This window comes from Urocitellus parryii, chromosome 6, assembly GCF_045843805.1.
Source record: "Urocitellus parryii isolate mUroPar1 chromosome 6, mUroPar1.hap1, whole genome shotgun sequence".
In the NCBI taxonomy this organism is placed as follows: Eukaryota; Metazoa; Chordata; class Mammalia; order Rodentia; family Sciuridae; genus Urocitellus; species Urocitellus parryii.
The window spans coordinates 112,848,518-112,992,696 of NC_135536.1; the positions used below are offsets into that span (position 1 = coordinate 112,848,518).

The 144,179-nt window shown below is 44.5% G+C and overlaps 2 protein-coding genes and 1 pseudogene across 2 annotated transcripts in view; all 3 read left to right on the top strand.

The window, feature by feature from the left end:
• Positions 1-9,920, top strand: part of Spesp1 (sperm equatorial segment protein 1) — a 16,057-nt gene extending 6,137 nt beyond the window's left edge. Inside the window, exon 2 of the mRNA XM_026387829.2 lies at positions 7,263-9,920. Within this exon, the coding sequence (XP_026243614.1) occupies positions 7,263-8,326 (1,064 nt within the window). The 3' untranslated portion in view covers positions 8,327-9,920. The remainder of the gene's footprint in view (positions 1-7,262) is intronic.
• Positions 9,921-41,563: 31,643 nt separating this feature from the next.
• Nox5 (NADPH oxidase 5) lies at positions 41,564-96,292 on the top strand. Its single transcript, XM_026387831.2, has 16 exons — positions 41,564-41,715; positions 44,804-44,924; positions 46,192-46,342; positions 50,967-51,177; positions 52,075-52,309; positions 53,497-53,650; positions 53,893-54,071; positions 55,217-55,399; positions 56,976-57,108; positions 67,853-67,995; positions 72,119-72,163; positions 72,708-72,832; positions 73,116-73,200; positions 73,832-73,931; positions 94,712-94,878; positions 96,161-96,292. The coding sequence occupies exons 1-16, from the start codon at positions 41,666-41,668 to the stop codon at positions 96,290-96,292; spliced, it is 2,214 nt and encodes a 737-aa protein (XP_026243616.2). The 5' UTR covers positions 41,564-41,665.
• On the top strand, positions 91,123-91,760 carry LOC113182073 (histone H1.0-like; annotated as a pseudogene).
• Positions 96,293-144,179: the final 47,887 nt, after the last annotated feature.

Consider the following 144,179-nt stretch of genomic DNA (forward strand, 5'->3'; position numbering starts at 1 on the left):
ATGTTTAGCCATTGTTTCTTTGAATATATTTTCAGGCCCACCCTTTTTTCCTCCTTTCCTCTAAGATTCCAATCACACCAATGTTAGATTTTTTTTTTTTGTTTGTTTGTTATACTTTCACAAGTTCTTGAGGCTGTGTTCATCATCCCCACCCTTCTTTTTCTCTGTTCTTTCTATCAGGTAATTGCCATTATTCTGTCTTCCACTTCACTCTTTCATCTGTGGAGCCTACCCACTGAGGTTTTTACTGAAATGGTTACTGTGTTTTTCTATTCTAAATTATCAGTGTGTTTCTTCTTTATTTCTTCTTTTTCTTCTGAGATTTTTTATTTTTCATTTGTTTCAAGCATGTATGTATTACTTGTTGATGCTTTTTTTTTCCTTTTTGTTTAGAGGGTTGAACTCAAGGGCAATTAACCACTGAGCCACATCCCCAACCCTTTTTTGTATTTTATTTAGAGACAGGGTCTTACTGAGTTGCTTAGGGCCTCACTAAGTTGCTGAGGCTGGCTTTTAACTCATGATTCTCCTGCCTCAGCTTCTAAAACTGCCGTGATCACAAACTATGACACTGCGCCCAACCTTTGTTGAGGCATTTTTATGATGGTTGCTTTAAAATCCAAGATGGATAATTCTAACTTCTGTGTTGCTTCAGTATTGGCATCTTTTTTTTTTTTAATCAAAATTAGATTTTCTTGGTTTTTGGTGTGAAATCAGATTTTTTATAAATTTAAGCTTGTATATTTAGTTATTATATTGTGTTGACTCTAGATCTTATTTAAATCTTTGGGTTTGATTTAAATAGGCCTCTTGCCCACTTTGGCAGGGGAAGAAGGGTTTTGCCTTATTTTCATAGGGTGAAGATGAAAATCTGAGCTCCTCATTTGGCCTTCTCTATTGAGAGAGAAGGTATTAACTTTTACTTGGCAGCAGTACTTATGGGATAAGGGCAATGGGTTGGAGCATCTTGTAACAGCCCCATGAAGGTGGAACCCCACCATTTACTAGCCTTTGCTGATGGGAGTAATGCTGCAGTTTTCTCTGTTACTTGACTGGAGCATTGCAGTTATGATCTAAAAGATGTTCTGTCTTGCTAGTCTGCCCCTTCCTGGGCATTTAGTTACAGAGAGAGCAGGATTATCTTCAACCACCTTCTTTCTCTTTTTAGTCTTTAACATCTGTGCACATTGCTATTTCTTGGTTGCTAAACTCTCTAGGCCCCAGTGTGGAATATATGTGGCAAACAGAAAACCCAGAGAAAAATGTGTCATTTTGGTTGTCCTGAAGACCCCGGTGGTTTGTTTTTCTCTTAGCAACTTTCATATGGTTGCTTTATGTTCAATAATCAGCATTTTTAACTATGTCAGCCGAAGCAAAGGGGAACAACTATATGTTCTCTATCCTCATGGATGCAGAAACCCAAATATGTTCTTTTAAACCGTTTCATTAGGGCCTTTTGGAAGAGGCAATGTGTTTTGAAAATGAACAAAATAACTAATAAGAGCATATAAGGGAATTATATGATGACCTGTTTTAATTTTGGTCAAGATATATTGGAATTTGATTTTTAATGCTTTGGTCTATATTATTTTGCAGTTTTGATATAAAGTGTATATCAAGTATATAAAGCCAGCCCTATTTTGTATTTTATTTAGAGATAGGAGTCTCACTGGGTTACTTAGCACCTTGCCTTTGCTGAGGCTGGCTTTGAATTTGCAATCCTCCTGTGTCCGCTTTCTGAGCTGCCGGCAAAACTAAGTTTTTGTAAACTTTAGTTCTTTAAAAAACAGGTGTCTTTGTTTTTAACTACAATGATGTAACTATAATGGAAAACAGAGTTACTGTAATGCAAACAAAATTATAGCATAACATTTTAAGTATGCAAGACACACAAAACTCAAGGTATAGCTTAATGAAACAATAGTTCACCCCTGTGTAACCAGTGTAACCAAAGAAAATATTACTAGCCTCAATTAGTTTACAAGCATGATATTTTAATGTGTACAAATGTTTGAAATCTAGCACAGAAATATGAAGGACAACAATTTTCTAAATTTATGATACTTACAAAACTGGGTTTATCTAAAAAAGAACTTATGTTCTTAGTTTCCTCAGAATAAATTCAAAAGTAATTAACTTGCCTTTTACCTTTGTATGAAGTGGATTTATTCTTTTTAAGTCATTGACTGTCCATTCTCACTCATATTTTGTAGTAAGAAAACATTATATTTGTATTATCTTCAATATTTCTAGATACATCTTGATGTATATAAAGAATGCATTTTTGACAATAGGGCAAAATTTTGAATTATTGATCTTAATATTCACATGTATTTTAAAATAGAGATGTATTCCTGAAGGATGATTTTTATTACCATAATCTTACTGCTTTGCCAGCATTCTTGTGGCATTTCTTTATGACAACATTGTCCAGATGTTATGTGTACCTGCTTTGGAGTGAGACAGCTTATATTGAAATCCCATCCTTACTGCTTACTTGTTGAATATAATCTTAGGCACATTATTTATCTTCCTTTTCCTCTTTATCAAAACACTCCTCACACTCAAAGTCCTTAATGTAGTGCTTGCACATACTAATTACTCAGTGAGAGCTATTATGATCTTTTTAATCACTGTCTTCCAATTTCCCCTTCAGAATTCCTGCTACATTTGTTTCTAAATTGTTAGTACAGTTTTGTTTACTGTCCTATTATTTCGGTTATGTGGCTAATTCTCCTTGTACTATTTGAAGAAGAGAAGTGCAGGCAACTTAAGCTCAGGTTGGCCCCACAAATGAAAATTCTGGCAAAAACCTTGAGTCTTCTTAGCAGTTGGCCATCTTGCTACAGAAGGCATTGGAGAGAGACATCCTGATGTCTGAAGCTGGAAGAGATTCTTACCTTAGCCACATTATGAGACATTGCTATTTGCTTAGCTCCCTAACTGGTAAAAATAGAAAAGGTATTATACCATTGTAGACTACAAATATTTGAGGTAAAATAACCCAACTTTATCAGGGTAGTCTGTTTTTTGTAAGAATTTGAATTTTGTTTAGCTTCCTAGCACTTCCTGACGTATGGAGAAAAGCAGGTTTTCACTGTGACCAGGTCTGTCTGTAAGGATATTTGAGGCTATCTTTTATACCTTTGCCTGCAGAAATTTTTATAAATATCAGATTGATTTCCAAGAACAGTTATGATTAGTATAACTGAGAAAGTCAATGTGACATATGTAGATGTTTTAGGGGGGACAAAAACAGGTGGGAAGTATGTGGAGATGAGTATGAGACAAAGGCATTACAAAGGGAAGAAAACCAAGGTAGGAGGAAGGGTTCTCTGTTGCTAGGTAGCCATGAACAGGCTTTTGGGTGTTGCCTGAGTAACAGTAGAAGGAGCTAATGAGTATGTCAGGTTTTTTTTTTTTTTTTTCTTTTTTAGGAATGAGCTAGTATTTCCTGTCCTTTGACACCCTAACTTGTCTAATGACTACCTGGGTATATTATTTACACTAAGAAACGAAAAGTTAAATTATTTGGAAATCTAGCTTTTAGTAGACTTATAATGGCAGTGTCTCCTTAATGGCAACTAAACTCTGCTGGTTGATATTCTAAATTTGCTTATGATTTGCTATTTGCTTTGGTTTTTCATAATTGAAATATTTCCCAAAAGATTTTAAAAACCACTGTAGTATAAAAAATTTAAATATACCCACAAATAGATGGAACAGTATAAAATCTCTATACATCTATAAACAGCTTCAACTATTTAGTCATGATTAATCTTATATCAATAGTATCTCCATCCACATTCTTTTCCTCTTTCCTTCCGTATTCTCTTCCCTAATTCCCCTTATAACACTTAACAAAACATAGAAACAATGCAATTTTGTATCTAAAAAGATACTGATTCCATAATATCAAATATCTGGTCAGAACTTTTCTTATTATCTTTCTCTTTATTTCCAGTTGATTTGACTGGAATGGTATTGGTATAAGAATCATGCATTTAATTTATTGATATCCCTGTTAATAATCCTCCACCTCCTTTCCTTTTGCAATTTAGTTGTTGAAAAAAATGGATCAAATGCTTTATAGTTTCCCACAGTCTAGATTTTGCAGATAATATCCCCATGGTGAGTTTAATATCTTCTTTTGTTGTTGTGTATATTTTTCATATATTGGTTAGATCTATCGAGGTCCATTGGAATCAGGTTTGACTTTACCTTTTTCTTTTGAAAAAATACCTCATAGATGATATTGTGTTCTTTCAGGAAGCACATAGTGTTTTGATTGTGTATCTTTATAATAATGGCAGTCATAGAAAATAACTACAAAGTGATCATGTTATAAATGATTTCTTCATTTACTAACTGGAATAATTTATAAATTGAAACCTTCCCTGACCTTGAGTTATTTTTAAATATGCATTTGGGTCTACTTCAGTATTTTCTTTTTTGTTCCATTTATTAATCTTGTTCATGTGCCAATGCTAATACTGTTTTTATAATAGAAGCTTTGTAATATTTTAATATCAGATTTTAATATCTGGCAAGGCCTGTTTTCCTGGTTATTATTTATTTTTCAAAATGAACTTTATAATTAATTTGTGTAACTCTAGAAAAAAATTCAGTGGTTTTTAAAATTAGAAGCATATAAAATATATAAATTATCAGATTATGTGATGTCTAAGCATCTTTATGATGTCGAGCCTTCTTACTAAAGGCATGATAGATATGTCTTTCATTTGTTGATGTTTATATTATATATTTCATAAGTTTAATATTTTCCTTTATTATATATATTGTTATGGCTAATGTAATAAATTACCACAAACTTGTTGCTTCCAAACAACAGAAATTTATTCTCTCATTCTGGAGGCCAGTAATCTGGCCTAAACCCAAAGCAAGGTATGTAGGTAGGGTCATCCTCCCTAGGGAAGCTCTAGGGAGCTTTTTTAAAAAAATATTTTTGTAGTTGCTGATAGATCTTTATTTTATTTATTCATACATGATGCTGAGAATCGAACCCAGTGCCTCACACATGCTAGGCAAGTGTGCTACCGCTGAGCCCCAACCCCAGCCCAGGAATATAATTCTTATCTCTTCCAATTTCTGGTGGCTGCCAGCATTCTTTCTTGTGGCCACATCACTTTTATTTCTACCTATTCCTCCACATTGCCATATCTTTTTCTCTCTCAAATCTGTGTGTCTCTCAGAAAGACATTTCTGATTGGATTTAAAGTCTACCCAGATAATCCAGGATAATCACTTCTGGAAAGACTCTTCTTTCAGATTCTAGGTATCAGTTCCTATTATCTTTAGATGTTCATGAATTTAGCTTCTTGCAATGCCACACTAGGTTTTGGGCATGTCTTTTAAAATTTAATGATTAGATGTTTTGTTTCTTTTTTTGTTATGTAAATGGAAACTTCTCTCTCATTTTATCTTCTAACTGGTTAACATTTGTATATTGGTTTTTATAACTTGCTACTTTACTGAATTCTCTTTATTGTAGTAATTTTTTCAATTGATTTTTATACTGTTAGATTTATGTCATCTGTGTATAAAGATAGTTTTACCTCTTTCTTCTGAATTCTTATGCCTCCAGACATTTTCCTTTGTCGAACTGCATTGACTAGTACCTCTAAATGATGTTAAATAATAATGGGATATTAGGTATCCTTACTGTGTACCTGTCTTTAACAGGAAAACTTCATGTTTCCTATTAAATAAGCTCCAAAGTATACTTTAGAATATCTTACTAGGGAACATTATATTTTCTAGGAACTTTGAAATTAATTTTTTTAAATAAGGAATATAAGCAATTACCATTATAAAAATAATATTATCTTCTATAGTACTCTATAGCTTTTGAAGTGTTTTAAAAAATCCAACTCATTTTTATCTGTGAGATAAAAATACATATATCTTTATTTTATATTTAAATAAATATTCAGAGAAATTAAGTAATTGCCTAAAGTCATGCTGCTATAACATGGTAGAACCAAGATAACAATCAAGGATTTTAATTTCACTGCACTAATCTACATATTTGGAGGGGGGAGCTGGGGTTATGGCTCAGTGGTAGAACACTCACCTCACATGTGCAAGGCCTTGGGTTCGATCCTCAGCACCACATAAAAATTAAATTTTTTTTTAAAAAACTACATATTCATTTTACTCAGTATTTTCCTTTATGAACACTCTACACTCAGGACATTATATTTTATAAACATGAGCATATATAAATAAGTTGTTTTCCTTTGTAAAATATGACTTTTATATATTTTTGTCAATTAAAAATAAAGGAGATAAAAGAAACTACTTGACCTGTTATCCCAGCAACTTAGGAGGCTGAGGCAGGAGGCTTGCAAGTTCAAGACCAACCTCAGAAACTTAGTAAGGCCTTAAGCAACTTAGACCAGTCTCAAAATTAAAAAAAAAAAAAAATGGGGCTGATGATGTGGCTCAGTAGTTAAGTGCCCCTGGGTTCAATCCTGGGCACCAATAACTACTTGAAACTTAAAACATAAAAAATAAATGTGACTTTTAATGGTTTATTATATTAAGTGATAGGTGCTTACTGAAATCATTATATTGCATGTACATCTTACTGATACTCTAGATGTAAATAATCCTAAGAGCATATATAATAGTAAAATGAAATAAAGAAATTAAGAAGTGATGAGTTTTTAATATTATTACCTTTGTTTTTAATATAATTTAATTTTTAATTATGCCTATGTTTTACATATGGCTCACAAAAATTCCTAAAAATTTAATATTTGGCTGTAGTAAGTCAATATTGAGCCCATTGGAACATACTACTTGGTTGAAGGATATAACCAAAATTTTTATTTAGTAAGTTGCCTGTTGAATCATAAGTTACATGAAAGAATAAATGTAAAAAGATATAAAGAATTTGGGCTGGGTTATGGCCCAGGGTACAGCACTTGCCTAGCATATGTGAGGTACTGGGTTCGATTCTCAGCACCTCATATAAATAAATGAATAAAACAAAGGTTAATCGACATTGAAAAAATATGTAAAAAAATATAAAGAATACTGTAATGTGATTTTTGCATTAATCTTGCCTATTCATTTTAATAAGAACCTGATAAAAATAATTTTAAGTTAGAGTAAGATGCTTTGTTTATTGGTTCTTTATTTCAAATTTAAGTGACAGCATAGGAGATAAACTGAGTTCAGTAGATTCTGTCATTGTATCATAATAAATTTTATTATTAATTTTTTTTTTCTTCAAGGCATTACTGTGTCTCGTGATGAAGAACAAAACTTGAATCACTACGTACAAGTTTTAGAGAACCTAATACTAAGTGTTCCCACTAGGGAACCAGGCCCTGAGAAAAAATCAAAGTCTCCAAAAAATCTTTATTCTATAGGATCAAAGAGGTCAAAATCTGAGGAGACAGTTACACCTTCAACTGAGAATAATGTTTTAATCAAGGATGTTAGTGCAGGAAGTACTCCTTTCTCTACTAGAGACTTCACATCACCTGGAGTAGGGAAGAAACTAATGACTGAAAATACACCATTCTGGTCAATCAGACCAAACAATATTTCTGTTGTTTTACATGCGGAAGAACCTTATATTGAAAAAGAAGAACCAGAGCCAGAGCCAGAGCCAGAGCCAGAGCCAGTGACAGTTACAAAACGCAGCCGGGCCTCAACGTTGTCACCACGTACTACACAATTATCTACTGCCACATCATCTACTGCCAAACTATCTCCATTTACAACTCTCAGTTCTACCAGCAGATCTCAAATGTACCTGTGGACAGATTCAGAAGATGTTCCCCAGCTCTCAGATGACTCTGCATCAAGCAGATTTAAATTCCCAATATATGAACAACACTCAGACAATATGCGTAATGATATCATTTTGAGAAAAATTTCAGAAATATATGCACAAATGCAACAGGCACCTCCTGGTGACAGCAATAATCCAGAATATAAAGAGTATATTAAAGCCTCTAAAGAGCTCCTGAAACGAAGCCTTGCTCTAGCAGAAGCAGCAGAATATAGATTAGAAAAAATGTATACATCCGGGGCATTGACAGAAGGACGAACCAGTAATCAAATTGTTGACATTGAAACTGTTATTAATACGCTGTATAATTCTAGATCTAAATTACCGGAATATTTAGATATTAAGTATGTTCCAGCTGAGATGAGAGAAAGGGCTAATACAGTATTCAGTACATTGAAAAATATATTATGTGCAGGTCAAGTAGAAACTCAAACTCTTATTAAGAAGTTATTAAGCAATAATATAAAAATGTTAAACTTACTTGATATTCCACGATAAAGTTGGTTTAAGCAAACTATTCTTTCACAGGAAAATAAGCATATTAGTGATTTCAAAGTTGTTTTAAAATATTTTTATTATAATTTAATGCACTAACATCTTTATATGACATGTTCTAAAATTTTTCATATGCACAGAAATCTAATAATTTAAAATAAAAATTTGGTTCAGGAGTTTGTAGTTTTTTTCTCATTAATTAAAAAAGCTATGAAGATCTAATTTTTAAAACATTGAAGTTGGGGATGTAGCTCAGTGGTGCAGCACTGCCTATCATATGTCTGAGGCCCTGGGTTCAATCCCCCAGCACTGCTGTAAAAAAAAAAGAATCATTGATTTTATTTGAATAGATTAGCTAAATTCACCCATTTTATGAGTTGTGACTACACTCCATATGTAGCTAGTTTGAAATAATTTTATGTATATGGTTTTTATTGCTGTTTCAGGGAGTAATTCAGAGAATCTCAGTTTTCTTTCTGGATAGCACAGTTGGGACTCATGTCAGAATTACTTTTATTTGGACATATATGTGCCTCCTTTGAAAAATGATATAAGACCCATCCCTATTTTTTTGTCGTCAAGTGCTTTTGGAGTATCAATGAGGGACTTGAAATTTGTAATGAAGTAATTTTGACTTATTTTCTCTATTGGCTTATTTGTGTACATACACATCAAAGCTTTGCAAATGTTTTGTCAGGAAGTATGATTGACATCGTTGAGGTCAACTGTTGAGGTCATAGTATTATTATGGTGCGGGTAATTGTTTCATTATTTGACCAGTATTAATTCAAATTCATATACTTCTTCCTTCATCTAGCTAGTCATTTGTGGTTTAATCAAAATTTATTGATTTTCTAATAGGATAAATTGCTAGACTTTGGAGATATAATAATGAAGACCTATTTCCTTCTCTCTTTGAGATTACATTATAGCAGGAAATATAAATATTAAGCAAATAATTTCAACAACTTGAAAATTTCAGTTGTGGCAAGTTATTATGAAGGTAAGATATTTGACCTCATCTAAACCAAGAATAATTGGAAAGTTACTCTGGGAAAAGAGGTATTTAAGGTAAGGTCGAAAGTAGAGGGTGTGTTTACCGGTTAGGTTAAGGGAGCATTCCAAGCCGTGGGATGAGTGCAGGTGAAAGCTCCGGTCTGAGAATGAGTGTGGTAGGTTCAAAAAGTACTTGGAGTATGGGGATGCATCTTGGGAGAGCATCCTGAAATGGAGTGGGATATACACAGGGTCAGAGTAGACCCTGCAGGGCCTTGTATGCATGTTAGGTATTTTAGCCTTTCTCCTATGATCAATGAGAATCTATTAGTGGATTTTAAGTGAAGAACGAGTATGATCAAATATTTTTGTTTATTTTTTAAAAACTGGCTAATTTTAGAAGTAGTCATAAATAGTCATGCTTTGTGCACAGGCCAAATTTAGCTGGAGTAGATGGAAAGAAGCAGCAATTAAAAGAAGAATCAAGGGGCTGGGGATATAGCTCAGTTGGTAGAGTGCTTGTGTCACATGCACAAGGCACTGAGTTCTATCCCCAGAACCACAAAAAAAAAAAAAAAAAAAAGAAATCAGTAGAATTTGGTGATTAAATGGACATGTGTGATTGAGGGAGTAGTGGGGTTCAAAAATAATTGCCACTAGCTGTATTATAAAAAGGAATATGTAGGTTTTATTTCACAAAACACTATTTACTGTTGTTTATTTTAAACATGATTTTACTATTAAAAATGTCAAACATTTGCAAAAGTAAATAATGATATAATGGACCCATATACCCATCATTCTGTTTCAATAATATGTACTATTGGCCAGTTTTCTGTCATCTATACCTCTGCTGCTTTGCTCTCTTCCTGTATGCTGAATTAATCCCAAATACTTTAATCATTTCATCTCTAAATATAATGATATGAATCTCTATAAGCTTTTTAGAATACATATAACAGTATAATCACATATAAAAATTATTTTTAATATCAAATATCTAGTCAATGTTTAAATTTTAAAAGTTAAATTGGAAATTTGGAGTTTCTTTGTATGACTCAAGAACAAATAAATTTCACACATTGAGATTTGTTGATTTGACTTGTAAATCTCTTTTAATCTACAAATATCCTTTCCCACTTCTTCCCCCGCCCTTGAAGTTTATTGTTGAAGAAACTGCTTTTTGGGGGGGCCTACATTTGTCCTGTTTCCTGGAGGATGGATTGTGCTGATTGCATAGTACTGTAGCAGATTCTCTAGTCCTCTCTATTTTCTGTAAATGGGTAGTTTGATCTAGAGAGCCTTCATCAAACTGAGAGAGGGTAGAATAATCGGGAAGGAGGAAGAAAAGATTCAGATAAGAATGGGCTTATAGGTTTGGTAAAAACAAGTGAGAAAATTCCAGATTGTAGCTACTATCATTTTTCCAATGATGTAGAAAAGGAGGATATCAGTTGAGAATGAGCTAAAAGGTTTGAAAGGGGTAACATATGAAGGGTCTAATATACAATTAGACACTTAAGTAGTAGCTTTATGTTACTTGCAGTTTTAGAGACTTTGTCTGATTACATAATACTAGTGCAATATGAAGTAATTGGAGAACATTCAAAGTATCTTTGGTCTGCTAGAGTGTTTAAAACTCTTTGAGAAAATGTTTACAATGTATTAAAGCATTGTAAAATACTCTTATATGTTCATGTTTTGGTGGGTTACAGTGTTTTGAGTTAAAGCCAACTTTTAATTGATTTCATGCAATAAGAAAAACTAATAGTTATTTAAAATCTCATAATATTAAACAATTGCTCATAATGAAACCTCTAATCCTTTACTTAGAGAAAGTTATTTCTGAATAAAAATCTTGCCTTCATCTGTATTAAAATATCTGACTCATGAAATCTAAGTTCTTTTTAAGTAACCTTCTAATATCTACTAAATAAAGACATATATTTTTTAAAAAGTATCTTGCTATGTTACTCAGGCTGGCCCTAAACTCTTGAGTTCAAGTGATCCTTCCATCTCAGCCTCCTATCTATCTATCTGGGATTACATGTACCAGCCACTGTGCCCAGCCTAAATGAAGATCTTTGAAAAACTGAACATGTTGATTAATTTTTTAATAGAATATGTATATGCTAATTTTCAACTTTATTTTTAAAGAACTGGAAGAATTAAAACATGTAGTTTTTGTCTAGTAGTCCTCTGACTACATATTATAGCATTTCTAGTTCTACATTGAAGTGAACAAGATTGAACATATAGGAAGGAACAAATACTAGATTCAACTCACAAAAATATACTGATGTAATCACAGATACAGTAATTCACATTGAAAATGCCAACATTTTCTATTTCTTCCTGAGTCAGTTTTGATAGCTTTTCTCTTTCTAGAAATTTGTCCTAGATTTCATGATATCCAATTTGTTGACATACGATGGTTCATATAATATTCTCACAATATAATTCTTTCTATTGCTGTAATGTATCCCATTTTTTAAATCTGATTTTAATTTCTTGAATCTTCTCTCAACTTTTGGTTTAATTCTACTTTTTTTCTATTTTTTTACCTTTAATCTTTATTATTTTCTTCTATTAATTTTGGGTTTCATTTGCTCATCTTTTTCTAGTTTCCTAAGGTATAAAGTTAGGTTATTTAAAGTCTTTCTTTTTTATTGTTTGCATTTTCTGCTTATATATTTCCCTCTGAGAACTGCCTTTGCTACATCCCATATAGTTGGTATATTGTCATTTTATTTTTATTTATGTGTAAGTATTTCTAATTTCTGCTATGATTGCTTTTTTGACCTATTGGTAGTTTAAAAATTTGTTGCTTAATTTCCACGTATTTGTGAATTTTCCAGTTTTGTTATTGATTTCTGTTTTATTTCTATTGTATTCAAAGAGAATATTTTAATTTCAGTCTTCTTAAATTTGTGAGATTTTTTTTGTGACCTACATATGATCTATTTTTTGGAGAATGTTTGTATGCACTTCAAAATAATATTTATTTTTCTGTTGTTGAGTAAAATTTCTTGCGAGTCTTTTAGGTCTAGATTGTTTATCGTGTTGTCTGCTTTCTTCTATTTCCTTATTGATCTTTTATTTAGATTCTCAATCCATTATTTAAACTGGGGTATTGAAGTCTCCAACTAATTTGTAGTATTGTCTTTCTCTCCCTAATATTTGTCAATATTTGCTTCATATATGATGTGTATATGTTTATAATTATTATATCTTCTTGATGAATTGACCCTTTATAAATACAGTGTTTGTGTCTCTTATAACAGTTTTTGACTTGAAGTCTATTGTCTGATGTTAGCATAGCTACCAGCTCTCTTTTGGTTACTCTTTGCACAGAATATCTTTATATAGTCTTTCTCCTTCAACATATTTGTGTCTTTGAATCTAAGTGAATCTCTTATAGATAGCATATCATTAGATCATTTTTGTTTCTATTCATTCTACAAATCTCTGCCTTTGGTTGGAAAATTTAATCCATTTACATGTATAATATTTACTGATAAGAAAGAACTTAACTTCTGTCATGTTTGTCTTATACCCACCCCACACCCCCACTTTCTGTATTATTCTTTCCTTTTGTGTTTACTTGACTTTTTGGTAGTGTACCATAGTAATTTCTATCTCATTTTCTTTTTTCTCCTTCATCTTGCCTTCCTTCTTTCTTCCCCTCCCTCCCTCCCTCCCTCCCTTCCTTCCTTCCTTCCCCTCCCTCCCTCCCTCCCTCCCTCCCTTCTTTCCTTCCTTCCTTCCTTCCTTCCTTCCTTCCTTCCTTCCTTCCTTCCTTCCTTCCTTCCTTTCCTTCTTTATTTTTTTCTTCATAGTACTGGGGATTGAACCCATGGGTACTCTATCACTGAGCTACATCCTGAGCCCTTTTTAAAATTTTTTGTTTTGAGATAGGGTCTTGCTAAGTTGCCCAGGCTAGTTTCAAATTTTCAATCCTCCTGCCTCAGTCTCCTGAGTATTTGGAACTACAGGTGTTGGTAAAGATGGCACCCAGAGCACTTCTCTTCCAGGAGCTCAGGTCCTTGAGGCACTGAATGGCTGGAAAACTGTCTTCCAATCCCTGTGAATGGCGCGAACTTTGAATGGCGCACCTCCAATCCCTGAAGTGGCGTGAACTCTCCGCCAGTGAAGAAGTAACAGCCCACTCGCCCTGCTCCTCTTCATCCCGAGTTGAGCCCATAAATATCAACACCCTTTTCGTGCTCTCTCTCTTACTCTTATTCTCTTACTCTCCCTCTGTCTCTTACTCTTCCCTTTCTTACTCTCCCTCTCCTCTCTCTCTCCCCCCTCTCCTCTCTCTCTCTTCCCTCTCTTCCTCTCTCTCTTTTCCCTCTTTTCCTCTCCTTTCCCTTCCCTCCCCTCCCTCTCCACCCCCTTCTCTTCTAATAAAATCTCAGACAGGTAAATGGTTCTTTTGGCTTGTTAAGTTTACGGAGCTTTCCTACCGTTCCTTACAACAGGCATGTGCCACATTACCTGGCTTATATTCTTTTATGTAACTTTTAAGATATTTTCTTAATGGTTACAAGAAAAATTACATTTAATATCTTGAATTTATAGCAGCCTAATTTGAACTGATATTAATTTCAAAAGCATACAAAATTTCTGCTCTTAAAAGAGTGTTGTTAAATTGCTTCTTATATTCTTATATTTTAAATATAAAAATTTTGGTTAGAGTAGTAATTCCAAAATTGGAATAGTAAGAGAATTCAAAACAATGTATAAATAGTAGAATATGTTAATTCATCTAAGCATATCTTGCTAAATTTATTTGGACATTCATGGTAAAACTAAAAAGTTATGCCTTATATGATAGGATGTTTTTAATTGTTTCCATAAAAATTTAATTTTCCAGATAACCGTTTTATAATTTAAGTACATTTAATGTGTTTTTCTTTTATTTTGGTATTTTAAAGACATGTAGCCCAAAGTATATTGAACACTCCTATATTTTAGTAAAAGTATTTATTCTTAAAAGAAAAAAGTTGATTTTTCCTTGACTTGGGCTCAATGAACAAGGGATTATGTGGGTTTATAGAACTAAGAGTATCTGGAGCTCGTCAGGTGTGACAGCTGTTCACTGGGTATTCCAGTATGCTTTCCTTTTGAGGGTGAATATTAGTGAATATTTTCATGTTTTCTCCCTCCATGTCATGTAATCCAACCACCACTCTGTTGGCTGTTTCAAAAATGGGTTGGGCAGGGTAAACCAGGTAACAAAATAGGAATTGCATGTGAAATTAGAGCAGAGGGTTTGGTTGTGTTCTATTAAAACACTTAAAAAAATCCCTATCCATGAGTCACTGCCCATGGTCAGGTATTAATCCACACCTCAGGCCATCTCTCTTCCTGCACAAAGTGCCCTCTGAGAGGACTTCTCAACACTGATTTTCAGGATCATCCTGGATATTTGTATAGGTCTGCTGGGGCTGCCATAATAAAATACCACAAAATAGGTGGTTTACACAACAGAAATTCCTAATCTCACAGTTCTAGAGGATCCAAGTCCAAAACTAAGGTTTGGAAGGTTTGGTTCTTTGTTAGGGCTGAGAGTAAAGCATATGCTCCAGGCCTTTCTCCTAGCTTCTGGTGTTGGCTGGCAATCCTTTGGAGCTCCTTGGCCTATAGAAACCTCACCCTGATCACTGCCTTCATCTTCACATGGGCTTCCCTTTGAGCATAGATCTGTGTCCAAATTTCCCTTCTGATAAGGACACCCACCTTTAGATCTAATTTTAATTGGATTAGCATCCACCTTAATGACCTCATTACCTTTGAAGATCCTACCTCCAAATAAGGTCTCATCCTATGGTACTGGGGTTTAGGAATCTACAGTATCTATTTTGTGGGACACAATTCAACCACAACAGGTTTGTGGCTGCCTACTTCTGACTGATGCCAGCACCTGTGGAACAGACCTGTTTTTATTCTTGCATTAGTGATGTTAGGGAACTCCCCACCATAGGCAGTTTGTTCATGTCAGGAGGTATTCTGATATGGTCACACTTACCTGTAATTTCAGCTCTATGGGAAGCTGAAGCAGGAGGATCACAAGTTCAAGGCTAGTTTTGACAATTTAGCAAGATCCTGTTTAAAAGTATTTTTTTGTAATAGGCAGGTGGGGTCTGAGGATGTAGCTCAATAGTAGAACACTTGCCTGGTATATGTGAAGAACTGGGTTTCATTCCCAGCACTTGGGGGGGGGGGAGCAGGTACATAGAGGAGTCTGGTGGAGTTTACTTGGGCATTTCAGACCTTGGACTGGGTCTAATGTAAACCATTATTATGCTATTGTGCTAACTATTATGCTTGTCTGATTTTATGACTTTAGGTCATGAACAGTTCATGATAGCGGTTCAGGTCTCATGTTCATTTGTTGTCCCATAGTTAGGCTTCTAGTTACCCCCCCAGGGCCTAGTGACAAGTCAGGTTCTGCTCTTCTCTATTGGCAGTGAAGGGTGTGGCTTCACTCCAAAACTTTTATGATTTGCTCTGTGCTTAATGGTTTTGCCAAAGTCTGTATATAGCATCTCTACCACCATAGACATGTCCAGTATCATTGGGTCTGCTGCGTTATAGATCCAAGCGCTAGGGGAACTTGTGCTGCACCCTGGTCCTGTTACAGAATCCTTGTTTTGTTTAGACCCCATTTGAAATGGGCAAGTTGAAAGGAAATGTACAGAAATGGTCTGTGCACCTTTAATCCAGACTCACCCAATATCAACATCTTGCATAACAGTAGAAAAAAAATGTAAGAAATTGACATTGGTACAATTTATAGAGCTCATTCACATTTAAGTGCACGCGCATGCGTGTGTGTGTGTGTGTGTGTGTGTGAAAAGCTCTGTAGTTCTATTACATGTAGCTTTGTGTAACACACAACCACAATCAACATGCTTAACTTCATCATTACCACAAGATTCCCTTATAATACCCCTTCATAACCATATCTGCCTCCTTACCCTGGCAACCACATACTGTTCTCCATCTCTATAATTCTATTATTTCATAAATGCTATATGAAAGGAAGCATTCAGCATGTATTCTTTTGAGGTTGATTGTTATGGTTTGGATGTGAAGTGTCCCCCAAAAGCTCATATGTGAGACAATGCAAGAAAATTCAGAGGAGAAATGATTGGTTTGTGAGAGTCTTAACTCATTCAGTGAATTGATTCCCTGGGTGGTAACTGAAGTGGTAGGGTATGGCTGGAGGAGGTGCGAATTGGGGGTGTGGCTATGGGGTATTATATCTTCAGAATGGAGTCTTTCTGCTTTCTGATCATCATGTGAGCTGCTTCCCTCTGCCTCACTCTTCCACCATGATATCCTCCCTCACCACGAGATCCAAGGAATGGAGAACTGCTGTCTATGGACTGAGGCCTCTGAAACTGTGAGCCCCAAATAAACTTTTCCTCCCCTAAAATTTTTCTGGTTGGGTCCTTTTAGTCACAGCAGCAATAAAGCTGACTAAAACAATTTGCTGATAATTCTTTTGAGATTTATTCAAAGGAGTTTTCTCCTTTTTATTGTTGAGTAATATTCCATGGTATGAATTTACTAGTTTGTTTAAACATTGACTATTGAAGAGAACTTTAGTTTACAGTTTTGAGTTGCTATTTAAGTAAAGCTGCTCTGAACATGTATGTATAGGATTTTTTTTTAAATCTTTATTTTATTTTTACGTGGTGCTGAGAATTGAACCCAGTGCCTCATGCATGCCAGGCAAGTGCGCTACCACTTGAGCCACATCTCCAGCCCATGTACAGGATTTTGTGTGAACATAAATGTGTTTTTATTTCTCAGAGATAAACACCTTAGACTGCAGTTGCTGGGTTGTATGGTAGTCGCATGTTTAGTTTCATAAGGAACTGCCAGACTCTTCTTAGAATGGCTACACCATTTTACAGTCCCACCAGCAATGGATAAGCAATCAAATTTCTCTGCATCCTTGCTAACATTTGGTAGTGTCACTATTTTGTCCTTTTTGATAGGTATGTAATGATAGCTTGTTGTGCTCTCAGTTTGCACTTTGTAATGCCTAGTGATGTCCAACATCTTTTCATGAGCTCATTTCCACATGCTTATTTGTTGATGTCCTCTTCAGTGAAATGTTTCTGCATGTCTTTTTCTCACTTTCCAATTGGATTATTTGTTATTGAGTTTTGAGGGTTCTTTACATTGTTTAGATATAAATCCTTTGTCAGATATGAGATTTTAAAATATTTTCCTGCAGTCCATAATGTCTTTTCATTATCCTCACAGGGCCTTTTGCAGAGCAAAACTTATAAATTTTGATGCAGTCCACTTGATCAATTTTTTTTCTTTTATGGATTGTACTTTTAGTGTTGAGTCTAATAATTCTTTGCCTTGTCCTAGGTGCTGAGGGTTTTCTCGCATATTTTTTTCTGAAAGTTTGGAGTTTTATGTTTGTATGTAAGTCTGTGGTCCATTTTGAGTTAAGTTTTGTAAGTGTGAGGCATTAGTCAATGTTCAGTTTTTTAAAATGTTCAATTGCTCCAGCACCATCTAGGGGTGGGAAACTATCCATCCTCAGTTGAAATATTGTGCTCCTTTGTAAAAAAATTAATTGGGCACATATAATTCTGGGTTCTCCATTGATCTGGGCAGGTGCTGTACCCTCTTGATTACTCTAGCTATATAGTCAGTCTTAAGACTAGGAAGAGTGATTCCTTACATTTTATTCCATTTCAAAATTGTTTTGCCTAATCTAGAGTTTTCCCCTTCTATGTAAATTTTAGAATTAGCTTGTCTTTATCTACAAAAAAAAAACCTTGCTGAAATTTTGATAGTAATTATGTTAAAAACATAGATCAATTTGGGGAAAATTGGCATCTTTACTATGTGAGTCTTCCAATTCATGAACACATTTATGTCTCTCCATGTATTTAGGTCTTCTCTGATATAGTTCATCAGTATTTTGTAACTTTCATCATACAGATCCTATACATGTGTTTGTTTGTTTGTTTGTTTGGGTACCAGGGTTGAACCCAGAGTTGCTTAACCACTGAGCCACATCCCCAGCCCTTTTTTATATTTTATTTAGAGACAGGATCTCACTGAGTTGCTAAATGCCTTGCTCTGTTGCTGAGGCTTTGAACTCATGATCCTCCTGCCTCAGCTTCCCAAGCTACTGGTTTTGGTTTCCTCTTGTCCATTGTCTGTGTGTAAAAATGAGATTGTTTTTAGCATGTTAATCTTATATCCTGTGACTTTACTGTGATCTCTTTTTAGTTCTAGGAGGTCTGTGGAGGTTCTTTGGGATTTTCTTCATAGACGGTCATGTCCTGTGGAGACCTTACCCACTAAATAGACTGCAGCAGCATGACTAGCAGTGACATAGGTTGCCTCCATAGTCCAAAAAGGCCACTGTGCTTGGTGCTTTGTCCTTTATGGTGACAATGCAACTGTGTCTCACTTTAAAGATGGTATTTTGATATGCGTTGGACCATTGAACTTCTAGAAACTTCACTTATATGACAGGCTACTGAACTATGAGGTTTATGTCCACCTGCTGGCACACATGTGTCACATATACTAAGGCACGCAGGATGCTTCCTACTTTCTACTCACAGGTCCACTTAGTATTGTGACACCAGAGTACTGGGCCAACATCCTGTCCTCTGGATGTCCAGATCCTTCTGGGCCATGGTATTACGATGTGCTATAGTCCCTACTATATGAAGGCAAATTGTTTCTAAGTTTTTGTTTAACTCAGAGAAAATAGGGGAAAATCCATTTTCTAGGAAGTGAGGGATTATGTTGATTTATTCCAACATTGTATAACTAGGATTTCAGCTGCCAGTGACACTGCCATCTTATGAAGTCTATGATAATCTTCATCCATCTTCCACATCCCATCTGGCTTTTTGCACTCATCAAATGAGGATGCATTAGGAATTACCAGCCCTGTGTGTCTCATGTCTTTGAGGATGGCATTGATCTCTGCAATTCCAGGGACATGGCATTGCTGTTGGTTTACTATCTCAGTGGGGTTGCAATTATAAGGGTTTTGCTTTGCTTTCCTAGCTGTACTCAAGGCCCCCCCTGGCAGGCATGCTAGGTGTCAGGATTAGCCTCACTCAGGTTCTGTCTCTAACAACCTTTAGAAGTTGTGGGTATTCTCTTTTTCATAGTACTCAGCTACCCTGTTAAATTACTACAGGTATCTCTGGAGAAGATGTGGAGGAGATTGAGAGAATACATCTATGACCACATTATAAGTCCTTCCTCTAAACCCTGTTTTTTAGCCAGGGATTTGTGGACTAGCTTAAGTATGGGACATGAATATGAGGCTATAAATCCCCAAACAGTGGCTCAAGACAGACTTTTGTCCCCCAAATCTAAGGTTTTCCTCCATGGACATATCCAATAGCCTTTTAGTAGAATGTACAGTCTAGTTCACATTTTGGGATCCAGTGATTACCTAGCCATTGGCAGAGATCCACGAGGCCCCAACCCTTTGTGTGCCACTCCATTCCTGTGCAGTAACTGTGCCCACCTCGTCTCTGCTATTTCCCAATCCCACTGGCCCGCTATAAACAGAGGACCTAATCTCATGATCTCCCTCTGCTGTCATCACCCTTGGAAGTACGACCAAGGATGCTGGTCCCTCCCACCTCAAGGTGAAGGAGTCTTCCAGGCTGTCCTGGGAAATATGATTGATAAAGAGGGGATACTAAGCAGGTTGCACATACTAGATCCATTCTGACCTTCAGACCCTTTATGTATGCCAGGGGTTTCCCATATCCCTGAATCTTTACATATTCCAGGAGACTTGTCATTAAACCACGCTTATGCATTCTCCTAATATTTGTGGAAACCAGGAAAAGTGTACAAACGGAGGACTGTAACCATTAATTCCAAATACTTGAAATGTAAAATGTTTATATCAAGATAAAAGCCAGTTAAAATGAGTTCTGTCCTCCTACCTTAAAAATATGACACTCTTGGGCTGGGGCTATAGCTCAGTTGGTAGAGTGTTAGTCTAGGGTTCAATCCCCAGCACCCTCCTCCCCACCCCTCGCAAAAAAAAAATATATATGTATATATCAATCTAGAAGGTTCATATTATTTAGGATTCTCTGAAATTCCATTCTGGGGCATGGTGGCACTACTTATGAGGAGAGGACTGGGAAAAGAACAAGTCTAAGAACAGCATGGTTGTGACTGAGTTAGTCTTCATTTAGACAACCTAGCAGACTGTCCAAGCCACTCTCCAGTGCTGAGGCCACTGCATTAGGTTCTGAAAAAAGCCAAAGAATTGAGTCACTTTGAAAGGTATGTTAGTCCCCAAAGATCCCAACACTGTGTGCCCATTGTTGTAACTCCTATACCAGAGAATAATTAACTTAGTCCAGAGTGATGTTACACAGGATCCCATGTTTGTTAAGCAGGCATTCTGATGGTAATGTTGGCAGAAGTACTGTGGGCAGGAGACAAAAGCCCAGATCCTGAAAAGGTGCCAGTCCCAGGAAGGATGAATCACTGTCCCCTGCAGATGAGGGAATTTGATTTAATTATCTGCCTGTTCTGTTCAAGAGATGGTATCCTGTTGACGGCAAAGATTCAGTCTGGGTTGTTCTATCATCAGACAGTTGGCAGCAATAACTAGATCAGCTTTGGTGAAAGGGAACTTGTAGTATTGAGCCTGCACACGGCCTCACCCCTGATACTATGTCTACTTCATTGATGAAACCATTTTCTAAGAACTGAGGTGACCAACCACAGATACTAGTGACTGTCCTCTTCATTGTTTTGTTCAGTATCTCCTCTGAAGTGGACACTCTCAGGTAGATATTGATGGAGAAACAAATTTCCTCACACTTATACCCATCTTTATAGAACAACTACACTTATTTTCCCAAGATGATCTAGTTTCATTTGTACCTTTGAGGTCACTTTTCACTTATGTTTCCAGCTGGTAAGGATCTAATCTGAGCTGTAGAGACTGATCCATACGAAATGGTAATGTCCTTCTCAAAACTCTCCCAGCTGAGAGGGTCCACAGCTACCCCCAGCATCCAACCTTGTACTTTAGGCTCACACCCCCTGGGGTTAGCTGCTGCAGCAGTACTTATCGGCTCAGACCAATGTCCATGCTGACCCAGCCCCAAATTAGACCCAGGTGCTTTCATCTGGTTGTAAGGGAACTTCTAGACGGTTTGAGCTGAAGCACTGACTAACAGCAGATGATGGAGTCTTGGAAGTTTTGATCACTGTTTATATAGTTTATTTGTGTCTTCTGTGCCTGCTTAGAACCAATCCCAAATGTGCCATTTCCACTATATGATGGGTTCCTGCTGTACCACCCAATCTTTTAACATGGTGAATTTGACAACATCCACCTCGCAATGGGTTGTTCGTTTCATGGTCACTTAATGTTCCATGACTAGGTGTTTAGGTTAAAGCTGTCCTTGTGTCTCTACTGCACAGGCAGGACTTTGCCCCAGAACCCTGCAGGTCTGAATTATCAGCTTCTTATTAGGGTTTGCCAGAGACTCTTTATAGAGTACTTATCTCCCTTGGGTTTATCTCTAGCACTGGGGATGGGCTGAGTCATCTGGTCTAATTCCAGCACTGCTCACAGCCTGGACCTGTAGTCCTCCCTTCCCCTGGGCTCACCCACACCATCCTCACCATCGTGGTGCAGAACAACCATGCCGCCTGTGTTCGTGCTTTCACCAAAAAGAGTTGGGCAGTCTTTGAAATTAGCAAGGATGAACTTGATTTATGCTGTGGCCCCTGTCATTCTCAGGGCTCTCTTCTTCACCTCTGTCTCTGACTGGTGTCATGTAAACTTTGAGGTACTTCTTGCTCATGCTGATACTAAGCCCAGTGCTTACTGTGCTTTAAGTACCTTCTCCCTCTGTCCCTTCAATGGAGGCACTGCTACCAATGAGCAAGTCATCAAATATTGGCCTCTGTTCTACTACCATCTTCCTCTTTTTCTCCTGGTCTGCAGTCTCCCAGATCTTGTAAACATGGCAGAATATTCTGGTAGACAGTCATGATGTACTGGAAGGAGATGTCAACCATACTAACTAACAGGAGCCTGGAGCTCAGAAGAGTGGCACTCTGGGGCAGGTAGGAGTCAGTGGAAACGCTTAGCTGAGGTTTTAACTTTCATCCTTCCCACAGAAACCAGAGTCTTCCTTGTATTCCAGATATTACTCTGACAGTGCCCTATATCCTCTGGTACATTTTACTTGGCAATCCTGAGGCAGGGATCATCACCAGAGCATGGAGGCTGTGTGATAATCTTATCAGTCATCTGGGAATGGGAGTCTATTCTTGTCTTCCTTATTAAAAACATACATGGTAGTTGGGCAGGTAGTGCAAGCCTAAAATTCCAGTAATTGAAGAGGCTGAGCAGGAGCTGAGGCTAGCCTGGGCAATTTAGCAAGACCCTGTCTCAAAAACTGAATGAATGAATGAATGAATAAATAAATAAGGCTGGGGATGTAGCTCAGTGGTAGAGCACCCTGGGTTCAAGCCCCAGTCTCTCTCTCTCTCTCTCTCTCTCTCTCTCTCTCTCTCTCTCTCTCTCACACACACACACACACACACACACACACACACACACACAAGTATGCCTGACCTTTTGGGGCTTGTGTCACATTTCTTTTTTCAGCCAAGATCCTGCCTTCAAAAGAAGTTCGTGATTTCCTCTCTGACCTCATATCATTCCATAAGCATGATTTTCTGGTCCCTTGGTGACTTTCTGAATGTTTCCAGCTGGTAAGGATCTAATCTGAGCTGTTGGTACTAAATTCTACTACTCAGGAAGCCACGTGTGGCACATGTGCCTGGGACCACCCTGGTAAGACCACTGATAAATCCTGCACTAGACCTCTGGTCCCTGCCATGTCACCCTCAGCAGCCCTTAGAAGGGGCTTGTGGCAGTGTCCAAATTGGGGGAACAACCACTGGTTTGCCTGAGACCAGGGGTCTCTCAAGATGGGATTTTTAGTGCCGAATGGGGAAAGGCCCAGGCAAATCTGGATGAGTTGTTTACCCTATGTCCAAAACAGATCATCTTCAAGGATGAAAGAGTCCTTCACTTCTTATTTGTCTTCAAGGGCCCTCACACGGACTTTGTTCAATGAATGCAGTATGAACAGTGGTGTTGCCTGAGCCCAGTGCTCTGTCCTGTCCCAGGTGAATGATGGCTGCCCTGTGATGAGAGGGAAAACAGAAAAGCAGCCATTTCTGTTTCAGCTAAGTTTCCATCAGGATAAACACTAGGGAGTGACCATGCAGCCTGTCATTAGATGATGATCATTATGGGGTCCTAGAGATGCTCCATAGTAGATCTTTCTTCTGGTGGACACAGTGAGGGGAATACTTAGAATTGTGTTCTAGACATTTTAATGCATCCACTGCAGGGTCTGGCTGCCCACTCGCCACCAGCTTTAATGCACACACACATGTTCACACACAAGCACACACACACACACACACACACACACACACATACAGAGTGACCCCAGCCACTCTGCCCTTCTCTCCTGCACATCCTCTTGGTTCCTTGAGTCTTGCTGCTCTGCATCCTGGACCACAAGCCCAACTGGGCTTGCAGATGGACAAATTAGAACTGAGACTCTTCGGTGAAAAGCTCTCAGTGCTAAGAGTCTCCCTGGGGTCACAGATCTGTTGATATGGGCCTTCAACCACTAAAGGGTTGCCACATCTCTGCCTAAAGAGCGTGGACTGAGGCGAGGTACAGTCCGAGGTACAGGCCAGGTCAGATGAAAGTGAAGAAAACCACTTTAAATAGTGAAGGCTGTTTTGATCATCCCTTTCATAGAAGAAGAGGTCAAGGTTCAGGGACATCAGCAAAAGCCACAATAAGAGCTCCCATCCTCACGCTTTCTCCTCTTTGCCCCTTGATCATCCTGGTGCTGCCCCATGGGGCCCCACATGGCATGCCATGTGTACAGCAAATCTTCACAACAGTTACTTCTGTGTCCTTCTGAATGATTAAGGCTAGCCTCAGGCACCATTAAGTCTGGCACAGACCCAAGCCTGTTCTCTCTGTGATTGACTCATCCAATCCTTAGCAAACTCTGTGATCCCTGTGCTATTATATTTCACAGGTGAGGAAACTGAGCCTGAGTATATGCAACTAGGCACGACAACACAGGATTCAGAATTCAGGACGCCCATCCATCAGCCTGCATGCCCAACCTCCACCATGATTACACAAGTGCCTCGTTATCACCATTACCTCAGCAGACAGGGCCAGGCCAATCTGGGTCATAGGGTGTGCCCCATGTGACAGCAGGGTCAGGCCAGAGGATGAGTGGATCTTTGTCCTGGGCCTTTGGAGTTCTCTGCTGAGGGTGTCAAAAGCTCACCGAGGAGGAGCTGGTGTGCTGTGCATGGTCCAAACAACAAAATGTAAGCAAAGGAAATTCCTCCAGAGGTTGCTTCTACCAGTGGTCTCTTGTACAGAGGGGAAAGCTGAGGCCCAGAAAGGAGAGACTGTTTCTTCAGCTCCTGTGTATCGAGTGCCTGTCTGGCCGTGCCATACATGAGAGGCTGGGAAAATAATACCAGGATGGAGAGGACTCCAAACTCTTTGCTCTTTCAACTTTATATGTCGAAATAATTATAGATTCACAGGAAGCTACAAACCTTGCATAGAGAGGTGCGGGAAGCCATTGGGGTACATGTGAGGACCTTCTCTGGCATGGAAGCCAGGGAGGGATGGGCCTGGCATTGGGAACTTCCCATGCCTCTCCCACGGTGACAGACACATGACCTTCTCCTCTGCTCTGCTAGAAAGGTTCCTCATAGTAGCACTGGAGATGGGCGTAACCCCTTAGGAACTGAACAGCCCACATTTAACCATTTTTGGAAAAGAACATTCTATAGAATCCCTTTGATGTCTCCCGACATAAATACAGCAGACCCTCGAGGGCTCCATTTTGTCAGAAGCGTGATCTGTCTGGTCAGTCCCCCATCCTGACCTTGCTTTGAAACTACTTTCTGTGTTCTGTGTTTTTTTTGCCGTTCTGTTTTTCTTAGCTTTATTTCTCAGCCCACTCCACTGAGGGGATCCCATTCCCACTGCCCACGCGAGACATGGGCGGGAGAGAGGTCTCTTGTACCCTCACCCAGATTCTCTCAGTGACTCTTAAAATACCTCTATTCCAGTATTCAACCCAGGAAATCACAGTGACAAGCCCACAGGCCTCACTCAGACTTCACGGGGGTAGATGTGCATCCCTGTGTGCAAGTGTCTGTGTGTGGTGTGGTTGGGCAGCTTGGCAATCATGTCACATATCTGTACATAAACAAAACTCTATGAACCCTCTTGGAAGGGGGGCCAGGGGAAGGAGAGAAGTTGTGTGTGTGTGTGTGTGTGTGTGTGTGTGACTATTTTATTTTTTTCTTTATTTATATGTGGTGCTGAGGATCAAACCTAGTGCCTCACACATGCCAGGCGAGCAAGCTACCATTTGAGCCCCAAGAAGTTGTTCTGCTGTAGGGCAGTTTTGGCACATAGAGGTGTACAGTTGGAGAACGTAAGAAAGAGATGAAAAAGAAGAGTTCCCAAAAGTGACTTCAACTGATTTGCAATGGGATGGAAAACACTTGTGCTTTGGCTCTAAGTATCTGCTCTGCATCCAGGGACCAGGACAAATGATAACTACGAGCAGGGGGTCCTGCCCTCAGAGGCCTCTGTGGGACAATGAGCTGTTAAGCAAGTGTTTCTAGTGGAGGTTGGAGACCTGGAGTGAGTGAGAAGAACTGGCCTCGAACCAGTCTGTACCCCACCCTGGCAGGTCACCGAGATTCTCTGAGCCTGAGTTCCTGTAGCCCATGCTACACACCTGGCCTGGCCTTCCAACCACATGGTTATGAGGATTAAGTGAAATAACACACGAGGAAGCACCTGGCCCACAACACGCTGTTCGTTTTTGCTCATTCAAAAGGTTATTGATTGCCCTTAACCACCTTCTTTCCCTCAAATTCCTGTGAAAAAAATCCTAATTATTTTCCCTGAAGCAGAAATAGCCAAGTGCATGTGACCCCAGCTGATACCAGGGGTCATTGTCCTGGTGTTCCTGCTCACACCACCTCCCACAGAATTGGCCCTTTGGGCCTTTCCCTTAATGCCCGAGGCCCACCTCTTTCCTTTCCCTGTTCCTCATTTTTCTTTCCTCTAAAAGGGGCTGCTGCTGGGCATGATGGCGCATATCTGTAATCTCAAGGGCTCAGGCAGAGGATCCAGAGTTCAAAAACAGCCTCAGCAACTTAATGAGGCTCTAGGCAACTTAGCAAGACCCTGTCTCAAAACAACAATAACAACAAAATAATAATTAAAGAGGGCTGGGGATGTGGTTCAGTGGTTAAGCACTCTTGGATTCATTCCCTGGTACCAAAATTTAAAAAATAAAAAAGAGCTGCTAAACCTGCCCCTGTGAGTTCACTGGGTTCCCCTGAGACACCACAAGTCCAGCCCCTCTCAGGCTGCACTGGTGTGTGGTTGTTCCTCTTCCTTCTCCTTCCTTCCTGGAGGGGTCCCATGGGACAGTGTTCTCCTGAGAGCGTGGGGCACAGCTCCAAGGCTGGGCAGAGCCTCTCCTCCTTGGCCACCTCTATACCATGCTCCGCTCGACCCTCTTTCCTGGCATCCTAGCTTGAGTTCCACTGTTCTGGTCATCAAAAACACCTGCAGTGAGGGCCAGTTGCCACGACACCACCATGCTGTGTGACGTCCAGGTGACATGTATAAGACATGATGGGAACTGGGGGATGGCTATGGGCACCCAGCTACAGAAAGAAGCCTCCATGCCCACCTTTGAGCTTAGAAGAGTCTAGAGATGCCTTAGACATTCCTTATTCCAATGACTTGCAAACACTTAAAAAGTCATTTTCACTCATGTAGGTAAATTTGAACTGACCTCTCAAATTTGTGTATGTAGATTTTTTTCTATGAATGATCTAGTGGTGTTTTTCATTTCTAGATGGGAAAGCTGAGGCCCAGGGAGTAGAGGTAGTTTCCTTGATGCAACCCAGGAGTAGGAGCTGGCACCAGAACCCTAAGTCCCCCACTGCCCAAGACAAGGCCCTTTCCACCACCCTCCACTTGAGGAGGTGGCTAGAGAGTGGAGACTCTGCAGAAGGGGAGGAGGAGGGGGTGGGTGTGGTGCCTCTTGGCTTAAGTGGGGAAGAAATCTCAGGTTGATCCAAAACTCTGTAAATTTATTCTGAATCCAACTTCCTAGGAATTGGTTCTTGGAATAAGATCAGTAACTACAAATATAGGCATTTTGTTGGAAGAAATAAAAATATTACTCTTGCTTTCTGTTTTTAAGAGGTGCCAAGATCTTGAAAATCCCAGAGGAAGGAAATATTAGACCCTGAAGACTGCCCCTCTCTAGTCTCTGGGTGGTGACCCGAAACTGTCTCCAAAGCAGACTTGAAGCGCTCTCCTTGCCTTTCCCCACCTTGCCTTCTTTTGTTTCCTCTCCCCCAACCCTTTCCTTTCCCTTTTCTTCCTCTTTCTCACACAGAGGGACCACAGTCTGAGCAAGGGGACTTCCTGGGGACAATAGTCCCTACCATTCCTGGATCACTGGGCCTAGGGCCAGAGTAGTGAGCATCTGGTGGCTCCTGCGCATGCGCACATCACAGGCTCCTCACTGAGCAAATGTCTCCTGGCAGGGGCACCACCTCACTCCAGGCTCTGCGTTCACCTGAACCTGCTCTTTAAATCCTGGAGATGCAGAGGGGTTGGGACCACGGCCACGTGGCAATCTCAGCGTAGAAATCTCTGGACCGCAGTTCTAGAGCCAAGTTTTTAATAGCTCTCCTCATTTCTTCACCTTGTGAAGAACTGCTCGACCTTCAGGGGCCACCAAGTGTCCCCTTTCCAGCCCACTCCTCCCCCAAAGCTGATTCATCGCTCTCCTTTATTTCTCACTGTAATTTCCTTTTACTCTATCAGAACATACCTGAATTAAAGGAGAAGAATTTATTGAAAGTTTAATGTAGCACATCAATTCACCAAGAAATTAATTTGCATCATTTATTGCTGCTTTTGATCTACCAGGAAGGAACAAAAGCTGTCAGAGCCCACCCCTCCCCCTCCCTGGAGGGGTAGCCTTTTGCTTCCTACAGTCAAATGAGGGTTCTCCAGTCCCCTAAGGAGCGGTGAACAAATTCTTCCTGTTTGGGCGGAACTGGGGAAGGAGAGACTTTTTCTTGCTTACTCTCTTGTACTGTCTCAGTTTTCACTATGTGCATGTCTTGCTCTTATTAAAAGAAAATTAAAGTCTTCTAGGGCCTTCCTTCAGCAAGCCTGAGCAGAAGTCTGGTGCTGTCATGTCCTTAAACTCTCTTTTCTTCCTGGACTTCTCTTTTCCCCCAAGGACTTGGCAGTCTGGACAGAGGGTCTTGTACCTTCTGGTGGCCATGGCAGCCATTGCTTCTGAGGACCCCAGGGCTCAGGCCTGGCCTCCCAGGCCTCCTGTGTGCAGTGTCCACACACCAGCTTGTGGCCCGAAGGTTTGGAAGGTGTCTCTAGCATGCCGTTGTGTGGGTGACTCCGTGTTGTGTTCTTTCAGCACTGTAATGTGTTCAGCACTGTGCGGCGATCACTGCAGTCACTAAACACATGTCCTTTATTTAAATACGTCTGAGCCCCCGTAAGCCCTCCTTTCTAAATAATCTAGCTTACCTGCCCTCACAGCCCACTCAGCTTCCTTGGAAATGGTGCTTTAGTGAGGTATGGGAAAAGAACACAGTGCTGGGAGTCCATATCCAGCCCAGCCACGAACTTCTGTGTGCCTCAGTTTCCCCATCTGTGCTACCAACATTCTTTTGGTGAGCATTAAGGCCACTTGAGGACTTACGGACTTGGGACCCTTTCATGTGTGGGGCTCCCAATGGGTCCTAGGAGCAGGCCCAGTGGGATTCCTTTCTGGGTTTGCCATTCAGAATCCACTTCACACACAAGTCTCTGTGGTCTTTCTTGCTTTTCTTTTTTTATATATATATTTATTTTTTAGTTGTAGTTGGACACAATATCTTTATTTATTTATTTTTATGTGGTGCTGGGGATCCAACCCAGGGCCTCGCCCATGCTAGGCGAGCTCTCTACCGTTGAGCCACAACCTCAGCCCTCTTTCTTGCTCTTCTATGTAAAAAAGTCCCTGATGGACTTTGATGAAATCAAAGAGACAGGCTAGAACTTGCTGGCCAGAGACTGTCACTATTAGGTCTTGTCCGCTGGGTTCAGGGAGGTTATACCTGCTGCTGTGGGGATATAAAGAATAAACAAGGATTAGAAGTTCTGTGAGGGCAGGAAGCCCGTTCCTCATGATTGTTGACGGAGCTCTGGGATGGCATGAAGTAATTCTTCCATGAATGCTCGAGTGAAGTAGTGAATGAGTGGAGGTGGACCTTCCTCCCTGGAGCTAACAGGCTAGTTGAGAAGACAAGAGATACACACAAAGTTAAGTGACAGCCCATGGCCCAATTACCTTAAAAAGCAACAGTACGAGATACAGCAGGACGGCACATCAGGCCAAATTTGTGAGCCAGTTAATAAAGGCTGCAGGAACGCAGGGTAACTCTGGGGCGGAGGCAATGCCAAAGATGTCCAGGAGGCCAACTTTGAGGGTTGACAGCTCCCAGAAGCATCCCAGTAGAAGAAGCAGCCCCTGCGAGGGTTCAGTGTGGGAAATGAGTGGGGCACCTTATACAGAGGAGGTGTCTCTGTGGCAGACAGAGGGGAGGGGCTGGGTGCTGGGTGCTGATCATTCTGGCTCAGGCTCTGAGCTAACTCACACACAGCATCTCTGCCCCGCAGCTTGTCTGACAACCTTCCTGACCTGCAGAAGTCCACCCCCTGCAGGTCTGGTTGGGATTTCATGAGATGACGTTTGCACAAGAATTTTGCAACTGAGAGACATCCCACACTTGCCTGCGCTCACCGTGAGCCCAAGGCTGCTTGTGGGACAGGTCTACTAAGTTTGCCTTCAAGTTGAAGGCCTAGGAAACCAACAAGCACCAAAGCAGCAACTCCTGGTGGAGCTGCCACTGCTGGCCACACCCTCGAGGGATGCGAGAGGAGGAGGAGTCCAGGCCTGCTAGGGCTCAAGTAGAAGATAAGAAAAAATGGGCGGATGTCGGAGACCATCCTCCCTCGTGACTGAGTTTCCTCCCCAGCTGGGTGATGAGGCATCCGGTCGCAGAGATGTGGCAGGACTTTCCCCACCCTTCTTGGGTTCGAGAACGTGTCCGTGTGGATGTGTGTCTCACCACTATCCTAAAGATCCAGTCACCTCACCTGAATCTTGCAACACTGCCCCCTTGACCTTCATGGGACGGGATTTTCCCAGAATGCTTAGTTCCCCAATAAAAGCCCTCTTCCTTGCTTGCTCTCCCTTGCTAGCCTCTTCTGTAAAACCTTGCTGCCCCCTGGGAGCTTGAGGCAGAGAGCATGAGGAGCTGTCCTGGAGCTTGGTTTAAAGGTAAAACTGTGTGTCTGTGTCTTTATTTCAAACTCCCTGAGAATTTTCCTACGTGACTGAACCGTTTACCGTCTGCGCTGGCCGCAGACTAAAAGGTGGAAATGCAGTATTCTCTGAAACCTTTTTGTATCAGTTCAAAATAATAATAGAACTCACCTAGAATGACGTTGGAGGAACTTACCTGCCCTATTTTCCATAAGAAGTTCATTTTAGCCCCATAGGGTGGGGCTGGGGAGGGGATAGGCCTCATTTCATCTCATTAGAATAAACCTTACCTATATCTGCAGAAAACCAGAAAATAGAACCTCTGCATTTTTTTTAACCCCAGGAGGGACAAACTGAGTGTCAGAACCCCATGGGGTGGGGGTAGGGTGTATCTTGAGAGCCTCATGAGTACGAAGCTCCTATTGCACCTCTGTCCCAGACATGGATTGCATAATGTGCAGGAACAACCCTTTGGGCTTTACACACACACACACACACACACACACACACACACACCGTGTCTGTTCTCACACTGTGTCCTTAGGCAGAGAGCACAGGAAAGCTATCTCCATGGAGCAAATGGGCCCCGTAGAGGGGAGGGGGTGGCTGGCCTAAGTCTCACAGCAAGGCTGCAGGCCAGGAGCAGAACCGGCCTCTGCTGATTTGTGCCTGTCCTTCAGGCAGCTGGCCTGGGGGGTGGGGCCGTTGATTGGAGTCGGGAGATACGCCATAGGACACTGCTGCAGCCAGCTCACTTGGTTCACATAATATTGTGTGACTCCAATAACTGTCCAGCAACTCTTCTTGTCTCTCCAGATTCATTTGAGAATAAAACAGATTCAGGACCATATCTTCATGGAGCTTCATAGAATGAACTAGTGGTGGGAGGCAGGCAAACCCAATAAACCCACTAAATAAGCACCTTCTAGAGCATGTTAGAAGATGGTATGTGCTGTGGGAAAAACAGTAGAGCCGGGGGACAGGGACAGTAGTTGGGGTGAGTGAGATCTAATTTTAAGCCAGGGTATCAGGGTAGAATTCATTGAGAAGGTGTGATATAAACAAAGCTTGAAGGCAGTGAGGGAGTGAGCCTTGTGGATCTCTGGGATAAGACTGTTCTAAGCAAAGGAATAATCAGTGCAAAGGCCCTGGGGTAGAAATGCGACCGGTGTGTTGGAGAAATACTGACAGCACTATAGCTGGGACCATGTGACCAAGGGAATAAGCAAGAGATGAGAGCAGACAGGCCATGAGGCTATGTCATGGAGGGGCTTTGGGAGTTCTGGGGATAATTCGAAGTGAGAAGCTGCCTGAAGGTTCGAAGAAGGGAAGTGACCTCATCCGACTTAACATTTAAACAGGATCTCCACAGCAGTTGAAGAAAGAAGAGACTTTGAGCAGTGAGGTTGGCATGAGGAGGCAGGTTAGGAGGCTTAGAGTAGTCTGGGTGTGGGTGGTGGTAGCTTTGTCAGAAAGGGTGAGAAGTGGGGAATGCTGGATGCATTTCTAATGTAGAAGTATTTGCCTGTGAGCCAGGTGCCAGGTCCATAAGAAAGAGGGAAATACAAGTGTTCTAGACAAATCAGGAGGGTGTCATCTGCTGAGAACCCTGGGATGACTCAGAGTTAGGGACACCTCAGGTCCAGTTCAAGACATGTGAAGATGCACATGGAGGGGGCTGGGGCTGGGGCTCAGTGCTGGAGCGCTTGCCTAGCACGTGGGAGGCGCTGGGTGCTCTCCTCAGCACCGCGTGTGAATACATAAATAAAGGTTTCATGTCCATCTACCACAACAACAAAATGATAATTTTTAAAAAGATGCATATTGACACCCAAATGGGAGTGTTAGGTAAGCAGCGGGGACCACGAGCCCAAGCTCTGGGCCAAGACTGGGGCTGGAGCCGGAATGGCAGACGTTCTCCTGCGGATGATCTTGAAAACCACGAAGTTAGATGAGCTCCACGGGGAAGTCAGGTTACACGGGAAAAGAGGTGCCAAGGCTGGGCCCAGCTTTTGAAGGTCAGGTGAGAACACAGCTTCCATCAGTAATGAGGACTCTGAGAAGGAGACGGGGCTGGGAGGGGACCTGTAGAGGATGGGTCCCAGGAGTCAAGGGAAGGAGCTGGTTCAAGAAGGAAAGAACACACGCCTCTGTGGAAGGCTTGAGGGCTGAGAGCCACCTCCACCTGGGTTTGGCCAGGAGAGGTTATGTTGAACCCGCGACACAAAGAAAAGACCACCGACTCCAATTTCAAACCAAATTAAAGTCAGCTTATATGGTATACACAAGAGGGCTGACCAGCGGCCACCCCACCCAGAGGACAGCAGCTGACACAAAAGTTACAAAGCAGGGTGTCTTGGGAACTTAGAGCTGACAGGGCTCAGGCAAGCGTAGTACAAGGCAGATGGCAGGTTAATGATCTACGTGGCTCAACCTCTCCAGGCAGGGAGCATCCAACATCAGAGTTAATGAGGAGCAGCTGGGATTTCAGGGAGGGTGGTTATCTGGTCAAGGAGAGCCGGGCATGGGTGAGTTCAAAGCTTGGGCAGGAATCCCAGGCAAGGTTTTAAAACATCAAAGTATGATCAGGCCAAATAGAAATATTAGTATTTTCCAGTAAAACAGAAATGAACTCTTCATGACTTTGTGACGAGATGGTTCCTAATCTTAAGATGGAATTAGGCTGGGTTCAAAAGTTACTGGTGATCTCATTAAGAGAGATTTCTTTGGGGGACAGAAGTCTTACTGGAGTGGATTCAAGACAACAGGAAAGAAAGAAAGAATAAGAAGTGGAGAACGAGTATAGGCAACTTTTCAAGAAGTTTTTTTCCTTCCTCCCTCCCTCCCTCCCTCCCTTCCTTCCTTCCTTCCTTCCTTCCTTCCTTCCTTCCTTCCTTCCTTCCTTCCTTCCTTCCTTCCTTCCTTCCTTCCTTCCCCAGTACTAGAGACTGAACCCAGGGCTCTGGGCTTGCTAAGCACTCTGAGCTATACTGAGCTCCAGCTCCAACCCTGAAGTCTTGCTATTAAGAAGAGAGAAAAATCTGGCAATGTCTGGAGAGAGAACGATCCAGCAGAGAAAGGAAAAGAGAGATGGAGGGCCAGGAGGGGTAACGGAGATCCTGGAGAGCTGAGGGGAGGCAGGCTCCAGGCGGGTCACTCCTGTGGCATCCTGGCAGATAGAAGTGGCCGAAGCTGTACCTCACCCCCATACCAAACAAGGAAACCCCTCAGGCTGCAGGCTCAGGACTGAAATTAGGCCTAAGATGGCGATCTACTGTAGGGGCAGGGGGAAAACATAACTTTTGGGGAAAATGTAGGGGAAAAAAAAGTACCTTATTATAGAAACCAAAACAACAGACCACAAACAAATTGTGAGCGTGGCAGGATTTTTAAGTCATTTTCCCTTACAGTGGAAGATGACTCACTTTACCTAAGAAATAAGGAAATGAGGACTTCACTATTTTTCCTCCTACAAAGATGTTTTACTTCCTTAATACTGACTAAAAGCAATAAAATAGTTTTTTGATTCGTTTTTTTGTTGTCTAACAGGACAAATATTTTAAAAACTCATCTCTAATATTACCAAGTATTGGCAAAACAGACTTGGGTGGGAATAAAAATTCGTTCAAGGTTTTTGGGAAGCTATTTTAGCTATATCAAGACTTTGGCCAGTTTAGCAATTCCCCTTTGGGAAATCCATTCTGGAGAAATCTTTGGGAACTCGGACAAAGAATTAATCTCAAGATTTCTCACAAACTTGTTCATGGTTGTGGTGTGGCGTAAGAAAATCAATGCCCCAACATAGAGTACTAGTGTATCACATTTTGACACATTCATATTTAATAGTATGGACAAATATTTAACATATGTTGGTGAGTGGAAAAAGTTACAGAATTATTCCTGGTAAATTCCTCAGTGCTGCCTCAGGAGTCCTACTTCCTCTCTTCCACTGTACTTCACCTAAAAATAAACTACTTATTAAATTCCTTTATAAATATTGAATGATGCTGGGCACACTGGCACATGCCTATAATTCCAGCAGCTCAGGAAGCTGAGGCAGGAGGATCACGAGTTCAAGGCCAGCCTCAGCAAAAGTGAGGTGCCAAGCAACTCAGTGAGACCCTGTCTCTAAATAAAATACAAAATAAGACTGGGGATGTGGCTCGGTGGTCCAGTGCCCCTGAATTCAATCCCCAGTACTAAATAAATAAATATATAGATATTGAATTATTATATTTATCAAAGTCTTTTAAATTTTTCCCCCACATTTTTAGTTGTAAGAAGACACAATACCTTAATTTTATGTATTTATCTACTTTTGGTACCAGATATTGAACCCAGGGGTGCTCAACCACTGAGCTACATCCTCAGCCCTTTTTTATATTTTATGTTGAGACAGGGTCTCACTGAGTTGCTTAGGGCCTCGCCTTTGCTGAGGCTGGCTTTGAACTCATGATCCTCCTCCTGCCTCAGGCTCCTGAACTGCTGGGATTACAGGCACCCAGTGCGAAATTCTACTATTTTCATTTATTAAAATATAAATTCTTCTCCCTGTGGTTGTTTTGATTGGCTGTCTTTCTTATCATTCTCTCCTCCCCCAACTTCGGTCTTTCTGGAATCCCAGTTTGCTGGGTGGTTTGGAATGGTAATGGGGTGTGTGTGTGTGTGCGCGCGTGTGTTTGTGTGCACATGCTCAGTCTTCATGTAGAGGTCCAGTGGTGGCTTCCACCCTGCTTCCTGAGCCACAGTTCTGTGGCCCTTTCCTTGATGGCTTGAGGCTTCTGTCCAGGGAGATCCTGAGGGTATCATGGTCTCGTTCATCAGGCAGCAACTGATCTTGTCCAGCACCTGGCTAGGCGAGGGCATCTTCTCCTTTCTTCCTGAGTACAAAATAGAAACCATCATCCCAGGCAAAAGCCAGTCCCAGGTTTTGTGAGCTCTTTGCCCTGATCCCTTCCCAGCGGTGGCTCCCAGCAGCCTCCACCTGCTCTGCCCCCAGAGCTGAGGAGGACCCAGGAAAGCTTCTGTCTTCCTTGTCATTGCCTCTTTCTTCCAATCTCGGGACAACAGAAACGTTTATCTTATTTTTGAGAGCAGCTGGTCTTTTAGATTTTTGAAAACAGCTTTCTCTGCTGTGGCCTTGTGCAAAGCACCGCGGAGGAGGCCTCAGTGCACTCAGTGCGTCTTGACCACGAGTCCCCAGCTGCTGCTCCTGACTTTTCTGACTCCAGCTTGAGGGTGGGAAGGAAGTGACATCAGCATTTATGCCCACCTTTTACTGACTGTAGGATCCCGATCTCCCTCAGTTCACTCCCAATTTACCCTAGTTGTTTATGGGGTGGCCAACGGGGTGTCCTACGAGTGCTCAGAAGCCAGCCTGCTCACATCCTGCCCTTGTGTTCCTGGGCTATCTACTTCCTGGCAGCTGTTTGAGGACATCTCTTTCTTCTTGTCCTGTAGCTGATCTCCTTTTGGAAAGCACCTCCCAGTGCAGCGGTGACCTCCTGGGCCTTCAAAAGTCCAGACCCTTGAGGGTCCAAACAGTACCAGTGACCATCCTGAGTTCCCTGAGTATCAGGGAGAGCATCCCCTTCTTTCTTCAGAGAGCAGAGCTGGGGAACAGACCCATGCTCTCCTCCCCTCTCCCCAGGTGAACCCCCAGCCCTCCATGCCAGCTCTCTCCTCAAATGTCCCCTTTCCCATAAGACAGCCCAGCTCACGCAAATGAGCTCATCAGCCACAGCACCACCCTGAACTCCAGGCTGAGCTGCCTCTGCACGTGCCTGGGAAGAAACACTCAACTTCAGGAATGAGTTTATCTGGGTGAGTGGATTATAGTGCTTAAAACACACACACTCTCTCTCTCTCTCTCTCTCTCTCTCTCTCTCTCACACACTTTTTTTTGTATTTCTAAGTATTTTTCTGATTTTCTGTAATTATTATTTTTAACTTTTGTTAACACATAAAAAAATTATGGGAAGGGTGTCTGCCCTTCCAATAGGATTTTTAGAAAGAAGATATTTGACCCAGCTATCCCACTCCTCAGCATATACTCAAAGGAGTTAAAATCAGCTTTCTACAGTGACACAGACACATCAATGTTTATAGCAGCACAATTCACAGTAGCTAAACTGTGGAACCAACCTAGGTTCCCTTCAACAGATGAATAGGCAAAGAAAATGTGGTTTATATACACAGTAGAATATTACTCAACCTTAAAGAAGAATGAAATTATGGCATTTGCTGGCAAATGGATGGAACTGGAGAGTATCATGCTAAGTGAAATAACCAATCCCCCAAACCAAAGGCCCAATGTTCTCTCTGATCTGTGGATGCTAACCCACAACAAGGGAGGGTATGGAGGGGAAGAATAGAAGTTCATTTGATTAGACAAAGGGGAATGAAGGGAAGGGAGGTGGGAGAGGAATAGGAAGGACAGTAGAATTAATCGGGCAAAACTTTCCTACACTCATTTATGAACACACGAACAGGGTAACTCCACATCACATACAACCGTAAGACTAGGGTCCTAATTATAATAAGTTATACTCCATGTATGTATAATATTCCAGAATACATTCTACTGCCGTGTATAACTAAAAAGAACAAATAAAAAAGGAAGATATGAGAAATGCATTTTCCTAGTGTTCATTGTTTTCCTTTTAAAAGCTTGTGTTTTACCCAGATGTAGGATATGAATTAGACTTCTGTTAGAACTGTGGCAAGCATCTGCTTGACCTTTTTCCCTGGCTTCCTGGCTCTCAGGGCAGCCCTAACTTTTAGCTTTCCTCATAACAGAGCCCACCTGCTCTGACTCCTGTCCCTGCTCCAGCTCTGCTTTCAAACTTGTCCCTCCTACGAGTAGCTACATAGGAGCTGTGTCTGGCTGTATGAACTCATCTTCCACCTTTGCTTATGATCTTCCTGCTGTCGGGACTGTTTCCTTTCCTACCTGGCAAACTTATTCATGCGCCTCCATCCGCCACAAATCGAGTCCTCCTGATGTTCCCTTCTTGATGCTCCCTGTTGACCCATTCCTCTACCTGAGTGTATACTGCGGGATTATTTTACTCACTCCTGGATACCCAGATAGCACCTGGCACATAGTAAGTATTTTGTTACTATTTGTTGAATGGAGTCACGTGTCTTCTTTCCACAGAGGTGCACAGAGTGCTCACAATGTGCAAAGTGCCAGGCTGGGTACACGTGACTTTCCTGGGATTCAAAGTCAGTGAGGCACAGACCTTGCGTGTAGGAGTTTACAGTCCAGTAGGACACAAGACACAGGTGAGGACAATGACAGTGGGGCCCAGGCAGCTGTTTCTCACCTTTTCTCCTTCTTGGTATCCCCCCTTAACTGAAGATAGCTTGAAAACGCACTTCAGATTTACTGCTTGCCTTACTTCCTCAAAAGAATCATTTCCTACACACAGTTTCTGAAATAATTTAATGGGATGATTTTCTATTTCTCTCTCCATCGCCGTATGAGAAGGACTATTTGAATAGTCCAAGTGGCCCCACAAACTGCTGTTTCCCAAGCAAGTGTGCACCCCATGACCAGAAGTGTACAAGTCACAGCTGGTGACCACCAGGTGCTCTGGGGACAGCCGAGAAGGGACTGAAGCTAGAGAAGGCTGGCTGAACTGGATGACCTTGAAGGTCTTTTCCACTCTGACTCTAAGAAAAATAAATCAAGCCTCAAGATCACAAAACTGGGACTTCTGAGATGCTGTCATCTCAGTCCAAAGCCTGGAACAGTGCCCCATTGAAGGGGGAATTTTCTGGAAACCCTGCTGATATTCTGTCTTAAACCATTTGGGCTCAGTGGATTTGCTCTCTGGCTAAGTCCAGAGAGCATTTCCAGAAGCATGTCCCTGATTTGCAGACCTTGTCTTGTCCTGGGACTGGCGCAAATGAGAACCTGCTGAGCCTGGGCACACAGAAATATGAGAGGCAAATAAGGGGTTTGAATGAGCACTGATGGCTCAGAGGTCCTGGTGTGGCAACTACCCCAGGAGCTCTTTAATATGGAGGAATTTGAGTTTACCACTCTTTAAAATGAAACAAAGCAGGGTACGGTGGTGCACACCTGTAATCCCAGTGGCTCCAGAGGCTGAAGCGGGAGAATCGGGAGTTCAAAGCCAGCCTCAGCAAAAAAGCAAGGCACTAAACAACTCAGTGAGGCCCTGTCTCTAAATAAAATACAAAATAGGGCTGGGGATGTGGCTCAGTGGTCGAGCGCCCCTGAGTTCAATCCCTGGCACCCTCCCAAAATAAGAAACAAAGAAAAGCAGTAATTATTCCCTAATTTTAGAAGTTAACCATCGAGTAGAAAAAGCAAACTTTAGTTTAGTTTCTCCTACGCTACACTCACAATTCAGATCACTTCTGCAATCCTAAAATGTGTGGCGACTTCTTCTCAGTAGTAATCAACAAGTAATTTCTGCAGTGTCTTCTGATTTAATTCTGCTCTGACACCATCTACCTGGAGACAGGATCAGATCTCACAGATCTAGGGCCCAGCTCCCAAGACTGGCCCCCAACTTCTGATGCCAACCTCAAGTTCCAGGGTGTTTTGTCTGTGCTTCTGACAGGCTGGCTATAAATTAGGGTTCCCACAACCCCCTCCTTGGGTTCAATTAATTTTCTAAGGTTGCTCACAGAACTCATTGTTAAGGTTTGGGTATGAGATGTCCCTCAAAAGCTCCCACGTTAATGCAGGAGGTGGATTGATCAGATCATGAGAGCTTGTAACCGAATTCGTGGATTAATCAATTTGATGGATCAATAGTTTGAAAAGACTTCTGTATGGGAGATCAGCAGGTGGGCCATGGCTGGAGGAGCTGGGTCACTGGGGGGGTGTGCCTTTGGGGTTTATATTTACCTGGCACCTGCTTGCTCTCTCTCTCTCTCTCTCTCTCTCTCTCTGATTCCTGGCTGCCATGATGTGAGAGCGCTCCTCCACCGAGCCCCTCTGCCACAGTGCTCTGGCTCACTCAGGCAAAGAGTAACGGAGCCGGCTGACCGTGGACTGAACCTCTGAAACCATGAGCCCCAAATAAACTTTCCCTCCTCTAAGTTGTTCTTGTTAGGTTATTTTGGTCAGAGTGATGAATAGGTGACTGACATACACGTGTACTGGTTTATTATAAAGGACATTACAAAAGTACAGATGAAGAGATGCACAGGGAAAGGCATAAGCAAAGGGCATGATGGCTTCAAGTAACTGCCACATGTCCAGATAGCTGGAAGCTCTCTGAACACTGGCCTTCAGGGCTTTCATGGAAGCCTTCTTGTGTAGGCACCATTGAAGCTTGAACAGTCATGTAAAAGTATGCTGGGACATGATCTGGTTATGGTCTGGTTTGGGAGTCTAGTTCAGTGGTTAGAGCATGTGCTTAGAATGTGTGAAGCTCTAGGTTCAACCCCAGCACACACACAGAAAGAGAGAGAGAGAGAGAGAGAGAGAGAGAGAGAGAGAGAGAGAGAAGTTATGATTTACACGTACTAGACTGAGTGGGAAACCCTGTGAGGCCCGTCTGTCCAGATTGGACTCAGCCTCCCTACGCAGCACTGCTTCTTGCTGAGTATGGAGTGGGACTCCTTCTGAGATATGGAGGTCTGATGATCTGACAAAGCAGATCAGAGAATTTCTTTATGACCTGCTCCATGACAGAAAGTTGAGGGAATAATAGTTTCTACAGCTTCCCTTGGGGAAGAGAAATTTTAGTTTCTCTGGCCCACTTTGAAAATAGAGTTATGAGCCAGGAATTGTGGGTGAAAATATGAAAATATGTTATCATCATAATATCACAACCAGAGACATCTAAAATCTCCACTAGGTGGTCCTAATCTGCACCAGATGGTCAGAGTTATCATTTGGAGCTCATCTCTTGCAAGGCAAGAGGAAAAATAAAAAGCACTTTGAATTCTAGTTGCACGGTGACCGTATCTGGGGAAGTAGACAATTTCTCTGGAGCTTTTTTAAAAAGAGCTTTCAGCACACAGGCTGCTGTCTGGACAGCAGCCTTTCTGGGACCTGTGGTCTGGAAGACAGAGAGAGGATGAGGCTGCCTGGAGAGCCAGCTGCGCCAGACCCTGAAGGCTACAGAGGATGGGTGGCTCATTTGTCCAGCTTCCCATGACAGGGACAGGGGAAAGGTGGGGTTCTTTTCCCGTGGGAGATCTTTACTCCAGGCTCATTGAGCTGGGAACCTCTGCACCTGATTATTCCAATATATCTTTATACATACGCTGGGGCAGAATTTAGCTCCATGCATAGGCACAGCAGTCTCCAGAATAAGCCCAGCACAGATTGAACTCATGCTGAGCCACCTGGACATGCTGCTTGGCCTCTCCACGCTTCCCTTTAGCATGATGCTAGAGATGCCCTCCAAGCCAGGCTGTGTGATGTATTAAAGTGAACAATACGTGGAAAGTTCTTAGCTCAGGACACAGCTCAGACTAAGTGCCCAAACATTTTTGTTGAGAATTGATACTATGGTTACAAAGTGGCACTAAGCAGAGCCGGACGTAAGTTTGTTGGTAAGTTTTCCATGACCCCCGACCCCTTCACTGCACAGCAGTCTCTTTGAGGAAGGAAAAGTGAAAGACCCTGGATTGGATGGAAGACAGCCAACATCCTTCCCTATAAAACCCTTGCTCCACCCCTGCTCCAGGCCTTCTGGTTGAAATTTCTCTGGACCAAGCAAGGCTTCAGCTAGCACATGGCTTGCTGAGGGCTGTGGCTGTGAGCAGGTCTTCAGGAAAGTCAGGGAGGAGGAGCTGGAGTGTGGCTGTGGCCTGTGGTCTGGAAGACAGGGAAAGAATGAGGCTGACTGAAGAACCAGCTGGGCCAGACCCTGAAAGCTGCAGAGGGTGAGTGGCTCATTTGTCCAGCTTTCCATGACAGGGACAGGGAGAGGTGGGGTTCTTTTCCTGTGGGATATCTAGAAAGGGTGGCTGGTCTGCTTTGGGCAAAAGTTAGGAGATGAGTTCTGCTCTTACCTTGTCACTCCCTGTCCTAGTCTCCTCTAATCCCCTCTCAGAGTTCTCTGTTCGTTCACATTCTGCTGGCTGGCCACACTGATCTCATCTCTGAGAAGTGAGAGGTGCAATCCAGTCCCTGCCTCCCTGGGCCAGCATTGACGCCCAGTCTGTGTTCCAGAGTTCTCGCAGCTCTGTGGAGTGACTCACTGAGGGGTCCTGAGAGGCAAAGTTCTGCTCCACTCTCAGGGCATTACTTTTCCAATTATGGGCCTCGACTACCCTGAATTAGTCACAAGCATCCAGAGTGCTGGTTAAATGTGCAGGTGCCCAGCTCCCACTGGAGTTGATGCGTCACACTGTTTATTTTCAAAAGCTCCCCTGCTTCTGGCAGGCAGGTTGTGCAATGTGGGAGCCACTGCTCTTCAGGAGGATGGTGTTTGGGGCTGTGGAGGGCTGTCTTGAAACTGCTGGAAGGTGACTGGATGTCAGAGGGAGATGTGATGGTCGTAGGACACATCACATGCGGGAAGTCATCACTTGTGAAACTCAGGGGCACAGGGGCACCTATGCTGACCTGGTGGCTACAGAAGTAGTGAGCTCCTATCAGGGAAAGTTTAGGCTGATTTTTTGCATAGGAGGGGGAGCCGGTGGAGCTGGGGCTGACATAGTGGTTCTCTGCGGCTGGCGTGGAACTATCTAGGAAGCTCAGAGAAGCCAAATCTTAAAATAGACTTATGTTGAGGCCCTGGGAGATGAGAAGCTCTGATTGGAAGTTCCCTTCCATTTTTACAAATTTGTTTCTGTGATGGCCCAACAGGTTTAATAATAACAATACCTACTGCATTTGGGTATCCCAAAGCTTTAAAGGGACAACGGGCTAGGGAACCATATGTGGAGGAATGAAGTGCCTGGCAATCTGGAGGCCTGCGTTCCTGCCTTGGAGGATGCAGAAGCTTCCCTGTCTCTGTGGGAGGCTGGCGTGGGCATTGACACAGCCCCTGCCACTTCTACTGCACTTTTCTGAAGTCCCCACTTCTCTTCCTGCTCCAGAGTGAGGTGGGCCCTAGGGGTTTTGAACTGGCCTTTGGAAGAGGCTGCCTGGAGAACCCTCTTCTTGGTGCACAGTCCCAGTGGCTCACTAGAACCATGTGTTTACAGATGAGGAGGCAGCAAGCACCTGGTTAGGTGGTCTGTACAGAGAACCTGAGGGGTCCAGAGCTTGGGACCTAGTCATAGCTCTGCCCTGAGTCACTTCAGGGTCCCTGGGAGGAAATCTCTCTGTGTCCACTCTGGGAAATAGGAATCTATACCAGACTTGCTAATTTGGAAGGTGGAGTTAGGCATACATTATTTATATACACACACATACATACATACACACACACACAATAAAATATACATTTATTGTATATACACACAAATATACACATGCATATATAAACACACATATAAATACACACACATAAACATACACAATAGACTAAAGCATATGTATGTGTGCACATATATATGCTTTAGTGTACTGTGTATGTATATGTGTGTATATACGTGTGTTTATATATAAACATATACTCATATACATACCACACATATATAACATATAATGCATTGTTTTAATTTTTTTTAGTTGTCAATGGACATTTATTTTATTTATTTGTAAGTGGTGCTGAGAATCAAACCCATTGCCTCACACATTCTAGGCAAGCACTCTAACACTGAGCCATAATCCCAGCCCTCCAACACATGTTTATAAAGAGATCAAATAGAGAGAAACAGAAAAGTCAGATAACTTGCACAGTTGCCAAGCAAGCAAGGGTAGCTCACAAGCCCTCTCTGAAGGTTTGGGAGTTCTCTCTGAGGGTTAAACCAGCAGCTCTGGTGTTATCATTGGAATGCACCCTTCTAAGCCCCAGTGCTCAGCACCTCTCAGGGTCTGCTGCTCAGGGGCTTGCCCTTCAGCTCCTGGGGGTTGGGCCTGACCTGGACACCTGCTCTTGGAGGTGCCTGAGTGCTCAGGAGCAGGAATGTCAGGGAAAGAGTGGTAAATAGAAGATAGGGGCAGAGGAAGCCAAGAAGGAGTGAAGCCCCAGGATGCTGAGGGTCACACGGAATGGGTAGGCAGAAGGGCTCCAGGGACCCTGGCACCACCTGGCAGGCAGCAGAGGAAGCTGGCAAGGGTGGAGTGAGCTGGAGAGTGTCGCTCCATTGGGGATTACAATTATGCTGGGACACATGCTAGGCAGAGGCTATAACTCTTCCCCTCCCCCTCCTAGCAATCCCCCCACCAGAACCCCACGGGACCTCTTGTATTGCTAAGAGCCCTGTGACTGTGTCATGGAAAGGGGTGTCCTGATTTCCTCACTAAACTCTGATCAGAGGGCATGAGGGGAGATGGTCAATGCTGTGTGGCCGCATAGACTGCACCCTGGGCCTGCAGTCCTGGCTGAGCCAGGCTCATTCTAGAAGTGTTGGAGCAGGACCAGAGGCTCTGGGGCATACCAGGATGAAAGAACAGACTTGAATTTGAGCTCTGTCTCTGTGTCTAACCTGCTGAATACATTTAACTAAGAACCTTAACTGCTCTGAGTCCATTTCCTCTCTGCAAAGTGCCATGGCCCACCAGAGATCCAATGAAGCAGGAGTGGTAGGAAGGATGGGAAAGCAGGGAAGGTGAGGTGGAAAAGCCATCATCATCTGGAGTGATCCCTATCATGGGGTCCGTCCTACGGGAGCCCTGTCTTTTCACAGCCTATAGAGATGCAAGCCTTGGCCAGCCCCCATAGTGGGGAGGCAGGGCTGGAGGCTTGGGGAGGAAAAGGCCTGGTTGCAGAGGTTCCGACCCACAGTCAAAGCTGAACGTACTGCAGGCGAGGCCCAGAGCCTGAGTTAGAGCGCAGCAGAGGTCCTGGCACCACCATGGGGCCTCTGGAGCCCAGGGCCACCCCAAACCCATAAGTTTATCTCCTTTGTCTCCCAGCACAAGTGCAGAGGAGGATGCTAAGTGGCTTCAGTGGGTGACACAGCAGTTCAAGAACATTGCCGGAAAAGACAGGGAGATCAACCTACAAGAATTCAAAAGAGCACTGAATGTGAAAGAGGCAAGTAACAACCCGAAGCAGGGGCCCTGCCTTTATATTTTATAGAGGAAGAGCAGCTGGTTCTCAAGACAGAGGCCTTACAGGAGAGCCAGGGAGTTCCCCAGGGTTCCTTTGGACTTGAGGCCCCACAGCTAAGAAGGGCTGGCAAGGGGTTGCTGGTGCCCTCCCATCCCTCTGAGTAGCCATGGCCTTCTGGGGTTTTCCTACAACACACGAGCTGGGTGCGGTGGTTCATGCCAGTAATCTCAGTGACTCAGGACGCTGAGGCAGGAGGATCACAAGCTCAAAGCCAGAGTCAGCAATTTAGTGAGACCCTGTCTCAAAATAAAAACCAAAAAGAATTGGGGATGCGCCCCAGGATTCAATCCCCAGTACAAAAAAGAAATCAAAGGAGGAAGAAGAAAAGAAATCCCACAAAGTAGAAGTCAGCAGAAATATTGAGAGATAGTACAGCCTCTCAGTTCCCTCTAGCCTTGAGGGTAAAGCTGATGCTCTAACTTTAGCCTCTTTCCAGGGAAAAGTTTTTGAACCGCAGCAGGCCTCCCTGCCAAGAAAACAATGCACTTATCAGCAGAAAAGAGAGCCAACTGTCCTCTGAGCTGACATGGGATGGTGGCCGTGTCCTTGGCAGGGGTTGGCCAGTGAGCATTTGAGTGTCCCAGGTGGATCAGAAAGCACTGCTTGGGAAACTAAAGTCGAAAGTCCCAACCCAGAAAACACAGGGAAGGAACAATTGGCCCACTCAGTCCAATGATTCAGTTCCTTCAAAACAGGAGGCTGTGAACACCTCAAGGTAAAGGTCACTCATGGTGATAGAAAGATAAAGGCCCTACCCTAGGAACCCAGGGGGAAAGGAAGGAAGCCCAGGCTGACAAGCTCCTCCCTCCCCCCAGGGAGGCATCTCAGGACTCCAAGCCCCACCCACCTTAATTCCTGTGTGTGTCTCCAGCATCTTCTGCCAGGCCTGGAAAACAGGGACTGCACAGTACGTGACTGTTGATAACTGAGTCAGCTCTTAAGAACAAGCCATAAGTGTAGGCTGCAGAGAGCCTTAAGAACCAGAAAAGCACTACTGTATAAGTCCCTGTCTTCAAGTTCACTTACCCCTTGTGGACACCCCAAAAGGGGAGGAGACAAATTCTGGAAGGAACCCGCCCTTTTCCCAGGTTGGGTAAGGGGCCACCCAGAGATCTGGACTGCAAGGCCGACAGGGGCTCTAGCATGCAGGTCTGCAGCCACACGGGTCTCCCCCGCTTCCCCTCCACAGTCCTTCTTTGCAGAGCGGTTCTTTACCCTGTTTGACTCGGACGGAAATGGCACCATCACCCTGGAGGAGCTGCAGGAGGCGCTCACCCTGCTCACCCGCGGCCACCCCATGGACAAACTCAAATTCCTCTTCCAGGTGTACGACGTGGATGGTGAGGGCTCTTCCTGGGCACGGGCTGGGTGGAGAGAACGGGCCCTTGGAAGACGCCAGCCGTCTCAATGCTAAGTTCCATGAGGCTCTACAGACCTAGCCTGGGCCTGAGCCTGGGTCCTCAGGAGAGGCTGGCTTCCTTGTCCCTCCTGAAGTCCCCCATCTCTGCCCCTCTGGGGCAGGAAACACATGCCTTTGATTCAACTTACCCAGAAGCTGGTGGTTTCCTTCTGTTCTTTGGTTGAAAAAAGAAATCACTTTGTTGCTTTTTTCTTATCATCACAATAATAGAAGCTCACCATGAACATGTCTGATAACTCAACATGGTGTAAAGAAAGCTAACACCTCCCATAACATTTTACCAAACTTCTTTCTATGGTCACACACACCCCACACACCTTTTTAAAAAATGGGACCATGCTAGTTTATTTTTCATTAAACAATATCCATATTTTTCATGTAAGAATACATTGCTTTACAACATCATTTTTATCATAGTGAAATATACATAACATAAAATTTACCATTATAACCATTTTAACGGTGAAGTTCACTGGCATTAAGTGCATTCAGAACTTCCCATCTTTCCAAATTGAAACTCTGTACTGTTAAACACTAATTCCCCATTCCCCTCCCCCCTCCTTCTACTTTCTGTCTCTGAGAATTTGACGGCTCTAGATATCTCATATAAGTGGGATTATACAATATTTGTCCTTTTGTGTCTTGCTTGTTTCATTTAATATGATGTCTTCAAGTTTCACCAATGTTGTATTATGTGACAGGATTTCATTCCTTTTTAAGTCTGAATAATATTACACACACACACACACACACACACACACACACACACTAACACACAAACACACCACATTTTTTGTTTATTCATACATCTGTCAACAGACCCTTATATTGTTTCTGTCATTTGGTAACTGTGAATAATGCTGCTATGGACATTAATATACAAATACGTTTGTGTCCCTCTTTTCAATTCTTTTGGGTACATACTCAGAAGTGGAATTGATAGATCACATCATAATCCTGTGTCTAATTTTTCAAGGAACTGCCTTGTTTTCTACAAAGGCTGCAGAGTTTTATGTTCCTTCAGCAATGGACAATTGTTCCAAGTTCTCCACTTCCTTTCTAATACTGTTACTTGTTACTTGTGGGAACTCACAGGGGTTCTTGCACTGTTTTTGAGTGCGGCTTCATGGTTCCCACATATGCTGTGTAGCCTAGCTTAGTAGTTAAGGGCTCAGACTCTGAAGCTGGGCTACCTAGGTTCCAATATCAGTTTCATCTCTGAATTTTAGCATGTTACTTATTGAGGTAATTTGTTTATCTCATTTTTTAAACTATTAAATGGGGATAATGATAATGATAATAGTATATACCCAGGTTGAGAGGAGGAATAAATTAGTTAATTTATGTAAACTCAGAACAGTGCTTAAACACAGGATAATTAAAGGAATCAGCTATTAAACTGTTATTGTCAGTTTAAGTTCTGTTTACTTAAATCCCTTTACCTAAATGGAGAATTACAGCCTACCGCCCTTCCTCTTTGGCATTAAAAACAAAATTTCAACGAATATCCTGATTTGTACATCTTTGGTGATTTATTTGATTATTTCCTTAATATAAATTCCTAGGAAGGCTTATATTATGTGTTCAGGCAGGAGATTTCAAAATTATTTTTAAATATTAAGAACAATGAAAGATAAATACAGGGAGCTAGGAAGCCCAGCCTAGCAGCTTCCTGGTAGGGGCATGGCCTCCGCTCACCCCGCCCAGGCTCTACTGCAAGGGAGGAAGACCAATCTTCTCAGCACAGGGGACAGCCAAAGCCCCTTCTTTGGTCGCTGGCACCCCTGTAAATAAATAAGCTCCCTGCTCTGCAACATGAACCTTTCCCAGCTTATACATCTAAACTTTCGGGGCCAGAGCCAGCCACTTGGAGTGCTAGCTTTTTCTGCAGAAGAGTGTGGACGCTGATTTATTCTGCTTTGATTTTTATGGCGAGTGGGTGGGGGAAGCAGTACCACCATTTGCTAAAGTGAAGAATGAAAGGAGGAGCTGGAAGACAGGAGGGGCTCTGGTAGAGGCTGGGAGAAGAGTGTTCTATTAAGTGCCTCTTCCCATTTTTGCCTTTAATAAGTGCAAAGGCCATGGTTTGGAGTCTCAGTTCAATGAGCAATGGGGAGCCATCAAAAAGTGTTGAGCAGGGGAATGACAGGACTGGATTTGCATTCCAAAAAATTTAAATGTCGATGCCGACTTGTTCCGGAAGCAGGCATGGTCAACAGCCCATGCAACTGGGGAGCAGGTTCCAGGAATGAGGTCTAGCTAGATGGGGTCAGGTGGGAATGGGAATTAGAGAAACCCCCAGAGTTGCTGACCATGCCTACTTCCTGAGCATCTTCCTCAGCCCCCTTCCCAGTCTCCCGGGGCCCCTCATCACTGGCTGTTCCTAAATACCAAATTTTGCTCACACCTGGGGGGGGTCATCAATGACCTGATAAGGAGGGGTCCGTCTGTAACTGGAGGAAGAAGAAATGTATACCTTGCCTTGGGGGACTGTTGTAGGGATAAACGAGGTAAGGCACTGAAGATAGCAGGAAACAGTTTTATTTGGCTGTAGCCAGGTTCAGAGGGCACAGCTTTTGCTGTAATCAATGAATCCCCTGAACCCCGAGTTCAGGGAGTTTCAGAGTTTTATACCCAGCATGTAAGGGGAGGGGCTCAGAAGTTCACAGTATGCAGAAGTTCACATAAAAGCAGCTTTTTCTTTCACTGTTTTGGGCAAGTTAACCCTTCAAGGACAACACCTAAGAAGGGGAGAGCTTCTTCTCCCCTTTCTATTCTCCCCCTGCCAGCTGTTACCATGGAGCCCAGTTGGTAACTTCTCTTATCTTAAAAATGTAGACATCTCTGTGAAGCCCAGCTCAAGGCCAGAACCTTGTTTGCACATTTCTTCAAAGTACTATTCTGGATATGTTTGTGAAAAACTAGTAAGGGGGTGTCGAGCACCTGGAGGGCTGGTATCTTCTCGGCCAGTGGCTAAGTAAACAGGGCGACATGAAAATAGGAAGTTTATCTACATTGGACTCTTTTACAGAGACTCTTTTGCTGACAGTCCTAAAATCAGTCTGGGTGAAGATTTCTGGAGAGGCCCAATTAAGACTTTTCAGTGGAGAAAGGGGGTGCCACTTCAGGACAAAGGTGGGAGAAAGAAAGCTGGTGGTTTTGTGGTCAGAAAGTGGTATGTTAGACTCTACATTGTAATGTGATTTTGGGCTTTGACTTGGGCCCAAATAATGATCACAATACCAATAAGAATTTCCATGTAAACTGAGCGACCAAGCATGGTGGCACACGCCTATAATCCCAGCAGATTGGGAGGCTGAGTTCAAAGCCAGTCTCAGAAAAAGTGAGGTGAGACCATGTCTCTAAATTACAAAATAGGGCTTGAAATGTGGCTCCGGGGTCAATCCCTGGTAACCCCTCCCCTCTGCAAAAAAAAATTCCCATGTATATGCAATTTCTTTCAGACACTGTATTAGATGTTTCACAATTGTCCATTATCCTTGAACCAAATCTGGAGGGAGAAATTATTATCCCCATTTGATAGATGGGCAAAGAGAGAGAGTCTATACTCTAAAGACTTAGAGCCACCATAACACAGCAAGGGGCAGAAGCAGGATGCTACTGTGGCTGTGTCTACATCTAAAGCAGTGCAAGCAAACATTCATTCCAGTCCTGTCCTGCTGCTTAGGAAGAATGAACATTTTTTTTTTTAAATGGAACATAATTACAGAAAAAATGTTCCAAATCTTATTTTAGGTGTTTTTGACTTCTTTTACCCATTACTATTTATTTATTTATTTATTTATTTATTTATTTAAAGTATTGGGGATTGAACCCAGGGCACTCTACCACTGAGCTATATCCCCAGCCCTTTTACTTTTTATTTGGAGACAGTATCTCACTAAATTGATCAGGCTTTGATCTTTCGAACTTCCTACCTCAGTTTCTAAAGTCACTGGAATTACAGGTGTGTGCCAGTGCACTGGGCTGTCCATCACACTTTTAACCACCCATGTCCACATAAGGCCACATGGCTGGGCTGGAGTGCCCAGCTGTGGACTCTCTGAGACAACATGATAAACATTCTGCTGTACGTTGGAGAGCAACAGGGCCCTTCTCCTCAACACCATCCCATATTCGGTTGGCCTCATGGATATTGAAGTCTGAGTGCACAGCTACTTACAGATTAAGCAAGTACTTTTTCTAGGCAGATCATCTTGGAAGTTGAAGGATACTTAGCGAGGATACCACTGATTCTGGAGAAAGCCATCCACTGAGGGCAAAGATTCTCCAGACTTGAGGAGGCCCTCATTTCTGTTGAGCTAGGCAGTAGGGAGCCATGGAAGGTTTCTGAGCTGCACGAAGGTGACATTTGGTCCTTTGCTTTGTCTTTGCGCCTAAAGGGAAATGGTTGGCAGAAAACTGAAGGTGGGTGACGAGAAAACACCCGCTACCCAATACAATGTGAGTGTAGGGCATCTGCAGGGCTTCTGCAGGGCTGCCACAGCTCCGCCCTCTCCCCCCTCCGTCCTCACCCGGGACAGGCAGCGGCTCCATCGACCCCGACGAGCTGCGCACTGTGCTGCGGTCGTGCCTGCGCGAGAGCGCCATCTCGCTGCCGGAGGAGAAGCTGGACCAGCTGACGCTGGCGCTCTTCCAGTCCGCGGACAAGGACGGCAGCGGTGCCATCACCTTCGATGAACTACGTGACGAACTGCAGCAGTTCCCCGGCGTCATGGAGAACCTGACCATCAGGTACGCTGCGGGGGCTCGGGCGCTGCCCGCGTCGGGGCTAGACCCAGGTCCCGAGCGGGTAGTCCCCACGTGCCCTTTTCCCAGGGAATAAAGATCTGTCCCTCGAGCAGCTATTGTTTTGCCTCCATTTTTTTCTGCACGGTCTCTTCAGAATCAATTCACAGTATTAAGCACCTACTACGTGCAGGGGGCACTTTCACATGCAATAATGCATTTTATAACAATGCCTATTTTTTCAAAAGTAAATTAAAATTACTTCTGAATAACTTGCCTAGGATCACACAAATAATTAGCAACAAATATTGGCTGAACAGCCACCACACATCAAGCTCCATTCAAAATAAGGGCAGTGCTTGGCAGGGACTGAGTTCTCAACTCTGCTGGGAGACATTTTGGAGACATGCAATTCATATCAATAAACAAGTAAAGTAGAAAAGTACACAATTAGTAAATCCTGGGGAGAAAATAAGAGTGGAGTCTGACCTCAGACCCAAGTTTGTCTGAAGAGTGCCAATCTTGCAATCCATTCTTTTTGTGTCTTAACTTTCTTGTGGGTTACTTACCAAAGTGTATCACAGATTCTTCTCTCCTTTTTGGTTGCCTTTTTTTTTAAATGGGAGAAGTAAACAGAGGTAATAATAATAATAAAAAAAATAGCTGTGGTTGTGACATCCAACACACCAGAGTTCCATTCCATTTCCACCTAACTGTGTGACAGTGACCAAGTCTTGACCTCTCTGTTTCCTAGTGTGGAAGGAAGCTGGCTTACTTGCACAGCTCCAAAGAGTTGGTGGGCCACAGCAGGTGGGGGCCTCTAGGTGACCCTCACAGCCCACACAGATTCTTCCCCTCTCCTGCCCCACTGCATCCCTCTGAGCAGAGTGCCCTGTCTTGCAGTGCTGCCTGCTGGCTGACACCACCTGCCAACCGTCGTCCTCTGCACAGGCCACGCCCACTGACAGCTGCCTACTGGCACAACCACCGCAACCAGCTGCTCTGCCTGGCCACCTACACTGGCCTCCAAGTGCTGCTCTTTGTGCTGGCAGCCAATGCACACCGGGCCCTTGGTGCCAGCATCATGGTGGCCAAAGGCTGTGGCCAATGCCTCAACTTCAACTGCAGCTTCATTGCGGTAGGGCCACACTGGCATGTTGCAGGGAAGCAGGTTGGGGGAGAATGTGGGTTCTCACATACAGACACCTAGAAATAGCAGGGCAGGATGGAATCTTAGAAATCACCTGGGCCAGCACCCAGAGATGGAAACTGAGGCCCAGAGAGGGACAGTGACTTGTCCACAGTTGCACAGCCAGTGAGGAATAACATAACTGGCAATTTAGTGCGCTTCCTATGTATCAGGCATGGTGATAAGTACATTTCATTTGGTCTCACAACAACCCTATGGTAAAGCCTCTGCAGGGCTCCATTCAGAGAGAAAAAAACTTCAGGTCACCTCTAATTTAAGTCCCAATGTGATCCTCTGCACCATGGAATTGGTCTCCAAGCATTTTGTATCTCACATGCCTGCAATTAAAACAAAACTAACAAAAACCCTTCATATGCTTTACTATATGCATGAACTAGTCTCTTAGCTAATACAGCTATGGCACAATATCACTGTAAGGCCAGACTTCCCCTTCACCATCAGGGATGCACATCTCTATTCTAAACATGCTTCCTGGAATTATCAGCTTCTTGCCAGAGTGGGCTTTGTTTCAACCCCATAACCAGTTGACAGACTTCATGCCAGGAATGTGCGGCACATGGCTCATTCTCTTGATCTCTCACTCTTGCTTTGTTATGCTACTTCCACTCTGCAGCTTCCCAGCAGTGAATCCTCTTAAGCTGCCTGCCCTTGGTGGGGGGCGTAGTTAGCTTCATTTAGTTAAAGCAGACACTGTAGTCTGTGGGTCCACATATCTAGGCACACATAAATCCACCAATCGCAATGATAAAGTGAGGAGCCTGCGCCAATTGCCCCCAGGACACCTTGAGAACTGCACGTGCCAAGTGTCCATCTGACATCTGCACTGAAGAGGTACCTTGTCAATGCACATGTTCAACGTTAGTGAAAGTTTCTACGTTTCTCATTTTGTTTCCATAGAAAACAACACATGCAGGCACTCTAGTGTTTTCTTCTCACCCTGATTCTGGAGACTCTCTTTTGGAGACCCAGCTGTGGACCTCAGAGAGCACCAAAGGCTGGGGAGCAGCGGGGGTCTGTTCAGGAAGTCCAGGCAGCTCAGGGGGACATAGGCATACCCTGCTGGGGAAAGGACAAGTGGGAGCTGCTGGGCAGGGCTCTTGCCACTCTACCCGCAGGTGCTGATGCTCAGGCGCTGCCTTACGTGGCTACGAGCCACGTGGCTGACTCAGGTCCTGCCCCTGGACTACGTTATCCAGTTCCACCAGCTCATGGGCTACATAGTGGTGGGACTATCTCTTGTGCACACTGTGGCCCACGTTGTAAACTTCGGTAAGTGGTCTAGGGAAGGGCTGGGGGGGGGGGGAACCTGGGCCTCACAAACCCCTGGATTACACAGCTCCCAGCTCTGAACATGGGTGCAGCCCCTGGGTGTCCTGCCTGCCTGCAGAGGGAAGCAGAGGGGCCCAAGGTGGGCCAGCACTCTGAGCCAAAGTCCCCGCCTGGGCCAGTATTTGATGCAGAGGGTCCCAGAGGCAAGGCAGGTGCAAGAGCGGTCTTGTGCTTGTCTGCAGCACTCCTGGCTCAGTCCGGGGCCAGCCCCTTCCAGTTCTGGGAACTGCTGCTCACCACGCGGCCTGGCATCGGCTGGGTGCACGGCTCAGCCTCCCCGACGGGCGTTGCACTGCTGCTGCTGCTGCTGCTCATGGTCATCTGCTCCAGCCCTTGCGTCCGCAGGAGCGGCCACTTCCAGGTGCCCCAGCCCTGACCCCTTTGCCTCTCCCCAAGCTGGGCTCCCACTTTCCTTTTTTTTAAAAAATTTAATTGATTTTATTTTTTAAATACATGACAGCAGAATGCATTACACTTCTTATTACACATATAGAGCACAATTTTTCATATCTTTGTATATAACCCACTTTCCTTTTTTGCTGTGTCCCTTCTGACTTGCTGCAGAGCTCAGGAAGCCCCAGGCTGGTCTGCATGCTATTTGTGTGCCATCTGGGCTCTGCCATCGGGCCCAGTTCACATGTGCCAGCTGAAGACGGCAGATTCTGCCTTTCTGTGACCTTACCCCTTTGCCCCAGTTGGTATAAGTCAGGCTCAGAGGGCACAGGGGGAAAGAAACTCAGGCTCGCCAGGATCCAAATCCCCACTCCACCACTTTCTGCTCACTCAGCCTCTCTGAGCCTCAGTTTCCTCATCAATAAAATGAAGGTCTAATCCTTCACCTTTGACATTATTCTAGGAAGTTCACGAGGTAGTATATGCGAAGCTTCTGGTCCCATACCTGGCACATAGTGCTCTGAAAATGTCAGTTCCTTCTTCACTTCCTGCCTCCAGTCTGCTCAGGATTTAGAAGGTGCAGCCAGCTTGGTTTGGAGACGGTAACTGTGTCCTGGACTGAACTGGCCACGTCAGGAACAGATGCCATGGATCCCCGCTGTGGCAGCAACAGGCTTTGAAGCAGGAACCCACATCCTTATTTGACAGATGAGGACTCTGATTTTCAGAAAAGTCAGGAACTTTCCCAAGGTCCCCTAGCTGGTGGAAGAGCAGGCATTAAGCTGTCTTCCTTCTTTTCCCCTCCCAGGAAACCACTGCTGTCTTTCCCCTCTCCCTGAGTAGGGGCCAGTGGACAGGGACCTTGGTGTCCACTCTGCTTTGCCCAGAACATGGCCAGGCACATTCAGATGTTTGCCTCTGTATCAGAATCTTCCCTTCCAGACTCCCTCCATCCTGGAACAAAGAAGCAATGTGCATCAGTCACCTCAGCCTCTTACCCATCCCCATCCCGAGAGAAAGTCAAGGCTCTGGGCTTTGGGGATGGCCCTGAGCCCTCGTTCTGTGCCACCCTCAGGCCTCAAGCTTGGCAGTGACCACCTCATACCCCCACAGGTGTTCTACTGGACCCACCTGTCCTACCTGCCCCTGTGGATCCTTCTCATCCTGCATGGGCCTAACTTCTGGAAGTGGCTTCTGGTCCCCGGCATCTTGTTCCTCCTAGAGAAGGCCATGGGGCTGATCAAGTCCCGCATGGCACCCCTGAGTATTGTGGAAGTCAACCTCCTCCCCTCCAAGGTGCAAGGGGGGGCTTTTTCCTCTAACCCTGAGTGGCGGGTGATAGGGCAGAGCGCTGGGCACCTTGTTAGACCCCAAAGAAGTACACATTGGTATAACTGCAGCCCAGGGTAGTGGAGGAAACCCACACCATGTGAGACCCGGCCCAGCCTTTCAGGTATGACCCTTTAGGAAGAAGAATGATGGGACAGACAGCAAAAGGCCAGGACAAGGGAGAAAATCCCAATTCAGCTCCATAAGAATATATTAAGTGGCTGCAAGGTTGCAGGCCCTGTGATAAGTCACACAGACACTGCCTGCTCTCTAGGGAGTCAGCCCTTTCACATAGAGCAGAGCTGTATTGGAGAGAGAAGCAGAGTGTAAGGAAGTATTAAACTCCTGTCTTTGGGAAGTCAGAGAAGCCTTCAATCAATCAATAGAGGAGGTGATGCCACCTCAGTGTTTTGAGGGTTGCATAAGAATTTTCTAGCTATGAAAGTTGGGAAAGCGTATTGGTAAGAGAAAGAATAGCTCAGAAAAGGCCCAGGGTAGTGAAGGGGCACGCTGTACTTAAGGGACCTCTAGGAATTTGACATGGCTGGAACCAAGGGAGAAGCTGGAGAAGTGGGCAGGGTGTGGCCAAGACCTCTGAGGCTTGGACCCTGCCCTGCAGGCCGCCAGAACCCCTGCACTTGTAGGAGGAGATGGTGGTGAAGTGGGGCAAACATGGACAATTCATACTCTAGCTAGATTTCTTTATTTGCTCTGTGGAAAGTGTCTCGGAGAAGACCCATTGGGAAGCGCTAGCAAATACGAAGCCCATAGCTTGTGAGGCCTTGACCCTGAGGCAGCAGCCATGGGAGGGCGGGGCACCTACCACAGAAAACTCAAGAGGTAGCACTGCATTTTGGGGTGAGTAAGGAAGGAGCCAAGGCCATCTCCCAGGTGTCAGAGTGGCACCATTGACAGAGAAAAAGGAGGCAGTGCTGGCGGGTCAGCTCTGGACAGCTTCCGTTTGAGGACTCAGGATGCAGAATGATGAGGTGCCCTGTGTGACCAGGCACTGGAGACAGACAGCCTCTGGTGGCGTTATATCCCACAGCCCCCTGCCTGGTGGCCTTGGGCAAGTTATTTAACCTCTCAGAGCCTCAGCTTCTTGTCCCTAAAGTGGGGAAGACCAGTATTTATATCAGAAGATTGCTGTGGGGCCTCGCACTCTTGCTCACTGTGCTCCTCACAGCTCTGGTACATAGTAAGTGCCCAATAAACTAGAGCTAGTGTCCAGGAGGATGCTGTCGCTCAAGGAGAGAAGCCCATGGCAGTGGGATGCCAGCCAGGTGCTGGCAGGAAGTGCTATGGAAGTCTCAAGCCCAGGAGGGAGAAGTGGGGTAAAAACCCTTTAGCGCAGCGCCACTGTCCTTCCCCTGAGTGTCACCCATCTCTAGGCCAGCAGGCTGGCTTCAGGGTGAGTCCTACTCCAAGGCAGAGACAGCGTCACCATTGGAGGAAGGGGTGGCCCAGGCTCTGCCCTCTCTCTCTGATGCCCCTGGCAGATCCAGGGCAGAGAGGATGACCTGGCCTCCCTCTTCTTTCTCAGGTCACTCATCTCATCCTCCAGCGGCCCCCTCTCTTCCACTATAGGCCTGGGGACTACTTGTACTTGAACATCCCCACCATCGCTCGCTATGAGTGGCACCCCTTCACCATCAGCAGTGCTCCAGAGCAGAAAGGTACGGCAGTGCCCACCACTCACCACACACTCGCCCAGTGCCTGCCGTGGGCCTGCTGCATGCAGCCTGGGGGCTTGGAACACGGTGCTGACCCACGTTGAGACAGAAAGTTGTCCTCAGCTCCCTCAAAAATGGGGAAGACATGAAAACTGCTCGAGTGGGGTGGCAAGGGCTATAGCAGCTGCCCCAGAAGGTTCTGCGGGGCCAGCTTGGTGGGATAAGTGGGGAGGCTTCTCAGACTCAAAAGATGAATAGGAGTTGACTAGAGAGGAGGGGTGGGAAGAGGCAGAGGGGCCAGAACAAGCAAAAAGAGGAAGACCAGGGAACATGGGCCCTGGAGGGGCAGGGAGTAGGGAGGCGATAACCCGGTTATTGGTGAGTCCTGCTCCCCACATGTTGAAGTATGGCATGAGAGAAGCACGCTGAGGCCAGCACATAAAGCAGGGCTTATTGTAAAAGGGGTAACATAGACTTCTCCCGGGAGGGAGAAGGGGGCACAGCTGGTATCCTGGTATCCCAAGAAGCGAGGTGTTCTGCCCTGTTTATGTCCCAGGCTTCCTTTGCTCTCCTGCCCTCTTCCCCTCATCTATCTCTCTCCTTCCTGCCTACTGTGGCCAGGCCCTGGAATGCTGGTGGCTGGCCAAAAGGTGGGAAACAGGTGGGCTGAAGGGGGAAGGGTGGAAGGAGCAGCCCAAGACACATTAATTAACAACCTTATGCTCCCTGAAGGAGGGGCAATTCCTGGGACAGGTTACCCTGGCAACAGGCTGGAGCAGGGGCAGGTTTTGATAAGGGCGGAGGAAGGGCTCTGAAGGAAGTAACATTTCAATCCCTCAGGGGACAGTCTGGCCTCCTTGATCAGACCTGACTCGATGTACCTATCTATACTGACTGCCTGTTTAATTCTGGTTTCAGAAGGAGAAATGGGTGGGGAGAGAAAGAGAGGCAATGTGGCCTGCAAAGCAAATTAGAGCCAAGATGGGACCAAGGAAAACGGTGAATGCAGAGTTGGAATTGGGATAGATGATTCAGGCAGTTGAGAGCCATAGATGATTCTTAAGCATGGGAATAGCTGGCTCAGAGGAGAACGAGGCATTTTCAAGGGGGGTGGGTTTCCACACTCCCACCTGGACATGAGCATTATAGAGACCTAAGGCAGCTGAAGCTCTTGCATTCTTCTTCCCTAGCCCTGAACTTCCATTTCTTTCTGGGTCCCCAGCACCCATAGGACTGCTCAGTTGTCCTCCTTTTACCCAGCTGTCCTCTGTCTCGCACCCATGCACATGCTTCCTTCAGGTCCTGGGCTGTTCTTGGGGCCAGCCCCTGACCCCTTCTCTCTTGGCCAGGCCAGCAATTAGCCTTCCCACCACAGGTGGTTCCTCCAGCAGGCAAGGGTAGCTTGCACGACGGCTCCTGCCAGGGAAGATCTTGGGTGACTCGTCACAGCAGAGCCTTGCTTGGCTAAGTGAGGGGTAAAGAGCACCAGGGCTTCTCTCACTCACACCACTAGAAGCTTGAGCTCCTAATGCCTCCCAGGATGCCTCCCAGCCCCGCCAGCAGAGCCTCTGGCCCAGTTGCTACAGCTCAGGTGCAGACCCAAGGCCAGGTTCCCCACGTGGAGCTGCACAGTCTCCACCCTGGAATCACCTGGGTTGTGACCACGGGACAAAGGCAGGCTCGGGGTTGGAGAGGACATGCCATTTTCTTCCCATATTTCTCTTTTTCTGCTTTGTTAAAAATAAATGTGTATACTCTCAGAAAATTCAGACAATAGAGAAATATGTAGAGAGGAAAATTAAAATCCCTCAACTAATTTTTTCCAAAGAAAGATCAGTGCCAGTCCTTTGGTGAACAGGCTTCCAGATCTCTTATTCCAACACAGATCATCAGATTCAAGACGGTTTTGCATACCTGGGGTCACACACCCATGGCTTTGCAGCCCACTTTCACTCAGTGGGCAGGATGTCCTGAAGGTCTTTGCATGTTGGGGAATGTAGAGCTTTTCCCTCTTGTGGCCACATGGTATTCTGGGGTTGGATACCAGGATGTTTATCTTATGGACATGTCAAGTATTTGACCAGTTCTTTTTTTTATTATTATTTTTTAGGTGTTAATGAATCTTTATTTTATTCATTTATTTATATGTGTTGCTGAGAATTGAACCCAGTGCCTCACACATACCAGGCAAGTGCTCTACCACTGAGCCACAACCCAGTCCTTTGACCAGTTTTTTTTTAATTGCTTTTTTTTTTTAAAAAAATACATGACAGCAGAATGTATCACAATTCTTATGACACATATAGAACACAATTTTTCATATCTCTGTATATATGATATGTTCACACCAATTCGTGTCTTCATACATGTACTTTGGATAATGATGTCCATCACATTCCACCATCATTGCTAACCCCCTCCCACTTCCCTTCCCCTCCCACCCCTCTGCCCTATCTAGAGTTTGTCTATTCCTCTCATGCTCCCTCTCCCTACCCCACTATGAGTCAGTCACCTTATATCAGAGAAAACATTCGCCATTTTTTTTTTTTTAATTGGCTAATTTCACTTAGCATTATCTTCTCCAACTGCATTCAAATGCCGTGATTTTATTCTCTTTTATTGCTGAATAATATTCCATTGTGTACTTATGCCACATTTTTTAATCCATTTTTTTAAAGAGAGAGAGAGAGAAAGAATTTTTTAATATTTATTTTTTACTTTTTGGTGGACACAACATCTTTATTTTATTTTTTATGTGGTGCTGAGGATCGAACCCAGCGTGCACGCATGCCAGGCGAGCGCGCTACTGCTTGAGCCACATCCCCAGCCCCAAATCCATTTTTTAAATCCCACATGATGAGGATTAGAGCTTACTTTTTCTTCTATTAGACAGAGAGTCTCTGATTTAATTCCTAGATCCTTGATCCTCTTTGAGTTGAGTTTTGTGCATGCTGAGAGATAGGGGTTTAATTTCATGTACTGAAGGGCATCTAGGTTGGTTCCACAGTTTAGCTATTGTGAATTGTGCTGCTATAAACATTGATGTGGCCGTGTCCCTGTAGTATGCTGTTTTTAAATCCTTTGGGTATAGACCGAGGAGAGGGATAGCTGGGTCAAATGGTGGTTCCATTCCAAGTTTTCCAAGGAATCTCCATACTGCTTTCCATATTGGCTGCACCAATTTGCAGTCCCACCAGAATGTATGAGTGTACCTTTTTCCCCACATCCTCGCCAATACTTATTGTTGTTTGTCTTCATAATAGATGCCATTCTGACTGGAGTGAAATGGTATCTTAGAGTAGTTTTGATTTGCATTTCTCTAATTGATAGAGATGATGAACATTTTTTTCTTATATTTATTGATTGATTGAATATCCTCTTCTGAGAAGTGTCTGTTCAGGTCCTTGGCCCATTTACTGATTGGGTTATTTGTTGTTGTTTTTTTTTTATTTTTTTTGGTGTTTATCTTTTTGAGTTCTTTATATACCCTAGAGATTAGAGGTCTATCTGATGTGTAAGGGGTAAAAATTTGCTCCCAAGATGTAAGCTCTCTATTCACCTCACAGATTGTGTCTTTTGCTGAGAAGAAACTTTTTAGTTTGAGTCCATCCCATTCATTGATTCTTGGTTTTAATTCTTGTGCTTTAGGAGTCTTATCAAGGAGGTTGGGGCCTAATCCCACATGATGAAGATTAGAGCCTACTTTTTCTTCTATTAGATGCAGAGTCTCTGGTTTAATTCCTAGGTCCTTGATCCACTTTGAGTTGAGTTTTGTGCATGGTGAGAGATAGGGGTTTAATTTCATCTTGTTGCATATGGATTTCCAGTTTTCCCAGCACCATTTGTTGAAGAGGCTATCTTTTCTCCAATTCATGTTTTTGGTGCCTTTGTCTGATATAAGATAATTGTAATTTTTTGGGTTAGTCTCTGTGTCCTCTGTTCTGTACTATTGATCTACCAGTCTGTTTGGTGCCAATACCATGCTGTTTTGCGTACTATTGCTCTGAAGTATAGTTTAAGGTCTGGTATAGTGATGTCACCTGCTTCACTCTTCCTGCTAAGGATTGTTTTAGCTATCCTGGGCCTCTTATTTTTCCAGATGAATTTCATGATTGCTTTTTCTATTTCTATGAGGAATGCCATTAGGATTTTGAGTGGAATTGCATTAAATCTGTATAGTGCTTTTGCTAATATGGTCATTTTGATAATATTAATTCTGCCTATCCAAGAGCAAGGTAGATCTTTCCATCTTCTAAGGTCTTCTTTGATTTCTTTCTTTAGGGTTCTGTAGTTTTCATTATATAGATCTTTCACCTCATTCATTAAGTTGATTCCCAACTTTTTTTTTTTTTGAGGCTATTGTAAATGGGGTAGTTTTCCTCATTTTCCTCTCAGAGGATTTGTCACTGATATACAGAAATGCCTTTGATTTATGGGTGTTGATTTTATAACCTGCTACTTTGCTGAATTCATTTACTAGTTCTAGAAGTTTTCTGGTGGAGCTTTTTGGGTCTTCTAGTTTTAGAATCATTGTCAGCAAATAATGCTAATTTCTTTTCCTATACATATCCCTTTAATTTCTTTCATCTGTCTAATTGCTCTGGCCAGTGTTTCAAGAACTATGTTAAATAGAAGTGGTGAAAGAGGGTATCCCTGTCTTGTTCCAGTTTTTAGAGGGAATGCCTTGGATTTTTCTCCATTTAGGATGATATTGGCCCAGGGCTTAGCGTAGATAGCCTTTACAATGTTGAGCTATATTCCTGTTATCCTTAATTTTTCTAGTGTTTTCAACATAAAGGAGTGCTGTATTTTTTCAAATGCTTTTTCTGCATTTATTAAGATGATCATATTATTCTTATTTTGAGTCTATTGATGTGATGAATTACGTTTATTGATTTCCTTATGTTGAACCAACCTTGCATACCTGGGATGAATCTCACTTGATCATGGTGCACAATTTTTTTGATATGTTTTTGTATTAAATTTGCCAGAATTTTATAGAGAATTTTTGCACATATGTTCATTAGATATTTTGGTCTAAAGTATTCTTTCTTTGATGTCTTTGCCTGGTTTTGGAATCAGGGTAATATTGGCCTCATAGAATGAGTTTGGAAGTGCTGCCTCTTTTTTCTAATTCCTGAAATAAATTGAAGAATATTGGCATTAGTTCTTCTTTAAAGGTCTTATAGAACTCAGCTGTGTATCCATCTGGTCCTGGGTTTTTCTTGGTTGGTAAGCTTCTGATGGTGTCTTCTATTTCATCACCTGATATTAAATTGTGTATTTCTTCCTGATTCGATCTGGGCAAGTTGTATGTCTTAAGAAATTTGTTGATGCCTTCAATACCTTCTTTTTATTGGAATATAAGTTTTCAGAAATAATTTCTAGTTATCCTCTGTATTTCTGTAGTATATGTTGTGATATTACCTTTTTCATCACGTATGCTGGTAATTTGATTTTCTCTCTCCTTCTCTTCATTAGTATGGCTAAGGGTCTGTCAATTTTATTTATTTTTTCAAAGAACTAACTTTTTGTTTTGTCAATTTTTTTCAATTGTTTCTTTTGTTTTGATTGCATTGATTTCAGCTCTAATTTTAATTATTTCTTGCCTTCTACTGCTTTTGCTATTGATTTGTTCTCTTTTTTCTAGGGCTTTGAGATATAAAGTGAGGTAATTTATTTATTGACTTTTTCTTCTTTTACGGAATGAACTCCATGCAATGAACTTTCCTCTTAGAACTGCTCTCAAAGTGTCCCAGAGATTTTGATATGTTGTGTCTATGTTCTCATTTACCTCTAAGAATTTTTAAAATCTCCTCTTTGATGTATTTTGTAGCCCATTGTTCACTCAGTAGCATATTGTTTAGTCTCCAGGTGTTGGAGTAATTTTAATTTTTATTGTCATTGATTTCCAATTTCACTCCATTATGATCTGATAAAAAACATGGTAGTATCTCTACTTTTTTTTTGTATTTGCTAAGAGTTGCTTTGTGGCATAGTATATGATCTATTTTAGAGAAGGATCCATGTGCTGCTGAGAAGAAAGTGTATCTGCTTGATGCAGGTTGAAATATTCTATATATGTCAGTAAAGTCTAAGTTATTGATTGTATCATTGAGTTTTATAGTTTCTTTATTCAACTTTTGTTTCAAAGATCTATCCAGTGGTGAGAGAGGTGTGTTAAAGTCACCCAAGATTATTGTGTGGTGATCAATTTGACTCTTGAACTTGAGAAGAATTTGTTTGATGAACATAGTTGAACCATTGTTTGGGGCATATATATTTATGATTATTATGTCTTATTGGTGTATAGTTCCCTTGAGCAGTATGTAATGTCTGTCTTTATCCCTTTTGATTAACTTTGTCTTGAAGTCTACTTTATTTGATACAAGGATAGAAACCCCTGCTTGCTTCTACAGTCCATGTGAGTGGTATGATTTTTCCCAATCTTTCACCTTCAGTCTATGAATGTCTTTTCTTAACAGATGAATCTCCTGGAGGCAAAATATTGTTGGGTCTTTTTTTTTTTTAATTCAACCTGCTAACCTATGTCTTTTGATTGGTGAGTTTAAGCCATTAACATTCAGGGTTACTATTGAGACATGGTTTGTATTCCCAGCCACATTTGTTTATTTTTGTTATTTAACTTAACTTGATTTTCTTCTTTGATTAGTTTTTCCTTTAGGGTACTACCTTCCTCTGCTGATTTTCATTGTTATTTTTTGTTTCCTCTTCATGGAATATTTTTCCAAGGATGTTTTGTAGTGTCAGTTTTCTAGCTATAAATTCTTCTAACTTTTGTTTATCATGGAAGCTTTTTATTTCATCTTCAAATCTAAAGCTTAATTTTTCTGGATACAAGATTTCTTTCAGAGCTTGATTTATGTTGTTCCAGGGTCTTCTAGCTTTCAGGGTCTGTGATGAAAAATCTGCCAATATCCTAATTGGTGTTCCCCTATACGTAATCTTATTCCTTTCTCTAGTGGCTTTTAAAATTCTCTCCTAATTCTGTATGTTGGGCATTTTCATTATAATGTGCCTTGGTGTGGATCTGTTGTGATTTTGTACATTTGGCATACTGTAGGCTTCTTGAATTTGGATTTCCAATTCATTCTTCATGTTTGGAAAGTTTTCTGATATTATGTCCTTGAATAGATTGTTCATTCCTTTGGTTTGGACCTCTATACCTTCCTCTATCCCAATAACTCTTAAATTTGGACTTTTTATGCTCTCCTATATTTCTTGAATGTTCTGTTCATGTGGTCTATGTTCTTTTCAAGATTATATATATTGTCTTCATTGTCTGATGTCCTGTCTTCCAAGTGGTCTACTTTGTTGGTGATGTTTTCATTTGAGCTTTTAATTTGGTTTATTATTTCTTTCATTTCAAGAATTTTTGTTTTTTTTAAATACATATTTAGTTGTAGTTAGACACAATACCTTTATTTTAGTTATTTATTTTCTTTATGTGGTGCTGAGGATCGAACTCAGTGCCTCGTACATGCTAGGCAAGTACTCTACCACTGAGCCACAACCCCAGCCCTGTTTTTTTTTTTTTTTTTTTTTTAAAGAACCTCTATCTCCCTGTTGAGGTGATCTTTTGCTTCTTGAATTTGTTTATGTAGCTCCTTGTTGAAATGATCTTTCACTGCTTGTATTTACTTTCTTATATCTTCCTTGAGTTTACAGAACATTTTAACCACATACATCCTAAACTCCTTTTCTGTCCTTTCTCCTGCTGTGGCTGCCAATGATTCTAATGATGTGGTGTCTTCATTTGTTTGAGGCACTTTCTTCCCTTGTCTTTTCATGTTGCTCCTGTGTCTTCCTTTCCAGCTCTGTGGGTCTTGATTGTTATTGTGTTTTACCCTATAGGTTTGAGGTGCTCTTGTAGGGTTCCAAGACCTCTCTTTTGTGGGGAAGGACAATATTAACAGATCCCAATATCAACAATATACCACCTTTGAACAATTTGTTGTTATTAAGACATTTACAGTTTAGTCTCAATGTACAGAAATGTTAGATTCAATTATTATCTAAAATACAATCAGTAGTTTTGTAAAAAGGTTTACAGTTTCTTACGGTGGACAATAAACTGGGGGTGGGGCGTAGGACGGTTTGTTGAGGAGGTAGGATGTGAGGATTTAGAGTTAATATGTTGTAGGAAGTGTGAAGGAGAAATCTAGTGAAGAGGGTTAGTAGCAAGAGAATAGACAGGAAGTAATTTAGGGTAGGAAAGTACATGGGATGACAGTAGAGTACATAAAACAAACACACATGTATTTAGAAATACAGATGTCAAAACAGTAAAATTTGGAGGGGGAAAGAAAAATGAAAGAATAAAAAGGAAAAGAAAAAAAGGGCATATACAACAGCTCTATATTATATTATTCAGATGACTCAGTCCTCAAAGACCTAGTTCATGCAAACTTCTTGGTTTCACATATGTTAAGGATGTAAGGGCTGCAGGGATAGAAGAGAAAAAACAAACAAACAAAACTCAAAGGAAGAAACCAGGGTTGTAGCTAGCTTTAGAGATCCATATCTTTCCCTGCTTCTCTCCCCATTCAGTAGGTGGGGTCGTCTGTTGTAAGGTGGTGTCTCTGCCCTCCAGGTGGTGGAGGTAACCAGGGTGGGAAGACTGGTCCTGGCGCAGGGTACCTGGATGTGGGGAGTGGCACCTGCCAGTCCCTGCAGGGAGACCGCACCTCACGGGTCTCTTTTGGGGACCGCTCATATGACTTGAGCAACCGGAACCATCTCCTTCTTTTAACTGGAGATTTCCCAGTTGCTGGTCTGTTAGGCTCCAGACTTTAGCCCTCTCTCCCTCTCCCCTAGCAGTTCCCAATTGAGGAAACTCTCACCCCAGGGCTTCCATGGGCAGCTCCCTGGTTGCACCGCACACCTGTGTTGGGCAGCTACTGTGTTGGGTTACCGCCACTGGAGAGGGGGAAGGTTGGAAACCTGGTACCTGGCCCCTGGAGATCGGATCTGGAAACTGCCCCCAGCTAATATGGCTAGAATGTTGAGCCAAGGTGGCGGCGGTCTGCTTTCAGCGCCCGGGTGTTGGTGAGGTGGGGGGAGCCCGGCGATGACCTTGTGCTTTGGTAGGCAGCAGCTGAGTGTCCTGTGTGGGAGCAGAGCTAAGTCTTGGCGATCTGCAGGTGTGTTGACAGGTGATTCTGCTAAGATGCTCACAGAGCCTTGTGTGGGCTAGAACTTCCAGCTTTGGGTCCTGCTCCAACCAGGCGTCCTACTGGAACGCTGAGGCCCGGAGCCCTGCGGGGTCACAGCGCTGGTGATTTCCGCGGAGAGCAGCTGGATAGGGGTCCTCTAACACTCTCAGAGATGGAGTATTCCGACTAGGTGAGATCTGCAGGTGCAGAGGCAAGGGGCACAGGGCGGCTCAATCCCTTCCCTCCGCCATGTTCCTACCAACCATGTCCCTTGACCAATTCTTGCAAGGGTTTTATCAGGGGCTCAGCCTGGAATCTGCCCATCTCCTGAGTCCTGAGATGGGACTTCCTGTCTATTCTCATCCTCCTGCAGGAGCCCAATGAGTCTGCTGGAACTAGTGCACAGGCCAGCTTTGATGCAGAGCTGGCTGACCTGCCTCAGGGGTGGGACAGTCAGGGAGGAAACGGCAGAGAGGGAAGGGAACAGGGCTACAGGACCTGGGCTGCGGGCCCAAAGTTCAGGGACTCCTCACCTCTCTCCACTTCTATAAAATACAGTCAAACCAGGTTACATGCTTATTCATGAACTCGGACTGGGAAAAAAGGAGATGTTTTTATTTTCACTAACCTTGAACTGAAATGGAGCATCTTCTGCAATTACATATGCAGTCACACTAATAATACTTGTATTTTATTTTTTCAAAATAAAAGCCAGATTTTTTTTTCTATCATATACAGTTGCTGCTACCTCAGGATGTCATTTACCTCCTCATTACTTCAGTGATCAGTAGTTCCTGGGGATTTCCTGTCATGTTTGATCTAAGAGCACATGCATTCTTAAATCACAATTGTTTTGATTTTGGTGACTATCTCGTTATACTTGTTTTCATCTGTAATTTCTATGCATGTTACTTTATGTATTTAAAAGCCTTATTCTGAGAAGGAGGCTATCCATTACCTTCACAGGACTGCTAAAAGAGTCTAGAGTTCAAAAAAGTAAAAAAATAAAAAGCAACAGGGCGAGATCAGAGTAGATCTCTCAGGTGCCATTGCTCTGAAGTGGTAGGTTCATTTTGGCACCCCCAGCAGAGGGGTTATGCCACCCCATACCACCTTAGCACCAGTCATTCATAGTCATTCACTAAACAGAGTACCTTAGTAAGCACCTGCTACCCCTCAGGCCCGGTTGCAGTGAAAGCAGTTGCTCCTACTATGAACTGAGCACCTACTTGTACAGTAACGGTGTGGGGAGAGCCCCATATTGGCGAGTCCCTGACCTGATGAATGAGGCAGAAGCCCTACCCTTAGGGAGTTGCTAGGGGCACTCTCACCCCTCCTCTGTTGGAGGGGACAGAGCCCCCATTGAGCTTGGGTTGACTGCATCAAGAAGGATCAAAGGCTGCACTAGAGAAGTCAAAGATCCAAGTCCAGTGCTATGGTTGCTACTTTGGTCCTGAGGAAGGACATTCAAACTGGGACTCAAACCACTGAGGCCCAGTGGCAATGCTTCCAGTGAGACAAGCCCTGCTCCCTTCTGGAGGCCAGCACAGACACCTCCCTCTCTCCCTCAGACACCATCGAGCTCCACATCCGGTCCCAAGGCCAGTGGACAAACAGGCTGTATGAGTCTTTCAAGGTGTCAGACCCCGTGGGCTGTGATTCCAAGAGGCTCTCAAGGAGCTTGAGGATGAGAAGGAGTCAGAGGAGACCCCAGGTAGGTGGCTGCAAGGGCCCTCTATGGAGGCAGACCCTGGGGACCAAGTCACTTTCTTCCTGGTCAGCAGGAGCAGCTGTTGTGCACACAGTCTGGACGGCAGCATCAGTGGGCTAGGCAATGGCTGACTGTGTGGTCCCAGAGCCTTTTCGAAGCCTGACCACCTCAGATCCTTCCATCCTGATTTCCTGCATTAGAAAGGGTGGGGAGCAGTGGAAGGAGTGGGGAAACTGAGACCAGAAACATTCTGACCTCCAAGTCTCTTGGACAGTACTTTCTAATTGCATGGTCCTTGTCTTGTCTGTCAACCTAACTGAGCCTGTTATTTTTCTTTGAAATGGAGATAATTTTCCTCCATGGCTCACCCTTCTCATCTTATCCCATCAAGCACTGACCCAAAGAATGCAGATGGAGTATTGAGGGAAATGGCAGCATGGTCCAGGTGGGCCCCTGGGTCATCGTCACCACCAGCAGTAACAGCACTGTTACCTCTGGAGCCTTGATGAAGCCCATAAAGCTGCCAGGTGGCTAGTGCCAGGGAGGGTTTGGAGAAACAGCGTCTGTGCACAGTGGCCCACATGCCTGTCATCCCAGGGACTTGGGAGCCTGAGGCAAGTTCAAGGCCAGCCAGGGCAACATAGTAAGACCCTGTCTCAAAATAAAAAATGAAATGACCTGGGGATGTTGCTCAACAATGGAGTCTCCTGGATTCAATCCCTAGTACTGGGGGTGGGGGGAGAGAGGAATGCAGATGGATCAGAGCAGCTCCCAGAGAAATAAGGATAGACCAGGAAGCTGAGGGTAGCTGAACATGAGACTCTGCCTCTTGGCCTGAAGACTAGTTAATATATCTGAAGGTCAAAGGAGGAGGACTCACTGGTCCCCGCAGGTCCCAGCCCTGCCTTCAACATGGGTGCTGGGGGAGTGAGGGCACCAGGGAGAATCCTGTCTGGCCAGAGGAAAGGATCATTCCAGAATGATGCCAAAAGCAAAACTGTGGGATGTGGAGGAAAATGTAGAAAAAAAGAAAAGTTCTCTTCCAGTAATCAGAGGAAACTTCCTGAAGGAAGAAGCTGACTTGCAAACTGGATGAGCCATGGCACACTGGGAACCAGCAGGTTGTTTCCGTGGGACCTCAGACCCTGCTGCCACAGAATAAATTGGCACAGTCTTTCTGGCAGGCAGTCTGGCCATATGTGTCAGCATTTTAAATATGCATACCCACTGGCCCAGCAATTCCATTTTTAGAGATTTATGCTAAAAAGCTAATTGGACAGGTGCACAAAAAGCCCTGTTCATTTCTTTAGCAAATATTTACTGAGCGCAGCACCTACTATTCTCCAGGTTCTGTTCTAGATGCTAGAGATATGTCGGTAGGCAAAAGAGACAGCACTGCTGACCTTCTGGTGCAGAGGTCTTCGATGAACAGATGAAATGCACATGTAACATGTCCGGCGACAACAAATGCTATGCAGAGAAGTAAACTAGGGTCTAGGGATAATGACAGGAAATGTGCTATTCCACATCGCATGGTCGCTCATGATAATGAGAAAATGAAGACAGTCAGAAGGCCCAGCAACAGAAGGCAGCCAGGGAAATTACTGATCACCCTCATAATGGAATAGTAAGTTGCCTAAGAAAGATTATGGAAATTTCAACTTGTTAGTATGGAAAGCTAGTCGGAGTGTAGAAGTGGGAAAGACAGGTTGCAAAGCAGGATGCTCCATTGGTATAAAATAAGTGTGTGTGTGCATGTGTGTGCAGGTGTGTGTCTGTGTGTGTGTGGGTATGGGTGCCCATACACATGTGTATGTTAGAAAAAAATGTCTAGGGGCTAGGGTTGTGGCTCAGCGATAGAGCACTTGCCTAGCACATGCAAGGCCCTGGGTTCGATCCTCAGCACCACATAAAAACAATAAATAAAATAAAGGTATTGTGTCCAACTACAACTAAAAAATATTTTTTTTTAAAGAAAAGAGTGTCTAAAGAGCAGAGAAAATGTTTATGGTAGCTGTCATCCTGTACTTTTTCATTTTATTGTTTAATTATTTCTGTAATATGTGATGTTTTTACAACTAACAGGAATTGACTCTGTAATATTAAAGCAATTTCTGTTTTGAAACAAAACAGGATTTGCAACCACAGCCCAGCCACTCCTGTACCTCAGCACAGGATGCTGAGTCCTCCAGCAAGAATGTCGCTATGGAGCTGATATCCTACGGGACTGAGGAACCACAGTGCCAGGGGGACAAAGACCAGGACCCCATAAAGGCTGAAGAAGGGACCCCAGCATGGTGGGGAGCCTCTTCTCAGGGCAGGGACCTGGTAAGGCCGGGGAAGTGGAGGCTGACATGTGTGCCCAGGGGTGCTGGGTCTTGGCCTGGCATCCTTGGCTTCAGGGCAAGCCCACTCTCAGGCAGAACCCACATGGAGTGGGGTTTCTGCAGCCAACCATCTGCCTCCACCCTTGTAACTGTTGCCACATTCACAGCTCATTAGCAATATTTTCTACTTAATATTCTCTTACATCACCACAGTACTCTAAATTGTATTTAAAAAGACTCCTTAGATTGCTATCTTTAATGGAAAATCAGTATTGTGTGCCATAAACATGCTAACTCTAAAGTAAAAACAGTGAAAACATGGTATTAAATTCTTCTCGATGTTTCTGCCTGTTGAAGCTCTGCCCACTGGCCTGCTCCCTGCAGGTACACACTCCCTCTCTCACTTTCACTTTTCCCTTCTCACTTTGTTAAAAGAAAACAGAGAGGGGTCCGGGAGAGGTCTATCAGCACTCTAAGAAATTAGTCTTAAGGAGCTGTTAAAGATGTGTTGGCCAGGATTGAAGTCTTTCTCTTTGCCATCAGAAGGATTAGAGAAAATTGAAAGGGGAGCAGCCCTCTCCCAGGTACCTCCTAAACCCCCACAAGCAGTTTATGTCCAACACTAAGCAGTCCCCACCCCAAGATGAAGAAGCAGCATGGTGTAATGTGACACAGGATGGGTCACAGGAGACCCAGACTCTACGTGGAACTCTGGGGAACTGGGCAGTCCTTTCCACGCCCTCAGCCTCAACTCCTCTGAGGGAGGTATCATAGGCTCCTGCAGCCTGTTCTGCATTCTGCTTCCTCCACCTTCTAGAAGCAAGGGTGTTGACCTGCATGTGTGTCTGGCCGTCTACCTGTGCTGGGTCTGGAGTAGTCAGGCACTGCAGGCAGAGCCCGACCCCACCCAGAGGGCCGGCACCAGCCCCAGGGCAGAGCCCCAGGCCCTCGGTGCCTTTCTTTCTTAAAGCATCAGGGCAAAGCCTCAAAGAGGAGATGTGGCTTCAAATGAGCTGGACAGGGACCAAGGCACAGGGATTTGACAGCCAGGGAAGAGCAAAGGGGCTCTAGGCAGAGGGAAAAGAACATTCCATCTCAGACATGAGAACATGCAGCTAAAGGTGTGATTGAGTCTTCCCCAGCCTTGCTCTGGAGCTGACTCACACTGAACCCTACAAGTTGATTGTTAAATGCTCCGTTTTGTGAGCTAGTTATTAAACATGGTCATATGTTGGGAGCTATGATGGCAGTGCAGTTGTCCCTCAGTGTCCAAGGGGGATGGGTTCCAGGACCCTCCTGGGTACTAAAATCTGCTGAAGCCCATAAATAAAATCATGTGGACTTTGCAACCTACGTACATCTTCCCATATACTTTAAATGGACATTTACATATGTTAATAGTTGTTATACTATATTGTTTAGGGAATAATAACAAGAAAAAATTCTATACATGTTTACTACAGGCACAATTTCCCCCAAAATATTATCAATCTACAGTGGGCTGAGTCTGTGTTCTGTAGACCCTACGGATACAGAGGGCCGATGGTATTTAGGCCACAGAAATGGACATATGCTAATCTCTTGGTGATTGAGATCCCCCTGCCCCCGGCCAGGAGCCAGTTTACCAGCACCCTGCTGATATTCCTTCTTAAAAAGGATCCAGGATCCTGAAATGGTTTGGACAGAAAAAGCAATTCCCTTTCAATACAGTTGCTCAGACTGGCAAGGGCTTGCAAGCTTCTAAGAAATGCCCAGCGCTGTCGGTTCCCAGACTCAGCTTTCTGCTCTACTCCCTGCAGGCTTCTGAGACGTCCTCTGAGAACCATCAATTCTGTAACATCAAGGTAAGAGGCTCCAGGAAGTGGCTGTGGTGGGGACCTCCTTCCCCCTCTGAGGAAATGCCGTCTTTGCCTTTGTGAGGAGGTTACTTTGGTTCTTGATCCCTCCGTTCCTCTAATCCCCGGGGCTTTGACTTCCAGGTATCCAGACTATTTAACCAAACCCTCCTCCTGTTCTTAAACCCAGGGGTGGCCTATCTTGCCTGTTTCTTCTCCAGGATCAGGGATGGTGGTGGTGGGGGGGCTCTGTGCACTCTCTCCCTGCCTCCCTGGCACCCACAACACACACCCTGGAAGTGACAGGGGCTCAGCAGGGATGCTGGTTGGTCACCAGCTCTGCATCCTAACATTCTAGGGCTTTCTCCAGAAGTGTGCTGCGAGCTCAGCCTCTGGAAAGAGGGCTGGAGTAGGAGCCGCTGAGACCTGGGCTCGAGCCTAGGAGATGATTGACTGCCTATGTATAAAGTGTGCTGAGGCCCTGGGGACCTTCCTCCAGACGGGGGAGTGCAGCTCTCCCCACAGTCCTCTTTCCTCTCACCCCCTGTGACAGTGCTACGTCGATGGCCCTTATGGAACCTCCACCCGCAGGATCTTTGCCTCGGAGCACGCTGTGCTCATTGGGGCAGGTATCGGCATCACCCCCTTTGCCTCCATCCTGCAGAGCATCATGCACAGGTGGGTGCACAGGGTATGGCCCTGCCCACACCCTGGGCCTGTCCTGACAGAGCCCCCCCTGGATGCTCCCACTTTCTAACCCCTCCTTTCACCTCTCCCCCTCCCCTCTTCTCTTCCCTCTCCTCCTTGTCCTCTGCCTTATTTTGTTTCTCATCTCCCCTTCCTCATCGGGTGGGCTCTACCTCCCCATCCTTACTTCCTACCTTCTACACTATTCTCCAGGGTCCTGAAAATTCTCAATTACCCCCCAAATTAAAAACCCCCTCCTCCTGCTTCCCCTCAGGCACCAAAAGAGAAAGCACGTTTGCCCCAGCTGCCAGCACTCCTGGATGGAGGGCCTCCAGGACCACGACATGAAGCTGCACAAGGTGGGTGCCACCTCCCGCAGGCAGACCTCCGGACCTTCTCCCCAACACCTCCCGGAGCAGGAGCCAGTGCTCCTGTGCAGAGGCAGGGAGGGATACCCTACCTCTCCTCTGCTGGGACCCCCTTGTTCCTTCCAAGTTGTTCTTTCTCTTTTTTTTCCCTCCAAAATGCCAGCTCTCCTGGTCCCTCCTAAATGTCCAGGCCTCTGCCATCAACATGCCTGTCACTTCTGAGAGCCTGCTGGGCCCTGAAAAGAAGCACCTTCAGGGACCCAGCTCCAAGCCTCATGCTTACCCTCCGTGACCCAGTGGTGGTTTTCAGAGATGAAAACATGTTTGACTTTTGGAAAGTCATTATTGTGCACAGGGAACGAAACAGTAATTTTGCACAGCTGTCTTTCCCAAGCTGATATCTCAGAACACTGCTTACAAAGACAAACTCTAGCTTTGGAGTCAGGAACCTGGGTCCTGGTCCTGCTGTTCTGGAAACTGGGCGAGTCTCTTTACTTCTGTGTGTCTGTCTTCCCTTCTGACCATGTGTAGACACTGGGGGTCCTCAGGGCCCGGGGACCACAGATGTGAGCATGCTGTGAATGAGGGAGACCCTCCTCTGAGCCAAAGACCCTCTCTCTAGGTGGATTTCATCTGGATCAACCGAGACCAGAGGTCTTTTGAGTGGTTCGTGAGCCTGCTGACCAAACTGGAGATGGACCAGGCCCAGGAGGCACAAGACGGTAGGAGAGGGACAGGTCCTGCAGCCTGTGGGGAGGGACTGGGGAGTCAAGGTCTCTTTTTAAAAAATAATCTATTGAGGTAAAGTTCACATACCATAAAATGAACCATTTTAATATGAACTCAGTGTCTTTTTAAAAAGTATTTGTTCCATTTCTATGAAAGATGGGGAAGGTCAACTATAGTTTAATATTTTGTAAAGTTTTTTTTTTAAGCAAAAAAAAAAAAAAAAAAAAAAAAGGAAAATGAGCCAGGCACAGTGGTGCACACCTGTAATCCCAATGGCTCAGAAGCCTGAGGCAGGAGAATCACAAGTTCAAAGCCAGCCTCGGAGACTTAGCGAGGCCCTAAACAACTCAGTGAGACCCTTCTCTAAATAAAATACAAAAAAGGGCTGGGGATGTGGCCCAGTGGTTTAGAGCCCCTGAGTTCAATCCCTGTACCAAAAAAAAGGGAGGGGAATCACTCATAATTCCATCCCGTGGTCCAGATTACTCTAAACATATTAAAGAATTTTTTCCAAGTTTTTCTTTTCTTTTTCACATTTTATAAAAATGTATATTCTTTATTTTCATAACAGCTCTTTTTTATGATGTCTTTTAATTTAGAATGGGCACTTTTTAAATTTTAGATCTCCAGGCCCCACCTTGACCTTCTAGTTCAGCTCCCCTGAGAGCAGAGCTCATGGATACACATTCCATCATGCTTCTAAGAAGAAGAATGATGGAATTGTTTTTTGGATTGTTTTTTTGAGGCATCATTTGCATACAATAAAATTAGAAAAATCTTTTGTACAATAAATACAATGACATTTTAACATAGGCATACGGTGTGTTACCACCATTACAACCAAATTATGGAACATTTTCATTACCCAAAAGGTTTTTCCCATCCCCATCCCATGTTGACAGTCAGCATCCTCCCCTGATCGTTAGCCCTGGCAATCCCCAATTTGCTTTCTATCCTGACAATCTGGCCTTTTCAGATTTCATATGCATGGAATCATATGAATGTCCACTTCTACTTATCATAGCACCTTGGGAATTATCCTCATTGTTGCAGGTATCCATAAACAGTTGAATTCGTTTTTATTGCTGAATAGTATTCCATTTTACAAATATGCTACAATTTGTCTTTCCTTTCACTTGTTGATGGACAGTAGAATTATTTCCATTTTTTGATTATTTTGACACAAGTTTTTGTTTGGATCTTTATCTACATGTCTGTCAGGTAAATATTTAGGAGTGGGTTTGTTGAGTATTGTGGTAAGTATTAAGCTCAATAGTGTAAATATCGATGAGCTACTTTTCCAAAGCAAGTATTCCATTCTACATTTTCATCAGAAGTGAATGAGAGTTCCCGGTGCTCCACATCGTCATCAGCATTTTTTTGTTTCAGCCTTTCTAGTGGATGTGAGTGATCTAATGTGCTCTTCTGCATTTCCCTAGTGACTAGTGATGCTGAACATCTTCTTGTGGGCTTGTTATTTCATGTTCTTTGTGGGTTTTTTATTGGTGTGTAATAATTACACATAAAAGTGGGATTCTTTGTGTCATATTTGTACACATACAGAAGTTTTTAGCTTATTTCATTTCCCAGTGCTCTCCTTTTTCTTTCCCTTCTTCCTCCCCTCGATTCCCTTCTACTTGACTGGTCTGCTTTCTATTTTTGTGAAATCCCCCCCCTTTTTTTTTAATCCCTCTTTTTTTCTCTAGCTGTTACATGTTCTTTGTGAGGTGTCTGTTCAAGTATTTTTCCCAGTTTTACATCCAGATGTTTGTCTTCTTTTTACTTAGTTGTCAGCACTCTTTATATATTCTGGAAACAAATCCATTATTCGATGGATGTTTTACAAAACATTGTCTTTTCATTGTCTTAAACTGTCTTTTGAAGAACAAATTTACTTTTTAATGATGCCCAATTTATCAATCTTTTCTTTTATTTCTCTTCTTTTTGTGTTATATTTAAAATCTTTAGGTCACTCGAAGACATGAGAATTTTCTCCAGTGTTTTCTTCTATATATTTTTGTAGTTCAGTTCTTCATTTAAGTTAGAATTTCTCAGTTTTGGCACTATTGACATTTTGGGCCAAATCATTTCTTATTATATGCATAATTCCTATACATCTTAGGATTTTAGCAACTTTTCAACCTCTGTTCACTAGAAGACAGTAGTACCCTATCCCTGTCATGATAATATAAAATACCTCCAGATATTATCAAATATCTGAGGGAGCAAAATTGCCTTCTTTTTAGAAGCACTTATTTAGATAATTATCCATTCAAAATCAATTTTGTATAGGATGAGAGTGAAAGGTAGAAGTTAATTTTTACATATGAATACTCAGTTAATTTTTTTCCAAGGATTTCTAGTCTCACTCCAAGAACCAGAGACAAAGGCCAAAGTCTTCATTGCACAACAGAGGTGGATACATAGTAAGGATCTTTATGACTTCTTGATGAATTGACCACCTTCTCATTATATAATATCCTTCATCTCTGATAATATACCTTGTTCTGAAGTCTATTTTTTTCTGAAATCAATGGAGCCATTCTAGTTTTTTTTAAAAAAATTTAGTTATACTATAATATTTCTTTTTCCATTATTTTAACCAGTCTGCATTATTACATTAAAGTGAGTTCCTTCTATACAACCTATAACTCTTTCTTTTTAAAAATGCAATTCGATAATATTTGCCTTTTAATTGGAGTTTCTAGCCCATTTATATTTAACATAATCATTGATATAATTTTGTTCAAATCTACCATCCTGGTTTTGTTTTCTGTTTGTCCCTCTCTTCTTTTTTCCTTTCCCCCTCTTTTTCTGTGTATTTTAGGATTAATTGTATGTTTTTGTAATATCATTTATCTCTGTAATTTAATTAGTAACCATATTGCTTGATTTTATTATTCCTGTGGTTGCTGGGCTTAAAATATACATCTTTAACACTACAGTCTATCTTTAAATACTATTACACTACTTATTGCATATCATTATCCTTACCATAATTTCTCCTTTATTGTCCTTTGTGCTTAGTCATACATTTTACTATTACATGTGTTATAAGTCCTACCTTGTTATTTATTTTGCTTTAAATAGTCAATTATCTTTCAAAAAGAAATTTAAGGGGCTGGGGTTGTGGCTCAGTGGTAGAGCACTCACCTAGCATGTGCAAGGTGCTGGGTTCGATCCTCAGTACCACATAAAAATAAATAAATACAAGAAAGGTATTATCTAAGGTTGTCTTTAATTTTTTTAAATTAAAATAAGCCTCTTTTATATTTATACACATACTTACCATTTCTGGTTCATTTCATTTTTTTGTGCATATTTACAGATTCCCATCTGGGATAACTTTCCTTCTGCTTTATCATTTCCTGTATCACAGATCTAAAATAATGCAGATGATAATTCCTTTAGCTTTTGATTTTCCTCCAGGAGTCTTTTTCCCACTTTTTTTTTTTTTTAGTTGTTGTTTGTTTGTTTGTTTTGGTACTAGAGGATTGCACCCAGGGGTGCTTTATCACTGAGCCACATTCCTAGCCCTTTTTATGTTTTATTTTGTGATAGAGTCTCACTATGCTGCTGAGGGTCTTGCTAAATTTCCGAGGGTAGCTTCAAACTCTTGATATTCTTGCCTCAGCCTCCCAAGCTGCTGGGATAACAGGTGTACTCCACTGTGCTCGACCTCACCTTGATTTTTTAACAATATTGTCATCAGTTAATTTTTTTTCCTTTGCTTCTTTAAAGATGCCCTCCATTGTTTTCTGGCTTGCATAGTTTCTAACAAGATAACTCTTGTACTTTATTCCTCTTTAGTAATTTTTCCTCTTTTTACCACTTAAGATTTTCTCCCCTTTTCACTGTTTTTCAGCAACTTTATTGATGACTCTTTGTATGTTTTTGTTTATATTTCTTGTTCTCTGAAGTCATGGAACTTCTAGTGCCTAGAGTTTTTATCAAATTTGGAAGTTTGTCAGCCATTTTTTCTTCACATTTTTTTTTCTTTTTTCCATTCTTGTCATTTTGATTACTCATATGTTAGACCATTTGATATTATCCTACAGGTCACTGAGAGAGTGTATTTCTTTCCCTGACCCCCACCCCACTTTCTTTTCATTTTGGATAGTTTTTATTGCTATGTCTTTATTTGCTAAGCCTCTAAGTTCAAAGATCTTTTCTTCTTCAGAGACTTTTCTGTTATTTCCATCCTAATCAAAATTTAAACATGTTTTTTTAAATTAGATGTTGACAAGCGGCTTCTAAAATTTATGTGGAAAATCAGAGGATTTAGAATAGCTGTTAATTCTATTCAATGTATTTTTCATTTCTGTTCTTGTATTTTTCTTCAGTAGAAGTTCCATTTTATGTCTCCTATTTCTCTCCTTGTCGTATTTGTTTTGTTTATTTTGCTTTGATGTTATTAAGCACATTTATAATATGGTTTCAACATCTTTGTGTACTAATTCCATCATCTCTGTTATCTCTGGACGTTTCTAGTTACTAATTTTCTCCAAGATAAATCCTTTTTTTTTCCTTCTTCTTCTTTGTATGTATGTTTATTTTTTGTTGGATACCAAGCACTTTGAGTTTTAAATTGTTTTGTTTTTTAGATTTTGTGACATTTTATTTTAATAGTACTGTACTTTGTTCTGGTGCACAGCTGAGTAATGTAGGACTCTGTGGATCCTTTTAAGACTCTCTTTTAGCTTTTGCTAGAGGGTGTCCAGAGCAGAATTTCACATATTTAGCCCTAGAACTAAGATGACACACTTCTGAGGAGTCTGCCTAGTGTCCATATATCCCACCATCTCTCCACTCTTTCTTGGTAGGAATACAAATTCCCAGCTCTTCTGGAACGCTAGGTATTCTTCTTCTTAGTGTTTTCTGGTAATTTTCCTTCACACGTGTACAGACTATCACTCAGCCAAAGACTAGAGGAAACTTTATGCAGAATTCCAGAGCTAGTGACTGTGCTGCCTTCTGCCTTCCTTTCTTCCAGGCTCCCTTCTCCTTCCCTTGTCTCCTCCTCCCCCATCTCCTCCTCCCTTCCAGAGTCTCTCCTTTCTTCCCTTCCCCTCTTCCTCTCTACCGTTCCCTTTTCCAGTATGGTCTCTAGCAAATTCTAGCTGACTTGGCCTCCCTGCACTCCAGTCTGTCTCCTCACTTCCGTGAGACTGGTGCCAGGCAATGTAGGGCCTGTTTCATTTGTTTCCTTGGCAGTGACAGACCTCTGTCCCCTGCTGGGAACCATGGCCTTATATGTTTGTACACACCTCCAGCCATTTAAGTTTGTAGGGTAAATACGGATCTTTTTACTCCCACACAAATTTTCATCATACATGATTCATTAGTTGAGGTCAACTTAAAGAAACATGTATGTTTCTCGGGGATGAGGGCTTAGCATCTTTCCTGGTGAGGTGGAGTCAGAGTGTAGAGAGTGTCTAAGGCAATGGTGGCACCCTTTATCACACAGGGGATCTCTAACAGTTTGGTCCCTTCTTTTATATTTTTATCAGAAATGAATGTTGGAATATCCTCCCCTATCCTCACCTTCCCCAGCCCCCAAGTGTGGTAGCCTACATTTTTTTTTTTTTTACTAAGGGTTTACTATCATCATTTCTAGCTATGAAAAAAATGTTTCTCTGGGTCACATCCCTGTCTCCATGGTGTTTCTTTGAGAAACACAGAGGTTTTGCACTGCGTTCTAAAATGAATCTTTTAAGATTCATTATTTGCTGTTTTGTTTTACTTGTGCAATAACATACAAAGAGGAATGTCTTTAGATATGTTTCTAACTTCAAGAGAATTGGTACAGGCTTTTAGACTGTTTGAGTTCCTGGGAACTAGATCTTATGTGGCTTTTTAATTATCACAAGTTGTCATGAGTGAATGCATATTCCTTTGATAAACACCGTTTAAAAGTTCATGTAAACAAACACAGTTTTCTACAAGGAACAGTCAAAGAGATGTAGTTTATTATGACAAACAGTCAAACCCTTGACGTTCACGTCAGCACTCTCTGGGAGATAACTGTTAAACCGTGGAATATTTCAGGAAAGCTCTCTGCCCTTTCTTGTAAATAACAATTATAGCAAATATTTATAGAGCATTGACTTCATCCTCAATGTTTTTACATACATTAATTCATTAGAAACTCAATTTTGTGATGACAAGCTAGAAGAAAGGTTTGGATTTAATATAAATCTTCTAGTTACTGGTACATAAATATTTTGCTATTTGCTTCTTCCTGATCTGTGTAAACAAAGGATAACAGCTAAACTGGAGTTTTGCATCCTCAGAACCACTTGAGTCAATGATTTTATTACATCAAATTTCTTTCAAGATTTCTCATTAATTGCAGCTGAAACTTGTGGCTTCTAATTTTTAGTTATACGTCAAAGTTTAAATGAATGAAATCATAGTTTATAATTTTGAACTTCTATAGCTTAAGCTTTATTCACTCAGTTTGAATCTTTTTCCTTAATGGTTTTAGAACCTTGGGCATATACTTAACTGCTTTGCCTCAGTTTCCTCATCTGGAAAATAAGGATACTACTAGTACCCAACTCATAGGATTGTCATGAGGATCAAATGACATGTCCCATATAGAGCCCTTAGAACAGTAACTGGAGCTTAATAGATACTCAGTAAATTTAGTAATAGTAGAAGCATTAATAATGTCTCTGAACAGGGATCTGAGGAGGTCTCTCCAAGGTAACAATGGGATCCCAGCTTGGCCTGGGTAGGTTCTTGACTTAAAATTTTGAAAAGAATTTCAGAATACATTCAAAGCAAGGGACAGCAATGATTTATTAAAAGACACACAAAAAAGCAAAGTATGCATACCCCAAAGGCAGAGGGTGAACGCCTCTCACCTCTCAGAGAAGTCAGTGCTTCACCCAGGGCCGAGTTTCTCTCTATAGGACTTTCCCGTAGCACAGCCAACGGAGCAGATTCACAGGCCAGCTTTTGTGAAAATCAAACCCCATGCTCATCATTTACTGTTGTGGTTCAGAATGTTTCTTCTTGGCTCAGCAGTCTGGCCATCAATCATTATAGGTCTTTGAATCTGATGGAATTTAAATAGATTATGTTTTCATTCTAGTTGATCAGATCTAAGCATATGCTTGAGGTTTTCTTCATCTAACTAAAGAGACCAGCATGGCTGGTTATGCTCATCGATCCGGGGCTCCTTCTAGTAAGGATTTCTTTCTTCCCCTGAGAACCCTTCTATCACATTCCCCATCTCCAACTTGGATCCCTTGATCCCTTGGGTCCCTTCCAGAAGGGGGAGATCCATCTTCTATAGCTTCTTTAAGCTGGAGGAGGCCTTTGTTTTCTACCTAACTGGGGGGTCAAAGGTCTCTCTGCCTGTCTGTTGTCGTGGGGACAAGGAGAGAGACCATGGTTTAGCAGAGGAGACAGACTGGAATCCACCAGAGTGTGCATCGTCTTTAAGTGAAGTTGAGCCATCCTATAAGATGTGAAATTTACAAGTAGGTTAAAAACACAAGGACCAAATAGGATATCATACGGTGCCTTTCACTAACAAGAGCGCTGTGAGGCTAGGAAGCAAGACATATTCTATACAAGAGATCTTATCTTGAGCAGCTCTTTTTCCACTTGAATAAGATTCAGAGATCTTCTAGTGGCTCACAAGTTAAGGAGACATCTTCTGAACGGGTCTGAAGGGCTGTTTTCAGATAAAGGCAAATCCTGTAGAGTCTCAAGAGGACGGGGTTTAATTCCGAAAAGTAAATCCATTAAGTGTGTCCCTGTAATTTAACTGCTATGAGGGTGCTTGAAAGAACCCGAAAAGGGTCCTTTCATTTAGGAAGGAGATGATCCAGTGAGGAATCTTTTTTTAGAATCAGAAAATCTTGAGTGAAAATTAAGCTTTTAAATTTTTAAGTCAAGCATTTTGTAAAATCATTTGACCTTTGGGGTTTCATCAACATCAGCCACAACACAAGTTTGATGAGAAAGAAGTCCAGAAGGTTTGAGAAAAGCAGAGAATTGAGCCCTTACCTCCAAAAGGAAGTTAATATCTGTCTGCCACGTCAAGAGTCACCCCAAGGCTCTTCTGAAATGATTGCCAGCTAATCAAAGGCGGCTTTGAGAGACCTCAGGCATCCTCAGTCCCCCAGGGCAGCCATATTGGGAGCAGATGGCCTCCCCTCCCTTCAGTGGTGAGGGCAATTTCCCTCTTTATAGAGGGGACATAGCTCAGGTATAGTGGACCTCACTGGGGGAAGTTCTGGCTAAAATGCCCAAGCTCTTTTGCAGCTGCTAGGTCTTGAGCTATTTCTCTTTCTTTTACATGGAGTTTTTGGGCATGTAGGGGGCAGCCTGTTGCCCAGTGCTAAGGCCAGTAATTGGGTTTGTTCTCTTGCCTGTCCCTTTCAAGACTTCATGGTCTCTTTTATTCTTTCCCTTGTTATTGAAAACCCCAAAGGCCAAATTTAGAAGTTGGTTGATAGGGTTCTGAGAGTCCTTAGTGTGTGTTTGAATTTTTTCCCCCATCATCTGGAGCAGACTGACTAATAAAGTAAGTCCTCAGGAGAACCTGTTCCTCGTGAGAATTTGGGTCGATATTGGTGTACTTCTTGAAAGTCTTAGCAAGCCTATTTAAGAGCAAGGCAGGATTCTTACCCTTTTCCAGGGTAACTTCCTGGATTTTATCACAATTTATTGGTTTACTCATAAGCTTTCTCGTGCCTTCTATTAAACAAGGGATCATATGGTGGTGTCTTTTAAGATCTGTGCTTTGGATCTGATAATGCTGATCATTAATATGTAACCCAAAGGTAAATTTACAGGGATAGATGTTGAATTAACCATATCTTAACAAGATGGAGTATTTTTTTTTAATACTTAAAATCTGCTGGTATAAATATAAAGGAAAAGAGAAACAAAGAAAAGGCTCCAGTATACTTAAAACACTTTGGAGTCCCTGCCCCCAGATTAGGCCATGTTAGTGTGTCTGCCGTTGCCACCTGCTTGGGTAGAGGGCACCCTGTCTCCTGAGGGAATCCTAAAGACCCATGAGCACACAGGAAATGCTGTTTCCTTACCAAGAGCACACAGGGAGAGCTGCCTGGCTTTATAATGACTGTGAAAGGCAAAGATAGATAACACAGCAATTGAGTCTTTAGATTTTTTATAAAGGTAACTAATTTCCCTAAAAATAGAAATGAGTGGGCTGGGGATGTGGCTCTGTGGTGGAGCACTTGCCTAGCATGAGTGGAGCTCTGGGTTCAACCCCCGCCCCTAACAGTACCAAAAAAAAAAAAAAAAAAAAAAAGGAGAGAAAAAAAGAATAGAAATGAAACAGAATCCTTGTAAATAATTTTTTCAGAGGATGTGGGTGTGATGAACAAAACAAAATATATCTTAGAAGAGCCATTGCTGATTTAAGAGGAAGAACAGTGACTCAGTCAATTAAATGATGCTAATAAGAATACTCTTTCCCAGAAATATCCGACACCAGGCCAAGGGGCCTTTCCCCTTTAGGGCTTTCTCTGTAAGGACTGAAAGTCTTCACAGCTTCATATCCCAGGTGCTGTTCCAAGAGAAAAGTGCGGAGACGGATCGGGGTGGGTGAGGAAAGTGACAAGCTGAGGAGGAGTCTCTGTGAAGACAGTAAGATTCATTGCAGAGACGTGGAAGGAGGGGTCAATATGAGTTCACCCTGCAAACAGAAGGAAGGGGAGGAAGGAAAAGGCAACAGGTCAAAAACAACTCTTCCATGTTACACGGGAAAGAATGTCAAAGAAAGTGAGCCAGAGGAGAAGCCATTGTGTGCTTGGAATGCAAAATGTGCAGCTTTATAGAGTCAGCTTTTCTGCCAAGTTGGGCCAGAATCTGCTCTGACAGGGCCTCAGGGATATTATTCTGTCTATGGAAACAAGGAAAATGGCTTAGAACATCAGTGGATCAGGCCTTATAATTGCTGTCCTTCCTGTCCCCCACAGCTTCCTTAGTCCCCTCTGACCCGGGATGGGACATGTCCTGAATAGTTCCCTGTGTGGCTGATGATACCCTTGGAATATTCCCCTGACACCTCTGTCCAATTTGGTTTTGTCCCATGTTTTTATTGGTGCATCACAGCTGTACCTAATGGTGGGATTCCTTGGTACACACTCCTGTGTGCACACAATATAACAATATGATTTGGCCAATATCACTCCCCAGTATTTCCCTGAGACCTCCCCTCCTCCTCCTCTTGGTCCCTTTCCTCTACTATCTACCTTTGACTTTCATGCAATTCCACCCCACCTTTGTTTCCCTTTTTCTTCTTAGATCCCTCGTGAGAGGAAACATACAACCCTTGACTTTCTAAATTTGGCTTATTTTGCTTAACTGAATGTTTTCGAATTTCATTCATTTTTCTGCAAGTAACATAACTTGATTCTTTATTGCTGAATAAAACTCCATTGTGTATATATCTCACACTTTCTTTATCCATTTATCTATTGATGGACACCTAGACTGCTTCCACAGTTTGGCTATTGTAAATTCTGCTGCTATAAACATGAATGTGCATATGTCATTATAGTATATTGACTTCAATGTTTTAGAATAATTACCAAGGAGTGATAGAGCTGAGTCATATGGTGGTTTTAGGACTAATCTTTTGAGGAATTTCATAGTGGTTGCACTAGTTTATAATCCATCATCAGTGTATAGGTGTTCCTTTCTCCCCATATCCTCTCCAGCATTTATTATTGTTTTTATTCTCCATTGCTGCCATTCTATCTGGAGTGAGATGAAATCTCAGTGTAGTTGTGATTTGCATTTCCCTAATTACTAAAGATGTTGATTTTTTTTTCACATATTTGTTAGCTGTTTGTGTTTCTTCTTTTGAGAAGTGTCTTGCTTGTTCATTTGTACATTATTAACTGGGGTATTTCTCTTTTTCTGGGTTATACGTTTTTTGAGTTCTTTATATATGCTGTATATTGATCCTGTGTCAAAAGAGTATCTAGAAAAGATTTTCTCCAGTCTTCAGGTTCTCTCTTCATATTCTTGTTTCTTTTACTGTGCAGAAGTTTTTAATTTGATGCCATCTCATATATTAACTCTTGGCATATTTACTGAACTGCAAAGGGCCTTTTGAGAAAATCACTTTCTGAACCTATATGATGGAGTATTAACCTTATATTTTCTTCTAAGAGTTGAATAGTTTCTGGTCTAATTCTAGGTCTTCTTTGATCCGTGTTGCGTTCACTTTGTGCAGGGTGAGATATAAGGATCTAGTCTCATTCTTCTGCATATGGATAACCAATTTTCTCAGCACCATTTGTCAAAAAACTGTCTTTGCTCCAGTGTGTTTTTTGGCCCCTTTATTAATTGTGGCCATTTGACAGTATTAATTCTGCCTATCCGTGAACATGGGAAAACTGTTTTCCATCATCTTGTGCCTTCTTCAATTTATTTTTTAAATGTTCTATTGTTTTCATTGTAGAGGACTTTCACCTCCTTGATTAGATTTATTTTTTGTTTTGTTTTAAGGCTACAGTGAATAGAATTTGTTTTCCTGATTTCTTTATCAGTATATTTGTTGTTAATACATAGGAAGGCTATTGATTTTTATATATTGATTCTATAACCTGCTACTTTGCTGAATTTGCTTATTAGCTCTATCAGTCTTTTGGTGGAGATTTTTGTGTCTTCTAAGTATAAAATTATATCATTTGCAGATGGTGATAATTTGACTTCTTTTCCTATATTTATCCTTTTTATTTCCTTCTCTTACCTAATGGATCTGGTTAGAAATTCTAGTACAACATTGAATAGGAGGGGTGGATTTTAAAGGTAATGTTTTCAGTTTTTCTCCATTCACTATAGTGTTGGCTTTTTTAAAAATAGCCTTTATTATGTTGAAGTAGGTTCCTTCTATTTCTAGTTTCTTTAATACTTTTATAATGAATTGGTGCTGAATTTTGTCAAAGACCTTCTCTACATCTATTGAGATGACTATGTGATTTTTATCCTTAATTATAAATTTTGTGATGAATTACATGTATTAATTTGTGTATGGTAAACCATCCTTGCACCCCTGAGATAAAACCAACTTGGCAATGATGTGTGATCTTCTACTATGTGGTTGAACAAGATTTTCTAATATGTATTAAGGATTTTTAAATCAAAGTTCATCAGGGATATTGGTCTGTAGTTATTTTCCTTGATCTAGCCTTATCTGGTTTTGGTATAAGGGTGATATAGCTTCATAAAATTAATGTGGAAGTGTTCCTTTCTATTTCATGGAATAATTTGAGGAGCATTGGCATTAGTTCTTATTTAAAGGTCTGGTAGAATTCATCTGAGTATCTGTCTGGTCTTAGGCTTTTCTTTGTTGGAAGGCTTTTTATTACTGATTTTATCTCAGTGATAGTTATTGGTCTGTTTAGGTTTTCTATGTTCTGTTGATTCAGTTTTGGCAGAACATATATTTCTAGAAACATATAAATTTATTCTACATTTTTCCAATTTATTGCAGTATAAATTTTCAAAATAGTCCCCAAAGTTTCTTTGGATTTCTGTTATGTCTGGAATTCTCCTTTTTGTTTGATTAGTTTGGATGAGGACTTAAAAATCTTGTTTATCTTTTCAAAGAACCAACTCTGCATTGATCCTTTGTCTTGTTTTTTTTATCCTCAATTTTATTGGTTTGGGCTCTGATCTTAATTATTTCCTTCCTTCTATTGGTTTTTGAATTGGTTTGTTCTTGTTTTTCAGAGGCCTTCAGATGCATCATTAGATTGTTCTTTTGGGATCTCTCTGGTTTTCTTATATAGGCATTCATAGGTAAAAACTTTCCTTTTAGAATCACCTTTGTATTTTCCCAGAGAGTCTGGTATGTTGTAACATTATTCTTGCTTAATTTAAAAAAATTTTAAATTTCTCTCCTAATTTATTCTATCACCCATTCATTCAAAATTGTATTGTTCAATCTCCAAGTGTTTTTATAGTTTCTGTAAGGTATTCTTGGTGTTCATTTCTACTTTCATTCCATTATGATCAGATAAGATGCAAGGAATTACATAAAACCTTTTTGTATTTGCTAAGATGTGCTTTGTAATCTAAAATATGGTCTATTTTGGAGAAATTTCCATGAGCTGTGAGAAGTGTATTTGGCTGTTGTTAGATTAAATATTACATAGATGTGTGTTAAGTCCATTTGATTAATAAATATTTTGGCGAGTCCAGAGAGTCTTTACTGTGTTTATGTCTGGATGACCTGTCTAATGGTGACAGAGATGTGTTGAAATCACCCAGTATCAGGATAATGGGGTCTACCTTTGAGTAATTTGAGTAATGTCTGTTTTATGTAATTAGGTGCACCAACATTTGGGGCACAAATGTTTACTCTCATTATAACATTTTCTTGGATCATTCCCTTTACCTTTGTCATTTCTGATTAATTTTGGCTTGAAGTTTGCATTGTCAGATATGAGAGTAGCTAATCCTGCTTATTTTTAGGCTTCATTTTCATGGTACATCAATTTTCATCCTTTCATTTCCAGCCTTTGGCTCTCTTTGCCTATAAGGTGAGTCTCTTGAAAACAACATATAGTTGGTCTTTGCTTTTTTAATCCATTATGTAAGCCTACTTCTTTTAATTGGAGAGTTAAGACCATTTGCATACAATGTTATTCTTCCTGGTGTTTTTATTTATTTCTAATGTTTAATTTGATCCTGTTTCTCGTTTGTTTAGCTACTCTTCTCGTGAGATTTGTTGATTTGTCAACAATAGGGTTTGTTGTTGATTCTTCTCTGTGAAGTGTTTCTTTAAGTGTTTTCTGTAGTGCTGGCTTAATAGTCATGAATTCTTTTAGTTTTTGCTTAACTTGGAAAGTTTTTATTTCATTTTTGATTCTGAAGGATAGCTTTGCTGGATGTAGCAATGTTTGTTGACAGTTATTTTCTTTGAAGCCTTGGAATATATCATTCTAAGCCTATCTGTATTTTAGAGTTTGTGCTGAGAAATCAGAAGTAATCAAACGTGACCTGATGTTTTTTCTCTAGAATTTTATCCTTATTTTTTATCTTGGGCATTTTAATTATAATGTGTTGTGGAGAGGTTCCTTTTTGATCTTGTCTATTTTGAGTTCTGAATGCCTCCTATATTTGGATGTCCACCTCATTCTCAAGATTTGGAAATTTTTCTTTCTTATTTCCATGAACAGGTTATCCATGGTATTAGCCTATATCTCACAACACTCTTCAATTCTGGTGATTCTTAAATTTGTTCTCTTGATGTTATCTAAGAGTTCTTGTATATTTTGGTTATGGTTACTTATTTTCTTCTTTTTAATACTGTTTATATGTTCAAGGATGCCCACTTTCTGTTTAATCCTTTTCAATATTTCTAGTTACTTATTGAATTTCTCTTTCATATCCTGTAATGACTTCCCTAAATCATTTAATCATTTGTGTCTGTGTGTGCTCTATTCATTAATCATTTTTGTAATCATTGTAATTACTTTAAATTATTTGATATTTTATCCATTTCAATATCTGGAGTCAGTTGCTAGTGAATTATGAACTTTAGGAGGCATTTTATTACCTTGTATTTTTCATATTTCTTGTCTTCTTGTGTTGGGTTTTGTATATCTGATGGGATGCACTTCTCTTCCACACTCCTGTGTGGACCTTTATAGGGCACAGCCTCCTCTTGTCTTAGAGTGATCTAGATTTAGACCTCTCATAGGTGTGGTATCCACACCTTTTGTGTCAATTCTCTCTGTTTTTGCTACAGGAGTAGATATCCATGAGTGGAACCTGAGACCTCCTGCCATGTAGACATTTCTATTTAGAGTCTGTTTCTTAGTTTTAGGTTTTTGCCTCTTCTATTTTTTGTATTTAAGTATTGCAGAAATTTGATTGTGATTAATTTGTATGTGGATCAAGGTGAACTCTCTCTTGACTGGGTTTAGTTCAGCAGCAGTCTATACTCTGTGAATTTGTAGTGTTCCTGTAAATTCTCAGCACATCGCAGACAAGGGGAAACAAACAATAGAAATACCCAAATCAAACAATATACAGCATTAAAATAAATACCTGGTGCCTATAATGACATCTACAACACTAATTTTTATAAAAACAGAAAATAGTGGGAAGCAATTGCCAACAGCAAAAATAACAAAAAGCTGTGAATTAGATTTGATATTAAAGTAAACAATAAGTGTCAACTATACCATACACAGTATCAACAACTGCAAATAAAAATGATAGAGCAGGAGTTATAAAACCCAAATAGTTCTAAAAGGTGGTAAAAATTCAGTTCATTAAGAAAAAATAAAAGATGATAGAAACATAAAAGAAAGTTTACACTATTCAGAATGTAAACAGAGAATGCAAAAGAGATGTGGCAAGTGGTGAATATAAAAGAGGAAAGATAGAGAAAAGTTGAAGATAGGGAGCAAGAGAATTTGGCAGGAGAGAAAGAGAAACAAAAGAAACAAGCAAATAAAGTCAAACTAAAATAAACACCCCCCAACCCTCAAAAGACAAGGAAAAGTAGATATCATAAAAAATGCTAAAGGGCTGGGGCTATATAGTTCAGCAGCAGAGCGCTTGCCTAGCATGTGTGAGGCACTGGGTTCGATCCTCAGCACCACATAAAAATAAACAAATAAAATAAAGGCATTCTGTCCATCTACAACTACAATTTTTTAAATGCTAAAAATGAGAAAAAGAAAAAATATGTATTTGTGTGTATATATATATATATATATATATATATATATATATAATCTCCATAAACCAATCAGCAAAGTAAGAATACACCATCACTACCACCACACACTGCCCCCCTGCAAAAAAAGGGAAAAAAGATTCTTGAGGAAAAAAAAAAGGGGGTCTTCATTAAAGTGGTGAAAACTGTCAATGAGGTTGGGTAGACACTCCTTCTGCCCGACTATCATTTCCATTTTCTCTCGGACTTGCTGAGAAGCTCTACTCCTGCTTTCTTGAATCCTGACCCATGGAGCAACTGGAAATTCAGTCTTCCTCAAATCTGCCATCTTGAATCCTCCAGAGCCTGTCCCAATTTATTTTTGGTCAAAGGGAACTGAGGTTTTCAGAGAATGCCATGCAATCAAAAGGCAAAAGCTAAAAGGAAAGGAAAGCCAGTCTCTTCACGTCACTAAAGGAATGACACCAAACAGGGATCCAAAGAAGTCCCTCCTAGGGAGCAGGGGAATCTCAGCTTGGGCTGAGTGGGTTACTGATCTCCACCATTGTCAAAAACAAGGCACAAGCAAATATTTATTAAAAGACAGCGAAACAAAGGTATACATGCCCCCGAGATAGGATGCAGATACCCCTTGCTTCTCAGAAAAGAGAAGACAGTATTGCACCCTGGGCTGAGCTCTCTTGCTATATATAGGACTTTCCCTATATAAAGGAAGAAAAGTGTAGGTTCACAGGCAAACTTTTGTTGTGAAAGTCAAATCCCATGTTCATCATTTGATATTTGCGGTTCAGAATGTTTCTTCCTGGTTAAGTAGCGTAGCCATAAATCAGTGTAGGTCTTTGAAGCTGGTCACATTTAAATCCATGATGTTTTCTTTCTGATTGATCGGGTACAAGCATATGCTGGAGGCTTTCTTCATCTAAAGAGACAAGCATGGCTGATCATGCTCATAGATTGGGTCTTCTTCTACTAAGGACCTCTTTCTCTCTCTCCCTGGGAGTCTACCTACCTCAGTAATTATAAATGCTCAATAATAGTAGTAAAATTAGCCAACCATAGTGGCATGCATTTGTAATCCCAGCAACTTGGGCTGAGGCAAGAGGAATGCAAATTTGAGGCCAGCTTCAGCAACCTACAAGACCCTGTCTCAAAATAAAGACTAAAAGAAGGGCTGGGGAGACACAGAGCTGGGAAAAAGAAGGCAGAAAAGAGGTGTGAGCAGAGCCAGAGCTAGAGCCAGAGCCAGGCGAAAAGGCTGAGCACAGAGCCACGGGGCAGGTGATGCAGCGTGGGCCCAGCAAGCCCTCTCATGACCCATGCCAGTGGGGACAGGCAGTGAGTAACTCCTCCCCTGCAGCCCTGACAAACTCTAATCTGGCCTGCGAGTCAGGGGCCTGAGAGCAGATCCCAAATCAGGCTTTGCTCAGCCTCTGACAAGGGCTAGACCTTTGGAAGGCACCTTCAACAGCAGGACCAGGTGGGCCATAATGTCTAAAAACTCCACAACCATTCCTGCAGCCAAACCCAAGTGGGCCAAGGCCTCCGAGAAATGCACAGACTACCCCAAGTGTTCAGATATAGCTGTGGCTGCTGTTCAGGCCAAGAAGAACCACTCTGGCTCCCAGCACCAATCTGCCCATACAGAGGTATATCAAGAGCCATGACAAGGTGGGTGAGAATGCCAACTCCCAGATCAAGTTGTGCATCCAGCACCTGGTGCCTCCAGTGTCCTTAAGCAAACCAAAGGGATGGGTGCCTCAGGGTCCTTCCATCTGGCCAAGAGCGAAGACCCCGGGATGTCAGTAGCCTTCAGGAAGACCAAGAAGGTGGCCACACCAAAGAAGGCATTCAGACCCCAAGGAAGAAGCCCAAAGCCACCTCAGTCACGAAGGTCAAGAGGAAGCCAGCTGCCACACCAAGAAACCCAAAACCCAAGATTGTCAAAGCCATGCCAGTCAGGGTATCCTAGAAGGACTTTTTGTTGCTGTTCCCTCTGTACCAGAAGGCCAAACCAATGAAGCCCAAAGCCAAGTCTGGTGCCACAAGGGCCAGCCAAGATAAGAGTGCCAAGAGGAGACACTGTGGCCTTTTCTTGTGGACACCCCTTCCTCCTCATTTTCTATAAACACTTTGCTCCTTTCTTTTCTCTCCATCCTTCGGAGACCCTTGGCCCCATTCTATCCTGACGTTTCATGAGACAGTATTTGGATTCCTCAGAGACTGTGGAATGATTCCTTTTTCCTTAACCAGCTGAGCAAGGACAGCCACAACAGATCTCATCTGTGTGATAATGAGGATGTGATGATATTTCGTTTTGTTGATTTACTGGTAATCTTCCCATGGGGCTAGGGATTTGGGGGCTTTGTGTGTGTTGTTGGGTGATTTGTTTGCTATGAACATAGACATGGGGGAGGAGAGAACAGGCGAGGCAGTCTGTTCTGGCTAGAGGAGAGGCAGCCCAGGAACTGTAAGGGTTGTAGGAGTGTCCTTAAGTCAGGGGCCCCTTTTGAGAGTTTCAGAACCTTTGCTGGTGGGGAAGGGGAGGCAGCTGCTAGCAGCAAAAGAAGGAGGTAGGAAAACCCTTCTGGGCTGACCTCCCAACGGGAGGAGTGGTGGTGGCCAGCGGGTGAAGGCCCAGTTTCCTCCTCACTTCCGTCAGTCTGCCCTGTGGCCTCTGTATTGTCTTATGGAAGGCCAGGAGGGCATCCACATGACAGCTGGATGGGAGAAATTAAAGCTTCTCCTAGTTAGCTAGGAACTAGCTGTTGGGGTGTCTTTGTGACAGAGTCTCCTGTTACATGCAGGAAGGATGAGGAATTGGTCAGTCAGGTGCTCTGTGGAAACTTGAGTTTTTCTACATAATCAATTAATTGTATCCTATAAGGACTTTTTGTTGCTGTTCCTTCTGTCCAAGACGTGGCTTTGCTTGGTCTGTGGGGCTCTATCCCCACCACGAGCCACATAAACCCCCCTGACCTCTCTTTACTTCTTTTTATGAGTAGTGGTAGATGGGGAGGGGGAAGGGCAGGGAGAAGACAGTAAGACGTACTGCAGCAAATTTTGAATTTGCTAAGTAGTTGGGAGCAATAGGTCTGTGTGCTTCTCTGTATACAGACATATGCCTGTCTAGGGCCAGTGCTTAATGTTTCACACTGAGAGCTGGGAGAAAAACACAGTACAGATTTTCTCTTATTTTTAATGAAATAGGAACATCACACATTTGCACATCCCTCTGCTTTTTTAAAAACAAGCATTATTTGTGCCAGGAAAAAATTCACTGTTGTTATAATTTTAAAACTTTAAAAAAATGGAGAAGGGGGGGCAGGGGAGGCTGGGGATGCAGCTCCATGGAAAATGCCCTAAGTTTAATCACTACCTCAAAAAAATTGGAAGTCTTTCATGGTTATATAATGAAAGACAGAGTGAGTGGTGCCATAAATAATGGGACCAAGCTCCTGCTACTAAACATTTTATTTATTCCTAATTCTCCCCTATCTCAGATATATCTAAAATTAATATATTAGTGTACATTTTTTTTCTTCCTTCTTTTAGATGATTTCTTAGGAGATGGGAAGCCAGTCTTAAACATAGCTGCTTGGAGGGGGTGAGACACACTCCCCGCCCCACTAGGGACGCTTCCTTATGCTTTCCCCCAGGGAAGCTCTCTTTTCCCTTATGCCACCAAGTCTCCTCTCTCCTCTCCCCCTCTGACTCTGAGGCGGGTGTAAGAAGGGTCAGCGTCCTCTCAGCAGGCCGCCCCTGAGAATGCATCTCCCCCCTTGCACTACTAAGAGTTAAGTGACACGTGAAACAAATGTGCTGTGCCTCCTGGGCCCGTTTCCATTTGGACAGTGGCAGAGACCTTAAGCTGATGGAAACCAGGCTAATGGTGGCACAGGAAACAACAGAGAGCAAGCTGGGATGGCACGCATTCTTTCATGGAGGCATGGGGTGGGTGAGGGGAAGGACCGGGTGACTGTCAGCTCCTGAATGCTTCTTCCAGTATCCTCTTAGGGCCCTGTCATCTCTGGCTTGAATGAGCCCTAGAGCTGTGCTCACAATCCTTTTCTCACGATGGCACACACAGAAAACCGTAACATTTGTGTCACAACCCAGGAAACAGGAAGCAGGTTGAACACAAGTTTTTGAGTTTTTCTACATAATCCATTAATTGTATCCTGGGAGGACTTATCCACCTGGGAGCTCCAGTTGCTCTGAGGCCTGAATGAACAATATCTCAGCGCCCTGGGCTCTTTCAGCTCCAAAGTGTGTCTGTGCTGGTCAACTTCCCGTCCCTTCAGCCCTCTGACACCACTTCCCAAAGAGCTGTTTTCACCACGTGGCGCTCCTCCCAGATACCCTTGACCTTCCCACGTTTCCCAGCTGAACATTCAAGACCTTCAGATTCTGGCATCTGCATTTCTAGTCCCCTCTCCTCTGCTCCAGCCAGCCACTCACAGGTGTCCCCCAGTTTCACGTTCGCTCCAGCCCCTTGTCCTTGCTCATGCTGTTCCCCCTTTGGAATATGCCTTCCTTTGACCTTCCTTCTGAACCTTGTCCCTCTCCCAAGACCTGACCCAGTCTGTGCCCCTTCCTGGAAGCCGCTCTCTCAGCCACAGTCCTTCCCTGGACATCAGTAGTACTTTCCGTGTGAGCCATCACTCAACCCAAGTCACCTTTTCATGTGTGTGTGACTTGTGTCCCCAGGCAGACTGAGGGGAGACATGAGAATGCACTGGAGCTCTGGAGCCCAAAGACTGTTCTGGGATTTATTTCCCCTTCTGTCAAAGTAAGGTCTAGTTCCTGGAGTGGTTGTGAGGCTCACATGAGGCCAAGGGTGTACATTAACTTGTGTTCACCATGCACATAGAGGCCCAGCTCAAGCCACGGGCCATTTTTTCTCTCTACAGCATCAGTCACGAGGCAAGTCCTGGGAAAACATGGTTGGCTGAAGGTGTGAGTTCCTATACCTCTTGGTGTCTCGCCAAGCCCCAGGGTGCAGTAGTGGCCAGCATCCTGCCCTGTCCCTAACACAGGTGCTAGCCATTTGGTACCACTCTCTTCTGTCACCTGCAGACCACTTCCTGGAGCTGCACATGTACATGACTTCTGCACTAGGCAAGAATGACATGAAGGCCATTGGCCTGCAGATGGCCCTCGACCTCCTGGCCAAGAAGGAGAAGAAGGACTCTATTACGGGTCTCCAGACACGTACCCAGCCTGGGCGGCCCGACTGGAGCAAGGTAAAGGCTAGCTGGAACCCCACAGTGGGCAGGGGCCAGTGAGGCTGAGAGTGTGAGGCAGCAGCAGGGAGATCAGGGTCAAGCAGCCAGGGGCGAAGTATGAAGTTCGCATCCAAGTTCAGAGGAGGGGTCCAGGCAGGAGTGGTAGGCAGGGAACCCACGTTCTGCTCCGTCACTCGCCCACTTTGTGCCTCCCTGTTTCCCCATCTGGTTAAGAGGAAGTTGGTCTACCTGCCCTCAACGGCCTCTCCAGCCTTGAGTCCCTATGAACCAAAGCCAGAAAGCCCAGGTGGTCAGGGTCCTGGGGAAACATTAAGTCTTATTCATCTCCTGTTGCAAATGGGGAAACTGAGGCCCATGGGCAAGAAGTGGTTTGTGATCTTTCCATTTTACTTCTCAGATTGGTTTTATTATTATTACTATTAAATGTTATATATTATTATTAATTATTATTAATTATATTATTATTGTTAATTATATTATTATTAATTATTCTTATTTTCTTCCCTGAAAAATTGGGGCACAGTCTTTGCAGGCAGTGGCCCACAGCACAGCTTTGAAAACTGCTGTAGATGCTCTGAGGCAGGGTCATGAGGGCTAAGGGACAGTACGTGGGAGTGGTACACAGATGTCAAAGGGGCCCTTCTTCAAAAGGCAATTCATAAACACAATTTGGGGTGAAAAAGGGTCCTTACCAGGGGGAAAATAAAAGATGGTGGAATGAGAGGGACATCATCGCCCTAGGTACATGTATGACTGCTCATAAGATGTGACACTACATCGTGTACAACCGGAGAAATGAAGAGTTCTGCTGCAATTGTGTACAATCAACTAAAATGCATTCTGCTGTCATATATACCTATATGACATATATATACCTATATAAATAAATAAATTAACTCATTAATAATAAGAAAAAAGAAAGCGGCATCTAGATCATAGCACATGGCCCAGGGGCTCCCGAGCAGCTGCACACAGTCTCTCGTTGCCAAAGCTGCATCAATTTGAGTGTATTTTTTCCACATAAGGGGGTTCTCAAGTGGAGGGCCTTGGTTTTACTTATTTCTAGCCCTAACTCACTTCTGGGCCATGTTACAAGTTGAGCAAGTGATTGAGTGGCCGGGTGGTGGACTCCACTGTGAGCCCAGCAGCTGTGCCACCGATGTTCCTCAAGCTCCTGGGTCAAATGGGGCCGCTCCTTGCTGCCTCCAGGTGGGGGCAGCACTGGTCTCTGATCCCAGCCCCACCTCTCTTTCTGCTCTCTCCAACCCTCTGACTCCAGGTGTTCCAGAAAGTGGCTGCTGCAAAGAAGGGCAAGGTGCAGGTCTTCTTCTGTGGCTCCCCAGCTCTGGCCAAGGTGCTGAAGGGCCACTGTGAGCAGTTTGGCTTCAGGTTCTTCCAAGAGAACTTCTAGCTGCCCCTCTCTGTGAGGCTGTGCCCCAAATCCACTCCATCACTGGCTTTGTCATAGGGGTATAAGTGCCCCTGTGTGGACCAGCCTCAGACCACCCACCCAGCAGGATAAAAGCCCCGGGACCACTGAATCCTGATTAACACAAAGCAGGGGGGCCCCAAGGGGCAGACCCCAGAACCCATCTGCTGTGCATTCTGGGATTGCATGAGGCTGAGGAGATGAGGCTGGAGGCTGGGGTCATGGGGAGGCAGGAGGGGACCTCAGGACAGCTGCTCCTCCAAAAGTCCTCTGAGGGAGACTTCTGCCTCCCATAGTGATCCCCAGCCTTCCTACTCAGCCACAACATCTCGTTATGCAATTTTCAAACATACAGAAAGTTGAAAGGATTGTGCAGTGCACTGTGCGACCCACCTTCTGACTCCTTGGTTACCATTTTGCTGTGTTTGCTTTATCATGTATGACCTGTCAGTCCCTCCCTCTACCCATCCACCAATGTGTCTCCTTCTTCCGATGTATTTCACAGTAAGGTACAGATATTGACATACTTTGCCACTCAGAGAAACTTAAAATGCAGATTCCTTGGTCCCACACCCAGAAGTTCTAATCTCAAAGGTCTGGGAATGAAACCTGGAACATGTATCTTCCTAGAATCCAGTCCCACGGGGAGAGTGGGAGGGCATATTTCCCCACCTCTCTGAATCTTTGCCTTCCCCCCTCGTTCCCTCCCCCTTCCTCTCTCTCTGGCATGTGCCTCAGTGTCCCTCCTTGCCGCACACTCTGGCCCCTCTCTTCTCTCTGACCACTGACCATTAGAGAGGGAAGATGGAGACACCCTCCCGTGTGCCTCTGTGGGATCATGAAGCAGATGGGGACACAGAGCGCTCAGCTCAGCCACCCCAGCTATGCGGCCATGGCAACCTCTCCATGTCTATGTCTTCCTCCATGAAATGAGCTGATGACATGTGCAGGTCACAGCTGTGACGGTGAAGGTGGACTGGGAGTGGGCCTGGCTGGAGACTTTTGCTGGGGCCTTTCCACCAGGTCATGCTGCGTTACCTGCAAGCCTGGGCGGGCACCTGACTGACGGACCAATCTCAGACCTCGGCTTTGCCATCCTGAAGCCACACATGGTTTGAACCCATTTCCTTCTGTGAAGTCTGCTCTCGCCCTCTGCACCAGGCCTGGGAAGGCGGGAAGGAAACCCTGTCACTATCTGGGACTCAGAAGTATTTGAAAGAGAGTGGCCCAACTTGAGACTGGAGCCTGTAGAGGATGTACCAAAGTCATTTGAAGTCTTGGCAGCATCACTTTAACACAGAATTACACACACACACACACACACACACATACACACACACACACACACACCACTGTTTTATATTTTGTCCTGTCTCAGAACACACTTGAGCTGCAGAACTCAGTCATTTTCTCTCTTGGAGCAGATTTCCACTTGGCACAAACACACATATGCACACAGCCAGCTGTTTGAGTCTTTTTTTTTTTTTGGTAGTGGTGGGAGCAGGTGGAAGAACCTTACACAAGATTGTAAATTCCCTTGGCCGAGTGATGATGTGTCTGTGTTCTGTATTCTTTCCAGCCAGACTCCAGTTGCCCACGAGGGGGCGCTGCGGAATCAGAGATCTCAGGAGGGTCTGTTGTGCAGGAAAGGGAGACTGGTTCCTGGGAGGAAATCAAAGGAAAGAGCAGGAAGGACCCCACCCCACTGCAAAGCTCCCCTCTCAGGACAACGCCTCTAGGCTCAGTCTCAGGCAGCACCGTGAAGTCAGTAGAGAGAGTTCATTTTCAAGATCAGTTTCTGCCGCTGCTGGCACCTCACTCTGTCCCTGCCTCGCCCACCACCCCCACCACCCCCCTCCACCTGCTCCTGCTGTTCAGTTCTGTGCTTTCCTCTTTTCTCCTCCCAACAGAGTGTCCACCTGCAAGGTTGAGTGGAGTTGAACAGGTCTGGCTTGGGGACAACTCATACATAGGTCCAGGCTCTGCCCTCAGTGAACATAGGAACTTAGGTGGGAAGTTCAAATATACCCGTGGCCAGCAGGCTGAGCGTGTCCACCTGGATGTTTCCCAGGTGACCAGAAGGGTGCCATCCCGGTGTCAACAAGAAACAAATGCATCCTTATAGCCAACTGACTTTTCTTCTTTCAGCCAGATGTCGGCAATGCTGAGACACATCTGGGCCCAAGATAGATAAGGCTGACACAAGAGAGAAGGGAGGGAGCACCAGCTAACTGCAGGTAAAGGGAGGCATATGGAAGGGCACAACTGACCTCCTCCATCAGGCTGGGAGCTCCCGGAGGTCAGGCCTGTGGCCCCCAAATCAAGCACAAGGGAGAATGAATGGGCCTGAAGTGGGTGTCAGTTCCCATCAGGGCAAGGGAGGGCTGAGATGGAATTGTCTTCTGCATCTAATTGTCATTTGTAATTTGGGGAACAAAAGTGCACACACAAGCTGCCTGAATGTCTTTGCCAGCTGTTCTGCTGTGACCACACTCTGACAGCCAGGAAGGTTTTAGAGAAACAAATGATTAGCTGGACCTGCCCCGCCCGCCCAGCACAAGTGCAGTCTATTAATACACTGAGAGCCTGGGGCATTTGTGGGAGGGGAGGGGGACATGGGCCATATTGCAAAGTGTCACCAGGTTTGTAGACAAGGTCCAGAGTAGGGAGAGATTAGAGGCACCAGCTGAGGCTGGCTCTGGGCAAAACCTTACATGTGCGCAGTGGAAAAGCCACTGCTTTCGGGAAGTCGGAGCACGGCTTCTACTTTTGCTAGTGCCGCAGGCTGCTGCGCGACCTTGGATACATCATTTGGCCTCTCTGAGCTCTCGCTTTTTTGTCTATGAAGTGAACACATTAAGGACACATGTGTTTAAATGCTTGTACATGCATAGGCATCCCTAAAAGGACACAAAAATACTTCTCTTTGCTCTGTGGGGTGGGAGTGGAGAGACAGGAAGGAAAGGACTTTTACTTTTGATTTTTGTTTTGTTTTACTTTTTACCCTTCTATGAAGTTTGAGGTTTTTATGATAAGGGTATGTTGTTTTAATTTTGAAAAGAAACCTCAAATAGAATGTTATATAAAAGCAAAAAAAAAAAGTATCAAGAATTTGATCTGATCCTATGCATACAATGAAAAATAAATAATGTATATGTATAATGTGGGAATAAAAGAAGTGCATGGAAAAGAGGGTTAGAAGGATGGAGCAGTCACTGTGGGAACTTTGGGGGAGTTTGCGAAGTCCCCTTACCTTGCTCATGTACTGGTGTATTACCTGTATAATGTTCCCAATGTATAAATTTTATACCAGACACTTCATATACCACTCATGTGTTGTTATACTTTTTTTTACTTATGTACTTATGAATGGGTTATGTCATTTTTTAGAAGAATAAAACAAAAGGCAGAGCTTGCCTGCAATGTCATCTATGACCCTTAGCATTAAATCTCAAGTGGAAGCATTTCAGGTATTTGCCAAGGGGAGGCCCCCCTGGTGGAGGGTCAGTCCCCCGGACACAGTGCCCCTATTCAATATGCAAAGCTGCCTGCTTTAAGTGGTCTAAGTATTAAAACAAAAGACCCCATGAAGGCCTGAGGCTGCTTCAGAAGGACAGAAGAGGCCAGGGGCATTGAGGGGTAACTGTGCCAACCAGCCTCCCCACGGTCCAGACTCCTGGCGCTCTGCCTGCACTAAACAAGTACCAACGCCGAACAGCCTCCCTGACCCATGGATTCTGCTTTTTATGATCTGTCTTCACAATATGATGACTCTCTCCTTTTAAAAATAAGATTACTTTTTAAAATACATTTATTTTATGAGGAAATCCATCCAAGGGGGACAAATACTTGAGATGAAGAGCAGAGATGACTGGAAGGGAACGTGATCTCAGGAAGTTCCCAGCCTCCCGACCTCCAGCCAGCAGGGACCCATCTGAGCTGACCCGTCCTACCCAGGGACAAAGAGCACCATCCTTAAACATCCTAGTTGGTGAGCATAGCCTGCTAGACAAAGGAGAAGGAAGACCGAGAAGGAAGGAAGAAAGGAAGGAAAGAAGGAGGGAAGGAATGAAGGAAGAAAGGATAAATATACCAGGGATAAATGGTACACTTCTGGGGGGAAAAAATCTCAGAATCACCCAACTGTGGCTGGATGATACAAATTAAACTTGTCTTTAAATATAACCCTGGAGAACATGCAAGGGAAGTGAATGGCTTGTCTTTGTCCCAGTGACTGGAACTGCAGCACCACCCACCAGGTGGTGAGTGTCATGAATGTCTCAGCTGGTGGACCCAGGTGGTGCCCTTGACTCCTGTCTTCTCCCGTATCCTCCTCCTCCTGCCAGTCATCAAGCCCCGTCAACATGACATGCTAAGTGCTTCTCAGACCTAGTCACTTCCCCATTGGTCCTCCCTTGGCTTGCTCCTGCCGTAGTTTGGTCCTTAACTGGTTTTGGCTTGGAATATGGCTACAGCCTCCTAGCTGGGCCCCCTGTCTCCAGCCCCTTGCACCTCTAATCTGTCCTACACTGTTGTGGGTTGATCACACATCTTCCTGTTGGTGGCTCACCTCCTGTAATCATCCAATTCCTGGGTCTGCCACACAAACCCTCCCCACTAAGCATTTGATCAAGATCTACTATTTTAATAACCTGTGTTATTACCTGGCCTTTGCCTGCCTCTCATGTCTTGCCAAAGCCCATCTTGCTTTTCCTGTTCTAAGTACCATCCCCAAGGGTCTCCCTCATTTCACACCTTCAAGCCTCTGTCTCTGCAGAACCTGACATCTGGAGCATCCTTACCCACCACCAGATGGAGATTTCACAACATCATTATCTGTAAAGACTTGCTTGCAGCCAGGTGCAGTGATTCACAGCTGCCTTACCTGTAATCCCAACAAACCAGGATGGGGGGTGGTACTGAGACAGGAGGATCACTAGTTCAAAGCCAGCCTCAGCAACGTCGAGGTGCAAAGAACTTAGTGAAACCCTGTCTCTGAATAAAATTCAAAATAGGGCTGGGGATGTGGCTCAGTGGCCGAGTGCCCCTGAGTTCAATCTCTGATACCCTCCCTCAAAAACAAACAAACAAACAAAAACACTGTTTGCCATCTCTCCCATTGTCCAATAACCCACCTGCTCCCACAGTCCTGTGGTGCTGACCTCTTAACTTGCCCGTGAACTCCCTGAGGGCAGGCATCTTATTCATCTTTGTCTCCCCAGTGCCTGGTGATCAACAAAAGTGTTGGTGAGCTAATGTGATTGCCTTGAACCTCCATCCCTTTCTGCCCCCACCTTCTCTGTGGCTCCACTTTTAGGGTGAGAGAGATTCCACCATCCCTGCACCAGGCAGGCCCAGTATTACAGGGTAGAGGAGGCAGCTGCCTTACCTGCCCCCCACCTCCCCGATGGCCCATGCTTGCTTTCTTTACCAGAGATGAGGTTTCATTTGCAAATCTGACTGGCACTTCACCTTAAAGTCCCCAGGCAAGGAAGGCTGGTGATAGCTCTCTCCAGCTCCCACCCTGAAAAACAAGGGAGTGAGGCTGATGGTCCCCCACTTCCTCTGTGTCACCTCCTCCTCCTCTTCCTTGTTCGGTTCTTTCTTCTTCTAACTCAAAGGAGCCGGATGACTTAGAAAGAGCAAATGAATAGGGAATAGGGAAAGCAAAAAGAGAGAGAAAAAAGACAGAGAGAGTGATTGTGCCAAGTTATTATTCAAAGGAGTTCTCTGGGACCAGGAGCAAGAGCAGTCCCATCAATCACCCAGCAGAGCTCTGAGGCAGGTGAGTGCTGTGGCGTGTAGGATCTGTGGCTAGCCATGCATGTGAGCAACCTGTCCAGGAGCCTGGGGCCCTCTGCCAACCACCACAGAGGAGGGAGGCCAGAGAGACTCCATAAGAGGACAGGTAGCCCAAAGGCTGGAGATAAGGCTCACTGACCTGCCTTTTTCCACCGGCTGGAGCCAAATGTAAGAAAGAGAGAGATGTGGTCTGAAGGGGCCTAGGGCTTGTTTGTTCCAAGGCTTTGTTGCCTGGACTACCTCATCTGACCAGAGGGTGGCCCAAGATGCACTCAGGCCTGCATCCCAGGCCTCGGCCTAGCAAGTGCTTTTTAAACGATGAATGACAAAATTATTACAGCACATTGCTTTCTTCCTGTTTTTGTTTTTATTATGTACTTTAAGCCTTAGTTTATTGTAATTTTATGTGTAGACATGTCCCTGCTCATTAAATTGTAATTACAATCATCTTGGGGTGAGAACTAGATCTAATTTCTTTTGATTCACAAGTCCTTTGCAGAAGAGGCCCTTGCAAAATAAGCATGGAGCCAAGCAGGCCAGACAGAGGGGCAGAGTTTCGTCAGTGGCTTTGAGTGCCACATTTTATTTCCCCATGTGGGGGACTATGAACTGGGGTGTGTGTTCCTCGGTGTGAGTGTCTGGGTTTGGGGTGCAGGTGGGGACCTGGATGAGTGCAAACTACCTAGAATTGGGCACAGGGAAGGGTCAATAAATCCTGATCATCCTCTTGGCACTGGGGTGGGGGTTGGTTAGGTGGGGTCAAAGCCATGCCTAGTCCCCCGCCTGTCACAATCCTTGATCAATGTTAATTCAAGGATAATGGCGATTAAAGAATTTCCCAGGTGTTAGGACTTTTCTATCTCACCCCTTTTCAGCAGGGAGGTCACAGTGGATCCCCCACAGCCCCATGGTGACCAAAGCATATTTTGGGGTTTCATCAATGCCCTCCCTCCCCACCCAGGAGAACCACCTCACTCTGTGCGATCAGCAAAGGCAGCTTCCAGGAGCAGGGAGGGCCCCAAGGCACAGCGACAGCCCCCTCCCCGTGTCCGAGCACTGCTGATCCTGGCTGCCAGAGGCAGGAGGGGATCGGAGCAACCCTCCAGTTGGTCGGCAGCGTGGCGCTGTGATTTGGGGGGATAATGTGTATTCTTCTCTCCTGACTGCTGCTGCTGAAACCTCCTGCCTGTTTATCAAACCTGAGCCATGTTTCCAGGCCCTCTGGAAAAGTACCTGAGGGATTTCAGCTCTGCTGGTGAGGACAAGATAGTGATATGAGCAGGAAATGAGTTGACTTTCGGGGCAGAAAGGAGAAGGCCTCAAAATCACCGGCTCCCCAGAGCCCACTGAGGCATGGAGAGGAAAACCCCCTCTCCATGCTGCCCTCCCGTTTCCCCCACAAACCTCTCTCAGATCAGGTGGGTTCGCCATGAGAGAGCCATTCACTCTTCCAGGCTCCCCACAGACATTGGTGATGGGCCAAGCGGCAAGGATGCCCCGCGAGGCATAGAGCAAGGGAGAAGCACAGGGGCCTGTGATGGTTCAGATGTGGGCGTCCTTCAAAAGCTCACCTGTGAGACGACGCAAAGTTTGGAGGAACAATGATTGGGTCACCCTAATCAGTTAATTAATTGAGTGGTGAGTGGGGCATGTGGGGTGTGGCTGGAGGAAGTGGCTCATGGGGGCCGTGGCTATGGGATATATATTTTGTGTCTGGAAAGTGGAGTGTCTCTCTCTCTCTCTGTAGGCATCTGATCACCATGTGAATGGCTTCCTTCCACCACACTCCGCCATGATGTTCGGCCTCACCTTGAGCCCCAAGGAATGGAGCTGGCCTTCTATGGACTACGACCCTGAAGCTGTGAGCCCCTGAATAAACTGTTCCTCCTCTACAGTTGTTCTGGCCGGGTCTTTCGATCACAGCAGGAGAGGAGCTGACTAACACAGGCCCATGGTGCCAACACTTGATGCAGATGCCAGCGCAGTGCCTCATGGGAAGGAAGCAGGAGTCAAGGGCGAGGCGGGGTCAGGGAACTGGGACTTTCCAACAGGGAAGCAGAGTCGGGGAGGCCAGGCTGTGCACACAGGCCCTGGCTTGTTCAAGGCACGGAGGCACATTGGGGCAGGGGCTGAAGGCCTGGGAGGAGACAGCTGGGAAGGGAATATGGCGTGGGCAGTTCTGACTCTAACCTGAAGCAATGGAGAAGCCACTTAGAGCTTTTCAAACAAGGGCATGTCTGGTCCCATCAGCTGTGGCAGGGAGGGAGATGTGCCTGGAGCTGGCCCCCACAGGGCTGTGCAGGTTCCCCAGGAGGGCTGTGGGCAGGAAAGGCAGGGAATGTGCCTGTTAGGGCTGTCTGGATGGTGCCTTTATTTGATACCCGTTCCCGCCAAATCCCTCTCCGCAGTCTCCTGGGCACAGATCGTCTCAGGTCTACATGTCATCTCTTGTCGGGCTTCATTCACTTCCAGACATCCATCCCATGAGGCTGGATCCTGTCTGTGTCCTTCACAGGTCCTTATAGAGCACTGGAAGAGACCTTAGCAAACAGGAGGCACTTTCTAGAGAATCGTTTTTGATACTGGGGATTTAACCCAGGGGCACCTTACCACAGAGCCACATCCCCAGCCATTTTTCTTTTTCTCTCTCTCTCTCTCTTTTTTTTTTTTTTACTTATTATACAGGGTCTAAGTTGCTTAGTGCCTCACTAAGTTGCCAAGACTGGCTTTCTACTTGAGATCTTGCTGCCTCAGCCTCCTGATCACTGGGATCACAGGTGTGCGCCACTGTACCCTACTTCACTAAGCACTTTTTGTCTCATCTGGGACTGTATCTAATGCTTTTTTTTTTTAACAATTGATTTAATATTCCCAATGGAATATTTTCCCATGGAACATTTCCTCTTGCCAGTGTCTCACCCCATAATCAGAGGCAGCCAGTCCACCTGACCACCTGCCCAATCTCCACCCGCTTCTCCCTTGTAAACTGACCTCTGACTTGGTCCGGGGAGCCCCAGGTGATAATAGTGACCAGATAAACTAATCACAAACATGTTAATACAGCCACATGCCCAGTTCTCCCTAGCAATGACAAATAAGGGAGTATTTGCTGGGGGACATAGAAGGCTTTGACTCTCTTTGTGCAAGGAACAGGTGAGGCTGGGGGCCACCTCCTTCTGCTTCCTGTCTTGACTGAGACCTCTCGCCTACCTGAGACATCCTATCACCAGGACACAGAATCCCTGGGCATTCAGGGACCTGCCCTAATTGGTGCAGTCTTCTTGCTCTCTGAGGGCAGGAAGTTTGCTTTTCTCCCTAAAACAGTCCCTAGCACGAGGTCACCAACCAATAGTTCTTTATGAACTAAGGGAATGTCAATCTACATTGCTTAGGTCCCTGTTACAATAAAACATGTTCCTAACTCACCAATTCTAAAAAACTCAACAGTGTTTGCTGAGATGATAGAGGCAACGAGCTGAGTGGAACCCTGAATTCAGGCACTGCTCTAAAATGTGACAGCCATGCTGTCATGAGCCACCTGGCTCTCTGCTTAGACTTCCTCTGCCTAGAGCTGGGACCCTTGTCCCATCCCACTCCAACTTGCCCTTTACCCTGCTCCTCAGGGGAATGCCCAGCTGCTCCTTTTCTTCCAAGTTCAAGTTCCTTAGTTCTGGCCTCACCTTCTGGCCTTGCCTTGACTCCTAGGGTCAAGGAGCTCAGCAGAACCCAGGTCTTCTCAGATAGGAGAGCTTCAAAACTCCACCAAACACCAGGAGGGGAGAGAAACACAGAGGAGGAAACTTGAAAGTCACTCCCTGCCATATGGCTGCCATATCCCTGATGTGAGCCATTAACCTGCTAATTGCCAACCAATTAGCTCTGATTTCAGCTGCTGCTTCCACAGCCTTTTATGTCTCTGCTCCTCATCAGCCACAAGGAGGGGCCCTGACACCCTCCTCATCCCTCAGCTGTCCTTGGAGGAGGCAAACAAGGGCGTTCTATAAACAGGTTGTGTACATCTTCCTGAGCTCACCAGTGGGTGCCAAAGAGGAGTCCTCAAAGACTCTACAATCATGGGCATTTAGAACTCTGCTGTGAAGGGATTGTCTGCCATTAGCAAGTTATATTTCTACTAGATGGGATCACAAACTGACTTTCCTAAGGTCCCCACTGCAGATCTAGAACCTAGCATGGCAAGCTCCGCTTTGAGCCCCACTATTTTTATATCCAACTTATATCCCACTTGAAATGTCTCATCACCTCTCCACATGCTCCTCATTTTCTTGCTATGATGCTATAATACTTCCCCATTCTCTGAAATATCACCTGCCCTTTGCTTCAAGATCTTCCCTTCCTCCTTCCTCCCTCCCTCCCCCTTTTACTCCCTCCTTCCCTTCCTTCCCCCTCTTCCTCCCTCCCTCCCTCTCTCCCTCCCTCCCTTCCTTTCTTCCTTCTTTCTCTTCTTTCTACCAGGGGTACTTAACCACTGAGCCACATCCCTAGCCCTTTTTATATTTTCTTTGGAGACAGGGTCTCACTGATTTGCTTAGGGTCTCACTAAGTGGCTGAAGCCGGCTTTGAACTCGTGATCCTCTCTGCCTCAGCTTCTGGAGTTACTGGGATTATAGGCATGCACCACCATACCAGCCTCTGTGTCCCTCTTAATGAGAGTCCATGATCTGGTGCATAATGAAAGCTCAAATAGGTACTATCCAATGATCTACTGCTATGTGATACACAACTCCAAATGAGAATGGCTTTAGGCAACCTTTCTTTTTGGTACCAGGGATTGGACTCAGGAGCACTCAACCACTGAGCCATGTCCCCAGCCCTATTTTGTATTTTATTTAGAGACAGGGTCTCACTGAATTGTTTAGCCTTGCCTTTGCTGAGGCTGAGCTTTGAACTCGTGATCTTTCTGTCTCAGCCTCCCAAGCAGCTGGGAATACAGGCATGTGCCACCATACCTGGTTTAGGCAACCTTTTTTGTTTGTTTTGTTTTATTTGGAGATGGGGTCTCCCTCTGTTGCCCATACTGGCCTCCAACTTATGAGATTCAAGTCATCCTCTGGCCTCAGCCTCCCCGGTAGCTGGGACTCTAGGCACACACCATGACTCTGGGCTGACACAATCATTGTATCATCTCACACAAGTGCATAGATTGATTGGGATCTGCTGGAAAGTTCTTCTGTTGCACGAGTGTTAGGCTGGGACTGAGGTCACCTGGGGGCAGGAGTGGGCAGGAGCATCCAGGATGGTGCCTCACCTGGCTGGTGCCTTAGGGGGGTGCTGAAAGGCTGTCTGTCAGGAGGCTGGGAGCATCCCTCTCACTCTTTCTGTGTGATCTCAAGGTCTTTCTTTCCACAGGTCCTTTCTATATGGTCTCTCCAGCACAGAGAGACTGAGCTTCTCACATATTGGCTCATGGATTCAAAACACACAAGGCTTCTTAAGGCTTAAGCTCAGAACTGTCCCTTTGTCACTCCACTACATTTTACTGGTTAAAGCAGAGTTCTGGTTTACCACGGGACATCTTGGGACCTTTGTAACCTCTTGACTGAATCCTAGGAGAAGTTTGTGGAGGTTGGAATCTGGTTTTTTATAATGCTAAGATTTCTCCAAAGTCTAAACTGTCTCTCCCTCAGACTATTTTCATCAAGAACAAGAAGAAAATAGACACACACACACACACACACACACATCCCTCCTAGAACAGTGATACCACACCTGAAAAAATTTTAAAAAACCTAAGACGATGGAGGTGTTTGTATATTATGAAAGAGGCTTAAACACCATCTTATCTAACTGCCATATTATTAATAGTGATATTAGTCTTATTATGAGAGGCTGGGATTAAAGGTGTGCACCTCCATGACCAGATCCTGGCTGCCTATTTTAAAAAGGTCTCTTAAATATATAATCTCATTTGATCTTGATTTCTATCCCCATTTTAAGGATAAAGAAACTAAGGTTCAGCAATGTTAAGTAATTGGCCTAAAGTAGTAAAGCTAGATTTTTCTAACTCCAAGACTTTTCTTTCATACCCAAAGAATGATTAGGAACTGATTTAATGTTATTTAGTCTAAACCAACTGAGGTCCTGAGAGATGATATTGCCCAGAGTTTCTCAGCCAGGATCCCAAATTCTCCTTAGAAGAAAGATGCAAAAGGAAGCACAGGGCCCAGCACATAGTAAGGGTTAACTGAACCCAAATCGCAGCTCCCCTCCAAATCAGCTTCCTCTCAGCTCACCGTCCTTGGTCCAAAGAATGCAGCCAGGACTCTGCCACTGGCATGGTTGTGCGCATGACCGGCTCCCTCCCTGAGTGCATAAGCCTGCAGGGTGGGCTTGGAAGGGCTTTCCCTCCTTCTCACTCCTCTCCTTGCTCGCATTTCACCCAACAGTCGTTTGGGTTTTGAGCAATCTGTTCCTGGAAAGCAGAGGGAAGTAACAGATTGATGTATCGACTGTGTGTGGCCAAGTGATTTATTTTTAATGTGACTAAACAAGACACACACCTGCCTATGGTAACGTAATCAAATTGAATCATCAGGGACTCAGATGGCCGTTTGGGCAAGGAAAAGACAGAGGAAAGAGAGGAGAGGGGAGAGGAGGGGGAAAGGGGAGCAAAGAGAGATGAGCAAATGGAAGGGGGAGAAGTGGAGGAGACTCGGGCAGCTCCCTCAAAATTATGACTTCAATAGCATCCGTGAAGCACCCCCCACTTGGCTTTGATGATGCCTGGAATTTCATAATTAGATTTTTGTTCCTCTCGTTTAATCCCACACAGCACGGCCCCACTCAGGTACCAGTGCACCAGGAAAACGAGGGCATCCACCTGCCCTCCCACCTCAGTAAGAAGGAGTTTATACGATCTTTTACCAAAGCAGGATGCTTTCTGGGGGTGGGGTGGGCATTAAAATAAGTTTATGAGAGTTACCAATGAGGGGACAGAGGGCCCAGGAAGGAAGTGGGGTTGGGGGATGGTCTCCCCTCCACAGCTTTCTTGAATAAGACAGCTGCCTTCACAGAGGATCTGGTGACCCAGGCACCAGGCACCAGGCAGGCTTCACTTCCTCTGTCCTCACAGTGGCCTGCACTCCTGCCCCTGGAGTCACTCCCCAGGTGAGGGGACCAAAGCCCATGCTGTCGGCATCGTCATGTAGCATACAGTTCTTCAGGGATCCCAACCCCACAGGCAGTGCCTGGGCTCACACAGGACACTCCGTGCAGAAGTCAACACAGAAGGTGGCAGGAAGGGGATCAATGGAGCAATCCCACTCTCAGCCATTTGCCATCCCTTCTGGATATTTCCATCCCTTCTCCCTGCTTCTCACCAGAGCAGCTTAAGGAATCTGTGAGCCCCTGACTTGGGAGGCTAACTGTTCCCCACCCCCATCCTCCTCCCTCCTCCAGGTCCCTGAGTCAGCGCCACCCACTGGGCAGTCATCTGAGTGACTGTGTCCTTCCACATCCTGGGCAGGCTGGGAGGCCTTTGCATGCAAGCCCGCATTTCTGCAGAGCCTCTCAGCCGTGCTGTGCACCATCTTAGCTAGAGGAGTCTCTCTCCCCAAAGCAACAGTCTAAATAGACTGCTGTGCTTTCTACTAACACAGATTATGGTTGGTTTCTTTTTTAAAAATTTCATCAGACTGTCCTTCAGCCTGTCCCTAGCATTGGGTAGAGCAGCACATGAAGGAGATTATAAAGTCCTAAGTGGCCAGGTACAGTGGCACAGGCCTGTAATCCCAGTGGCTCAGGAGGCTGAGGCAGGAGGGTCACAAGTTCCAAGCCAGTCTCAGCAACTTAGCAAGACCCTGTCTCACAATAAGAAAGAAAAAAAAGTGTGTGTTTGTTGGGGGAGACTGGGGATGTGGCTTAGTGGTTAAGTGCCCCTAGATTCAATCTTGGTCTCCTACCCCCCCAAAAAAATCATAAGTGAAGAGGGAGCCCAGAAGATTAGTAAATTTATAAAAATTGGTGAGATACATCGTGGGCCAGGAGGAAAATGGATACTCATACATTGTTCGTAAGGCCTTTCTAGAGGGCAAGTCATCTGTAAATAACAGTGGCTTAAGCAAAATAGATTGGTGAGGTTTTTGTTTTTAACATTAAAGTCTAAGCCCGTAGAAAGTTCTGGGAAGAAGGATGGCTCTATCTATCCTACAAGGTTATCCAGGAATAAAAGTATTTTTATAAGTGCTGAAACACTATCATCAAGGGTGTTTCTAGCACCCCCTGGAATGAGCTGGCTCCCACCACCACATCTGTTCACAACTGCTTATCCATGGGGACAGGGGAAGGATAGCAGAAGCTTCAGGGCTGCTTCACACTAGCTAGGCAAGCACCTGCACAGGACTGTTCTGGACCTTGAAGATCCAAATCAGAGGATACCAGGGATGTTATATACTCCCTCATATAAAATGGTATAATATTTGCATATAATCTATATCCTTTGAATTTTCTCTAGATTGTCTATAACACCTAATACAATATAAATGCTAAGTAGATGGTTGTAATGCTGTATTGTTTAGGAAATAATGTCAAGGAATACAATCCACACTTCACTCAGAACAGATACAGTTTTCCCCCTGAATATTTTCTGTCTGCTCTTGGTTGAGTTCATGGATGCAGGACTCCAGGGGTACTGAGCACCCATTATACTTGCCATTGGCCAGAACTTAGTTTCATTCACCCACCTAGCAGCTAGAGAGGCTGGAAAACACATTTTTGACCTTGCCCAGCTAAAACTCAGGAGATTCATTATTTTAAAAAGAGAGTGAATGGATAGGGGATAGGAGGAATGAATAATTTCTGACATAGACAACTTTTAATTTTCATAATTTTTGTCTATGTCACTTAACCCAGCAATTCCACTTCTAGAAACCTATCCTGAGGAAATAGTCACACAAGCACACAAAGATTCTGTAGAAGGATTATCCTGGACATGTTCAAAAATCCTTTGACCTTCTTCCCTCAAAAGGACTGGACTTAGTGACTCGCTTCTAATGGCTAGAGGAGTTGGAGGTGACAAGGTGGAGTTCTGTGGCTGGGTCAGAGAGGCACTGCCGAGTCTACTTTGCTCTCTCTTGAATGGCCCTGAGGGAAGCCAGCCGCCATGTTGTGGAGGTACTCCATCAGCTTTATGGAAGACCCAGGGGTGGGGGGATGAGGCCTCCCACCAACAGCAAACACCCAACACCCACTGGCCAGCCCTGTGAGGAAGTAGATCCTCTGCCCTCGGCAAACTCAGTGACTGCAGACCCACCTGCACCAGCTGCAACCTCATGAAAAATGCTGAGCCACAACCCACCAGCCAAGCAGATCTCAAATTCCTGGCTGGCAAAATTTGTGATCCAGGACTGGGGATGTGGCTCACTGGCAGAGTGTTTGCCTAGCATGCATAGGCCCCGGGTTCAATCCCCACTACTGAAAAAAATAATTGCGAGCAATAATGAATATTTATTATAGTGTTAAACCTCTAAGTTTGAGGGTAATGAGTTGGGCAACAAGATATAACTACAATAGTCACCACTTCCTTGTAATAGCAAAAAAAAAAAAAAAATTAGAAACACCAAAAATGTCAATAACAGGACATTATAAACCACAATAAATCCACAGTTATGGATGTGTTATAGTGCAAAGAACATGTATGTTATGTTATTGGCAGTACATGTTAGTAAATGAAAATAGAGACACTTGTGGTACCATCCCAACTAAATAAAAATACAAAGTTATATGTACTTGTACATATATACTTATATGTGGTACACCCATATTGTATATCCCCAGATGTGTATATTCATATGGGTACGAATGTGAGGAACATGTATACCAAACTGCTAGGTGGTTTTGCCCCTGAGGAGGGAAGTGGAATTGGGGGTGAGGAGTGGCAATATGATTTTCAGTTTGCTTTGAAATCTCATGTATTGTTTCAATGTCTTACAATGAAAAGAGATTTGTGCATTCTCTGTGATAAACAAGGGAAAATCATAAAAAGAGAAAGAGGGGCAGGCAGGCAGGCTGATGAGGTGGAAGGAAGAAGGATGGTAGACAGGATTGTACAACTTACCGAGTCATGGTGACTGCAGGACCTTACTTTAAGGAGAAGGAGAAGGAGCCACCTCTTTGGGGCATAGGTGCCTGCAGGATGGGAAAAGCCTGATTTGACATGGGGGTGTGAGCACCAGCAGGGGTGGGGGTGGGGTGCCTACAACCTAAGGGCTGGGGTGCTGTGCAGAGCGGTGGTGGGCTGGGGGTCGCCAGTCAAGTGAAGGGAAAATAATGGTGAGCCTGGAGTAGGGTGGGTGTCGGGGCACTGGCAATGCCCACTCAGCCAGGACAGCAGCACCCCACCAGGAATCTCCAGGCTCCATGGGGCCAGGCAGGTTTTACATAAAAAGCCTAGGGAAGAATCAAGCCCTGGGCACAGATGAGACTGGAGGGGGCGGCAACCAGAGGATCAGGCCAGCTTGCACCCCTAAAAGGTCCTAGCAGTGGGGAAGTGGCTGCCAGCAGTGGGGAAGAGGGACCCCTACCCTGAGATCCAGCTTCAGGGCCACAACCCTGCCTGAACCTCCCTGGAGAAGGAGAGTGGGGTGAGGGGAGAAGCCTGGACTCAGGCCAGACGTGACAGACCCCATATCTTAGGCTCTCAGACACAAGCTCCCAGACAGAACCAAGTACCCAACTCTTTCCCGGTCCTCCCAGGAGACTGGTGGAAAAGTGGAAAGAGGTCGCACCACAGGTCCATCTCCACAGCCATCAGCATTAAACCAGCTTCCCCTTGAACCAGATGAAACAGAGACAGAGAAAGCCATGCTGGATATTTTGTTTGTTTTATTTGTTTACCACCCACTTGCTTCAGTAGCTCTGGTTGCTTTTAAGGAGCTACCGGTGGAGACTGATGGAGAACTTCACCAGCCCTGAACGCATAGACCCATCATCTCTGTGGGTGTAATTTAAAATTAAAGCCATACTCTTTACTAAAGAGCTGATTTCCTCACTAAGTATTTTAAAAGCAATAGCAGAACATTTTGCTTGTGCCTTGGGGTGCACTAACCTGCCTGTCTACCACCAGGCAAGGTTGGCAAAGCTGGTGGGGGTCTCCCCCCTCTCACTTGCCCCCCACCTTTCCCAGCACCAGTTCTACTAGCCTGTTTCCAGTTCCTTTGAGGGCTGACAGCTCTCCCATCCTCCTTCCTGCTAACTTCTATAGCAACCTGCCTTCCCACTGCCGACGCATCTTCCTGCTTCTCGGTTCCAGTGGCCCCGCCAGGCTGGTGAGGTCTCCAGGGCTTTCATTGTCATGGGACTTGTCACACTATATTCCTGTTTCCGCCCTGTCCCCCTCTTTGCACTGAGGTCTCAGAAGGCAGAAAGACCTTGTCTGTTTTGTTTAGTTATGTCCCCAGAACTAGCATGGGACCTTACACACCACTGTGCTCAAATAAAGACATGGATATCTGAAATTAGCCAATTATCCACAGCAAACAATTAGTATGGAAGAACAATGCAGTCCACTCTGGCCTATGCAGTAAATTCATTCTTTTACAGAATTCAGTTTGTCAGCACTTATTGAGCACCTCCTATGTACAGGAGACAGGTAACGCTCAATACACATTTGTTTCCTTCATGCTCAAAGGGATTTGGTGTCCACCTGATTTTGCTGGAACCCTAAAGGAAACCAATTATCCTGCCCTTTCCCTGAGGGTCTGATTGAACTGGTGTGTCCATTAAAGCCATAGAAATATCACTAACAGGCGAAGCCAGCAGGATTAGATCTGCAGTGTTTAAAGTTTAGCTAGAAAGCTTTCTGCAAATGTCAACACCACTACTCTGTTTCCTGCAAACCAGCATTCTAATCAGCAGGGCTGCCTTTTCTAGCTCATTGAGCAATGACATTAAAAAAATATCCAGTATAAGCATTTCTCTGGAAGAGAAATACCGAAAGGCAGAGGGGAGGAAATAGCAATCATAGCCACCTACTACGTGCACCGTGCCCTACTTATTGCTTTAGTTAAATCACCTCTAGTCCTCACCCCAATGCTGACAGAAAGACAAAGGCTCACAGAAGTCACACAGCTCCAACTGGAGTGTGGAGCTTGGATACTTTCCACAGCACCCCATGACCTTGGGAAGAAGCTCCTATTGTGTCCTGTTAAGGTACGATGTCTCAGAGTACCAGGGACTTCAGGGACTGGTCATAGGAAAAAAATGCTGGCACTGTTCATGCCAGGTGTTCTGCAGCTCCAATCTTCTCATCTCCTTCAATGTTCCTCAGAGACCAAGTGAAGTGATTTTAGAAAAATTTGAGCTAGAGGAGGAGGAAAACACTTGCTTTCTTTAAGGTGTGTGCATACAGAGGCGCGCATATAGCACCTGGTAGGCTTGATGGAATTTCAAAATGAAGTCACTAATGGAAATGATACCCTGGGGACTTTCCAAAGTATTTGCTAATGGAGAATGGCTTGTGGTAGGTGATGGGAACTATTGCTCCAGGTTGTCACAGCTGCACATAGGCAGTTTTGAGGCCAGATCTAGCTGGAATGTTACAGTGGGGGTTGCCTCTCAGACTTGATTCTGCACTGGAAGCCCATCCTAGGAGGAGCCAAGGTGAATGCATAAACCAGATGCAGAAGGCACCAGAACTAGGTGAGTTACTGGATTTGAAGACATTTCGTCTTGAACATGAGTAGGCAGCTGTACATAGGAGCCTGATGCCTGATTCCTGGATATAAGAGGCAGCAAGTTCCAAATTCTGATCTCCAACCATCCCAGAGGTTGTGGGGCCCTGGGTTCTCAGCCTGACTGCCCACTACCATTATCCAGTGAACTTTAAATGAAGACAAATGCTTAGGACGCATGTGGATGTATGCAATCAGAATTTTATAGGGGAGGAGGCTGGGTAATAAATGTTTTCAAAACTCTCTATGTGGTTCTACCATGCAGCCAAAGTTCCAAACCTCTGCTATAGCCTAGGCATCCAAGATCATGGGAATCAACGAGAGCACTTCTTACAATAACTTTTACCTAGGCCTCTCCCCTAAAGCAGATACACATACATATACAAAATCCTTGTGTTTTATTTCCCTGTATAGATCTAAAGTCCTAGCGTTAGAAACCTAAATATTCATTCATCAAGTTTGGACATTTGGAGATCTGAAGGCCCTTAGAAAAACAGACCTGCTTAGGAGAAAACAATGTTCAGAAATATCTAGGAGAAGTTCCCCTGCCCCTAGATGACTTTTTTTCCCCCCTAACATTTTCTGCTTCATTTAAGTCTTGTAGAGTTAGTTAAGCTCTAGGATCTTGATAGAAAACTGCAATGTTTTCAATGAAGTTAGTAAAGCTATATGCTTTATTTATATACATTCAGAAAACATTCATTGTGTAACGACTGGTTTCCAGCAAGTGCCCCTGGGAATTTGGTAAAAAAAAATAACACAGTCTTGTCCTTGGAGATACCCCAGTTGGTGAAAAGTCATGGAACTGGCTTTAGGGTACAGTGTGATAACACAGGTCATTGAATCTGCCTTCTGTTGGACGATGTCCCATTCATTTATGAATCATTAAGACAACTGCTGCTGATTGAATGGTGACACACCATGGAGTGTAAGACCTATTCCAATATCAGAGTTGTAAAAAATACCGGGGGGGGTGCATTTTAGAGTTCATGAACTATGCAAACACTGGGAGAGAAATTGGGACCCAAAGGATAGGAAGAATAAGCCAAAATTTAGGTGTCAGAGGGACTTGGGGGCAGAAGAGTGCTGTCCTGAAGAAGCAGCTTGGGGGGAGAGTCTGGAAGGATCAAGGCAGCTGCCTGGAGTCAGGATGGCTAGGTGGGAGCTGAGGGCTGGAAGGTGGGGTGAGGCTGGTGAGGGAAGCCAGGGCCAGATCACAGCCACCTTAGTCCTGGTTTCCTTCTGTAGCTCCTTCTTTCAACCTCAGGTGTCCTGTTGGCCAATAAATTCTATGATCACCCTACTGATGAGCCATTTTGAGATATGCACTTTCTATCCAAAGAGCAATGAGAGCAATGAAAGTGTTTTCAACAAAGTGCGATGGAGGGGAGTGGGAGTGCTTCATTTGAATTTTTTTTGATGAGCTAATATATTCATACAGGTCACAATTGAAAAAAAAAAGTGGAAGTGAAACATTTTCCTTCCACCCCCGCCCTCCTCCCACCCTTCCACCCTACCCCGAAAGCAATTTTCCTCCCGAGAACAGCCAACATTCCCAATTTCTTGTGTGCCCTTTCAGAGACACTTAATGCACACACAAACAAATCTTTTTGCCTTTCATACACACCTGTCACTTTCTCTAATCTGTCCTTCATTTCATTTAATGTGCTTGCTTTCCTTATTGCTCTTGCTAGCTCTCTCTGTGGTTTTGACAGTGTTTATTCTCCATTGTACTCTTTTCGAGATGGTAGGCTTCATTGTCAAAATGCAAGTGAGATGGTTTTCTTTTTCTTCCACCACTTCTCCGACCTCTGCCAGCTCAGGATTCACTTCCTCCTGTTGCTTTATTACCTCTTCTCAGATCTCTCAAGTGTGTGTTTTCTTTGGGGGTGGGGATTATTTTGCTAAGTTCTCTTAATTTTCTGGTTAGAAATTTCTACTTCTCCAGGAAATATGTGTTACTGGATCTTTTTCTACCTGCAGTTTTGTTTTTTTCTTATTTTGCCACCCCACTCCCCCTTTTTTTTTCCTTGCCAATCGTCATATAAATTACTCATCACTGAAGCAAGGGATTTTTATTTTTTATTTTTGGTACTGGGGATTAAACCCAGGGGTGCTTAACCACTGAGCCACATCCATAAACCTTTTTATATCTTTTTCATTTCGAGACAGGGTCTTGCTAAGTTGCTGAGGCTGGCTAGGAACTTACAGTCCTCCTGCCTCAGCCTTCCCAGCCACAGGGATTACAGTGTGCACCAAAGTGCCCCTCACAAGGGATTTTTTAAAATTTTAGTTTCCCCATGAACCTCATGTGTGAGAGAGGCCAACATTGTCTTCTTGTTTTCTTTTGACCCAAGGCTGATGAAAGTTCACTTATCTCTGAATTCCCTCCTGCCAGTGGTAAGGCTTTGCCCAATGCCACAGCTCGGCTCTCCTCCCGTTGCCACGGAGACAACCACTTCCTGCAAAAACAGCTTGTCTGGGTGATGCCCTCTTTAGTCCCAATCCAGCAGAGCTCATGCCATCAGTAACTGACCCCCTCCAAATAAGAAGGTCTGCGTTCCACGTCCACGCATGCCCCTCCCTTTCGGTGTGAGTGTTTTGCAGCCACCAGACGTTGACCACAGGCGTCCGTGCTCCACTTCCTCCTGGGATATCTCTGCTGAGGCTCCGTTGATTTGGGTGACTCTTTCACCCCTTTTGTGCTTTGGGTATCTGATATTTTCACTAAAAATGGAACTTGTGATTTTATTTCTCAACTGCTTTTTACTTTTGGATTATTTCCAGAAAAGGAAGGAGGTGTCGCTATCTTTACACCATCTCCATATCAGTTCCCAGATTAGACAGATTGGGTTGGCCATGGTGTGGAAATGAGGAGGCAGAAAGACCAGGGGCTGGTAAACCGGTTAAGAGGTGGCTCTTGCACTGAAGAGTTGGTGCTGGGGAGGGACAGGACAGAGGTAGAGGTGGTACCTATGTACCTTGGGTCTAGGTATGCTGGGGTGGGGATACATCATAAGGAAGAGACATCTTTCCAGGCTGGCTGTGGCTGCTGCTGGTGCTGTCACCAGGGAGTTGTTCCATTCTTTACTTTCTGCCAGTTTCTAAGTCACCTCTGTTTGGCTGCACCCTCTAGGAGAGTCATAGAGAGTCCTAGTGAGGCAATAAACTGCTTACCCCTCCTTTGAAGGTCCCCTGCAGATAACTGACAACTTTTAAGAAGATCTGTGACAGGCAGAAATTAAGTTCCTTGTCCTTTCAAAATTTCTGTCCTATTAACCAACTCCCCTTGATGAAACCTGAAGATAAGATTTGTTCAACAAAACAAAATGAAACAAAACCAAAGAAACTGGTGATATAAAATGCACTGTAGAATTGTCAATATGCCAGTGTTTCCTGCAAAGTCCTGACCAAGGAACATAGATTCCTAACTTCCGGGGACAGAGGCTGGGGAACCTAAGACAGTCCACCTCCTGCCTCCAGAAAGGTTTTGGGGGATCCCTAAGCTACTGAAGTTGAGTAGAGGGTTTTTTCTCTCTGAGGCTATCCTGAGTGAAGGAAAACAGAAGAAGTGAAATCTTATTCTTTAATCAGTTGCAATAAATCTTTGCCATTTGCTTTCTTTTTTTCATGTGTAGTCAGGGCTATACAACTACACAATCTCACTGACTGTCAGAGTTCAGCATTAGAAATCTGCTACTTCAATCCTGTCTGCTTATGTCTAGTAAAACAGCTGCCTGTGAGTGTCCCAGATAAAATGTCTTCAGTTCCACTCCATTGAGTAGTCTGACAGCTGCAGGCACAATAACCCAGATACTGTAGCCTTTCCCTCTGCTGGTACTGGAGATCATACCCAGGGCCTCACACTTGCTAAGCAAACACTATGCCACTGAGCTATATCCCCCAGCCAGATAGATGCTGTATCTTTTGTATCTGGCTTTAGACTTTACCTTAACTCCTTCTATGATGTCATTTGACTCTATGTGGTTACAGGCAGGGCTGGCCTCAATGCCTTCTGCACACAGCTTTGACAATCTACAGTGATATTTCCAATCATCTGACGTAAGTGTTTTCCTATTAGCGATTTATTTGGAAAGTCCCCAGCCCTTACGAAGCTGGCTCTTGGGGCTCTTAAGGTTTTTTCTTTGCAGAAATATATTGGATCTTCTGGTCTTTAGCACTCTCTCTTCCTAAAAATGACTCTAGAACCATGGCTGTGCTTTCCAATGGAATGTTTTACATTCATTTAAAACAGTGCTTATATAAGACAGGGTGTGGAGTCTTCAAAAACTTCAGGAAATGCTTATGATATTATGGAAAAAAAAAACAGGATACAAAATTGTGTAATTTCAAGCATGTTAAAAATAAGTGTGATTGAGTGAAATGAGACTTCTCACCCTGCCCTCTCTGCCATCCCTCACCCACTCCTATTTCCCTTCCAAACGATTAAAAGGTTTGGCAACTTGAGTGCAATATGCTTTTTTGTCAAGTTAATGAAGGATGTCTTGTCATCCAGCCTTGGACAGAGAGAGGAAGTCAATGTTCTCTTGGGCTAATAAGGTCAGAGTATTTGCTCATAGGAAATAGAATTATGCGTATAGTTAATAGGAGGAATATTAATGTCTTATGTGGGTCACATAGTTTTTTTTTTTTTTCCTGGAAGACATGAGTCTTTGGATAGTGAGCTATATCTTATTTTAGATGCACTCTTGGGCTTATGGCTAGAGTTTAAGGGGAAGATCTTCCAGCCCTGCTCCTGAGAACCCCCTCTTCCCCTGCGCCCCTCTTCTGTAGCAACTGGCAGTGGTGGAGGAAAGATGAGACCATTGAAACCCATAGGCTAGGAGATGTGGGAGGCCCAGGGGAGATTCAAGAGTCTCTCCATAGTTTCAGGAACAGAGGTGGTTCCCAGAAGGGGGCAGGCTGGACATCTGGGGAAGGTAAAAATCCAGAGGTGGCACAGGAAGAGGGAAGAGAAAGCAAAGAGACCAATACAGGAGACCTGTGAAAATCCACAGCGCCTCAGGAGCCACCTCCTCTGCCTGCTGCCCTCCAAATGGAACTCCAATTCTAAAACACCTGGAGAAGGTCTGACACCTTCCCTCAGGTCCAGGTAACTGCAGGCTGTCCCTGGTGGCAGGGACAGGCAGTACTGAAGCAGCCCCCCTCACAAACAGCCACTCACGGAGGGTGGGAAGCAGTCATGCCTCAGGGGACAAAGCACCTGGAGGTAGTGGGAGAGCCCAGGAAGAACCCTGTCCCAGAATTTACAAATACATATGCATAGAAAAAAGACTAGAAGAGTCGACCAGATGGCAAACAGCTAAAACCCTAGCTGTTAAGAAGGCCAAGGCAGGTAGATGGCAAGCTAGAAGCCAGCTGGGCAGCTTAGCAAGAGCCTGTCTTAAAATAAAAAAATAGAAAGAGCTGGGGCTGTATCTCAGCAATAAGTACTTGCCTAGCATATGCAAGGCCCTGGGTTCTAGCCCCAGTACTGCAAGATAAATAAACAAATAGATAAATAAAAGGGCTACAAGGAAATAGGCTAACATATTAACCATGGTTCTCTCCAGGTATCTGGATTGTGAGCTTTATATATATATATATGATATATATTTTTATATATATAAAGAAGTCTCACTTCACTCAATCACACTTATTTTTAACATGCTTGAAATTACACAATTTTGTATCCTGTTTTTTTTCCATAATATCATTATATATATATATATATATATATATATATATATATATATATGTATGTATTTTGGTACCAGGGATTAAACCCAGGGGTACTTAATCATTGAGCCACATCCCCAGACCTTTTTATTTTTTATTTAGAGACAAGGTCTCACTAAGTTGCTTAGGGCCTTGCTAAATTGCTGAGGCTGGCCTTGACTCATAATCCTCCTAGCTCAGCTTCCTGAGCTACTGGGATTACAGGTATGCGCTGCCATACCCAGCTGGGTATCATATTCTCCTGCTGATTTATGCTTTCCTGAATGCTTTGTTTGTTTGTTTGTTTGTTAGTAATAAGAAGTATGTGCTGTTTTATAATCAAAATCCATGGCCAACTACTCTGGGCGGCTTTAAGCTGAAGGATTCAAAGAAGCTAGAGAGAGATTTACAAGGCTGAGGACAGCGTGGTAATGAACAGAGATGGTAGGGATCTTGAGAGTCATCCAGGCCATCCCCCTGCCTTCTGAATAAGACCCAGTAGCTGAACCCCTCACCTCTCTATATGAGCTGCCCTCACCTCCCTCACTTTCCCCTCCCAGCAGAATTCCAAGAGGCTGGACTTTACCCCTCTCCTGGTTCCAGGTTCTGCTAAATAGAAAATAGGGCACTGGTGGCTCAGTGGCAACCAGGGCATGATTATCCCACAGACTTTGCTTGAACACCTGCCTGTGGGCAATGTCCTCTTGGATGTCTCATCACCTAGGGGAAGGAGGTCGCCTGAGCTGGGGGAGGGGCAGGGCTGGGGCCTGAGGGGGAAGGGGGATCTCCTACAGGCCTGTGCCAGGGCTGGGGGAGCAGCGCCTCCCTCCTCTTTGCCTCCTCCCTTTTCTCTCTCCTCACTTATAAAATGCTGTGCCAGGCATGTTGTGTGATGTAACAACCACAACCACAACCAAGCTTGGCCACTGGCTTGCAGGAGCTCTATCCTAGCCAGCGGGTGAGACCCAGCTGGGAGTGGGAATCTCTTGGCCCAGGTCCTGGATTCCCATAAATTGCCCCAAGCTCTGTGAGTGTGTGTGTGGGGGGGAGGTGAATAAGAAATGAATCTGGTGAAGAGATAGCCCTGGTAGAGCAAGGATGTCACCTTTAGGAAGATTAGGTCACACTGAGTATAGAAAGTTCCAGAACTTCAGAGGTGAGGGGACAGCTCCACTTCGGAGCAAATTACTGCCCTCCCCTGGCCCTCCTCCTCTTCTTCCCTGAATAATGGCTTCCCAAAGATGTCCCTGTCCTAATCCTTGGAATTTGTGACTGTGTTATTTTACAAAAGGGTCTTTGCTGCTCTGATTAAATTCAGGACGAGGGGATGGGGAGATGGTCCTGGTTACTTGAGTGGGCCAGTGTCATCACAGGGCCTCGAAAGAGGAGGTCAGGAGCCTCAGACAATGCGTAAGAACGGACGTTGAAGTCAGAGACGTATTGAAAATGGTTGGCATTAAAGGCTGAGAAAGGGTTCTCCAGAGCCCGGAGAAGGCTCTCGCCCTGACCCATTTGAGATTTCAGACCTCCTGAGTTGTACGACAATAAATCCGAGCTGTTTAAAGCTATTAGGTTTGTGGTAATTTGATACGGCAGCAGTAGGAAGCTAATTCAGCCCCCTTCCCCTTCTCTGTGGTCCTTGTGAGGTTACCTGCTGTGGTTTGAGGGAGTCCCCAAAGGTGAGCTGGAAGCTTGGCCTCAGTGTGACAGTGTTGAGGTGGTGGGACTTTAAAAGGTAGGGCCTGGATGAAGGTGGTTAGGACAAGGGGTACCACCTTAGCAGGGATTGATGCTGTCTTGAAGGAGTTCTAATTTTCTTGAGACTAGATTAGAACCACAAGAACAGGGTGCTATAAAGCAAGGCCACCCCATGTGTTTGCCCCTTTCTGCATGGTCATTGCCCTTCCTGCTTATATGCCATATTGTGATACATCAAGGGAAGCCCTTGCCATAGGCTGAGCAGATTGATCCACCCAGTCCTGGTCTTTCAGCCTCCAAAATTGTAAGCTAAATAAACCTCTTTTCTTGATAAAGTATCCTGCATCAGGTATTCTGTTATAGTAACATAAAACAGACTATTACACTAGAAAGAAGAAATGCTGTCACTTGAAGTTATGGAAGTGAAAAACAAGGTAAATATATTTACAACACACAAAGTTGAAGAAAAACTGATTGATTTATAAAGAATTTAATAAGAAAAAGACCCCAGGGCATATTTTTCTTTTTTTAATGAGCAAAAAATTTGAACACATAGCAATTAGGAATAGAAAGGTGGGTTTCTCTGTGCTACTTAATAGAAAGATTCTCTCTAGTGTGTCTGAGTGAAGAAGAATAAGCTGCAGAACACCGAAGGGGCTATGACTGCATTTGTGTGAAAAATAAAAGAGAGTCATACTTACGGGATCATACCTGTTCCTTTTTACTGAAAGGAATTGTAAGAAAATATTAGCAAAGAAGCCTTTGAGAGAAATGGTATTTAATTTTTAAAACGTCTCTGTATTTTGAATTTTTAATTATGTTTTTAGATTTTTAATTGTTGACAAGTTTATCTGACCAGTGATATTATGGTTCACTTTTGGTTTTCTTCTTGGTAACTTTCTTTAAATAAAAAAAAAATAGTTCCATTGGGCATAATGTAAAGCGGAGCACGTAGGGAGAAATCTGACAAAGTCTACCATGATATATGCAGTTCAAATTCCTGCCATTCGGAAGACAGAGGGGTTCTGTGAGGTTTACTACTCAGGCTTCTCCTTGGGAACCAGAGTCAAAAGTAGTGTGATAGGCTCCAGGCCCCTGGGCACTGAGATCTCTCCCAAGAGTTGCTAAGGTCTTGGATGTGACCATGATCGTGTCCTCAGTCTGGTCCCTCCAGGGATTTGGGAAACAGATTTGCATTCAGGTCCCAGTTTTGCCACTCACCAACCATTCGACCTCAGGCAAAGTCAGGGGACTTCTCTGAGCTTTTGTCTTTTCATCTGTAAAAATGGGGGTGGTAAGAATGCTTGTTGTCAGGGTTTCCATGAGACTTAAATAAGATAAAGCTTATGAGGTGTCCTGCACAAGTGAGCCAAGCAGGAACACCACAAAACCAAGTTCTCATCTTCCTTCTCCTTATTTCTAAGCCTATCAAGGACTGAAGAAGGCTCTTATTGAACAGGAGAGTGGCAAGACCCAGCCAATGAAACTACAGAAACCTCTTGGAGGAACACAGAGCACACCACCATCTTCCTATATTTGCCACCAATTTGCCGTCTCCACCAAATTGTAGAAGGTGGATGGAGCTTGTGAGCTTTTAAGACTCCTTTCACAGGGGCACATTTTCCTCTCCCTGATGCACATTTTAGCATCTCTGCTGCAGATAAAATCCTAGGTGCCGTTAACCCACATGCCTACCGCCCGTGACGGGGTGGGCAAGAACAAGCACACTCTGTTCCCAGAGCCCCTGTGGCAATGTACTAGTTGACAAAAAGTGGAGCGATTCAACATTTAGCTGCTCTTGTGGAAGCTGGGCCGCATGCTTGGGCTTAAAGGGAAAGCGGATCGCAGGGAACCCAGGATCCGGGGCTTCATGGGGTGGGAGAATTCTTTCCTCTCCCTGCGGTCTCACACCAGCAGACTCCCTTCACCCTTGCCAGGGAGTTTGAACGAGGCAGGGGACACTCCAGGAGGTCAGCACAGGTTGCCAGAGGCCCCTCTGGTCTTCCCAGGCCCTCAGAGATGATCAGTTCCCAGCAAGAATTCATTCGTTTGTTTGTTGTGCTCCAGGTTTCTGAGGAAGCCCTGAAGCACCCTTGTCCTGGGCTCTCCTCAGCGCTGCAGTGATGAGAATATGAAGTCTGCCCACAGGGCCAGGCCACTGCGGCAGCCAAAGGGGCAGCAAGGTGGCTCTGCAGAGCATGGAATAGGGCCACAGAAAAATGGAAACCACCCATACTTGCTGAGGACCTTATAGGGCTTGGATAGGGAGGAAAGGAAGAAGTGGATGGGAATGAGACTCATGGCCTGGGGATGGATTAGATTTGGGGACAAGGGGGAGAGGAAGGAGTCAAGGGTGGCCAGGTCCCTAATCAGTGGTAATGCTAACACTGCATAAAAAGAAGCAGCTGTGGAGCTGGGTGGTTTGCTGGGTGTGAGAATGAACCCAGGTTTCGAGTGTTGGGTTTCATGCCCTGGTGGGACGTCCATCCTAGTGGAAGGTCCTGCAGGCGTTGGATCTGACTTCGTGGCCCAGGAGCACCATGGGACTGAGACGTGGACTCAGCAGCCACCAATAAATGGGTGGTCAAGGAAGATGGGAGAGGGCGAGATAGGAGAGAAAAACCAAGGATGGCACAGAGACGGGCCTGCACGTACAGAAGGGGGTAGGGGAGACGCTAAGTCTAAGGAGAGGGAAAGGAATACAAGAAAAAGCGGGTGCTGGGGTTACCCCAGAGCTCATCCCACACTGCAGGGCTCCTTGTCATCCAGGTGGCTGAGACGACAGGCTAAGCCATGCCTGGCAGGTTTAGAGATGGCTATGTGACCCTCAGAGCTAATGGGAAATGAAAAGATGTGGGTGGGAGTGAGGGGAGAAAAGGGGGGGCTGTTCTGGGGAAAAGGGAATCCTTCGCCAGAAGAGAAATCCCCCTTATCTTAGAAAGAGGAAAGTCCAGATGTGAAGCCAGGCCCCCATGCAACCTCTGGTCATTTTGAGAGTAGCCTGGAGTTGCCAGAGGTTCTTTGCACAAAGGGAGGCCTAAGGATGAAGCCTGAATTGTATACAACAGGGCAGAGAGAAATGAGCCCCAGGTGACATGGAGTCACCAGATCAAACTTCGCCTGAAACCAGCCCTCACTCTAGGCTTTTCAGTTTTGCAAACAATCATTTTCCTTTTCTGTTTAAGCTGGCTGAAGCTGAGGTTTTATTTGTTTCTTTTGCTACTTGCAGCATGAAGAGCCCTAATTAATGCACAAGCTGAAGAAGAGGCCTCCAGGGGTCAATGGGAGAAGATGTGTCAGGATCTCAGAAAATAAGACACTTTCTTTCCTGTGCCGGAATCACTCCCACCTACGGAGCTCCATTGGTAGATTTTTCTATTGTGCAATCTCTTGGCAGTTTTTTTTTTCTCCCTGACAGTAGAATTAATTGTGTGTTAAAGTTACTTACTCACTAAAAATAGTGAAAATAGGTTAGGAAAATAGGTTAGACTCCCCTTCTCCTTTATTTGTTTTTTTTAAATATATTTTATTTATTAGAAGATGGGGGTCTCACTCTGTTGCCCAGTCTGGGCTCAAGTGCTGCTCCTGCCTCAGTCTCCTGAGTTGTTGGGACTATGGGCATCTGCCACTGAGCCCAGCTCCCCTGCTCCATAACTTGCCTGCCCAGATGCTGAAGTGCCATCTGCATAATCCAGGGACAGACATGGCCCCGTGGACGGTTCCTCTCCCTGCTTTAGATCTGTCTTGTACACCGTGGCTGCAGAGTCTTTCCAAAATGCACATTCCTGCCTAGAGACAGCGCAGCTTCCCGGCCTATGCGGGGATCTCAGGCCCCTCAGCCTGGTGGGTGTGGTCACATACATGTCCTAGATTCCAGGTCACTTTTTTGTTCAGCGACCCGCCCAGGAGCCCACTGCTGCACCTGTCTGTGGTCAAGCCGTGAATGTGCCATGTCCCTCCACACCCGCTGCCCTGTGCTGGGGAAGGAAGTCAGCCCAGGGCTAATGATGGTCAGCCCCTTTCCAGTCGCAGGCACTGCCCTCAACGGTGGACACGGATGACCTCATTTCACCTCTCAGCCTCCAGGTGAAGGAGTCCTTTTATCATCCCCCTCAGCCTCCGTCTAAAGGACTCATGGTTGGGTGTGTGGGCTGGAAAAGCAGATATGGATTCTGGGTTGAGGCCGACCCCAGGGTCAGGGAGTGGAGGATCAAACCAGGAAACTCAGAAATATGACAGTTCAGAGACTGGGAAAGTTTCAACGTGGACGGCGGAGAGCGAGGTGATGAAGGGGTGCACCTCGGGGCTCCTCTAGCTCCGGCAAGGGTTTCAGAATCCACATAGTTCAGAGTAGGCCCTTACTGGCTGCCAAGGTCACGGCTGTCACCCAGGATTCCTAGTCCCTTGAGAACTGGACGCTTGGCAGTGTCCCTGCCCAGTTCATCTCTTGCCTCTGTGTGGGGGTGTGTGCATTTGCAGATGTGTGTGTGTGTGTGTGTGTGTGTGTGTGTGTGTACGTGTGTTATTTGCATCTTTGCCAAGTTCAGGAGCCTGGGTGACAAGCAGCCTTAGCCTCGCTGAACACTGTCCTCTGAGGTTCTGCCAGGACACCATCTCCTCCTCCCAAGTCCGCCCCTTTTCTGGTTAGGAAGCTCTAGCTGCTTCTGTGTCACTCCTCCAGCCTCCCCCCCCACACACACACACAAGCCAGCAGATTCCCCCGAAAACAAGTTTTCACAAAACAAAAGCCACACAAGGAAGGAGGCGTCTCCAGGGGTGCTTGGCAACGCGGTCTGTGGCTCAGTCTCACCCAGCAGCACTAACACCGGGCTCTGAGACCAGGGCACAGCCCGGAGGGAGGGGCCCCGCCCCAGGCCCCCTCAGTTGGTTATCTTCTACAAGGAAGTGTGAGCTGCATTGTTGGCTTTGGCCTCAGCACACAGTAGATGCCCAGGAACAGTTGTGAAGAAGGAAGGGAGGGAGGGAGGAGGAGGAGGAGGGAGGAGGAGGAGGGAGGAGGAAGAGGAGAAGGAGGTGAGGCAGTCTGCAGGCAGGGGGAGGTTCTTTGGTGACTTCTATCTCCTCATTCCTCCTCCCAAGGTCACTTCTCTTTGGCCTCCAGGTTTCCTTCCCTAGAAGGAAAAGAAGGAGATCTGTACTGAAGCATCTCCATGGTTCCTTTCACAAAATGCTGCATGGTTTAGAGGAAAAGCACACAGGCTTTGGAATCTGATGGAACGGGGATATGAATTCCATCTTTGTGACCTTGGGCAAGTTACCTACTTGCATCTGTAAGATGGAGACTCTTAGTGGATTAAATGAGCTGCTGGTATGTAGACAAGCCTGGTATGGCAAAAGGTAGATGCTCAAGAAATAGAGCAATTATTCATACCATGATGAGCTTCATTCATTCAGGCCAGGCTGATGGGCATTGTTATGGTCTGGAGTCGCACTGTCCCACAAAGCTCATTTGCTGAAGACTTAGTCCCCAGTGCAATGAACATGGGGCTCTTAGGATATGATTAGATGGTGAGGGGTCTAACCTCATCTGTGAATTAATCCATCCAATGGGTTAATAATATGAAAGGACTACTGGGAGGTGGGACCAACTTGGAGGAAGTAGTCACTGGTGGTGTACCCTGGAAGGGTCTCCCCAGCCTCTTCCTCTTCCTCTCCCTCTCTCTCTCTTTTACTTCCTGGCTGCCATGAGTCCAGATGCTTCGCTCCACCAAGCCTTTCCATTATGATGCTCTGTCTCATGTTAGGCCCAAAGTAATGGAGTCACCCAACCATAGATTGACCTCTAAAACCATGTCCTTTCTTCCTCTAAGCTGTTTGTTGTCAGGTATTTTGGTCACGGAGATGAACAGTTAACTAACACACCCTTCTCTCACTGAGCTTCCTTCTGGAAGGTTCTACATGCCCTTTACTTCCTTGAAGGGATATACGGGGCACTTACGATGCTAAGGGTCAGGGACAGAGGAGAAGAAGAGTCCTGCACTGAGTCCTGTCCACTGATATGAGTCCTGTCCATTCACATTGCCCCCAAGGAATTCTGGTTGCCCTGGTTTTTCCTGTTCATCTCCCTCTAGTGCCCCCTGGCTCAGTGCACTTTTTCTGGAAGGGAGAAGGTGCTTTGATTGCCTACAGCCTCTGCCAGGAGTCTTGAGTCTGTGAGCTTCCCTGAGCACAATCTAGAGTTACTCACCTCCTTACCTACAGGCCAGATGCTATCCATCTGTTACTGCCCAGAAAGAGGAAGGCTATCTCGTTCCATAACCCCCACCCCCTGTGAAAACTTCAGATCTTGGCTCCTGGTTCTTTTCTGCATATCCTCTTCATAGTTCAGCTTCTCCCAGCTGGAGGGAGTTGGTAGGCAGAAGGAGAGGGCAACCTTGCTGAGGTGGACTCTTTCTGGATGGGTTTCCCACACCAGAGAGGGGAGAAAGCAGTTTGGTGCCACTCACTGTTGGTAATGTCAGGCCCTGCATTTCCGTGGGGATATTTGAGTCTCAAGATCATGGGAATTTGACAAAGAATTTGCATATATATAAAGAGCCCCAACACATCAACAAGGCAAAACCCCCAATATAAACACAGAGGCTAAATAATTAGGACAGCCACTTCATGAAGGAGCTAGGACAGAGCTGCTGAAATTTCAAGACCGGAGTAACTGGAACTCTCCTGTACTGCTCGTGAGAGGATGAATTGGTACAGTCCCCTTAGAAAAATCATTTGAAGCCAGGAGCCAGCGAAACAGCTCAGGAGGCTGAGGCAGGAGGATTGTGAGTTCAAAGCCAGCCTCAGCAATAAAGTGAGCACTAAGCAACTCAGTGAGACCCTATCTCTAAATAAAATGCAAAAAAAAAAAAGGGCAGGGGATATGGCTCAGTGGTTAAGTACTCCTGAGTTCAATCCCCCAGTACCAAAATAAATAAATAAAGAAAGAAAAACCATTTGGAAGTGTCACTAAAGTTGTATATATTCATACCTACCCCAGAAATCCTGAACCTGGGTATATACCTAATAGAAGTTTATCTGTGCATCCATTAAAAGTCATGTACAAGAATGTTCATATACAGTTATTTGTGGAAGTCATAAACCAGAAACTACCCAAATGCCCATCAGTGGTGAAAGGATAAATAAAGATGGTAATCTGCACGATGGAAATGTGTACAGCAGTGAATGAAATGGCGGCCTCAGCTGAGGCTTGGAGGTCCAGGAGCTGGATCAGCCCCAGAGCTCCCTGACTTGGGCTGTAATGGTCACACTTTGATACTCCGCATCGATGTGTCCTTGGACTTGTGCTAGGCCAGGAAGGGTCTCTCAGCCTAGAAAGATTTCCTTCAGCCCCTCAGTCCAGCACCCTTCGTCTGGTGCCCATTACCCCGTGACCTGCCTGTATCACAGCCTGTAGGCAGACTTCCCACACAGGACCCGAGGCCAGGCTCACCTGGTGAGATCCAGCTGTCCTTAAGACTCGAGAGTCACCTCTTCCTGAAAGCTCTTTCTGATCCCCCTGCCCTCTGTCTTCCAGGAAGGCTGGGCCTCTGCTCTTCTGAGCCCCCCTAAGTACCCTAGTACTTTCCTTTTTATACAAATTTTACTGTATTCTTTGTTTACTTTGGGGGGGAAGCAAATTGAGATTGGCAAATGCTTTATGATCACCATACAATAATAATGGCAATTCTAATGGTGCCAGAGTTTGCATCTTGAGTGTCCCCTACAGGCCCATAAATTGAAGGCTTGGTCCCACCTTGTGGCACAACTGAGAGGCAGTGGAACCTTTAGGGGGTGGGGCCTAGTGGAAGGAAGTTAAGTCATTGGGGGTGTCCCCTGGAAGGAGATATTGGGATCAGGGCCTTCCTTTCTCTCTTTGTTGCCTAGCCACCATGGGGTGAATAGGCTTCCTGCCTCATTTGCTCCACTGGTGATGTCCTATGTCACCGTAAGCCCAAAGCACTAGGGCCAAATGACTATGGACTGAAACCCCCAAAACTGTGAGCCAAATAAACCTTTCCTCTTCATAAGTTGATTATCTCAGTTATTTTGTCACAGTGATATAAAGCTAGCTACCAACTGCTGGGCTCCTCCAGCATATCTGGCGCTGTGATGGGCACTTGTGTACCTGGATTTTCTTAATCCCGACAAACAACCCTGTGAAATGTGAGTAGCTATATTTTAAAACAGGCACCCTTACCCCAGATCACAGACCCACTGAACGTCAGAGTTAGCGCACAGAGGTGAGTCAGTTTAAAGCCCTGGGTGTCCTCTAGAAATGGTGGTTAGAGGAGGAGGAAAGGAGAAAAGAAGAGGGAAGAGAAGAAAGTTGAAGGGAAGGGGAGGAGGAACGAAGGGAAGGCGCTGGAGGGAAGGGAAGGAAAGGAGGGAGGGATGGAGGAAAGGAAGAAGGGAAGGGGGGGCTCCTCTGTCCTTGCCACTGAGGGCAGGCCATCGGCAGCCTGTTCCACGGTGGAAAGGGGGCTCCCAGGCTATGGGAACCTGCTGGGTGGCAGACAGCAGCTCCTAGAAACCCCTTAGCCCTGGGTTCCTGGCCCAAGGAAAATGCAGTTGTCAGATCAAAGCCTTCGTGTTGCATGTTGCGGGGAGGTCCCCGGCCAGGAGCAGGGTTCCTTCACAGTTTAATCCTGATGTTTACTTTTTTTCCACCCCCAGTAGCTCCGTTTGAAGAACTGCCTGGGGTTCCTGTGGCAGCATCACACAGGGATGGAAGATGCATCCTGCTTTAGCAGCAGGAGTCTCTAAAGCAGCAGCTTAAGTCCCTGGGGTGCCTGGCACACAGAATCCTGCCATGAGCTGGGAGCACAACAGGCGGGGCTGAGCCTCACTGCTGCACTGGGAGCAGCAGGCGGACACCCAGACTAGAGGCACAGACTTGCAAATGCAGACATGCCGGAGAGCACAGACTCCCCCACACAGAGGTACCTAGAGGACCACCTGAGTGTGTCCAGACAGCAGCCCCAGGTGCGTGCATGCTCTCATGTGCGGGTAGACAGACACATCCCTATGCCCACAAGCACCGCAGAGAGCCACTCTGTTTCTGAAAGGAGCAGTTTCACCTCAGTTTCCTGCCAACAAGAGTCTACTAATTCCACACCTGAAGTGTCCCTCCTAATCATCCCTCTTCCTCTCTGCCACAGCCTTAGTCCCTTTAGCCCCTGCCTAGACTACAGGACAGCCATCTCCAGAGAGGATTCCTGCCCCACTTCTGGCTCACATTTCAGTCCATCCTAACACACCAGGGCAGAAGGCAACTGGATATCAGCAAATCTGAACAAATGATTCCAGTGCTTACAACTCTTCAGAGGTCTTCCATTTTCCTACAGAATGCAATTCAGATACTTAGCATTCTATATACAGCTAGGCTTCAGCTCATGAACAGTCTCCCCTGCACAGCTGGGGGCCCCCAGGATAGATGCCCTGCAGGAAGCTTAACGCCCTTGCTGGGCTTCCTGTGAAATTCTCTCCACCCCTCCCACCTTCTCCTTTGCTGACCTGCCACTCATCCAGCCTGGAAATCCCAGTGCTGCCAGTATCTCCCCACTCCACCCTGACATTCAAGGATTTGTCCCATTGCTCTCACATCCCTTGGTTTGTCCCATTTGTCCCATTGCTCTCACATCCCTTCCTGGCCCTTTGCCAGTATCATGGTCACTTGTGTGCCCATGAGCCTATCCCACCCAACTCCAAGCATGGCATGTACAGAGCCCAAAACATGCAGCGTGCTCAACACGTTTTTGATAGAAGTGAATAGATGAACTAGACTAAAGTAAGGATGACTCAGGCAATCTTTCCTGGCTAGGTCACACTTAGGCCTGCCCAGCAACTTCTCTGAGCTCTTTGTCCACACCGGTAAAAAGGGCACACAGACACCTCCCAGCAGAGTGCATGGCGTGGGGTGTAGAGGTGAATATAAATAAAGAACTTTGGGATAGGGTGGTGGCTCAATGGTAGAGCGCTTCCTAGCATGTGTGAGGCACTGGGTTCAATTCTCAGCACCACATATAAATAAAATAAAGGTCCATTGACAACTAAATATATATATATATATATATATATATATATATATATATATATATGGAAGAACTTAACAGCCTGGTGAACACAGGGTGGGTGCCCCACAAATAATAGCTGCGGTTGCCATTTTTAATTTCTATTTTTGTCTTCACTGAAATCCTTCCATTAATGTTTCCTGGTTCTCTGCCTCCCTCACTGCCTCCAGTTCAGTGCTGGGCTCCCAGAACTGAATCATTGAAGGTCTGTTGTTGGATTGATTGGCTAAATGGCTTCTTCAGGCTTGTCTCTAGTCTGAGGATTCTGAGCCCAGTAATGCTCTTCCTCACTCCCAGCCTCCCCTGAGACTGGAAGCGAAGAGCGCGCAGAGTAGTTCTTCCTCCGGTTTCTGAAGCTGAACAGCTGCTCTGTTTGGAGTTCTGTGAACTGAGCTGAGTGGGGGACCTGGGAGCCCTGGAACAGCTGAGGCTTTCTGCTCCAAAAGGCAGAGTCATTGCAGCCGGCCCCCAGCAGCTGCCTAGCCCCTCCCAGCACCCCAAGGATGCCGCACATGTGGCTGGGTTCCCATAGCAACCTCTGTGGGACCTGCTGTCCCTGCTGTACCACATCTCCTCCCGCACTTGCGTGAGAGGCTGGGAAGAGGAGGGGATGAGGGGACTGCCAGGCAGTTGTAAATGCACACTTCAAGTCTTTAAATCCTCATGATAATTATGAGGAACGTGACAGCATTGTCTTCGTTTTACTGACAAAGAAATTGAGGCCCCAAAACATATCATCAATTTCACCCAACTTGGCCAAGTTTACTAGCTAGCAAACAAGAGGATGGGTTTGTCCCCATCAGTCTCTTCCAAGACAGTCAGGATGGTCAGTGCCAGTCAGGATCTCTGGTTGCAAGCAACAGAAACCAGCTCCCATGATCAGAAACAAGAAGGATTTATTGGAACAAGCTCACTGCAACAGGAACAACACCAACAACAACAAAATGGATGCACTGAAGAACGTCTGTGCAGCTTCCGAAGGAAAAGAAAAGTTGGAAACACATGATGGGAAAGGCCAGGAAGCAGAACGGCTTGGAGGGCGTAGGTGCCAGCAGTGGATGATTATTTCATCAGAATGAATTAGCTTCCAGTTTGAAATCTTTATGTCTCTCCATTTTGGATTCAGTTTTCGAGAAGAGCTTGGGCCTGGCAGCCTACTGACTGGCAGTCCTACCAAATCTACATCCACTGGGGGATAGGAATTGGTCCCCAAAGAAACATTAGAAGGCAATTTTCAGAAGAAAGGGGAGTGAATGCTGGACAGGCCAAACTCCAAGCTCAGCTGACTGCACCAGCCTTCCATGGTCCGAAGCTGGGAATGAGGAAAATGTGAGGAGCATGAAGAGTGGGTGACACCGAGAAGAGCTAGATCCACTCAGAAGGTGGCAGTGGTTGGAAAAGGGACTCCAGAAGAAGGAAGCTGGAAGCCAACAGCCTTCATTTTCATGGGAACAAAACACCATGCCTCAGTGTTAATCGACCTTGATAACCGACCTCCCACATCCCAATATCCTCTCTCTCTCCTTTTCTTGGTACCTGGATCTAACTTCCCTGATCACAGCCAGCCTTGGTTGGTAGAAAGAGCTCTATTACCTTCTAACATTCTATGTGACTGACTTCTTATGCTAATGGTCTATTCCTCTCTTTCCTGTCCCCTCTAGGGCATGAGATCCAGGAATGTGGGACTTTTTTTTTTTCCCTTTTGTCCATCACTGGTGCCTAAAAGAGTGTCTGACACACAGTATACCAATAAATACTTGCTGGATTAATAAGAAAGTGTCAAGCACTCCAATAGGCATTTGAGATACAGTGATGAACTAAGAGAAGGATCCTGACTTCAGGGAGCTTATAGTCTAGTGAAATAGAAACAGCAAAAGAACAAAACTTAAATAAGAAAGAAGAAAAACCTGTCTTTTTTTTTTGTGTGTGTGTGTGTGTGTGTGTGTGTGAAGTGCTCGGATGGAACCCAGGGCCTTGTGCATGCTAGGCGAGTGTTCTACCACTGAGCTACCTCCTCAGCTCTGTGACATCTACTTTGAAAGAAACAAACAAGGATTTTTGTTGCTGTTGTTCTTGTGTTTTTAAATAAGAAGGTGGAAAACTACTTAAAGCAAGGGAGTCACAGAAGGACAGCAGGCCTCTCAAGCAATGGGTGATGGAAGAAGAGGCCAATTATGAAAAGGATGAAGACCACCTCTTCCAAGCAGAAGAAAGAGCAGGACAAACGCCCTGAGGCTGGAAGAGCTTGGTATGACTGGGAAGGGTGGAATTAGGAGACCAATGTAGAAGTTAGTGAGCAAGGGCTAGAGGGAGACAGGCTGAGGATGGAGAGGTATCAGGCCGCCAGAGCCTTATAAGCAATGGCATGGAACTTGAATTGCATTCTGAATAAATTGGGAAATTATTGGCGGGTTTCTAACATTAGTGCTCATCCCATTTGTATTTCTAGCTGATCACTCTGGCTGCCTAGTAGAGAACACACTGAATTCGGAAGCAGGGGACCAGTCAGGAGCTAATTGCCATGACCCAGAACGGGGCTGAGCATAGATGCCTAAGGCTAAGAAGGACAGTGAAACCCCTTTAGGCCACCTCTTGGTTAAGTCAGGTGCTAGAGTCAGGCTGGATGATATCACCCTCTGGGGGCCATGAAGGCACCTCTCCTCCCCCAGCCCACTCCCAGCCTGTGGGTGATGGATAGACTCACTGATGATCTGGCTGGGCCCCATGCCTAAGTGACAGGTGATGGATGGGTTTGGAACTGAATGCTCTGAGCCATGTGGCCAATGCACTGCTCCAAGGAGGACTTTGGAGCCAGGAGTTAATTTAAAAAAAGGAGCGATGGAGCTCAATATCGCTTCCTCCATTGCTCAATTAGTGGAGAGGGCTGCAGGGAGCTAGAGTTTTAAAGATCCCCTTAATCATCTTTGTCTGCCTGGCAGTGTGCAGGAGTGTGGCAGCAATAATTGCACCTACCCATTAACAAATGCAATTAAGGCACTGGGGCCTCCAGCACCCCCCGTCTCCAATTAGAGAGCAGATGAGGGGCTCATGGAGGTGGCCTTTGAGATGAATCACTTGAAGCTGAAAACTTGGGAGGCTAGAAGTCTGGACTGAGAGGCAATTAGAGTGGATAAAATCATGATGGGGAAGGGGAGACTCTTACCCAATCCCAGCCTGCTCCAGCTTGAGGCCTGACCTGCAGTTGGATGGATATTCTTTGAGACAAATTAGAAGAGTCAATATTTGGAACCCTTGGACCACTACCGTCAGCCAAGTGCTTCCTCTTTGCCAAGGACACAATCATAGAGTGTTTAGACACAGGTAAATTCCTGGATCATTAATTTTGATGAGAATGAGGCTGTCTGAGTGTGTTGGCAGGAAGCATCTGAAAGGGCATGTTCTTGTCCTAAGAAGAGAAAAGCAAGGGAGGAAGAAATTTCCATTCTGGGGCATCACCAATATGCTAGGCCATGTGCTGGCTCCCTTCCCAGATGCCATCTCTTTTCACTTAATCCAAATCCCACCAGCTTCACACAACAGCCACCATTCTTTGTTATAGATGGGGTAAGAGCAGCATGGGAAGTCCTAGTGTCTTGTCTGAGATCATTGAAGTGGCCCGTGGCAGAGCCAGGATTGGAACTCTGGCCTAAGTGACTGCCAATAGGCCACTTTGCAATGCTGGAGGCCTCTCTGAAGTCACTACTGCTGAGATCTTGCTCCTAGTGCCCCTCAGTGCCCCATGGGGATAGACTAAGAGGGACATTTCAGATGTTATTCTAACCCTCCTCCTCCTACCCCCTGGCTGAATCTCTGAACCTCTGAAACAAGGCCTCCCTGTGGTTCCTGAGGTGACCTAGAGGGAGGACCTTCCAGGCTGGGAGTTCCCAGGTTGCTTGGCCAACACAGTCATCTCAAGCTGAGAAAAGAAACTGTTCCCTCCTTCATCACCTCTCCCTGATCTCTGTCTCACCAATTACAGACGGTTGGAATCATCGGCATCGCCATGTCTGTGCTGGTCCTCACTGTCATTTAGCATCTCCATCGGAGCTGAAGCTGAAGCCTAGCGGCAAAGCTTCATGATCTGAGTGCAAAGAGGAGACAGCTGCGCTTCAGGTCTCTCTTGCAGAGGCCCTGACGGTGGCCAGGGAGATGACAGCCTGCATCTGCCCAGGGACCCAGCAGCACCACAGGAGTGCCGAAGTCTCTCTGCTTCTGCCCAAGGGACGCAGCGGGTGTGTAATATGTTTCCCAATCCCCAATCCACCCATCTTATTTCCTGAGAACTCTGCTTTGTTTTTCCTCTGTGGCTTCAGTGAAGGACTGGTTTCAGTCAATGGGTTAAAATTGTGTTAACAAGAAAGCCGCCTGCCAGACATCCCTTCCTCTGAGGACTTTCTACCCCCAGGACACCTGCTGCTTTCTGTGGCCCACATTTTTTCTGACTTTATGACTCCCCCAGGTCTGTCTCATTCATGTCTGTCTGCCTAAAAGCTCCTGTAAGATGGGAAGAGAAGGGTCAGGGATGACCAGCTGTGACTTGGCCCAAATGTGAATCAGTGGACTGTCTTTCATAGCAACCAGGCAGGCACTTAGCTGCCAGGGGTCTTCTCCAACCCCTGGAGTCTCCAGGACATTGCTGGGCATTTAGACATAGCAAAGGGTTCTCTCTCTCCTCTTCTTTTCCCTTCTCAAGCATTTACCGAATGATGATTTCTCTGAGTCTGGCAAATTTCCAGGGGCTGTGGACCAGGCGATAAATAAGCCTGCTCCCTGTCTTATAGGAGAGACACTCAGGTAAGGAACACATAACAATAAATACAGCATGAGAGGTTCTTCTGTAGGAGCAGCAGCGCAGAGGAGGGGGTGACTGATTGGGCTGGGAGAGAGTCTGTCAGGAAGGCTGCATAGGGCAGAGTAGGCATGGGCATTCCAGGAACAGGAAAACCTGAAACAGATCCAGAAAGGCACAAAAGACATGGCATGCTTGATGCCACCTGTCCCCTGCTGCTTCCAAGACCCTTGGGTCACCAGAGTTTCATGAAGCCAATCTCAAAGTGGGAGAACACACAGGCCCCTTGAGTTGGGTGGGAACAAGGAAGGGTCCCAACCCATGCCACTCCTCCTCTGGATGAGTTGAAGTGTGGGCAGAGAGGTGGCAGAACATTTGTACTGTGAAAGGGACACCAGTTCATCCAGTATAGGTGTCCTGCAGCCAGGGCTCCAGATTCAGGGAGACCCCACGCCACACACACTGTGGGTGACTACCTTCCTCAGCATGGTCTGGACAAGACTTCTCTCAGAGCACACTTATGCAGGTGTGTTCACACATGTGCGCACGCGCGCACACACACACACACACACACACACACACTGCAGGCCTGGGTCCCCAGATCCTCTCACTACCCACCCCTCCTCCCTTTCAATGAGCCGCTTCTCCTTCACACCAAGCTGAACATCACCAATCGCCTGATGCCAAACAGATGGTGGGAAAGAGTCTTTGCTCCAAGGCGGGTGGCAGTGGCAAGGTCACTGCTGATGTGTGCGGGCTGGGCTGCACGGCAGTGAAAAATTAACAAATGGCTTCGCCTCATCTCTTTCCAGCCCTGCCACCTAGACAGCTGAGAAGCGCTTCCATTTGGAGCTTTAAAGCAGAATTCATGAGGTTTTCCCTCCCCTTATTCCTTCTCTACCCTCTTCTTGCTTTATTTTAGATCTTTACCCTTCCATTGTCCCCTCTGGGGAGTGTCAGTACGACCTTCCGGGCGAAGCCAGGTTATCCTCCTATGACATGATCAAGTTCACAGAACATCAGCCTCAGACAATTCACTCTAAGACAGAGATCAAATGTTACGCAGAAAGGCCACTTCATGAATTTATCTGAACACAGATACAGTTGCTATGCCACCCACAAAACACCAAATCCCCCCCCCCTTCATTACTTCTTTACCAACTTCAATCTTCATACTGGTCTCTCCCACCGACAGATGAGATTTACTGAGATAATTGTAGAAATATCCCTGCTTTCTGACAGCATCCAGTCTAGAGCAACCCTGCTTCCTTCGACCCTCTCTCCCCCAAGGTATCCCACCAGAGTCCTGTTCTATAATCAGTTCCTTGCTAACATCTTCTCCTGGAGAGAACACATCCCAAAACTCCCCATGTGCTTTCTCCCCCTCTGCAGTGAGTAATGACCCTCATTGGTGAATGACAGATGTGCTCCTGGTGGTTTTCGGTTAGAGGGCATTGATGAAATTGGAGGTAACCACTGAGCTTCAGCTGAGAGCCTCATAGCTTTGACCAGGACCCTGATTCAACTCAGTACACACATCGCCTGAGGGGTAGGCCCTGGGTACTTGTGTTGTTAAAGCTCTATAGGTAATCTTCACGGGCAGCTTGGGGTAGGAGCCCCTGGGTGACAAGTCACCACAGGAGGCTGTATTAAGGGTTGGAGGGCAAAGCCTGTAGACCTTGGGGCCTGCCTATGGTGCCCCATCAGGATTACCTGTCCTTGTGGTTGACTTCTGTGCCTTATTCATTTTGCTGTCCCTCTTCTCCACATTGGTTGAATAAGCACCGATGTTGATGGAGGCTGTGGAGTACATCAAATGCAACACCTCACAAACCGTGCCTCCGTCCTCTCCCCAAGCCTTCTCTCCCTCTGACTGTCTTCTTTGGGTCCTGTCCCCCTTCTCCATGCAGGATCTCACGGCCTATTTCTTTCTGGTCCCACTGGCCACATGGTAGCTTGGTGTTTCTGGATCTCCTCTGATCTCTATTGAGCTCATCACAGTCAAGGGCAGATCCTTCTAAAGCTTGGCCTGACCATGCCATGCCCCTGGCTCCTATATCCTCTGTGGATCCTCATCACCTCCTAGTAGTATCCAAACCCTTCTCCTGACATTCAGGCCTCCCATAATCCAGCCCCACCTCACACAAGGATTCCACTTGAGTGTGGTCTTCTTAGCCCCACAGAGCAGACCTCCTTCATGCCTCCAAGTCCTTAAGCCTCTCACGGGATCCTGCTGCCTAAAATGCCCTCCCACCCTCACATCTGGATCAATTCTACTTATTATGCAAATGCCAGCTCAAATGTTACTTCCTCTATCCCTAATCTCCTCTGCCACCTTATGATCTCCTAAAACTATTCTCTTAAATTAAAAAAAAAATCACTTGTGGTCCTTTATCATATATTGTCCTTGTCCTTAATTGTGGCTCTCTTTAACTACCCCTGCTCAATGTGTGATAGGAGTCATTGTGGACCAATAGTTAAGAACCTAGTCTTTGGGGCTAGGGATATAGCTCAGTTGGTAGAGTGCCTGTCTCACATGCATAAGGCCCTGGGTTCAATCGCCAGCACCACACACACACACACACACACACACACACAGAGAGAGAGAGAGAGAGAGAGAGAGAGAGAGAGAGAGAGAGAGAGAGAAACAAAAATGAATCTAGGTTGCTGAGGCTGGCTTTGGACTTGCAAACCTCTTGCCTCAGTCTCCAAAGCCACTGAGATTAAGTTTCTTAACATCTCTGAACCTCAAGTTTTTCTGATCCACAATAGGGGTAAACCATGGGATTATGGTGAGGATTAAATAAGATGTTGAATACCATCGTATTCAACATGTGTTGACTATCTTGTTCAGAATCTGACAGAAATAATAATTCTACTAACAACAGTGATCATTACTAAATTGCTATTTCCCAGAGTAGGTCACCTTAACTTCAGTGTGCACACAAATCACCTGGTGATTTTGTTAAAAATCCAGTGTGATTTATTAGGTCTGAGGTGGACCTGAGATTCTTTATTTCTAACCCACTCCCAGAGGACACTCATAATCCAAGGACCACACCTAGAATAGCAAAGTATTAGAGGGCAGGATTTGCGTTCCCTATAGCAATCTCTCTGCTGGAATCTGGTTTCCTGGCCAGGGCTGGGGCATCATCATTTTTTAAATGGGTTCATCCTTATGGTGATGGTAGGAATGAATTTCACATAGCCTTCCTGGCTCAGGAGATCTCTCTCTCTCTCTCACTCCCTCACAAACACACACACATACACACATACACACATACACTATATACACACCAGCTAATCTAACCTTGCACAGGCCTGAGATTTCCCAGGGGCCCAGAAATCAGTGCTCTGAGATGGAACCTGCTGTGCGCTAACCTTATAGCCCTGATTAATTCCCTCCCTTTGTTTGCCTCATTATCGTGATTAGGTTTTGCCCGTAGCATAGCAACGGCTAATTGTAGGCTGGTTGCAGAGTGCATAATTCCCGCTATTAAAATTTTATCGAGGCTTAATTGTGTTCCTCTTTGCAGCAGTGAAGCTTCAAAGTTTCAGAAAAGAGGGGATGTGGTTAGTGGGAGCTGATGATTTTTTAATCTTAGCAAGCCCTGTAAAGCCCTGCTCTGCAATATCATTGACCTTGAGATGGTTTCCCGTGGCCAGAAAGAAGCCCATCATTTATTTATCAACCCTCCTGAAGGTCTGCAAACAATCCCCTGTGGCCAGGAGAAAAGCATATTATGGGTCAAGTGCCATTACAGAAAGCCCCAAAGGGCAGGCACACCAAATAGCTTGGCTTGGCCGTGTGGGCATTTAGGTAGGGGAACCTGGGGGAGGGAGGTGTTGCACTCCGTATGTGGAAGTGGGGCAGTATGTAAAGAGGTGTGTCACTCCATACGTGTCCCTTGCCTGTCAGTGGCCCTCCAAAACCAGTAGCAGAATCAGGAGGCTTTCAAGGCAGTTGACCAGGAACACATGCGTCAATTACCCACCTGTGCTTAATAGGAGGGAGGAAGAAGCCCATTAGCAGGTACTTTCAACAAATGGTTCTGAACCTGTCTGATCACTGGCATCATCTGGGAATGCATTAGAGCTGCACGGTTCCAGACCCCACCCAGACCAGAGAAAGGGAGGCTGGGAGTCAGGCTTCAGGTGCTGCTGGTGTGAAACCACTTTGGGAATCATTAACTTGCAGAATCATTAACTGAAGAGACAACAGAACCAGCTGCCCCTTGGGAAGCGTCCACTTAACTCTGCCTAGCTTGAGTTGGAACCACAGGGTTCCTGGTGTGGGCCAGCTCTGTGCCAGTGGTTCTCGATCGGAAGTGAGCATCTGAGTGCCCAGGAGAGCCAGTCAAAGCACGGGCTGCTGGGCCCACTCCCCAGAGTTCCTGATCAGGAGTGGGGCCTACCACTTTGTCTTTTGAACAAGTGTGTCTGCAGGACATGTTGCCCTAAGGGCCACACTTTGAGAACCACTGTCATGAATACTGTCCCAAATTTAGACCAGCGGTCCTCACATGCCACAACATTGCTTTACATGGAGACTCTGTCCTTGTGTCTTGAGCTGCTTCCTGTAATCCAGCTTTGAGCTGAGGCATTAGAAAGGAGCAAAGTCCAGATCCTGGATGGAAACCTAGAGAAATGCGGAAGAATTGGTTCCACTTTACCATTACTAGGTCAAGCCAGGATTTTAAAAGAGGTGGGATTTTTAGGTTCTTTTTAAACAAAGAGCAGGACATTCTTTGATGAGTTGGCCTCAAGCCAGGGAAGGCTTTAGATAAGCTATGATGACAGAATCATGATCAGTGGAAAATAAGTATGTTCTATGGAGAGGAGATAAATGGTAAATGAGAGGAAATGGTGAAAGGGAGAAAATTCAGATAAAATATAAAGATGGAGTTGCAACCCACAAATCTTCAGAGACCAGCAGATAACAGAAATGAGTGAGGCAGAAAAGTTGGCTCACCATCAGAACCTGTGGTTCCTATTAGAACTGGGCAGTATGGGGGGTGGTGACCAGGGAACTGGACAGCCCAGGGCCCTCTGAAAGGGAGGGCTTTCCTCCTCTCTTGCCAGTTGTAGCAATGGAAAATTGTAAACCCAGGGTTGCTTGCTCTTCAAAAGAAGCTTAGAATGTGGATTCTAAAATGGAATTTCTTAAAAAAAACACACTGCTCCAATCATAACATGCCTATAGGCTATCCATTTATAATATTAGTGTCCAAGGTTCAGATTCTAACTCCAAGATCCCAAGTCATTGAGATACTTTCGGAGGAACTTGACACAAACCAGTGTGTTTTGCCCTTTTTTTTAGAAGGGGGTGGTATTCCAAGAAAAATAAATAAGACAGAGGAGGATGAAATCATGAAAAATATGTTTTTCTCTACTTTTTTTTTTTTAATCCATTCCACTATTTAGAAGGGACTCAGGGACGTACATAGTCCTGCCCTGTACATAAAGAATATGTCACTCTATAGCATCCCTGGTGTGGTAGACCATTAGTTTAGGCCTTTGTGGAGCCTCCTCCCACGTGACGGACTTGGCCAGAGGTCATGGTCATTAGCTGACTGCATGCAAGCCAAGACTCGAGAAGTACACCCACACTGGAACATGTTCTCATGGAAATCTCTCTCTCTCTCTCTCTCTCTCTCTCTCTCTCTCTCTCTCTCTCTCTCTCGGGATCCAGCACCATGTAAAAAGGTGAGCCATGAGAGAAGGTCAGGAGGGAAAGAGAGGCCCAGCCTTTCAGTTGTCCCTACCAAGGTGCCAGGTGTGTGAGTGAAGTCATCTGGGACTTTTTAACCGCAACCACGTGAGACCCCAAGAAAGACCAGCAGAAGAATGATCTAGATGAGCTTCATTCAGTCAACCCATAGGCTCAGAGAAATAATAAAACTACTTTTTTCAGCTACTAAGTGTTTGTTTTTGTTTTGTTTTGTTTTCTGGGGGTAGGGGTGGGTACTGGGGATTGAACTGAGGGACACTTAACCACTGACCCTCATCCCCAGCCCTATTTTTGTTTTGAGACAGGGTCTCACTGAATTGCTTAGGGCCTTGCTGCTGCTAAGGCTGGCTTTGAATCTGTGACCTACCTATCTCAGCTTCTTGAGTGGCTGGGATTACAAGCATGTGTCACCATACCTGGCAGCTACTAAGTATTTTTTTTTTAAAGAGAGAGAGAGAGAGAGAGAGAGAATTTTTTAATATTTATTTTTTAGTTTTCGGCGGACACAACATCTTTGTGTGTGGTGCTGAGGATCGAACCTAGCGCCGCGCACATGCCAGGCGAGCGCGCTACCGCTTGAGCCATATCCCCAGCCCCATACTAAGTTTTATAGTAGTTTGTTAGGTAGTGACAAAAACCAGAAACACCTAGTAACTATGAATCCAATAGGATTCTGTTTGACTAGAAGTAACAGAACATCTGGTAATCAATGGCTTAAGCAAGGTAAGAGTGTATCATTCTCATGTAGCAAGAAGCCTACCTTAGAAGTGCATTAGCTGTGCAGCTGGGCAGTTGGGCACATCTGTATCCTGGGCAACAAGAAAATTATTTGACTAGAAAGGAAAAATAAGAGTATATTTTGCAGTATCCACCATATCCAGATTCTGCTAGAAAAAGGACAAACTTGTGTTCCTCTCATGGTTTTTCCCTTATCAGATTTAGCCATTAAGCCATAAGCCCAGAACCCATACAGCCAGAAAGATCCATGCCATCTTTGAAGGAAGAGGTCTCTTCCCCATTTAATGACTCAGCATTTTGTAGTTGTCCACTTCCTCTATTTCATAAGGAGCTGATTGATCTTGAACTAGATTCAGCCCATTAATGTAATCACTTCTGATAAAATGTCTCAGGGCAATCAATTTAAATCTGAGGAATGAAGGTAAGCAAACATTTGCAAATGAGCATATTGAAACTGGAGTTCCTTCGCTTCTGCTGGCAGGTAGGGTTTGTGTAAAAACTGCAGGCCTCTGTAGCCGAGAAAGCCTGTTGCAGTGTTAACAGCTAATCAAGGCAGGGGATGCCGGCTGCCATCAGCTCTGAGAGTTCCACTGCCACTGAGTGACATGTTGCCCCTCTTAATGGCAGGCTATGC

Excerpts from the sequence above, each read along its gene's own strand:
- Nox5 (XM_026387831.2), top strand. The coding sequence starts at position 41,666 with ATGAGGCTGACTGAAGAACCAGCTGGGCCAGACCCTGAAAGCTGCAGA. Across the intron at positions 44,925-46,191 it reads GAGCACTGAATGTGAAAGAG|TCCTTCTTTGCAGAGCGGTT; the intron begins GCAAGTAACAAC and ends TCCCCTCCACAG. Across the intron at positions 67,996-72,118 it reads GGAGTCAGAGGAGACCCCAG|GCTTCTGAGACGTCCTCTGA; the intron begins GTAGGTGGCTGC and ends TACTCCCTGCAG.